Source organism: Lepidochelys kempii, chromosome 9 (genome assembly GCF_965140285.1).
Source record: "Lepidochelys kempii isolate rLepKem1 chromosome 9, rLepKem1.hap1, whole genome shotgun sequence".
In the NCBI taxonomy this organism is placed as follows: domain Eukaryota; kingdom Metazoa; phylum Chordata; order Testudines; family Cheloniidae; genus Lepidochelys; species Lepidochelys kempii.
In genome coordinates, this window is record NC_136388.1 from 76,343,391 (window position 1) to 76,485,436 (window position 142,046).

A 142,046-nucleotide genomic window follows, 5' to 3' on the forward strand; every position below is an offset into this window, starting at 1 on the left:
TCTGTTATCAAGGGTAGTGATTCTGGGAAATGTGCAGGTCATCCTGGATGGCTTTGCTGCAATGGGGTTCCCTAACTGTCGTGGGGCGATAGATGGAATGCATATCCCTATCTTGGCATTGGACCACCTTGCCAACCAGTACTTAAACCGCCAGGGGTACTTAATGGTGCTGCAAGCACTGGTGGATCACAAGGGATGTTTCACCGACATTAACATGGGATGGCCGGGAAAGGTGCATGACGCTCGCGTCTTTAGGAACTCCGGGATGTTTGAGCAGCTGCAAGAAGGGACTTACTTCCCAGACTAGAAGATTACTGTTGGGGATGTTGAAATGCCAATAGTTATCCTTGGAGACCCAGCCTACCCCTTGCTCCCATGGCTCATGAAGCCGTACACAGGCAGCCTGGACAATAGTACGGAGCAGTTCAAATATAGGCTGAGCAAGTGCAGAATGGTGGTAGAATGTGCCTTTGGACGTTTAAAAGCTCGCTGGCACTGTTTGCTGACAAGGTTAGACCTCAGCGCAGCCAACATTCCCATTGTTATTGTTGCTTGCTGTGTGCTCCATAATATCTATGAGAGTAAGGGGGAGACATTTATGGTGGGGTGGGAGGTTAAGGCAAATCACCTGGTGGCCGATTTTGAGCAGCCAGACACCAGGACGATTAGAAGAGCACAGCTAGGCGTGCTGCGCATCAGAGAGGCTTTGAAAACCAGTTTCATGACTGGCCAGGCTATGGTGTGACAGTTGTGTGTGTTTCTCCTTGCTGCAAAACCGCCCCCTTTGTTGATTTTAATTCCCTGTAAGCCAACCAACTTCCCCCCTTTGATCACAGCTGGCAAAGGAAATAAAGTAACTATTGTTTTGAAACCATGCATTTTTTCTTTATTAATTAAAAAAAAAAAGTGAGATAACTGACAAGGTAGCCCGGGTGGGGGTGGGGGAGGAGGTAAGGACAAGGCCGCATTGCTTATTGTAGCCACTCTACCAATCAAAACTGTTTGAATGACAGCATTCTGTTGCTTGGACCACCCTCTGGAGTGGAGTGGCTGGGTGCCCAGAGCCTCCCCCCCCCAACCCCCTGCGTTCTTGGGTGTCTGGGTGAGGAGGATATGGAACTTGAGGAGGAGAGCAGGCAGTTATACAATGGGTGCAGCGGGGGTCTGTGCTCTTCCTGACTTTACTGCAGCTCCACCAGATGCCTCATCATGTCCGTTTGCTCCCCCATTAGCCTCAGCATCGCCTGCTGCCTCTGCTCATCGCAGTCACTTAATGCTTTCCTGGCCTCTGCCACTGAATGCTTCCATGCATTAAGCTGTGCCCTATCAGTGCGGGAGGACTGCATGAGCTTGGAAAACATGTCATCGCAAGTGCGTTTTTTTCACCTTCCAATCTGCGATAACCTCAGGGTCAGAGATGATAGCGGGAGCATAGAAACATTTGCACCTGCGGAGGGATAAAAAGGGAGAGTAAAATTTAAGGTGATACATTTTGGGAGACTCTTTCACAGTGAATCAAGCAATTCACAGCAGACAGCACATGTGCTTTAGGTACAAGGTCGTATTTTGCCTTTTATATTGAGCGCCTGCTGGTATGGTGACACATCACACACGGCTCGGCAACAGAATTTGGTTTCCAAGCAGCCATGGTAAGCCAAAGGGTACGCGGGGTTGGCTTCTTATGCCTTCATAACATGTGGGAATGGTTTCAAACTGCCACGCCCTCCTTTCCCATAGCAAGTAATGTTGGTTGGGTTTCACATTTAAAAGGAGGGGCTGCGGTTTTCAGGTGGATGTGCAGCACACACCTCCCCCCACCCCACTGTATGGCTATTCTCTGGGATGATCCCTTCACCCCTCCCCCAGCCTCGTGGCTATTCTCCGGGATGATCCCTTCTAGCCAAGTGCAAACAGCCCAGCATGAACGGGGTCCTTTTACTGTTCCCTTACAAAAATTCCCCTATTTCAACCAGGTGACCATGAATTATATCACTCTCCTGAGGATAACACAGAAAGATATAGACTGAATGTTGCTTGAATGCGACCAAAACCGAGGACCATTCGCTGCCATGCTTTGTGCTGCAATGATTCCAGACTACTTGCTACTGGCTTGGCATGGTAAAGTGTCCTACCATGGAGGACGAAATAAGGCAGCCCTCCCCAGAAACCTTCTGCAAAGGTTTTCAGAGTACCTCCAGGACAGCTTCATGGAGATGTCCCTGGAGGATTCCCGCTCCATCCCCAGACATGTTAACAGATTTTCCAGTAGCTGTACTGGCCGCGAATGCATCCCAATTCTTCAGGGCAAATCAAACATTAAACACTATTGCTTTTAAACTCTGTACTGTAGTTACAAATGTGCACTCACCAGAGGTGCCTTCACCAGCTTCAGGGTCAGGGATCCCGCCTTGGGAGGTATTGGCTCCAGGGTGATGAAAAGGTCCTGGCTGCCAGGGAGAACGGATTCACCGCTTGCCTGCTGCACATTCTCCTCCTCCTCCTCCTCCTCTTCCTCATCCACACAATCCTCCTCCCTGTTGCACGAGACTCCCCCCTTGCAGATGTCCATGGACAGTGGTGGGGTAGTGGTAGGGTCCCCCCCTTGAATGCCATGCAGCTGATCATAGAAGCGGCATGTATGGGGCTCTGACTCAGAGTAACTGTTTGCCTCCTTTGTCTTTTGACAGGCTTGCCTGAGCTCCTTAACTTTCACACAGCACTGCTATGTGTCCCTGTTGTAGCCTCTCTCCACCATGCCCTGTGCGATTTTGGCATATATATTAGCATTTCTTCTTTTTGATCAGAGTTCTGCCTGCACAGATTCTTCTCCCCATACAGCAATCAGATCCAGTGTCTCCCTTTCGGTCCATGCTGGAGTTTGTTTGCGATTCTAGGGGGACTGCACAGTCACCTGTGCTGCTGAGCTCGCCACGCTGACCAAACAGGAAATGAAATTCAGAATTTCCCAGGGCTTTTCCTGTGTACCTGGCTAGTGCCCCGGAGTTCAAAGTGCTGTCCAGAGCGGTCACATTGGAGCACTCTGGGATAGCTCCCGGAGGCCAGTACTGTTGAATTGCGTCTGTACTACCCCAAATTCGACCCAGCAAGATCAATTTTAGTGCTACTCCCCTCCCTGGGGAGGAGTACAGAAGTCAATTTTAAGAGCCCTTTACGTCGACAGAATGGGGTTGGTTATGTAGACGCATTCATTTTAAAATCGACCTAATGTGGCTAAATTCAACCTAATCCCATAGTGTAGACCAGGGCTTAGAAATTTGTCGTGAAGAATGTTTCCCCTTTTTCAGTCAGCTCTCATTAACAGTGAGCTACAAAGGCGAGAAACAATGATGTGTGCCTATCCTTTTGTTTTGTTATGATGAATAAGGGACCTGAAACCTTCCCCGCTCCTTTTTTCTTTTCTTTTTTTCTTTTTATATATTTAAGGAAGTTTGGTGTAGGGTTGTCAGGTGTCAGGTTTTCAACCAGAACACCTGGTCAAAAAGGGACGCTGGCAGTTCTGGTTAGCACTGCTGACCAGGCCATTAAAAGTCTGGTTCGTGGTGCAGTGGGGCTAAGGCAGGCTCCTTGCCTGCCCTGGCTCTGTGCAGTTCCCAGAAGCAGCCAGCATGTCCCTGCAGCCCCTAGGCATGGGGGCAATCAGGGAAGCTCCTTGCATTGCCCCCACCCTCAGTGTCAGCTCTGCAGCTCCCATTGGCTGGGAACTGTGGCCAATGAGAGCTGCGGGGGCGGTGCCTGTGGGTGTGGGCAGTGTGCACTGTGCAGAGCCACCTGGCCATACCTCTGCCTAGGGGCTGTACATGCTGGCTGCTTCTGGGAGCAGCGCAGAGCCAGGGCAGGCAGGCAGCCTGCCTTAGCCCTGCTGCACCGCCGACTGGGAGCTGCCTGAGATAAGAGCTGCCACAGGTCAGAACCCTCTCCCACACCCTAACTCCATCCCAGAGCCCGCACCCCAACCCCCAGCCCTAGGTCGGAACCCCCTCCCTCACCCTGAACCCTTCATTTCTGGCCTCACCCCTGAGCCCACACCCCTAGCTGGAGCCCTCACTCCCTCCTGCATTCCAACCCTCTGTGCCAGCTCGGTGAAAGTGAGTGAGGGTGGGAGAGAGCAAGTGACTGAGGGAGTAGAGCTGGAGAGAGTGGGGGCGGAGCCCCAGATAAGTGGTGGGGAAGGGGGCAAGGCAAAAGTGTTTGGTTTTGTGCAATTAGAAAGTTGGGAACCCTACTTTGGTGCCATGTTTCCAAGAACTCCCTTGGCCTCTGCTTACCCTGGCCCTCTTTCTCCTTCCTCAGTTCTGCAGTGTGAATGGGGGAATACACACAAGTTATTGAGGGAGAAAGTGCTTGATGATTGCAGTGGTGTCAGGTGCCATGGTACTTTATGTCAGCTGAGGCTGGAGATCTGTTGATTCAGGGATCTGTGCTGTTCTGCAGGCCCTTGGCAAGCACGCTGCTTCCAAAAGAGTGTCAGTGTGTTTAGAAACAAACACTGTTTCCCCTTCTATTCAGCTGTGGCTTTGCTGATAACTCTCCAAACAAACAATACGAGTAGTTCAGCTGCATCGACTTCTCCCTTAGCAACTGTTACAAATGGGTTTATGCACAGATACGACCAGGAAGTGGGAGGGTTATTTGGGGTCTGTCTTGTAGGTCTAGTGGCTTAGTGACATAATAGCATCATCACATGCTCCAATGGCTGCTTCCCCATCTGGGGAACACTCTGGCATTTTACACCCTGCTATGTCATGGCCATAACTGCACAGCAGTCATGTGCAGCACACTGTCACTGTGGTAAGATACAGACCTCCGCTTCCTCTTAAGTGACTTATATAGCTACAGTACCTCACCCTTAACAGCAAAAGGGAACTTCTTGACTTTCTTGGCCTACAGATTCCAGGAAAATCTCTTAGTGGCTTCTCTGAGGACTATTCTTTGGACATTCCCATTCTGCAGTTAATTCCTCCACCAGCACATTTTATGCCAGGCAACTTTCTTTGGGGATGGTAAAATCCAAGCTGCAAACATTGATAGGAAGGAATCCAGAGCTTTCAGTGCCCTCTGGAGAGAGCTCTGACTCCCCTTCAGCTTACTGGTGTCCTTAGGGGAAGGTGAGCCAGAAAGCAGCTGTGAGTACATACATGAGAGGAATCAGTCAGGTACAACTGAGCCGAGCTATCCAGAGACCCTTCGATAGGGGCTGGGCTACTCTCATGGGAGTGAGAGACATGGGTTGCTAAGTGGGGTTGCCAACTTTCTAATGGCACAAAACTGAACACCCCTTCCCCATCCCTGCCCTGCCCTTTCTATGAGGGCCCCTCCACTCACTCCATCCCCCCTCCCTCTGACGCTCACTCTCCCCCATCCTCACTCACTTTCACTGGTCTGGGGCAGGGGGTTGGGGTGCAGGACGGGGGTGAGGGTTCCGGCTGGGGGTGCGGGCTTTGGGGTGGGGCCAGGGATGAGGGCTTTGGGGTGCGGGAAGGGCTCCGGGCAGTGGGTTGGGGTGCAGGGGGTGTGGGATCTGGGATGGGGTGTGGGTTCCAGGTGGGGCCAGAAATGAGGGGTTCAGAGTGTGGGAGGGGGCTCTGAGCTGGGAGAGAGGTGAGGAGTGCAAGGGGGGTGAGGACTCTGACTGGAGGTGCAGGCTCTGGGGTGGGGCCGGGTATGAGGTGTTTGGGGTGTGGGAGGGGGCTCAGAGCTGGGGAAGGGTGTTGGGGGTGTGCAGGGTCACAGCGGCGCTTACCACAGCTCCCAGGAAGCAGCTGCCAGGTTCCTGTAGCTCCTAGGCGCAGGGAGGCCCCTCGCACCCACAGGCACTGCCCCCGCAGCTCCCATTAGTCGTGGTTCCCGGCCCATGAGAGCTGCGGAGCCGTCACTAGGGGCAGGGGCAGCACATGGAGCCTCCCTCACCACTCATGCACCTAGGAACTGCAAGGACATGGTGGGCGCTTCCAAGAGCCATGCAGAGCCAGGGCAGGCTGGGAGCCTGCCTTAGCCCTAACCCCTTTTGCTCCACTGCTGACCGGAGCCGCCAGGGTCCCTTTTTGACTAGGCATTCCAGTCAAAAACTGGACATCTGCAACCCTATAATGCTAAGCAGAATCCAGAACAAGGAACTCTGTGTACGTAAGAGCTGCCCAGTGCATGTTTTGTGTGTTTATTTTGTTTGGGTTTATGTTATTGGTTTGGATTTGACTGATTATTAACCTGCAGAAAAGGAAGTGGCCAGGAACTCTGCTGGTTTGTGCTATTTTAGTTAAACAAGAAACCTCTTAAGTAAACTGGAAACCCAAGATTGAGTGTTTTTTGATTTTGCTTTACATATGTCTCATGGGAACTTTCTTGCTAGTTGCTCAAGGACCAGTCTGACCACAAGGAGTTACCATTTCTTTAAATACCTGCTTTGTGTCATGCGATAGTCAAGGTTTTCTACATTTAAATCACAATAATGGCTGTGAGACTTATTGCGGGTTCCAAATATTTGAAATTTGCTAGTTAGCTTAACAAAGATAATTTTTTGAAAAGCACCACACAACACTCTTTATTATGATGCATAATTCATTTTTTATTGCTATTATCAGATACTTTATAGTTTACCACTAACTGTAGTGTAGTATATTTTGCAAAAATTAATGACATTTTAGCCCTGTGGGACCTCCCTACCACATTCCTCTATTAAATTGCTGCTGACTGAGTTTGCTGGGGTGAGAATTATTGGGCTGACAAATTAACACAGTTGACACTTCTTAATTCTTATTATAAGTCTCACACACACACACAGTCATGTTCAGTCAAACCAATACAATCCCTTTAACTTCATGCCTACATGTTACATGGGCATAAAGGAAATTGATTTAGTCTCCAAAATGAATGCAGACTGTGTTGATCAAGACACCATTTCTTATTATTTGAGTGATGCTGTCTAAATGATGCAAAGGATGGAAAGTTTCGAACTTCATTTCATTGGTCAAAACCATAGTCTCATGACAGGGCCTGAAAATTGTGTGTAATCAGAGGTGTAATCAGTTTGAGTAAGAACAGGAAGGGGTAGCTACTGTGATGCTCCTAGGTGTACCATCTTTCATCACTAGCCTCTAACATGGTAGAAGTGCAATAGGCTGACAGACTGGTGTATTGCTTTCTCTCTCATGCTCATGCCATGTTTGTGTCTGGTAGAGTGTTTTTAGTCTTTATTATAAGCGATGGGATTAGCCTGTAATGAACATTGCACCAAATTCAACTGAGTGATTCCAGAGAAGGATCTGGTCCATTCCTTCCACACCAGGCAGGCCAATCTCTCACAGTTAGGACCTAATCCATTGCCCATTGAAGTCAACTGGGAATCTTTATACTCACTTCAATCCATTATGTGGGAAGATAAAGAAATACTGTAGCAGGAACTATCATTAATTACATCTTGCTCTCTTATTTGGGGGTTGAGCGCTGGTGTTTTTCTTCTCTATTCAAATACTTCAGAGCTGTTACCTTATATATTCAAATATTTAATAAGTATAAACCAATTAATCACTATGAGGGGTTAGTAGAATAATTTAAGATAATTGTAGATACTGGAATTTTCAAAATATTTATAACAGAGGGTGGTTGTACAACAACAGGCATTGCTCATACATTCATTGCATGTTTCAGTCTCAATTACTTAAATAACTGTACCTTACTGCATACTCTGATATAGAAGCTTACTCTTTTAATAACTCACTGACAACTGACTAGCTGGAATTGAAGCCAAAAAACACTATGCCACCATCTGGCTCAGTGAGGCCTGCTTCAGGGAGAACCACTGGGATGAGGTGTTGTGGGGCTGCAGGACCCCTCTCTAGGAAGCCCCAAATGATCTGTACACTCCATCACATTCATAACAGAATTTTTTTTTGCAGAAGGAAGCTACAGCAAAGCTGGGCATTGCCCATCCCAAAAGAAAGCCAAAGGGTAAGGAGACACTGGCAGCACTTAAGCTAACATTCATATTTTTTCCTCTGCTTATACTTCTCCTCCCACAATCCCTGCTCACCTTGTCTGCCAACACAGAGAAAAATGCTTTTGATTTACAAATTTTACAACACAGGGTACAAGGATAAAAGTGGCCTCAGTTTATTTGTATGTGAATTTAATTAATTAACACACAGCTTTGTATGAGGGGACATTTAAAGTCATTGTGACAGATATTGCAATCCCATACAGTATCTTTGGGGAAACATATTGTATTGTTATGAATGGTTTATGTACCACTTAGGGCCAGGGATTGTATGCAGCTCCAGCAGGGAGGGTTACCACAGCTCCTCCAGAAACTAAAAACAGTGGGGTATGGTTAAGGTGAATCAATCAGGTTGTAAGCACCTCTAGAGAGGCACCATTCCTGAGAAGTCTTGCATATACTGGTTCAAATTGGGTTTTCCAGAAAAAGAATTGGATTTTGGCATTAAAAGGCTGAGGTTCTTTCTGATCCAGCAAACGGACAGGACCATCTGTCCAAGGGCCCCAGTGCTTGCACAAGGGTTGGAACTACTTTGGCCTACTAGGCCGCATCAGACTGATGGTGACTCCTGGTATCTGAACACACACTAAACATCTGATTATAGTTTTAATTATGTTTTCTCTATTACCTTAAGAATAGATGTTCTTGCATAGAAAGAGCTGTGTGGTGACTGGTAACTGCTGGCAATGCACTGTTCATAGCCCTCCGAGAGAAAGCAAAGCACAGGCTCTGGCCTTGAGGCAGACTGTCTTGCTGAGGATATCGCAGGGTAAGACAGGGAGCTGTGCAGCCTTAAAACCCCCCACTCAGCAGGGAGTGAGACAAGAGTCCCTACCCAGAGACAGATGATAGCTGGCTAAGACCTGGCTGGAAACTGCTGAAGTGCACCACTGCGGGGGGAGACAGTAATATAGCTGCAGTTACCCTGCAACTGTGACAGTCATGTTTATAAATAGGTCTGTGCAAACTCAGTATCAGCATTACTGCACTAGTTAAAGAAAGGTGGTAAAGAATATGAGACGTGGGTGCTATGCCCAGTATGAGCCAGAACCGAAATATTTTTGTATCTGACTCCAAGGCTGCAGGTTAATGACTGCATTTCACTAATAGGATTTTATTTTGATTGTTGTTAAGTCTTGGTAGGGTTGGCCTGTATATGGGTCAATCATTTTTGTTCTTTTTCAGATTGTGACATCGGAGGAGTGACTTGTACAACAGTATCTATGGTACTTTCTTCTGAATTTTCCTCTCTAGTGCCCACACAAGCTTCCCCTTTGCCACAGTCTCACCCATGTAGAGAGAGTGCATTGGTGTGTGGGTTGTCTGCACAGTTCCAGGGGCTGCAAAGCAGTTTTGGTGTCACTGACAGCCTCTTGTAGGCAAGAAGTTAATTTTTCAACCTCAGACAATAAATGGCAAAAAATGACAAATTTTCCCACTTCCCCAGCATGTTCCAAATGACATGATATTATTTACTGTTTTTAAGTCCTGAAATTCCAGAAAACTCAGTCATGTCTTGTCTTATCCTTCTAACATATTGAGACAAAGAAAGGAAGCGGTGAGAAAATGCAGTAGACACATGAAGAAATGCCTTCCAGCTGTTGCAGCCAACATACGCTGTCTTTAGAGAGTGTGGTTTAGCAGGGAAACTGTTGTGTGGGAGTCTATGGAAACAGAAGCTCAAGGGGCTGTGCTCTGAGACATAAAGAAACAAGCCTTTGAAGGGTAGTTCTATCTATAAACTTCCATGTCTGCTAAAACTGAGAGCCCAGTTATTTGACCCAAAGGCATGTCATGCAAATGTGTGCTGTAGTACTAAGTTTCTCCAAATGCCCATCTTCATAGTTTTGCTTGAAGTCATTTTTAATGTCTGAAAAGATTGGTGTGATGGCACCCTGTGTCTTCCTACCTACAGGGTTTTCCCCATGCCCTGAAGCTGACTTCTCTCTGAATCACCCAAATAGTGATTGCCTTGACTCAATTGTGCCCACCATCTAGTTCCAACAAAAGTGGCTTTTATTGGCAAATTACAGAAATAGAGAGAGATACATACACACACACAAAATAAATCCATGCATCTTGTCTGGTGCTATGGAAATCATCATCAAACTCACATTATGTAGTATTGAAACTAGGGCCAGTCAAAAATTTTTTTTTGTCTGAACTTTTTTTTGTCAAAACTTTTTTTTTTCTGAAAATTGGATTTTTGACCCCCCCCCAAAAAAGGTTCTTGAGAAGTTTCTTGTCAAGATACCATAGGGTGACCAGAAAGCAAGTGTGAAAAATTGGGACGGGGGTGGGAGGGTAATAGGAGCCTACATAAGAAAAAGACCCAAAAATGGGGTCTGTCCCAAAAAATCCGGACATCTGGTCACCCTAAGATTCCAAGTCCCCCCTCCCCTCCCCCCCAACTGAAATTCTTCTTCGAGTGCTGTCCCTGTGAGTGCTCCACTCTACGTGTCGGTGCGTCCCGGCGCCGTTGATTGGAGATTTTCGGTAGCAGTGCCTGGTCGGGACGCAGGCGCTCAGTTGGTATTTCCTGTCTCGTGGGAATCTTCCTGCGCGCCTGCGTCCCGCACCCCCCTCAGTTCCTTCTCAACCGTCCCCGGCGGAAGATGGGACTTGGGGCAGTGCTACTTCTCTTCCCGGGTCTCTGTAGGAAAAAAGTAACAAGGAATATAGAAATAGTTATTAGTTACATCCCAGTTGTTTCCCTTCCTTTAGTGTAGTTACATAGTTAGTTATTTAGTTAAAAAAACAAAAAAACAAAAAAAACCTTTTCGCTTCAGGCTTGTCTCCTGCTGAGACACTCTCCCCTGCCGTTTCTAGTTCACGATGCCAGGGGATTCAAGATTCAAAAAGTGTGTTTCCTGTCAAGACTCCATGCCACGGTCCGATGGGCACTCACATTGTGTGAAGCGCCTCAGGGAAACCCACATTCCCGTAAAGTGCCTCCCCAGTTCGAGCCTCAAGTCAAGGGCTCGGCGCAACAGGGACCTGCGGCTTAAAATGCTTCTGATGGAAAAATCCCTGCAGCCGCTTTCGGAGATGGGGAAGGTTAAACACGCTCCTACACGCTCCCCGGCCAGATCTGAACCAGTGTGGAGCATTGCTTCACCCTCTTTGGAGCAGAGGCAAGAAGCACAGCAGTCTCATGGGAGGGACTCTGACAAGGGTGAGATCCTTACCCTCTGTGCTGACAGCACCACAGCTCTTCCTAAAGCCTCAGCCGCGGCTCCCGCAGACTGCAGAGGCAGGAACCCGACCTCCATACCAGGAAGGTTTCCGCGGCACCGAGCGCCTCAGCGCTAAACATAGCGGTGGTGCCGGCTGTGCACTCTGCCCCAGTGCCGACAAGGACGTCGGCACCGACCCTGCCTCCTGCCCCGGCACCAGCAGCAGACCCCCTGCAGGGCACCTCCAACAGACCCGCCGCACCCCAGGCACTTTCACTTTCACTTGCTAATGCGCTAGAGCACAGCCCAGGCTCAGCGTAGCCCAGGGAGCAGGAGCAACAGTTCCTCACCCAGTGTGACCGCTCAGTGCCACCTGAGCCTAACTCTCCGCTCCTGGATACACAGGCCTCACTCTTCGAACAGCTGCTCTCACCACCTGAACTGGCTACCTTCACTGACAGCGAACCTGATATACAGCAGCAGGTGGAGTTCTCCCCACCTGCCTCTCCTCCTCCACCAGACCCTCTTCCACCTCAGGCTACGATCCACAGCCACCAGCCTCAGTTTCCCTACATTGCCTTCTCCCCCTCCCCCCCGTGGATGGCACCTGGGTTCTCCTACCCTATTCCTTGGCCCCAGTGGTACCCTTGGCCACATCCTCCTACCACTCATCCTCAGACCTCTTCCACTAAACCACTACCTGCTTCTGTGCCTCAATCTCCAGCTCCGTCCACTTCTAGAGTACCTGAACCCCCTCCTGAGGACGTGAGCTACGAACCATATCCTGACTCACCAAACCCTAATTCTCCATCTGCTCCAGACAGAGCCCTCTCCCCGATGCCTCCACAGAATGTGGATGACTGTAAACAATTTCAAGAGCTTTTCAAGAGGGTGGCACTCAGTCAAGACATTCCCCGAGAAGAGGTTCAGGAGACACAACACGAACTCCTCAGAATCCTTCAACCCTCTGCACCCTCAAAGATTGCGCTCCCTATAAATTAAGCACTCCTGGAACCAGCTGACACTCTCTGGCAAACTCCAGCTTCTTTATTATCTACCTGCAGAAAGGCCGAACGTAAATACTATGTTCCTGCTAAGGATGCTGACTTCCTATTTTCTCACCGACAGCATGAACTCTCTCGTCATGGATGCAGTTGCACAAAGGACGAAACAGCCACAATATCGGCCCACCCCACAAGACTTAAAAGCCTTGACGTCTTGGGTTGCAAGGTTTACACGTCCTCCACTTTACAATTCAGGATTGCAAACTACTCTGCACTCCTTGCCAGGTTCGACTTTGATAACTACAATAAACTTTTTGAATTTGCCTCCTACATTCCAGAGGATAGGAGAGTGGACTTTAAATCAATTCTGAGTGAGGGCCAATTGATTTCCAGAACGGCCCTACAAGCCTCTTTAGACATGGCGGACACAGCAGCCCGTACAACTACAAATGCTGTGGTTATATGCAGATCTTCATGGCTTTCTGCATCTGGCATCCCTAAAGACCTGCAGACCAAAGTGGAGGACCTTCCCTTTGATAAAGACAAACTGTTTTCCAAAAAAAACCAATGAGCTGCTTCACACTATGAAAGATTCTCGAGCGACATTGCGCACCCTGGGTATTCACCCATCTCTTCCCAGGAGACAACGATACCAACCTTACCAAAGACTGCACACACAACAATATTATCGGCCTCAACCCAAACCATATGACATAAATAGGAATCTCTCTAGCCCCCCTAAGCGCAGACAAAATCAAGCTCAAGCAACCACCTCCCACCCATCCGGGAATAAACAACGATTTTGAAACGTTGGTCGAGGGTCTGCGCGACCACCCCTTGATTCCACAGCCTACTTGCCCATTTGTTTCCAACATGCCTGGCAGTGTATTACACAGGATCGCTGGGTCCTCAAAATAGTTCAGTCTGGTTACTCTATTCCATTCATATTCTATCCTCCTACCCTTCCCCCTTCCCTGTCGCTCTTCAGGGACCCCTCTCACGAGCACCTACTTCGCGTAGAAGTGGCTCACCTTCTCCAGCTAGGCGCAGTGGAACCTATGCCGACGAAACATCGAGGGAAAGGATTCTACTCCCATTACTTCCTGACCCAGAAAAAGACCGGGGGATGGAGGCCTATACTAGATCTACGCCAACTGAACAAATTTGCGAGGATACAAAAATTCAAGATGGTCACACTGGGCACAATAATTCCTGCACTGGATCAAGGGGACTGGTTCACAGCCCTCAACCTACAGGACGTTTATTTTCATATATCAATTCATCCAGCTCACAGATGCTTCCTATGATTCACAATCAGTCACAACCATTTTCAATGCAGAGTTCTTCCTTTTGGCCTCTCCACAGCGCCGAGAGTCTTTTCCAAAACTCTAGCCGTGGTCGTGGCTCATCTCCACAAACATGGGATCATGCTTTTCCCCTACCTGGACGATTGTCTCATCAAGGGCAACTCCTATGGTGAGACACTTCAAGCTACCCATTTCTCCATCTCCCTCTTTCACAGCCTAGGCCTCCAAATAAACATCCAAAAATCCACTCTGACACCCTCACAACAGATCGAGTTCATCGGAGCTCATCTCGACTCAATTCAGAGCAGATCCTTGCTCCCATATCACAGATTCCTTGCTCTCACTCAGCTCATATGCATGCTTTCTGTTCGTCCCAGGACACAAGCAAGAATCTGTCTACAGCTCCTTGGTCACATGGCGGCCACCACCTTTGTGGTCCAGTATGCTAGGCTACACATGAGATGTCTTCAGGGCTGGCTCAATTCCAATTTCAAACCCAACAGACATACCTTAGGGATGCTGCTAACTCCTCCTCCCAATGTTCTAGCTTCCCTACATTGGTGGACAAGACCAGAAAACCTCTGCATGGGGGTTTCCTTCCAGCAACGATCCCCAATGCTCATGCTCACCACGGATGCTTCCCTAATCGGCTGGGGAGAGCACTTAGGGGGACACAGGGCACAAGGCCGGTGGTCTGCATCAGAGACGTGCCTACACATAAATCTCTTAGAGCTCAGAGCAGTGAGGTGAGCATGCCTTCACTTTCTTCCCCTCATAAAGAACAAATCTATTCAGGTCTTAACAGACAACATAGCATGTATGTACTACATCAACAGACAAGGGGGAGCCCAATCACATTCCCTTTGCATGGAAGCCATCTGACTATGGAACTGGTGCATACAACATCAAATACAAATCATCGCTTCCTACCTACCAGGCTGCCACTACTGCCGACGCACTCAGCAGACACTTCTCAACAGCATACAAATGGGAACGGCATCCCGCAATACTTCAACAGCTCTTCTCCCTCTGGGGCACCCCATCAATAGACTTCTTTGCTACAACACAGAATTGAAAATGTCAGCTGTTTTGCTCTTGAGCAAGACTTGGGACTGCATCCCTAGGAGACGCATTCCTCATTCCGTGGAACAACTCTCTCCTCTACACCTTCTCACCAATCCCTCTGCTACACAGGGTTCTTTGGAAGATCATAGACAACTAGGCCTGGGTCATCCTCATTGCACCGGCTTGGCTGAGACAGACGTGGTATCCTTACCTACTCCACATGTCCTCCCATCATCCACGGGCTTTCCCCAACAGGCCAGATCTCCTTTCTCAGGACAATGGACAGGTTCTTCACCCCCAGCTCCAAAAGCTCCACCTGACAGCCTGGTTTCTTCATGGTTCCAAATCCATGAACTAGCCTGTTCCGAGCAAGTCCAATACGTCCTCCTGCACAGTAGAAAAGACTCCACTTATAAAACTTACCTGCAGAAGTGAAAGCGTTTCGCCCTCTGGTGCTCAAGTAATCACTTAATGCCCAATACGATGACCCTCCCTAACATTCTAGACTACCTCCTGAAACTAAAACAGGATGGACTTTTGCTCAGCTCCATTAAAGTACACCTGGTGGCGCTTACCACCTTCCACGACCTGTTAAAAGGTTAGTCACTCTTTACCCACCCCACCATAGAACGATTTCTCAAGGGCCTGCAAAATCTCTACCCTGAAATTTACCCTACGGCAGCTACATGAAATCTTAACCTTGTTCTTCATGCGCTCATGAAACCTCCATTCAAGCCTTTGGCTACCTCCTCTCTTCCCCATATGTCCATGAAGGTAGCTTTCTTAGTTGCAATAACATCAGCAAGGAGAGTAAGTGAAATAAGCACCCTGATGGCCCATCCTCCCTACACAATCTTCTCCAAAGACAAAGTCACTCTGAGACCACACCCTAAATTTCTCCCTAAGGTGGTATCCACCTTCCACCTTACCCAACCGATATACTTGCCTATTTTTTATCCCAAACCTCACAGTATTCCACACAAGGCATCCCTGCATATTCTCGATGTCAGGTGAGCAATTGCCTTTTACTTAGACAAGACTAAGCCATTTCGTAAATCTCCACGACTCTTTGTCTCCATCACTGAAAGATCGAAAGGTACGGCTATCTCTAAACAACATCTGTCCAAGTGGATCTCTGACTGCATCAGATCCTCTTACCATATTCAAAATATTCAACCGCCCAAAGGCATTAGAACTCATTCCACTTAAGCTATGTCAACATCTGTTGCCTTCCTACATAACATACCCATTTCTGACATCTGTAGAGCGGCTACATGGTCATCTGAACACATGTTTGCCAAACACTATGCTATCACGCAAGATACCACAGAAGACACCATAGTAGGCCATACTGTACTCTCTACAGTACTCACTGCTGCATCTCCAAAGTCCCTCCGACCATAGTGGGTACTGCTACACATTCATCTGGAGTGGGAGCACCCACAGGGACAGCACTCGAAGAAGAAGGGGAAGTTACTCACCTTGCAGTAACTGAAGTTCTTCAAGATGTGTGTCCTTGTGGCTGCTCCACTCCCCACCCTCTCCCCTCTACTTTGGACTTCTAGTATAATCGCTCCACGGTAGAGGAGGAACTGAGGGGGGTGCGGGACGCAGGCGCTCAGGAAGATTGGAGATGAGACGGGAGATACCAACTGAGTGCCTGCATCCTGACCAGGCACTGCTACCGAAAATCTCCGATCAACAGCGCCAGGACGCACCAACACCTAGAGTAGAGCACCCACAGGGACACACATCTCGAAGAACTTCAGTTACTGCAAGGTGAGTAACTTCCCCATCTTACAGATTTTGGCCAAAAATAGAAAAAAAATTATTTGAAAATGGAAAAGTCAAAATTTTCCATGGGGGGGGGATGGGGGAGGGTATATCACAACTAACTCTGATGGAACCTTAGCTAGAGTATAGCAAAAGCAAAAGTCCTTTTCCACTCTCACACTCTATAGTCATCTCTCAGTCCCAAGGTGGTCTATCTGTCAGTGTTCCAGTGGGTCACATGCACCAAGAAAATGTCGTTACTTGTCTCTGGGCCTGATTCTACTTACACTGATGTCAGTGAAGAATATCGCCACAGAAGACACCCAGCTGTAAGTGTGAGATGAGAATCAAGCTCTCTGTACATTTCACCTTTCCTTTTGACTAGCAGAGCACATAGCATGAAGTCATAACTTCAGAACAAGGCTAGAATGGTTCTGCTGGTTGTAGCACATTTCCCACATATGTGCTTCTTGCTACTCACCTTCTTTCCCAGCAGTAATTTCCTTTAAGAGAACTGTGCTTGTTGAACAACAAGAGGTAGCACCTTTGGTTTTGGAGACCGGTTTATACTAAATGTCATTTCCATGTTCTCAGATATAAGATCCTTAAAGCAATATTCTCATTAAGTACCCAAATCCAGTAGCACAAGCATTGTCTTTCATTCAACTTGATGACTTTCAGGCAGTAAGGCTAGTTATGTTACCTATGCAAATCTTGTTGCTGATGGCCCTGAGATCATCAGAAAAATGAATTAATGTAGAATCAAAAGTCCAAAACAATGAGAACTTTATCTGAATAAGAGCTGAGTAAGGAATAATTTAGCTCAACAGTTTTATAGAAAAGTATTATTTGTACACCCATATGCATCTGTGGCCAGCCTTTAAAATGAATGATATTGCTCCATTCTTCACCGTCCTTTTTCCAAACCTCCCTTAAATGCTCAAGTTTCAGAGGGGTAGCTGTGTTAGTCTGTATCAGCAAAAACAACAAGGAGTCCTTGTGGCACCTTAGAGCAGGGGTGGGCAAACTTTTTGGCCCAAGGGCCATTTCAAGGTTGTGAAACTGTATGGAGGGCTGGGTAGGGAAGGCTGTGCCTCCCTAAACAGCCTGGCCCCCACCCCCATCCACCCTCTCCCACTTTCCGCCCCCCTCAGAACCCCCAACCCATCCAACCCCCCCTGCTCTTTGTCCCCTGACCACCTCCCGGGACCCCCCAACCCATCCAACCCACCCTGCTCCTTGTCCCCTGACTGCCCCAACCCCTAGTCACACCCCCGCCCCCTGACAGGCCACCCAGGACACCCACGCCCATCTAACCCCCCCTGTTCCCCATCCCCTGACCACCACCCCCAGAACCTCCACCCCATCCAACAGCCCCCTGTCCCCTGACTGTCCCTGAGACCCTCTGCCCCTTATCCAACTCCCCCGCTCCCTTACCATGCTGGCTGCTGCTCAGAGCAGCAGAAGCTCACAGCCCCACCACCCGGCCAGAGCCAGTCACGCCGCCGCACTGCCCGGCAGGAGCGGCAGGCCAGAGTGCTGGCGGCGTGGCAAACTGAGGCTGCGGGGGAGGGGGGACAGCAGGGTTGGGGCTGGGAGTGAGCCCCCCCAGCCAGGAGCTCAAGGGCCGGGCAGGATGGTCCCACAGGCTGGATGTGGCCCAGGGGCCATAGTTTGCCCACCTCTGCCTTAGAGACTAACAAATTTATTTGGGCATAAGTGTTCTTAAAACTACTTTACCCATCTGGGGAAGTGAAGAAACAGATTGACAGAGCCAGAAGGGTACCAGAAGTCACCTACTACAGGACAGGCCCAACAAAGAAAGTAACAGAAAGCCACTAGCCATCACCTAAAGCCCCCAACTAAAACCTCTCTAGCGCATCATCAAGGATCTACAACCTATCCTGAAGGAAGATCCCTCACTCTCACAGACCTTGGATGACAGGCCAGTCCTCGCTTACAGATAGCTCCCCAACCTGAAGCAAATACTCACCAGCAATTACACACCACACAACAGAAACACTAACCCAGGAACCAATCCCTACAACAAACCCCGTTGCCAACTCTGTCCACATATCTATTCAAGGGACACCGTCATAAGAGCTAACCACATCAGCAACACCATCATGGGCTCATTTTCCTGCACATCCACCAAGGTGATATATGCCATCATGTGCCAGCAATGACCCTCTGCCATGTACATTGGCCAAACCGGACAGTCTCTATGGAAAGGAATAAATGGACACAAATCAGATGTCAAGAATTATAACTTTCAAAAACCAGTAGGAGAGTACTTCCATCTCCCTGGACACTCAAAAGTGGCCATTCTTCAACAAAAAAACTTAAAAAACAGACTTCAATGAGAAACTGTAGAACTGGAATTAGTTTGCAAACTTGACACCATCAAATTAGGCCTGAATAAAGACTGGGAGTGGCTGGGTCACTACAAAAAATAATTTTCCCTCTGTTGATCTACATCCTTTGTACTGTTGGGAATGGGCCACATCCACCCTAATTGAATTGGCTTCATTAGCACTGACTCCCCACTTGGTAAAGCAACTTCCATCTTTTCATGTACTGTATATTTATATCTGCATACTGAATTTCACTCCATGCACCTGATGAAGTGGGTTATAGCCCACAAAAGCTTATACCCAAATAAATTTGTTAGTCTCTAAGGTGCCACAAGGACTTCTCATTGTTCTTTTTAAATGCTCAAAGCTTTCTTGCTTAGCAAGACCCTTGGGGATACAGCAACACCCTGGTCTGTTTGCACATGACTGTGTCGAAGCCGAAATGCAGCTTGAAAGCACTGAGATTTTCAAAGCTATGTAAGGGATTTGAACACACATCCTCCATTAATTCTAATGTAAAATACATACCTAATCCAGATGGCTTTGAAAATCTTAGCCCAAGGTTTTCTAAAGCACAGGTAGCCTCAAACACTGCTCCTCTCCTTAATGTTGATCATAGTAATGCATGCTAAAAAAAATCACACAGTTAATTTGTGTGTGTGTGCACACATGCGTGTCTTCTGAGAAAGTCTCAAAATGTCACTTGTAACTGGCATGGTTAGATTATTTTTGTCAGATGCAAAGAACCTTTTTCCTCCAGCACAATCAGCCTCTTTTTCTTTTGCCATGAACGCTACCAGAAGTTTCTGCTGATGTGGGTGATGGATAAAAGAGAACGTGAAGGAACAAGAACAAAGATTTATTATTTTTTTATCCCATTAGAATCTTAGGTGTTCCATACACAGGGCAGCTCTAGCATTGGACTCTTTTCGTTAACGTGATATTGATGTTTGATTGGACCATATTCAGAATCATCTAAATTGTGAGGCATGAATTAGGGAACCAGAGGCAGGTTCACTGTTTCCATCCTTTTGTAGACTGGGAATGTGCTTGGAAATGTTTGGGTAGAAATGATTTTCTCATTTCAGAAGAATTTTCATTTCTGCTATATGCACAGGTAGAATCTACTCAAAGAAAACCCCCTTAAGTATTGTGCTCAGGGGAGGAAGGAGGCAATACTTATCTCTCTTGTGAAATCAACTCAAGTCGTCTACTGAACATATCACACTCTTTTTCCTGTAAAAAGAAACCGTTATTTTAAAACTAATATGAATAAACCACATTGCTGTTTCCGCACCCACATTATTTTCTAGGGGCGAAAAGTTAGCAGTGTAACTTTTCAAACTACTCTCTTTTTTTAATTCTCAACCTAGAACTGAGAGTAGCTTTATTTTACTAAAGCCAAATGTTACATTCCACTTTCAGAGAAAAGTGAGAAGTGGTGGGATCTGGTGGTGGGGCATGGAAATGTGGAGTGCCCCATGGCACATTTCTCCTCACCCTGACCCTGTGCAATGACATTCCCACCTGTGTCACTGACTCACATCTTTGGGCATGTCACTTATGGCCACATTTTCCAAACTGGCCCCTATTTTTTGACTCCCTTGAATGGTAAGTGCCTAGCTTTACATTTTCAGAACTCGGAGTACCTGCAGATCCCACTGGCTTCAGTTGGAATTGTAGGCATTTAGCACCTTTGAAAATCCAGGCTTATGTGTCTAAAGCTGGACACCCCAAAACTGAGGCAACCCAAATCAGAGGTCCACTTTGGAAAAATTGACTTTAACCCCTCTGTACTTCAGTTTCCCCATCTCTAATGCAGGGATAATCCTTCTCATAAGAGTGTTGATAATTAATAATTCTATTAAGTGCCATGAGTTCCACAGTTGGAAGGTGCTGTAGACATGCTGCTGAGAATTATGGCAGGGCTATAGTATTAAATTACTATAAGAGCTGAGAGGTAGTCTGGTGAAAGTGACCCACTAGAATTGTTTGGTATCTCAGAAATGCTAGTATTACCTTGAGCAGGGACGTGCACACCCAGATCAATAGATTATTATTTACTTGAGCGTAATAAAATGATTGATCCTTTTTCTTTTTTCCTCCTTTTTTTCTTTCAATCTCTTTCACCAAACAATTCCACACAAAAGGAACATACAGAGATAAGCATTTTGCAAGACAATAGTTCAGTAGGCAGACCGCTTGTTATACAAAAAAAAAAAAAATACTCCCACCTCCATCATCCAAAATTGGGAAACCATTCTATCTCTTGTACACAGGGAAATTAAATTAGCTCAATCCATCATGTCTAGAGACCTTTCTCAGTAAAAATTTAAGTGGACGCTATTAGAATGAACAGAAATATGATTTTGATGTATTTTATAGTAGATCAGTTGAACTGTGCAAATTACTTCAACATGTTTTTCTGTAGAGTCAACAAGTGAATACAGATGGTATTTACAAGAGGGGTGTGAATTTCTGTCTGGGCATTTTTCTCACTCTTAGCTCCAATCAGTAGGAGGGACATTTTCTAAAAATATCCCACTGCTACTAACAATAGTTAAACTTCCCTGGAGTCAGCAATACTGGGAGCCTCAGTGTAGCGCTCCTGCTACCATTTTAAGCATGGTGTCATCTAATCCTGCTCAGATCAGATCTGTCTAATTGACATGGTTCTATAACACAGTGGCAGCAGCCTGTCTGCACTAGGGGTCTGAACATTGCTGACCATGATGGAGCTGAACTGATGTTACCAATAGTCTAGTATAGGCAGGCCCTGAGAGATTCTGGGCTTGATCTGGTGAGCCCTTACTCCGATGACTAGTACCCCTGATTTAATAGCATTGTGCCCTCTTAAGCAGGACTGGATCTGGCCACAGAGAGCAGGCAGAAGGAAAAATAAATGCAGAATATGAGAAAGAGAGAGAGAGAGAAATTTAAATGAAAAAAAATGAATTCAGTTGCTACGCAGTCTCTGAGTATCTCTAATTCAGTCTCTGAGTATCTCTAATGTATGTCATGAGCTACGTCCTCCACTCCTCTAGATTTCCCAAGGATCTCTGTCTTCTATAGGTCTCCCATTTAGATCGTAGGCCATTCCTAAAGAGCTTATATTAGTTGTGTGGCCTGTACAGCACCTAACACATTGTTGGTGCTAAACAAATAATAAAATTTCCTCTAGCTAGAGATCATGTTTTCGTTGGGGGTTGTTTTAAATGAAATCACCCTTAACATCTGTGGGTATCAATTATAGGAAGAAAAGGTCTATAAATGCTAAACCTGGCCAGGTACTACCTTGTTATGCCAGAAACCTGCCACTGAGTCTTAGGGCAGTGTACCCCATCCCAGTGGAGGCAAGCCCTATGCCTTCCTCAGCAGTTGATCTTCTGGTCAGTTAAGAACAGCATAGATTTGTTCCCACTTTTCTATTTGGTCAAAAGTCCGCTCGTCACATTACATTGCTCACAAAAGAAGTATTAACCCAAAGTTGATGACAGGGATGTGGAGATTTTCAGGGATTCTTAAGATGTGCTAAGGTCCATCCCTCACTTCCATGTATGATTGGAGGGGGAGGAATTTAAACCCTGCTTTATGCTCCATTATGCAGGGCCTCATCGCTTGCGCTTTCTTACAATTATCTGGAAAATCCCTCATTAAAAATCATGCAGAAATCCCCATGGAAAAGTATGGCTATAGTAAGCCCATATTTATGGACTTCATGTGAAATTCGTCAGTTGTGGTTGAGAGTGGTTCATATGAAGCTTTGTTTTGGTTTTGATTTGTATATGTTTGTGTTCTAGAGTCTTGTTTTAGTTTTTGGCCTAATTAAAACCTCAAAGTGAAACTTGATGCAAATTGAAAATTGTTCAGAGTTTTGATACAAAGCTATACACATTAGCCCTGGTTTGCTCAAAACTGATCTGAGACTCACTGAGAAGGTTTTTCTAAGGCTCACTGATGGTTTGATGAACACAGACTCATTTTGGGGTTCATTACCAAACTGAGAACCAAGCAAGTGTCATTCACTTTTTGTAAGGTATGCTGGGTGTGATAATGAAACACAGATCGGTAGACAGAACATGGCTTACTGACACAGTGCACTTAAGTATGTAATGATCACAGGGTTCTGTGTAGCTGTTAGAATTTGGTCCTGTGTGTGTACCTCACCATGTGTCTTAGGCATTCATAGATTGACAGTCAGTCTGACATCTAACTGCTCCATTAACTTCAATGGAATTGTGCCCACTTTCCAAAGGGCTACATTTTATCCGAGGTATGTAAAAGAATTATGCTTCTCCATATGCTAAACCCTAAAATAAGTAGAGAGGCAGAGATGGCAACTGAGGTTGCAAGATGGCCCTGTGAGGAGATCATATAAGATCCTAGATGGATTTGACGCAGGGGTATGAAAGCTGCATGTAGGCTGGAGGCAATAATGGAGACGTATCTTAGCAACATTTGAAAGATGTCAAACTGCTTTGGGTGCTCATTGGAGAACATGAAGGAAGTGGCGGAGTGGGGAGTTACTAGTTTGAAACAAGCAGTGGGCCCAACTCATTGTTGGGGTTACATCAGCAAAGTCAGTAGGGTAACAGGAGGAATAGATGTGGCCCAGTGTGGATAACCAATAGAGCTTGTGAAATCTCTCTCTCTCTCTCTCTCACGCGCACACACACACTCAAACTATTTTTAACAAAACTGGAAAATGATTTTTGTCAATTTTCTGTCTTTCTTTTTTTCTCTTTTCGTTCTCTTTTATTTCTAAACTCTACTCTCTCCCCCCACTTTTTTTCCACTAGTGTCAAAAAGGAAACTGTGGTGAAAGGAGATAAAAGAAATAAGAAAACGAGGAAAGAAACAAAAAAAACCCAAAATACAAACAAAAAATTGAAAATGAAAATGTTTGTTTGAATAAATAGAAATCATTTCTTTTTGGGACCCTTGGGATGAAAATGACTTTGACACATCAGCTCTAGTAACTAGTGCCTTCTGTGATGACTGACCACAGAAAGTGAGTCTGTGCTCTCTACAGAGCTATTTGGTCCCTATTGAGCAGGGTTTTTCACCAGTCTCTATCGTGCCATTGACAGGCAGGTGTCAGCAACAAGATTCAATTTCCTGGAGTTGGTTTCTATAGCAGGGTGAACAGGTGACGGAGGAGGTTTCATAAATGTGGAGATGAGCTACTTTATAAAAATGGAATTTTTATTTAATTATATACAGTCAGGAATATTATGTAGATGCTGGAAAGTAGATTGTTTTCCATTTCTAATGACAAGTTACAATTTCCATGAAATACCCTGTCTAGCATTATATACTCAGACAAATACAGATACAGGCATGCTGACTCATGCATATGCATGTACAAAGGGATTACTCTGTGTGTGTGTGTGTGTGTGTGTGTGTGTGTGTGTGTGTGTGTGTGTATAAACCGAGCCTTATGTCATAACAGTCTTAAACTTACACATCAATCAGTTCAAAGGAAAGTAAACATTTTATAAATTATGTCCCTATCTAGCAAAACTACGTTTTCATTAAATTAAAACTCTACATTTTCACAGTATTTTTAACATTAAAAAAATATATTTTATACAAAATAAATTTCACAGAAGGGTGCCGGTGAAATGCAGGGTTAAGTCCCAACAGCAGTCCCAGGTTTTTGATATTTAGTATAAAATAAATTGCTTAAACAAAACAAAAAACAGGTTTGAACCTTCATTGTAAGAATCTCTCCAAGGTTATTATATAATATCTTTGCTTCTAGTTACATTAATCTTCTGCATTAAAATTACACTTTAGTTTAAAGTAGTTTACTTTTAATAATAAAATGTAAACCAGCAAAATTCAGAGAATTTAGAGTCCTCTGGCCATATCTTAGCCCTATTGAAGTCAGGGATGAAGTTCTCATTGGTTTCCACTTGGCTAGAGTTTGGCATTTTTAGAATTACAGAGATCATCTTATCAAATCAATCATGAAATGAACAGTGGGCTCGTAAACCTGGAGTCCCATTGAACATTTTTGCAAAATGCACCTGAAATGTGACTGACGACACAGAAGATAGATATTATAGTCACAAAATGTCAGTTGTAAGTAAGAAATCATTTCACTCCACACCTTCAGCAAGGGGTGAGCTTTAAAAGATTTGTTTGACATTTGTTTGGTACAAATATCCTGAAGTGGGGAGCCTTTTATTGGAAGCTTACTCGAGTCTGCAAAATTAGCAGTGAAATCTTTCTCATTTTGGCATTTCCATCTCTGAGCCAGAAACAGGCAGTAAAATAAAAAAGCTTTCTGGACATTTTAGGACTTTTGATTATAGAAACAGGTAAAATTACAAGTCAGTCCTTACTTTTTTCTTAATAGATTAACCCAACCATATCTTAGAGCCGAGGTGATGGAATATATAATATGATCTACTCAAAAATATGAGGCAATGTTAATTAATATTTAAATTGTAAACTTGTTGAGGCAAGAACTTCCTCTTCCTCTCCATATGGTTAGTATTGCATTAAGCAGACTCTTAGCATGCTATACAAATTAAATAATCATTACTGTTTTAGTAAGGGGCCAAATCTGGAAGTCCTTATTTAGTGAAAATTCTCTTTTAAGTCAAAGGGAATATTGTCTGAGTAAGGAGCCCAACAACATCAGGGACTGGCCCAATATAAAGACAGTTTTACTTGATTCAAAGTTTTGACAAAGTTTCTGAATTCAGTGTTCATCACAAAAATAAATAATGTCAAGTGCTTCTTATTTTAGGACCAAATCCAGGCCACACAGGAAAATCCAAATCCAAATCAAAGAGCTTTGCTGGGCCATGCTCAACCCCAGCCAGCAGTCACTAGCATGTGGCAGGGTAGCCGATATTACAGAAAGGTATGGAGTTGGGTAGTGGATGTAGACTGTTGCACCTAATCTGCACAGAATTTGCACTATATGGAGCCTCACAGGCCATGCCTCCAACATATTACTTTCTCCTCTTTACATAATCCACCAAAACTGTACTGTGTGGTTTCTCCTCAGCTAGGTCTAGTTGTGCATTATTGCCAATCAGTTTTTGCTGGTGGGGGCCGCCCTATCACGCTTATCTAACCTAGATGTAGTTTGTGGGATTAGTGGCCTCAACCAAATACTGAGCCTTCTTACGTAGGCACGTTAAGCTGCAAATTAGCAGAAATGATGCATTTCTTCTGCACTGTTGGCCAAAGTAGCAGAGAATTTTCTCAGAGGGGCATGTGGACATATATGAGATATCTCCTGAGGGCCTCTGCAAGGCATTGCAGAGTTGTAGAAGCGGACATGTTGTGGTTGTGACCAGTGGGACAATGTGTATTGCATATCACATGGCTGAAAGCTGATATAGGAGAGTAGTGGCAGGTGACATACTTCATGCTCCCTGTCCTATACACAGCAATAGCTGGACACAGAATTAGTGCCCTGGCCCTTACCTCCATTCAACAAGTGAAATCTTAATCTCGCTCTCATCAGTTTCACATGAACAAAGCTATTTTATTCCGGTTTGGTCAGTTCTGGATTGGTCACCATATCAATTATTTTTATAATATACATACCATGTTGTTTAAATTCAATATTCACAACAGGCTTGCAAGAAAAAGGTCAAATCCTCAAGTCCTTTGTCAATTTTTTAATCAGTCCAATGCTCATTGAAGTCAACAGATGTTTGCCTGAGAAAGGATTTCAGAATTTTCCCCAATATGCTGGACCACATGAATATGATGATGAACATCCTTGTAATCATTTCAGAAAGTGCAATATTAATATTACACCACTTCACCTTATCACACAGTTCTGGAATGCTTTTTCGCATAACCTCTGTTGTGTAACTGAATACTGTCTTGCAAATCTTGTCTTGAAAGTCGTCTTCTGAACTCATCTGTAGTGAAGTAGTATATGACTGGGTCTACACAAGAATTCAAACTGGCAAGACACAAAGCCACTGCATGAAATATTGAAATCACATTTCGGGCACATTGGTTTTTTATCCATTTTGATTTAACAAGGAAATCTAAAGGAAAACTGATATGATAAGGTGCAAAGCAAATCAGAAATACCACAGCACAGGTGAGGATCATCTTTAAAGCCTTTTTTTTCTCTCCAAAGTCATGGGAAATTGAATTCTTTTCTTTTAATGATAGGATAGTCTTCCATGAGCAATACAGAATTATCAGCAGAGGAGTTACAAACCCAATCATCTCACCTATGGTCATCATCACAATGGAGTTGGAAAGGTCAATGTCCTTTATGGGAAGATCTGCAAAGCACTTAAGCTGAATGTCAGTATTATCAGAGTTACTAGAGTTACCAGAGTTAAATCTTAGAAGAGGAAAAGGCAAACAGCCAATGCAGACGACAATCCACCCAGCGATACAGATGTACACATCATATATACGTTTGCAGTCACTGAACTTGAAGGGATACATAAGAAACAAAAATCGTCTTACACTGATGCAAACTAAGAAGTAGATGCTTGCATACATATTTACATACTTAAGGTAGAAACAAAATATACAGAGACCTTCTCCAAAGTGCCATGTTCCAGACAAGTAGTAGAAAATCCTTAGAGGCAGGGATAAAACTTGTGCTAAGTCAGCAATGGCTAGATTGATCATAAATATCACTGCCCTTTTAGTTTCTTTCATGTAGCCATAAAAGACCCACAGAGCTAAAACATTCCCTATTAATCCAGGGACCAGAATCAAAGTGTATGTAATTACATAGTAACACTTAACATCAGTATTGTTGTAACAGATTGAGCTGTCTGTCGTCATGTTTATTTTCATTTAGCACAGATGTGAACTCTAATGAGAAGTTTACGTTACCAATGGAATTTCCAGCTATCGTCAAATTTCCTAGGTAGGTAACAATTAAAAAATACCGGAGAAGCTGCAAACTTAACATTTACTTGTCTTGTTCCTTTGCATCCCTTTGCTTTCTTGTACAGCATTATTTTGCTCTTCACAGTTTCTTGTTTACTTTGTGTTCATCTAACTAAGTAAGATTGTTGCTTGCAAGGCTTGATAACATTATTCCTCTAAAGCTTCTTGCTGACCAGATTGTCCTAAAGTAAAAACTACACATGACATTTCCTTCGGGCTTCACTTTTACATTGGTTTCAGTTTCTATGTCGTCTATTCTGATTTTGGAAGAAACTTTGTCCTGTGGTGAGTAAGTCATGTATGACCCTGGTCACGTTCCCTCTCAAATGCCTCTTGAATATAATTGCTTGTGGTGCTGATAAAATGAAGCTCAGCATGAAGGCAAGGTGCAGGTTGGAATAAGGAGCATTCACTATGTGGTGCTGTAAGCAATAAATACATGTACAATAGCATCCTCAAAATCATCCATCTGGAGGTATTTCACAGCCAGTTTTCTCAGCCCCCAAATGTCAAAACAGATGCAGACCTGCAGCTGAAAGAAAACGAGGAAAATTACTGACTAATATCATGCCATATGGGAGTATGCTTTTTTGAAAGTGCTCTCTCCTTCTCCATATATATATATATAATGTGTGTGTATGAAATCTTGGAAGAAACTTTAAATTATTTTTTATCCAAGGTAGGCCTGCTTTTTAAGATGCTGAGCACCACAGTTCCCATTGTCTTCATCAAGATCAGTGAGTGCTCAGCACTTCAGAAAATCAAGTCCTTTGTCATCTTCAGTGAAAGTGAGAGCAAGGGCACTGCAGAATAAGAAGAAAGTATAGACCGGCCTAATCACGACACCTGCATCATTTAATCCAATGTTATGCATCTTTAAACAGAACTCTTCTCTGACCCTAGTACACCCTCATTTGCTAATAACTAAGTAGTTTTATCAAATTCTCTTCTACAAACTGAGGTATCTGCTTAAAAGGAAGGACCTTCTTATGGCTAGTTGCACCTGTTGGAGGCAGCAGACATCCTGACAAGGGGCACTCTGCATCACTATGTGTCCCTCAGTACTGATTAGGTAGATAGACTGGATAGTTCCTATGCCAAGTAATCATGCCTGGGAATCTGCAATGGAGTCTAGTGTGCTGCATGACTAATAAAGTAGTGAGCCCTTCAAGAAGTGCCTACGTCTTCCTTTATGTTAATAACCACATTGATCCAAATACATCCCTACTGTAACACCACTGAAGTCAGTAGAGTTGCACCAATGTTGAATTTGGTGCCTAAGACAAATTCTTTAAGTAAAAATATTTTATTTCCATAATTTTGCAATGATAAAATAACATAAGCTGCCAGAAATGTCCAAAATGTAAGAACCTTTCATAAAAGTCACCCACAGAAGGAATTTTTGATATTTACCCAAAAGAAGGAGCACTTTTCTCATCTGATTGAAACCATATAATTACAGTACGTATGTACTGAAAACCTCTAAGGTCTCGGGCTACTGCCGCATTGCAGAAAAGAATCTATTTCTCATGTAAATGAGGCTGATATATTAATCTGAAAATCTGACCTTTCCGTCAGTGCAAATGCTGTTATGCTAACCCAGAATGTCAGGTCACAAAATGGTGGCCTTTCCTCCTAGCTAAACTCCATTCTAGGGAAAAATGCTATTTTGTGTTCTGTGAACATGATTTTTGAGCATAGTTCTTCCACTAATGTTTCACTTGTTCCATTGGTTACTTCGGCAGCCAGTTAACAGGTTTCCCCTTGAAACTGAAAGTAAAAGTGCAGCTACATGTTTGCTTTTCCTCACAGTTGATATCACTGTAATATTTTGCATTTCCAACCTACCTTCTCACAAGAAGGTGCTGATACTAAAGTTTCTTAAAATGTAACTTTTTTGCTAATGGATGAAACATCTCATAAAAAGATCTATCACGCAGCCAGTATTTTGTTGAGGTAAAGCCCCCTGCAAATGACAAACTGAGTGATGAAAGCATCTTGAATATACTGTTAACATATGATAAGTGATTGTCCACAACAACCCAAATGTCTTGGGACCTTCCTACACGAGAAACCACCTCTCCTCTTGGACCGTTCTGTCACAGCTGTGATCAGCGGAGGCACTCAGACTGGAGCACCTGTGATTTATAAGAGAAAGGTTCGGTAGCAGAATGTTCCCTGTGAGGGGTGGGCTGACGGCTCTCAGATGAGCCGCCTTCTCCTGTGGTCCAGCATAGCCTAAGTTGTTGGCCTTAAGAGCACTCTGCAAGGCATGTCTGTTTGTGCAGTCTGTTGTGGGAGATGCCATCTGAACAGAATTTAATCTATGGAGCAGGGGAAATGTTGTGTTTTGGAGTGGGTTCAGTATTATGGGCCAGGAGAGTGATAGAGTCATAGAGCTTAAAGCCAGAAGTGACCTAGAGCACCTAGTTTGGCCTCCTGTGTATCACAGGCCACCAACACCCCCTCCAGCACCCGCATACTAACCCCAACAACTGAAATGAGAGCAAAGTAAATGAGACCCACAGGAGACTACATTAATATGTGCCACCGGCAGAGAATAGGAGGAACCCAGGTGCACCAGTGCTCAAGCACCCTGCAATGGCAAGGAAATGATTAAATGAGATATATCTTATTTAATCCTGACAAGTGACTCCCACCCACACACCAGAAAGGCAAAAAAGATCCCAAGGTCACTGCCAATCTGAATTGGGGGACATTCCTTCCCAACCCTACATATGGCAATAAGCTACATCCCAAGCATGTCAGCAAAAACCTGCCAGCCAAGCACCTGGAAGGGAGACTGCTCAGCGCCATCTCAAGGCCCTGGCCCACCCTACCCAGTGACCCATTTCCAGCCATGGCTATCCCTGATGCTCAGAGGAAGGATATTTTTAAAAATGAGGAAAAAATTCATTTCTTGACCCCTGCTAGTGGCCGGCTGAAAAGCTGAAGCATGAGAGCTTTAGGAACATAAGATGTAAACCAGACATGAGCCTCTAGGCTGTTGAGCTTTGCCCCCTATCATCACAAAGAATCTTCTCATACAATCGCACTCAAAAATTTGTCCAGCTCTCTGTTAAAACAAGTTGTTTGCCCCCACAACTCCTAGTATGAGGCTATTCCAGAATAAGCTTCTGTTTAGTTTACTTCTCGTTTTTGTAATTGGTGTTGGGGTGCCTGGGAAAGGCCCCCCTTTTATATTATTGTAGAATTCCAATTAAATAAATATCCTATGTCTGTGCTTCCCACCCAGTGCCTTTGCCTGCTTTCCTGAGCATAACAGTAGCATTAGATGACAATGCTCAAGAAATAAAATAAGGCCTTTACCCTTCAAATGTGCACATGAATAGCCCATTGAGTTCAATCAAACTACTCAATGTGTTAAATTACTCAGATGTGCAAATGTTTGTGAGATTGGGGCATACAGAACAAGGTCAATTAAACCATGACCCAATACCGTATGTATTAATTTCAGTTCCTCTGAGTTTTAGGTAACAGGTTCGGTGTTGTCATTCGCAGACTTGCAGAAGAGCTCTGTGTAGTTTGAACACTTGTCTCTTTCACCAACAGAAATTGGTCCAATAAAAAGATATTACGTTACCTATTTTGTGATTCTAGAATTAGGCACTCTGATGACTGAACAAAGGAGGCTCATCGATAGTTGCACAGGCCAGCTTGATGTTTATTTTTCCCTCTTCATATTAACCTGTTTTTCCCTAACATGTAGCACTGAATTTATTTTAAAGTTCTGAATTTGTGATACTAAAATGATTTCATCTCTGTCTGCATGCTAAGGTCCCAAATCTGCACAATTTATGTGTGCTTAACTTTATTTACATGAGTAGTCCCATGGACTTCAATAGGACTGCTCATATGAGTAAAGTTAAGCGTGTATAAGTGTTTGCAGGCTCAGCGTATAAAACAGCTTCATTTTTAAAAAAATCTCTCAATGGGGTGTTTTTTATAAGCCCTCTCTTGCATGGTGGTTCCCAGCAAGATTCATCCAGCCAGTAAGGTTAAATCTTACTCACATTACTGAACTAGGATTACCTAGGTGAGTAAGGCTAGATAGATTTGGCCCTACATCAATGGCCCCCATGCAAGTGAGGGGGTAGTGCAATGCAGTGCAACTAACGCAAGCCATACATGTTGCACACACACACAAACAACTTCGGTAAAATGGATGGTGGAGCTTCTCTAAGTGAACCAGTACCTGAGTAAAATAGCCTCAGTGTTTTTCCCACTCTGGTTTATTGTGTAAAGTCACCATCATTCACTCTGTATTTACTCCTCCTGAAATATTTCCCTTAATTCCATTACTAACACAATGTCATTACACTTGCACTAAACAACAGACATTACATAATTACCTAACATTACATAATTCATCAAAGGCATCATAACCTCAAAGGCTAGGTTCTGCTTAGTCCTTAAAAGGGCACATAGACGGGGAAAAGTAAGAAGTCTCCCTCTCCTTGCACAGCCTGCATACTGCTAAATAGAATTGCAGTCTTTGCACTCAGGAAAGTTCACAGTCTGCTCCCCATTTACAAACCCGTTTTCCTACAGTAACCCAAAAAGAAAAGTGAAGAAAAGTAGAGACTAGCTGGAACAATGGCTCAACCTGCTAGGCACTAGCTAGCAGAACTGTCCTCGTACACAGGGAAAGAATGCTTTACCCTTTAAGTTTAGAATATTTCAAAAGAGCCTAAGAGAGTTGTGTACCCAACTCCCAAAGATGTTCAATAAGATTTGGGCATGAAACTCCCTTTGGCTCTCCTGAAAATCTTAGCCTAAAGGGCTGTAGCAGTGGGTTCCTCTCCCTGTGCACTGGGGAGCTTCAGGAGACACTGAAGAAATATAGAAAAATCAAGCACTGAAATTTTTTTCAAATTATGCTTTCACTGCAGGGATTCCATATATAGCTATAGATATTGATGCTTGTGATATTCTGAGTCACCCCAGGAGACGAATGACAATTTTTACTAGAGGAAAAAATACAAGCAAAGTGAGAAACTGCAACTGGAAAATTCCAAACAAAAAAGTATGGCATTTTGGCCAAAAATACAATATAAAACCCAGCAAGGTGCTAAAAGAGGAACTCATGTTTCATATGTTCTGCATGCTTGTTTACCTTCAAGTTTATGGTATTACGAAGACTTTCTGTATCTAACTATAAACCATAAGTAACTTCCTTTTTTTCTATTTTCTTTCTCCTGTTTAAATGGCAATATTTTTTTTTTTGACCGGTCAGATTTTGGCAGGCACAACACGGTGACTTATCTTTTATACTTAAAAAAATGTATTAATAGCATCTTCCATACAGAATTGTCATTCTATATATTCATTATTGGTTTAAGGTAGTGCCTGCAATGCACCAGACAGTTCCCATCCCTTCAAGAAGGGACAGACTCCGCCCTTGTAGCTCACAGTGTAACAACAGATAGAGGTTAAGAGAAGGGGAAGCAAATGGGATTATTTATACAAGTAAATTCTATTCATTATAGATAGCACAGCAGAATGGGTGTATTGACTTTTATATTTCAAATCAAATCTGGAGCCTCAAAATAGTAGGGTGGATGGTACTTCCTGCATCAGGCATTTCTTCACACAGAAAAAAGGCTCTTAAATATGTTGGGCCAGATTCTCAGCTGGTGTAAATTAGTAACTGGCTTCAATGGAGCTTGCTAATTTCCATCAGCTGAGGATCGTGGCCCACTGTAACTTGCACATTCAAATCCTGGAACAGAATTGGTAAATCCAGCAGTCCTTATGCATGTGAGTGAATTCAAAAGGACAACTTATGGAGTAAGGTACTGGTCAGTATGAGAATTGGGGCACGATTTAGTCCATAATGACTTCTCACATGAGTAAGGATTGCAGAACCAGGGTTTGGTGGATCTAGAATGAGACAAAGCATTGGGTTAGCTCACAGGGCTGCCATTTAGGGAGGGTGGGAGGAACACATGCCTGCTCTCCCCCCACCCCAAAAAGTTTCATACCAGAGGTCTGCTCATGGCGCACGCCCCAGATCCAGGCGGAGCGCTGCAGTGATATACAGCCAGGTCCAGGGGCGGCACTGGGGGAAGAGGGGATTGCAGGGGTTATAGCCACCCCAAAATTTGCTTTAGTGCTCCCTGCCCCATAGCCACCCCTCCAGAGCTGGGTGCCCAGTCAGCAGCCTCCACTCTCCGACTGCCCAGCTCCAGTCTCCCCTGCTTTAGGAAGCTGATCCATGGCTGGCAGGGCTTTGGGGGAGCTTGCCTGATGCTAGAGGTGGGGTGGGAGGACAGGGAACTTGTCTGCACTGGTGCCTCTGACTCAGGAGTGGGGGCTGCAGCTGCTGCTGCTGCTGTACTGAACAAATGATCAGACTCCTGAATGCTCAGCTTAAAGAGACAGTGTGCTGACACACTCGGGGCACACACAGTCTCCCACACACACTTCCCCAACACACACACTCTCTCTCTCTCTCACTCACACACACACACGTATTATTGTTGTTGCTGATATTTCTTGTTGGTACTTCTTGGTACTTCCTGTCCAACTGCACAAGGCACATATATTCTCTGCAATTTTATTCTTTCAAAGTTCACTAAGGATTAGACTACTGTTGAGTTTTTTTGATTGGACTGTGCATTTCATAGTTTTATTTCTCTTATGCCTAAAAATAATTCTTTGACTAGTGAGTTCTAAACTACATAACCTTTGCCAGCTGGAGTAATTATCATTATTACTTTTATTACCATATTGTGCTCTGTCATTCATTATTTAAAGTGATACAATCAAATAATAGTGACATTCTAGGATGTACATTTAGCTTGTGCTCACCTTACTGGTGCAAGTTTAAAAAAGTTAGCTAAATACATAACTTTAGACACTGTGCAGATAAGCTCACTTATTTTCAAATTGTGTTTTAATTATATCTGTAAAATAATTTAAAATTCATACAAAAATAAATGTGGTTCCAAGCTTGATACTAATAGTAATGATGGATTTAAATGTTAATGAGTCACGTACATGATTGTGATTGATACACATATGCCAAAATATTTAGAAAAATAAATTCCTCTTTTAATAAAAGAGAAAAAAAACCTTAATCACATATGTTAAAAAAAAAAGTAAATGCATTTTTAGTGGAGTGAAAAACAGTTGACTAAAATAGAGTAGATAATGGCAGTAACACTGTGTGTCAGAGAAAGTACGCAGATTATTAAACAGATTTTATTTATTTTTATTTCTCTCTACTAAAGATAGCGTACAAAGTATCAAACTTATATTTCTGATATCTGTGTTAAGGCTCCAAAACTGGTACGTCAAGGCTTGGGATTGCATTATCTCCTGATAGTTCTAAATTCACATATCAATTTAAACTATGGCTTTAATTGGTGTTTGTAGATATTTTTCTTTCTTTACATAGGAATTAGAAACAGTGCTCCTGTCTGCCAAATTCTAAGTTGTTATCTGCAAACAATGTAGAGTTTTTGGGTGCCTAAGTAGCCCCTGGAATCATGGTTAAAGTTGCCCCCTCCCACCAAAATTTGAAGTGGCACCCCTGCTAACTCATGCCATTAAGTACAGCCCTGAGCAAGAAGTGGTCTGTAAGATGCACTACCCCAGGAAGAAAAGGAGTACTTGTGGCACCTTAGACACTAACCAATTTATCTGAGCATAAGCTTTCGTGAGCTACAGCTCACTTCACGAAAGCTTATGCTCAAATAAATTGGTTAGTCTCTAAGGTGCCACAAGTACTCCTTTTCTTTTTGCGAATACAGACTAACACAGCTGTTACTCTGACGACCCCAGGAGTCGCTCAAGGAGGCATTTTACCTCAGAGAAACCTCCTGAGTCACAACTCCCTCCCAAGTGCCCCCCTTGCTCCAGGGGAGTGGAGTAGTAACTTGCAGCTGGTCTATACCAGCAGCAAATTCCCACCCCCCAGTTCTGTACACACACCATGCTAGATGTACAGTTAATGTATGTGCTGTAACATAATATAAAAGTACCATTGAAAAGACAATGTGGATAGAGTGTTAATCAGATATTGTACGCAACTTTTAGTTGCTTATTACTGACCTGCTCTTTGGGTGGTGGCTGTGGGGTCACTGCTGACTGTAATACCCTTCTGTTTCTCCTATTTCTCTTATGGAGCCTATAAAAGAGAATATGGAGAATAGCAATGAGCAAAAATAACTGTTTCCTATGAATGCCATGTAAACAGAAATATTATAATACTAACAATGTCATGTACCAAGACTTCTCTTTCCAAAAATGACAACTGGGGGTGACAAGATAGAGGAGGTGGGGTGATGACTCTTAAGTTTGGGGGAGGGTTATGGCTTCCTATTTTTTATAAGCTCTTCAGACCAGGAATTGCCTCTTCCAATACGTTTTTGAGGGTGTCTAGGCCCTACCATAATATTAATAAAGTTCAGGGCTGTTACCTTTATAAAAATGTCAGTTGAGAAGAAATATTTTGCTCTTTCAAACAGTTTTCTCTATTTCTCCATCTTGTTCTGTGGGGGCAGGAGACAAACTGCATCCTCTGACAGACTAACTGAGGAGAAATCTCCATGAGGAAAGAACCTCTCTGAGATTTCCCCTGCTTTAGCCCCAACCAGGTTTCTCTCAGAAGTGGCCATCAGGGTTTTGCTAGGTATCTTCAGCACCTAACATAATTCTCTTTGCTGTAAACAACTGGAGTCTAACTATTACCCTGAAACAGTATGTGAAAACCAAAGTTCCTGTGTTTTCTTACTGCTAGAATATACAGATGATACTTCTAATATTATATCATGTTGAGGGTATTATACTGTATTCGAACCCTGAGCCCCAAGACTCTTGTGACAGTTTGTCCATACAGCCAGAGTTTTTGCTGTTGCTCTAATATGTCAAGTTGCCAAATATATATTAGCCCACACTGCCTTGACCTTACTGGAAGATGAGAGACGGGAATGTTTTGTGTTTTTTATGGCTAACTTAGAATTTAAAGCTGTTTCCTTGTGCATCAATAATCAAAGCTTAATAATTCATGATTCTGCCTTTTAATGCACACCAAGTTGTGAACCTGAGGTGAAATCAACCAGTGGGGGATGGGAGTGAGTTTAAATTTTATAAATCTTAACTCCTCTTTCTCTTTTAATCAGCATTTCCATTATAATGAATAGCAAGATTGGTACTGATCACGCTTCCATATTGGTGGAAAACTGGCATTTCATTGCTATGGAACTTGCTGTTAGCTGTAAATGTACCACTCTACTATAAATTCAGATACACAGTTATCACTTTGACAAGGGTCTGAATCCTTAGTTGCTCGCTTCATGCACTGTGGCCAATGGGAGTTCCTTTGGGGAGGTCAGGGAGTGAAAATATGTAAAATAGATCCTGACTGACTGCCATTTGTAGGCTAAAAATTAAAACATAATCCCTTGCTAGCCACTTAATAGGTCTGGCCCAATATGTGCAAAAGCAGATATGTCTTAATGTCCTCTTTGTTTTAGTTGCAGATTATGGAACAAGCTGAGAGACTGATGTGCAATTTTTTTTCCAGTTGATCTAGTGAGTAGTTTTCAAACTGGGCTATGCATTCCCATAGGGGTATGCAAGCTTTCACCAGGGGGTATACAAGAAAAATCCTGTAATGGAGGACAACTTATTTTATTTAGTAAAACTTGGCAATCTAATCAACATTTAATCTCCTTTCAATTAAAACTGCAGCCACATTGGTGTACATTTCCTTTCTGCTGTGCAATTCAGAAATTCCTTTCAAACTTTTTGAGCTTGCCACCCCCCCCTTTGAGTTACAATTTTGGTTGTGGCCCCCTCAATCCATGAAGGCTGGGTGGAGTGAGGGGATGGAGGTGGGTGCTCCATGCAGGGCTGGCTTGAGCTGCCTGGTGTTGCCACTTTCCCTCCTGAACATTCCTCCATGTCCCATTAGCGGGGCTGCTCCCACAGTGTGAAAACCTCTAGAAGCTGTTGTTAAAGGGAAGGCAGAAATCTGGGGGACGACTTGACCCCATGTGCCCCCCCAACCCACGTGTCACCTCTGCCTATCTTAGCTGGAGGTAGGCGGTAGAGTACATTTGGAAAGGGATACACAATCTAAAAAAGTTTGAAAACCACTGATCTAGGGCATGATTCAACATGGTTGGTGATGTCTGCTTCAGAGGACATGCAGTGGAATAGCCATGATTTAACACTTCAGGAATTTGGAGCATTGACATAACTGCATGAAGACGCTTCTATCTAACCCATCTATTCCTCAGTCCATCCTCTTAAGGATATTATCATTATGGTATCTGAATGCTTCCTTACTTTATGCCTGAGACTAGCTAATGTTATTCGTTTCCCCCCATTTCCCTCTCCCCTGCCAGTTTACCGCGTTTCAGTTATCAAGTAAATCAGGTAGGTGATACAGCACATTTTGAACACACCCTATCCAGTGGGCTTCAAACTTGCACTTCCTCCTGCAGGCTGTGGGGCTGGTGCATAAATGTCTTAACATGGTGGTTTTCAACCTGTGGTCTCTGGACCTCTGGGGGTCCGCAGACTATGTTTAAGATTTCCAAAGGAATCTGCACCTCCACTCAAAACGTTTTAGGGGCCCACCAACAAAAAAAGGTTGAAAACAACCTACCATAACTCAGAACAGGCAGATGTTTTGCAAGAGGCAAAAGCTGCGAGGAAAAAATACAGCTAAAAATGCCAGAAGACAGTTGCAAAGCTAGTATGAGACTCACAGCAATTAGCCATCCCACATGGTGCTGTGAGCCTGTCTCACAAATTAAGCACTGTTGAACTGGGTCAGTGTTTAGAAGGGAGATCTCTCGAGTCTAATCAAAGTGATGTTTATGATTCTGTATTTAGCACCAATTTCTGAATCAGGATTGAACTATGGTGCCTGTTCAGCACTTGGACGTATTATGCTGTTTGCAATAGCATCTTTACAAGGAGACTAATATGAAGGTCCCACCTAGGTGCTGTCATTAAACTTTCTCTAAGAAGGATTGTTAGCCCTGCTGTCTTGAACCAACTGCAGCTCAGATATTCTGCTACCTAAATTTCTTCCCCCTGTATTTGGATACAGCATTCTCCTCTCTTTCCTGACCTGAACTGTTGTATAGTGTTGCTCTGTGCTTTTAAGCAGCTCCTGTGTTTACCCATGAAGTGACGGGACTTCAGTGGGGCGTGACTGTGGAAAGGCGATGTGGTAGTAAAGTGCCCTGTATATGGAGGCTATCGTTTTTTATTAATAATCAAGGCCTCGCCAATTTAACTATAGAGTAAGTATTCATGAGGGCTGGCTGAGCCTGCAGGATTAAAACCTGAAATAACACTAAATTTGTCTGGGAACTTCTTTCCTTCAACAAAACCTCCCTACTCCCAGCTAGAGCCCCAGGACACCTCTACTTACAAGTAAGTGTCTCCTGGTGTAGGGGTGCACTCTTGCTCCCTTTGGGATGGCAACAAACTCATCCCCTTCCCGTCATGGGATGATCAGTGAGTGTTTGTTTGGCTGGCCTCTTCCCCTTATTCATTCTGACATCACACAGGCTGAATGTTTTTTTACTATCTGTAGGTATTGTGCCTGGTGCAATGAGAACCTGATCTCAGTGGGGGGCTGTAGACACTGCTATTGTTAGTAATAGCAGCAAGCCTGCCTACTCCTACCACCTCTGTTCAGTTGCAGGAATAGGGTCCAGCCCTGCTGTTGTCTCCTCTGATATTTAGAGTGCATCATATTAAACTCCACCACAAACTGGGGTTGTGTAAATTCCTTAGGGCTGGAACCGTCTTTATTTGCACCTTGTGCCATGCCAAGCAGATTACCTGTACTTTATAGCTAATGAACAATAATTCTCATGCAGGGCATTGTGAGACTTCTCAGTGCCAACATGCAGCAAGTGGCTAGTTAAGAGGCAGTAGCAAGATCAGAGAGCATTTCCCAGTCTTACTCTTCCTGAATGGGGAACAGGGAGGACACCTGAAGAGAGGAGGAGGTCCACCTTGCCAGTGCCCCTGAAGTCTACTTATGAGAGGAATGATCCAGTTTGTGACCCTTCATGATCCCAGGAAGGGGGAGAATTTCAACGGACATTATGTGGTTGGAGAAACTGTCTGGGCTCACCCCAGAAAGCACCCAAAATAAGGGTAGTCACAGGGCCTATTGAGAGAAGTATTCTAGGGTTTTATGGGGGACAGAACTACCGAAACCCTCTGGTATCTTATGAAAATAGAAGCTAGAGAGTGGAGATGCACTTGCTCAAGTTTCACTTGGAGTATTCAAGCACTTTTAAGGAATAAACCTGAAACTTCAAGCAAGCCTCAACGGTTGTAGGTGACCTCTGCTAAACAAGTTGGCCAGTTTGCTTTTGCCGAAACTATGCAGTTTCAACTCGCAGGTTGTGCATGAACCATTGCATAAGTTAGGAGGAAAATATGACTGTCTGATGATGATACCATTAATATATATGTTGAATTCTTTACCCACCCGGCAAAGAGGGAATTTCTTTTTTAAAATAACAATTAAAACAGTATCATGAATAGTAATCAGCTCTATTCTACACATATGATTTGATCAATTCCAGATCAATGCATTAAGGGGCAAATCCAGAACCATTCCCATGGCTATGAGGGGATCTAAATTAGCTGTTACCACTCGAGAAAGAGATCTTGGAGTCGTCATGGATAGTTCTCTGAAAACATCCACTCAATGTGCAGCAGCATCAAAAAAGTTAACAAAATGTTAGGAACCATTAGGAAAGGGACAGATAATAAAAAAGAACATATCATAATGCCGCTATATAAATCCAGGGTGTGCCCACACTTTGAATACTATGTGTAGTTCTGGCCGCCCCATCTGAAAAAAGGTATATTAGAATTTCATTACAGAGAAGGGCAATGAAAATGATTAGGGGTATGTAATGCCATCCATATGAGGAGAGATTAAAAACACTGGGACTGTTCAGCTTAAAAAAGAGACAACTAAGGAGAGATATGATAAAGGTCTATAAAACCATGAATGATGTGGAGAAAGTGTTATTTATTCCTTGACATAACACAAGAACTAGGGGTCACTCAAAGAAATTAATAGGTTGAAAGTTCAAAACAAACCTAAGGAAGTTCTTCACACAACACACAGTCCACCCGTGGAACTCATGATGCTGTGAAGGCCAAAAGTATAACTGGGTTCAAAAAGGAACTAGAAAAATTCATGGAGGAAAAGTCCCTCAAAGGCTATTGGCCAACCTGGTCAGCGATGCAACCATCCTGGTGTCCCTAAACTTCCAGCTGTCATAAGCATCTGGCACTAGCCACTGTCAGAGACAGGATACTGGGCTAGATGGGCCATTGGACTCACTACGGCGCTAAATCGGTGCCGCTGCAATCAATGCAGCAGCATTGATTTAGTGGGTCTGGTGAAGATGCAATAAGTTGATGGGAGAGCGCTCTCTTGTCGACGTAATTAATCCACCTCAATGAGAGACAGAAGGTATGTCGACAGGAGAGCATATCCCGCCGACATAGCCACGTTAAGTTGATCTATGTTGGTTTTTTTTACACCCCTGAGCGACGTAACTTATGTTCATTTAAGCAGTAGCATATATACGGCCTCATTATGGCCATTCTTACATTCTAATGTGAGGAGCCATTTTCACTGGTGTCTTTGATGGGGCTAGTTGCAAACCAGGCAGCACTGGACAGGACCCCTGCAAGGAAGCCTTTGAGTTTGAGGGAATCTACCACTGTATGGATCCTCTAATCCTCTCCTCTGGAGGCGCTGCATAAAGATCCACAGAGGCTATTCTAGGCATTTGGGCATTCTATTCTACCCACTGGGCTGCAGAAGCCATCACAGAGCAACTCTGCTGTTGCTCCAAGCCATGTGGGGTGAATTCTACTTTCCCTGCCTTCCAACCCCAATCCATGCACTGCACCCACTTGCACCGGATACTGAACTGCGGACCTGAGCCTAAGTGAAAGTGGTGGTGGTGGTCTCCTAGCCACCATTTGTGCATGTTAAGAAACCACTGCCGAGTTCAGCATAACTGGCAGCTTCTGCTCGACAGAAATAAATCAGCTCATAACGGATTTTTAGGAGGTGTTGCAGGCGAGGATTAGGGTTCAGCGGCAGAGCAGCAGGGAAGTGCACACTGCAGTAACCTGTGCTATCCCAATACCAAGGCGATGGACCTAAACCTGGCATCCTTACTCAGGCAAAACTTGAAATCAAATTTATTTGCAGCTTTATAAGAAAAGGCTGGAGGAAAAACGTAGTAACTAAAAAGTGTTGAGCTACACGGCTCAGCCCAGTGCTCGCAAAGAACTACGGGGTGATAGCATGCTCACACAAGCTTTCAAAGCCAGTGTGACAGTAATGATAGATGGCTGAACCCAAACCAGTTACTGCAGCTTTCCGAAAGTTCTGCTATTGGTGCTTTCCCTACCCACTCAAAGAGAGACTGACAAACTGGCCTTTTTAAGAGTCTATGAGTCAATGGTGTGGTGGGGAGGGGGCGAGGGGAATTTTGGCTTAATAAATTCCCAGAGTACTCAGGCAAAAATGGTACAGTATCTTGGTTTAATTCTGTTTGAAATATAAATCTTTCCATTTTAATTCTTAGCTAGTATTTTGCACCCTTGTTACATGAGTAAAAAAGACAAAGTCCATTCTCAGCTAACCAGCACATCCCTCTTCTTTTTATTACTGCAGTGTTTCAAAAAAATGTTATTAAAGGTGAATTACAGCTAGCATTAAAACAATGTGAGTTTTAGCCAGACTATTCTGTTTACATTCTCCATTGTGAATTCTGCCATGTGCTTAACAATACCTAGACTTTGTTTCAGATACCATTGTGCTAAGCACAGTGTAAAGCTATCTACTTACATTCTTATACATCATCATGGTAGTGATCACTTGGAAAGATATAAGGGGTACAAATGAAACCAAAAAAAATGTATTAGAAAAAACTGGAACATGGGAATGGAATAGAAAGGAACTCTTCTTTTACCTGGAGTTAACATGTTATACTGGGCATTGTCTTGTACAAGGATGTGCTCCATTAATAAAAATCCATTAGACAAAAACACCCACTTACATGTAAGTGAGATCTATAGATATATGTGTAACAGTTACCTGAGATACTAATAGATTTGTTTAGGTTGTTCCATATTTCCCACTAAAAATCTAAATGTTCTCTTTTACAAAATGACATGTCAGTAAAATTTTAGAAATCTTATTGATTTCAGCTATAGAGCTTACAAGAATGGGGAAAAAAACTATAATTGTTCCTTTTTGAATATTGTTTCTTTCTTGATAGCCACATCACAGCAGTAGAAAATCTGGTTTGAAATTTTACAGTTAAAAATTATGTAAAAACTTCTAATGCTTCATAACTCTGATCTACAAATCCTTTTATATACATTGGAAGAAATCCACCCTTCAGCTAAACAGAAAAAACAAGCTTCCCTCCAGAGTTCTAATGATACTCCTTTATCTTAATTTCCTCTGCACTACAACTACCTAGTATTTCTATATGCCCTCCATGAATCTTCCTATTTTTTAAAAAAAAAAATTTCTAGTCTATCTTCCATTCTGAAAGTTATTCTTTCATTCCATCCTATCTTTGCCACATGGGTGAAATATGCAGTATAAAGCTAAGTTGTATTGTTAACTGGTACATTTTAAACTTCTTAAAAGAAAAAGTACAGCAAAGATTACAAATTAGCTCCCCCCCAAAAATAACAATCCTACCTTTTGCAGTTTCTTCTGGTTTCTGTTTAGCTCTGAGAGCTTTTGGTACGAGTAACTCAGAAACTGACTTTACCGATCGCATACAAGTTTCCACTCCCTGTTTGATATATAAAACAAAAGTGCAACTGCTGAGAGCTTTCAGAGTACATCTGAGCTCAGAAATGCCAGTAGTAGAGAGCTGTCACTGCTTCAGAATAACATCCGAGAGCAACTTGCAATCTGCACATTTTTACATTTCCTTTTTCCAGTGGGCAGCACAGACGAATGGTGAGCAACTATGGTTCAAAATGCACGCAATATTTACACTTTAAAAGAGGGAAGGAAAAGTGACCATTTCTATTTATATGACATTGTCTTGTCTTCCAATCAGTAGTTGATAGTTCACAATATGGTCTGATTGTATAGTAACAGAGAACATCATTTTTTAATTGTTAATTCAGGGCATATTGACACATCCTGGTGAACCTCACAGATGTGTAGATCCATATGATCTCTAATGGTTGCTGCTACTCCTCACTCTAACAATAAATCCCCCACAAGTACCTGCTGGTACAGTTTAATGGCTGTAAGCTAATGGCTACACCAGGGCTTGAATTAGCTGAAATAGGTGCTGAGGTTCAGTGACAAAATGATGTTTTCTAACAGTTCTCAGCAAAATTTTCCCTCCAGAGCCCCCTTTTCTGCCAAGGAGACAGAGTTAAAAGTACTGAAAACCATGTGACACTTTTCTTTCCCTTTTTCCATTTCTTCATTTAGTTTGTTCCTCCCCCACCCCCATTTGAATTATCTCTTTTAATCCCCATAGAGTAGGATTTTCTTTTGCTTCTTCATTTCATCGCAACCTTTTGAATTTCTCTTCCATGGTGCCTTTCCTTTTCTTCACTCCATGCCCTAGTCCATTATCTCCCCCCTGCCAACATCATCTATTTCCTCCCTTCCTCATACCCTATGTCACTGTCTTCATTTCCCCTTTTCTTCTCTCTCTCCACTAATTTACACATCCCTTCCCAAATCCCTCAGTCCCTCCATTTCCCAAACCCCACCTCCTCACTTTCTCGGTTCTTTCCATTCCCCTTTTCTCTTTCCCTCCTCTAACTGTCTTTTCTACCTATCTATCTTGGTAGCCATATGTCCCCCATCACTGTTCTGCTTCTTTAGTTTGTACTCTTCTTGCTGGCTGGAGACTTCTGAGGAAGCAATACATCCTTGCTTCTCTGGCAATCTCCTTAGCATCATCTCCCGTCCTTCACTTTCCCAGCTCCAAGAGGGCTAGCTCTTTTGTCTTCCATCAGGGCTGTCGCTTGGAAATAGAAGCACATGATTCAGTCTATAGCTACTTCTCTCCTCAAATGGTCAACAAGAACGTCAACACTACATGCCAGACTCACAATAGGACTATTCATACTACTCCACTCTCAGACTTTGTGGACTGTTTCATTATCCCTAGTCTTTTTCCTTTCCTTTCTCCATTTGAAGTTTACCCTGTTAATTCTGTTGAAGAGCTCCCATGTAGCCTGATTGGGATGTATTCTTAGTTACAGACTTCTTCCCCATTAAATGACACAACTCCACAAGAAGGGACTATGTAAACCGTTCTACCTTCGGTATTTAGATTACCTGTGACAGGTCATGTCATTGTGCCAGAGACCTACACACCTTGGCTGAGTCTATGACCTACAGAGTTATGGTCTATTTTATATCATGGTCAACTCTCTTTTTCTTTTGGTGGTTTGGATTACAACCATGTAAGACTGAAGGGAGAGCGAGGAGGAGCCCATGAAAACGACAATAGTAGAGGGCCTAGAGAATAGATCATCTGCGTTAAGCACAAGGACTGGCGTGATTCCTGGTGTGGCATTTCAATGGCCTCTCCATGCTTAGAGTTTGTTGTCTAGACCTGCCTTTCAGTGACTAAAGGATATTTCCATACTTCTACCAGAGACTATATTCTGAAGCCTTTTACTATATATTTGCAATGGGATAATACTGCAAAATATATCCACTCTTACATTATTTCAATGATCATCTATTTGTGTCACAAATGTAGTAATTGATGATTTTGACACCCCATTAGCAAAATAAAAATGTGTATTGGCTAGGGTTAGATTAATTTCACATTTGATTCTCAGTGAACAAGGTTCAGGGACACAAGACAGTGATGAGGAGAAAAGTTTTATGTTACATTGACCTCAATATTGTGTCTGATGGGCTATTTTTTCACCCTCCTATTCATCCTTTGCTGATACATTCCCTTCAGTCCCACTCAGCATGTAACCTGCACTCACTTGCCCATCAACTGCATGCCAGTCAGGTACAATTAAAGCTACTTTCTTATTTACTCATCAGTTCCCACCACCATTTACATCAATGCTGAATGTGACCCCGAGGCTGACATGGAAATAGCATGGAAGGACCAAGTCAGGATTATGCTCTGGACCCGCAAAGGGATTCATGCACATGGATCTTTACTTCTAGGAAGCGTTCCAGTGGAGTCAATACTGGTTGTGAAACCATGATTTGACATGTTTTGCAGTAGGTGAATATGATTTCACCTAGTTATCATTGACACCCATCAGTGTCTTTTGTTACCTTGTGGGATAATTAAGAATCATTTCTGACTGCCGCACTGTCAGGGCAGAAGATCTGAGAATGTTTAAGGCAATTTAGATGTTGAGGTTATCAGCTCTATATGACTTTAGTATTGCTAAAAATTGTAAACAACAAGGTTTGAATAGCAGCATGATGGATATATATAACTCTTCTAGCTTTAGCATCTTCTTTATTGTTTATTGAACAAGGTTCAAGCCAAAAATAGGTCTGATGTATTCTGAGCCAATGGATCAGTAGAGGGACTGAAATTAGAAGGCTATGGTTACAGGAATTGAATCTAAATTATCTGTAAAGGAACTAGAAAACCTGGGGCTAACAGGATGGAATGAGCCCTTTGGAGATGAATCTCAGAGAGAGGGGCTGGGACTCTGGTCATGAGATCCATTGAAATGCAGCAATTTAATTGTCAATAGCAATTCAGAGAGTGACAGCTCTTCAGGATGTTCTGCCAGGACTAATAGCTGCCCCTCAGTGTTAAGCTGGGGCAGGGAGATAGGCAGCCAAGAAGCCATGGCTTCCCCAACTCTGCTGGGGGGAAGGGTTGCATCACTCTTGGAGATAAGCCTGAGTCAAAGAATTCAGATCCAGATCTAGATTTCATCTCCATTCCTCCAAAGTTTGAGGGTGCTGGGATCCAGCCATTAGGCCCACGCTTATGTCTAATCAGTACTGAGATAATCCTAGAGCCGAGGCGATCATCAATAAAACCCCAACAGATAAATCCAGTGAGTCTCTTAATGTACTTAAAAGGGATTAGTGGAGATGGCTGTCCATTCACTAGCTATTGTGGGTTCCCTCCTACTCTATGTGTGTGGGGGAGAACAAGAGGCTTCACTCACACAGAGTGCTATCACAATAATGCCGGAGAGGGCACTGAGTCACAAAATTCAGGTCCAGACTTCAAACATCCCAAAATGTGTGTATGTCTGGATCCAGGGACTTGGTGTGGCCAGGTAGAGGGGTGAGACAGCTCTGCGGTTTGGGCCATCATCCTGGTTCAGTTTCTGAACCCTCACAAAATCTGGGTGTGTTTGGACCCAGGATTGTGGTTCAGACCCATCTATCTCTAGCCAGTGCAGCTCAGTCTGGGCAGAAATCAGAACAGCAGCTTGTAAGAAAGTCCAAGATGTGGGTAGCAACAATGGGTGCTAGATTGAAGTGCTGTGGAAAAGACCAGCTGATGACAGAATGTGATCAGTGTGAATAAATACCTATTGGCTTACAGTAGAGTAATAGAAAGGGCACTATTCCCAGTTTCAGACAGGGTAAGTTAAGGAGTAATGACATGAAGCCAAGGAGGAAAACATTTAGCTGAGTTATTTGGGAAAACGTATTATGCTGGGTGGTACTTTACGGTGGCTGCCTGCAAGCATTTCGTTGATCTATAGGCAATTGCAGACTTCTTGAAGCTGATGGGCATGTTAGCCCCCTTTCCTTCAGGTTTAAAGAAGAAGCAATGGAATGCCCCTTTGTTTAAAGACAGCTGAAAAAATAGAAACCACCAGTCAAGGCACATGGTAAGGCCTGCGAAAGAACAAACTCGGGGAGAATAAGAGGATTTTTCCTGGAACTGATTGCAAATGCAGGGCTGGAGCACTGATTGGAAAAGTTGCGTGTGTCAGCAGCAGACAGGTCCAGAAAGTGAGGAGAAAGCCAGAGAAGTGCTGGTGAGAATGGCCCTTGGAGGAAGCCATGAAAGAGACAGCTTCCTGTGAGCACAGGACTGGCTGGAAAGCAGCCTTGGATTTGTGAACAGGGAAGCAGCTTCCTATTGTTTATTCCTACCTTGTTCAGGGAAACAGGACTTTGTGTCCATCATTTGTAAATATACAGGATTGCACAGAAATATCTGATTGATGCAATCAATTTCTCCTTAAGGAAACAACTTGACAATGCCTTTAATATTAGCTAACCATTAGAAACAAAGGGGGAACAATATTAATGAGTGGAACTGGTTAGTGGAATAAATTAGCCAGGGAGGTACCATCACTGCAGAGATTAAAAAACAGCTGAGATAAGGCTTTAGTGGAAATGACATAGTGAATAAACAGGGATCAGGCAAAATCTGATCTATTTCCCTTAACTCTTTGTCAAATATTTTCTCTCCCTTCTTTATTGCTACATTTTTATCTCCTTTACAGAATTCCATTTCTTTCATTCTTGCCTGTCTTTTGTATTTTCTTGCTTTGTGCTCATTTTGTGGCCTTTCAATATTTCTAGAGCATCTTGCCTAAATTTTTTGTTAAATAAGTATGATAATGGTCTACAAGAAATTTTCGGTCCCTACTATGTATGAAATGATGAAATTAATTCCCTTTAGTAAAACTAGAAAACTTCAAGTGTGAAAATGGGGGTATGGACTCATTTCTATTTGCAATTAGGTGGGTGAACAGACCCCAGATAGTGTACTAGAGGAGAGAGACATCAACTGAAATGCTTCAATCTCATTGGTGCCATACTTGATCCCTGTGGGGTGCAAAAAGGAATGTCCCACCTTTACAAGATGTCATAATGTTGATTGAATTATTAGGATGTCACATTGGGGATAGAGCTATCTTTCCATTGCTGTCCCCCAAGCACCTGTCACTGGAGATTGGGCTTGGAGGAGGGAGAGGTACAAGTAACACAAAACATTTGATGGGGAGTGAAAAATGTCCTTTTTCACACACAAAAACCCTTTCATTCTTTTCAGTTTTTTAGTTTTTTTCCATTTATCTCCCTTTTTCCTTCTTCTCTTTTTCCATTTTGCCTCTGGAAAAAGGAGGAAGAAAGGGGGGAAATGGGAGAACTGAAAAACAAAACAAAAATAGTTTTCAGTTGTGATTTTTCTTTAGGTTTTTCATCCAAAGAAAAATCTTCATGGGAAATTTCAACAAAAATTAAAACCTCATTTTGCATCCCTCATTTACATCCTCTTTGCTCACATGATTTTAGCACTTGTATCTATATGGATCAAATCAAAAGAATCAAATCTCATGCTTCAGTTTCTTACCTGTCCAGAGGTCAGGAAGGATATTTTTCCTCCCCAATTCACAACTGGCCAAATAAATTATTGGGAGAGGGTTGTTTATCTCTTAATCTGAATCATTCGATATTGGCCATAGTAAAAGGCAAAACACACGACTAGATGAACCAATTCTCTGATGCAGTATACCAAATACTATGTCCATAGATGCTTAGCTGTGTGATGCTTGCTCATCTGCAAAGGGTTAAATCTATCACCAGATTTGGAATCAGGAGGGAATTTTCTTCCAGGTCAGTTTGGCCAAGACCTTGCACTTTTTTTCTCTTCTGTAACATTGAGCAGCATGCTTGTGGTAGGATTATTTTGGTTTAACTCACTGCAATGTCCAGCCAGACTTTGCAGCCGGTGATGAAGTATCGTTAGTCATTTCAGTGGATGTTCCTGAAAGTTCCCTGAACTAATGTTACAAACAGTGAACAGTTTTGATAAATGGATTGAAATGTTGATGCTATATAAATCCAAACTGTAGTTTTTGTTCCATTTATTTGTTCTTATTCAAACCCATTAATTTACAGGATGCAAATCTGCTTTCAGCAGAACAGGTGAAAGGCAGTGAGTGTCAAAGCTTTATCATGAAACTCAAGGAGGCTGGCTTACCAGAGCCAGAAACTATAATGAACCTGCTTTTCATATCTCTATTTGCGATAGCTATAATACCAAAAGGAAAAGTATTTCTACAAAAGCACCAACAGGATGATCTAGAGTGGATTATAGAAGTCATTACTGGGCAAGTTTACTTTCTTACTTCTAGCACATGAACTCATAACTAGAGCTGGTCAGGAATTTATCCATCAGAATGATTTTCTGGTGGAAAATTCAGTTTCTGAAAAACTGTAATTTTCCACAACAAAATCTCAATTTTTTTCCCCAAAACTCTTGATTTTTTTTTTCCATGAGGAAAATCAAAATGAATATTTTGTTTTGGGTCATTTCAACAAAAATCAATTTTTTTTAATTGAACTGACCCACAATGTTTTGTTTCTAATTAGGTCAATAAAACATTAAGGGCATTTTCCCTAGAAGTACATTGCCTTATGAGAGTTGTAGTGTGGGCCCCCCTGCTCTCCTATGGGCTGATCTCTCTAAAGGACTACATCTCCCACAATGCAATGCAGATTTCCCTCTGATCAAGTTCTGTGTAGTACATCATGGGAGTCACATGGCTAGAGTGTCATGGGAAATGCAGTCCAGCCAGCATGACTGGCCCATAGACAAGAATGGGGTCCCAAACTACAACTCCCAAAGGCAATGCACTGATAGGGAAATATCTCTTACTGTTTTGTTGAACTGATAGGAAACAAAACATCAGGATCCCAAACTACAGCTCCCATTAGGCAATGCACCACAATGGGAAAATGCAGTTTAACATTGAACTGATGCAAAATAAAGCATTTGGGATCACATCAACAGGCTGCAATGAGAGATATCAGTTTCAGGAATGTCAAAAAGTGTAGGTAGATTCCATTGAAAATGCTGAAACAAAACATTTTGACATTTCCAGGATGAAATTTTTCTGAATTTCATTCTGTGAAGATTTTTAACTTTGTCCCAATTTAGGATGGAAACAAACATGCAGGATAGCAGCCCTGCTCCGACAGACTTCATGAAGCCCATCAAACGTTCTCTCCTGCAGACATCAGCAAGCCCATAGGTGGTATGGCTGGAAGGGAGTTATTTGAATTGTGGTAGCACAGAGGCCCCAGCTTCATTGCTCTAAGCACTGGGTGGGGAGTGCGAGCCTCAGAGAGGGTAGGGGAAAGGAGGGGGAGAGGCTCTAGCCATATATTAAAATTGAAATACTTTAACCTTTTCTAGATTTCAAACATTGTGTTTCAAGTTTAATGTGAATAGGACTCTCTGCCTTTCCATCTCTGTCATGCCCCCCTGGGTTTCCTGTACCCTCTCCATGCAGTGTTGCCAACTATCATGATTTTACAATGAGTCTCATGATATTTATTATGTTTGTTAAAGCTTCAACCCCTAGAAGCATGTGATGAGGCGAGACTCTTGGCTTTCATTTCCTAAACAAAGGCAGTTTCTAGCTCTCTTGGTTGCAGAGAAAAACTTAAAAATGTGACCCAAGTGCAGCCTAAAGGTCTGAGAAGCCAGAGGGCAAATAGAAAGAACCCAACATTATTATTATTTTTATTTTTAAGTCTCATGATTTTTAAGGCAATCTCATCATTTTGGGGGTCCTGCCTCATGATTTTTAAAAGTTTGGGGTTGGCAAGACTGCAATCAGTCCTTTGAGCCTTCTTCATTCACTCTCGCTGCTCCCGCATCCATACCCTCTCAGTTCTTGCCTCTTTTTATGCTCTTGCTTGCCCTATGGTTCTCCATTCCTGTAGCTCCATGAAAATATGAAAACAGTTTTAGGTAGCCATCTGCGTGTTCTAACACTGATATCAGACATTTGGTTTGCTTTCTTCCTTTGCTGAGAGGCAGTCACAACCGACAGCCTCTTCCTGTTGCAAGAAGCCATGAAACTGAAAGAGCAACCCTCTGGCTTACTAACCCTTCTAATAACCTTGCTTCTATTTGTCTGAGTCTGAGGTACACAAAAGGGGCTTAGGAGCCTGTGAATATTAATTTTCTTCTCGTTAGAGGCAGTGCTTTCTGTCACTGAAATGCCTGAGAGGTTAATATCCACCACATGTTCCCAGAATCCTATTCCAGGTTGGCAGTTAAAAGAATAATGTTGCAGCAATAGTAGTGAAGAGATGAAAAATATCACTTTTGGTGATGGATGCTTGGATTCAAATGAGGAAGATAACCCCCGGGTGGGTTAATGGACACTTCAGAGTTGCCTTTCTTAATATAAATTTGGGCTCCTTGGTGAGGATGATAGAAGATTTAAAAGCTGTTGGATTGATAACAGCAGAAGGGAGGCTTGAGCCCTTGGGCCTCCGGCTGCTCTCACCAGTTTTATACAGGTGTAACTCCACTGACTTCAATGGAGTTACTCCTGGTGGCTGGTTTTCTGGGCTGCTTTATTGTGGTACACTCATTAAAACAACAATAATCTAATCTATTTTGGAACTACTCTTTTTAGCACCTCTACACCTATTGCCTCAGGTACTATGATCCAGCACCATGAACTGTTTTCTCAGTTTGTTTGATATGCGGAAAATACCCAAATGAAGCCATTTAATCATTCATTCTGATGCAGGCGTATCCTTGACTGACCCCTTTTGTGCCATTTGATTGGGGCATGTGGCATTATTTGCTGAAACTGAGCCTGAATAAAATGGAGGTGGCGTTAGTTGAGGCTAAATGTTGATGCTGAGCTGGGGTCAATCTCTGGGCAATTTATAGAGGGCTAGAACTTGTCACCCTTATTGCACTGAGTAATGTCACTGATTTCAGTGATACTACGCTATGAGCAAGGGAAACCACAAGATGAGTAAGGGTTGTAGTATGTGTCTTTAAATCTTGATGTATTATTGACCATGAATCTATTAATGGGTTGAAAAACCTTTTGATTTGGACCTAGCTATCTTTAAGCCTGCTACATAAGATCTTCACGCTGAGGCCCCTGTTCAGCATGCATAACAAAGATTTTGGTAAATATCTTTGTCATTTTAAGGCTTCATTAATAACTAGTAAGGCATATATAGCACCTATCTTCCAATGTGATCAAACCACATTGTAAGGGTGGATAAGTATTATTATCTCTATTAAGATGAGGAATCTGATGCCCAGATGGTTAAGTGACTAATACAAGTTCACTGTGGTAGAGATGGGAGCAGAACTCTGTGCTCAGGAAACCTAACTACTAGATACACCTCCTTCATTACATTGTTATCCTTTTGATGGGTTGGGTCCCTATTCGTGTTTACAGGTTTTAGCGTCTAATCTAAAACATGCAACCAATCATTTCCTTTAGTTTCAATAGATTGCATCTGTTTTAAAATCTTTTCCTGGACTATTGCAGACCTATCAGATCATTTCAGGATTGCTTTATAGACACATGAAGTACTTTAATAGTTGTGGCCTGTTTTATTATCTAAAACTCTTATCATTCAATGCTTCTAGTCTTTCTCAGGAGTCTACTGATTACTTAATGTGCCCTAATTAGTCTATAGGAGACAGAGCTTTTAGCATTGCCGTCTGTGTCTTGCGTATGGAACGGGCTTCCATTGGTAATTGGATGGCTTAATCTGTTGTTGCTTTTAAGATTAAAACACAGAGGGATTTGGTTTTATTGCTTCTTTAAATGGGTTTTAACTGTTATTTTGCAGATTCTTTTGTAAAGTGCCCTGAGACCTTGAAGAAGGACACTCTATAAATGTATTTATTGTGGTTCTTTTACAATTTCTTTATGTGCAGTGGAATCTGCACCTTTCAGCTTTTCAATGGGTTTGCCAACCATAAATATAAAGAGTTGGGATTTTTGGCCAGCTTATTTTTGCATTAGGCCCATTTTTCAAACAAAGATCTTTTTTTCACTTCACTGACTTTTTTTCTTTTCTCCCTTCTCCCATGATGCAAAAACTTCCTAAGATCCAGGCTTTTTTTTCTGCAAACCCTAAGGCTTGTTAAGACAACCATATGGCAAATTTAGCTTTTTACCTTAGCTATTAATACCATCTAACCCTGTGTGGTTCTCCCAACACTTGTGGGCAATGTCTGAAGGCAGAGACGCTTTCATGGGCAAATACAGTATAAGAGACCTGAAGAAGAGCTCTGTGAAAGCTCTAAAGCTTGTTTCTTTTGCCAACAGAAGTTTGTCCAATAAAATATGTTACTTCACCCACCCAGTCTCTCTGGCAAGTAAGGTATTACATTACATCGAAAATGACTGGACTAAGGAGACAAAATGAACCTTTGATACAGCTGCATGGTGACTTTTGACCACATTATTACTTATGCTGTTTATTTCCTTTTGCAGGCTGTAGCGTTTCTGCTTATCAGTACAAAATCTCTTTTTGCATACAGTGCCCATTTGTCTTATCTCTCCAAGTTGGTTTGCAGTTTGTCTCTGTCCTCATACATCCTGTCCTTTCAGTTGGTGTCATTTGTAAATTTGATTGTGGGATTGAATTTAAGCTAAAAAAAAAAAAAAGGGAGTATGTAGCAGAAAGCTGATTGTATGGTGTGGCCCAAGAAGTATGCGATGACCGTGAAAATCACTGCTCTAACCAATACTCCCTGAAAGTAAAACAGCAACAAATATACAACTCAGACCGCAGTATTACCTAATTCTCCAAGGGAAGGGAAATGAGTTTATGTTCTAAGCTATATTCGTAAGATTGTTGGGTTTTGGCAGAACTCAGATGCTTATTTTACAGTACGCTATCTTTTTCTTATAAAAAGAACCATGTTATGTACAGCTAAAGATCTTCCATTTCTTCTAAATTAGTCATCTAGTTTATAGGAAAGGGTGGCCTGCATTCAATTCAGCATATGCATTTGTGCTACATGGAATATTCATTTCAGAAGCAACTCTCTGAACTTAGCAATATCCTGTTTTGCTTGTGGTTTGCAGTTATGTATAACCAATATTCATTCCTCTTGATATACATCAGTCATATCTGCTGTAATGTGATATAGAGTTACACTTGCTGTGTGGAAGTAGAATCAAAGAAATGTAGGGCTGGAAGAAACCTTGAGAGGTCATCTAGTCTAGGCCCCTGCCCAGTAGTAGGACCAAGTATACGTAAACCATCCCTGACTGGTGTTTGTCTAACCCGGGGGTCTCAAACATGCGGTCCGCGGGCCACATGCGGCCCGCGGAGCTATTTGCTGCAGCCCGCCAAGCTCCCCGCGCCCCCATCTGCCTCCCCCCCCGAGTTATTTCCTGCAGCTGTCAAGCTCCCCTCTCCCCAGCGCACCACGTCCCCGCTCCTCTGCCTACCTCCAGGCGCTTCCTGCCAACAAACAGCTGTTTGGCGGTGCTTAGCGCTTTCCAGGAGGGAGGGGGAAGGAGCGGGGAGCCATACGCTCAGGGGAGGAGGCAGAGAAGAGGCGGGGCGGGGCAGGGATTTGGGGAAGAGGTTGGAATAGGGGCAGGGAAGGGGTGGAGTTGGGGTGAGGACTTTGGGGAAGGGGTTGGAATGGGGGCAGGGAAGGGGTGGGAAGAGGCGGGGCAGGGCCTTATGGAAGGGGTGGAGTGGGGGCGGGGGCAGTGGGGTGGGGCAGTGATGTGGCCCTTGGGCCACTGTACTAGTCCTCATGTGGCCCTCGTGGTAATTTGAGTTTGAGATCCCTGTTGTTAAAAAAACAAATGACAGGGATTCCACAAGCCTCCCATGGAAACCTATTTCAGTACTTTACTATCCTTATAGTATGACCATTTTTCCTAATATCTAACCTAAATCTCCCTTGCTGCAAATTGAGCTGATTACATCTTGACCACTTTTAGTGGGCATGGAGAATGATAGATCTCTGTTCTCTTGATAACAGCCCCTTAAAATACTTGAAGATTGTTAACAGGTTCCCCCCTCACTCTTAATTTCTCAAGACTAAATGGGCCCAGTTTTTTTAACCTTTCCTCATAGGTCAGGTTTCCTAAACCTTTTATCATTCTTGTTGTGCTCCTCTGAATTTGCTCCAATTTGTCCACATCTTTCTTTAAGTGTGGTGCCCAAAACTGGACAAAGTTCTCTAGCTGAGGTCTCACCAGTGCCAAGCAAAGTGGTACAGTTACTTCCCATGTCTTATATACAACGCTCCTGTTAATACACCCCAAAATGATATTAACCGTTTTCACAACTGCATCACATTGTTGGCTCATATTCAGTTTTGTGATCCACTTTAGCCCCCAGATCCTCTTCAGAAGTGCTACTGCCTAGCCAGTTATCCCCCTTTTTGTAGTTGTGCATTTGATTTTTTTTCCCTAAGTGCCTTTGTCTTCACTGAATTTCATCTTGTTGATTTCAGATCAATTCTTCAATTTGTCAAAGTCATTTTGAGTTCTACGCCTGTCCTTCAAAGTGCTTTTAATTCCTCCCAATTTGGGGTCACCTGCAGATGTTATAAACATACTCTCCAATCCATTTATGCAAGTCATTCATGAAAATATTAAATATTACCAGACCCAGTACAAACCCTTGTGGGAACCCATTAGATGCATCCTCTCACTGTCAAACTGGACCATTGATAACTACTGTTTGAGTACATTCTTTCAACCAGTTGTATACCCACCATATGGTAATCTCATCTAGAGCAGATCTCATTCATTTGCTTATGAGAATGTCATGTGGGACAGTGTCAAAAGCCTCACTGAAATCAAGATATATCATGTCTACTGCTTCCCTACTGGAATCAAAATATAGTACATCTACTGCCCCCCGCCTCCCACTGCATCCAATGGGCCAGTAACCCTATCAAAAAGGAAGTTTAGGTTGGTTTGGCATGATTTGTTTTTGACAAATCCATGCTGGATATTCCCTTATAACTCTTTTCAGAGTAACAGCCGTGTTAGTCTGTCTTTGCAAAAAGAAAAGGAGTACTTGTGGCACCTTAGAGACTAACCAATTTATTTGAGCATGAGCTTTCGTGAGCTACAGCTCACTTCATCGGATGCATACCGTAGAAACTGCAGTAGACATTATATACACACAGAGACCATGAAACAATACCCCCTCGCACCCCACTGTCCTGCTGGTAATAGCTTATCTAAAGTGATCATCAAGTTGGGCCATTTCCAGCACAAATCCAGGTTTTCTCACCCTCTGCCCGCCCACACACAAACTCACTCTCCTGCTGGTAATAGCCCATTCAAAGTGACCACTCTCTTCACAATGTGTATGATAATCAAAGTGGGTCATTTCCAGCACAAATCCAGGTTCTCTCACTCCCTCACCCCCCTCCAAAAACCACACACACAAACTCATTCTCCTGCTGGTAATAGCTTATCAAAAGTGACCACTCTCCCTACAATGTGCATGATAATCAAGGTGGGCCATTTCCAGCACAAATAAAACCTGGATTTGTGCTGGAAATGGCCCACCTTGATTATTATGCACATTGTAGGGAGAGTGGTCACTTTTGATAAGCTATTACCAGCAGGAGAATGAGTTTGTGTGTGTGGTTTTTGGAGGGGGGTGAGGGAGTGAGAGAACCTGGATTTGTGCTGGAAATGACCCACCTTGATTATCATACACATTGTGAAGAGAGTGGTCACTTTGGATGGGCTATTACCAGCAGGAGAGTGAGTTTGTGTGGGGGTGGGCGGAGGGTGAGAAAACCTGGATTTGTGCTGGAAATGGCCCAACCTGATGATCACTTTAGATAAGCTATTACCAGCAGGACAGTGGGGTCGGAAGGGGTATTGTTTCATGGTCTCTGCGTGTATATAATGTCTACTGCAGTTTCCACAGTATGCATCCGATGAAGTGAGCTGTAGCTCACGAAAGCTCATGCTCAAATAAATTGGTTAGTCTCTAAGGTGCCACAAGTACTCCTTTCCTTATAACTCTGTTATCGTCTAGGTGCTTACAAATTGATTGTTTAATAATTTGTTCCAGTATCTTTCCAGGTTTTGAAATTAGGCTGACTGGTCTATAATTCCCCAGATCCTTTTAGTTCCTTTTTAAAAGATAGGTACTATGTTTGCCCTTCTCCAGTCCTCTGGGACCTCACCTGTACTTCAGGAGTTCTCAAAGATAATTGCTAACAGCTGAGGTTGCTTCAGCTAGTTCCTTGAGTACACTAAGATAAATTTAATCTAGTCCTGCTGACCTGAATACATCTAACCTTAAATATTTTTCAATATGCTCTTTCCCTATTCTGGTTGTGTTCCTTCTCCCTTGTTGTTAATATTAAATAGTGACTAGATACTTAACACAATTATCTTTTTAATGAAAACTGAAGCAAAATAGGCATTAAATTGATGTAAATCAGTTATTAGCTTTCCTTCCCTGCTAACTAGTGGACGTACACTTTCCTTCGTCTTTCTCTTGCTCCTAATGTGTTTATAGAAGATCTTCTTTATTGCCTTTTACATCCTTTGCTTGGTGTAATTCCTACTGTGCCTTAGCCTTTCTGATTTTCTCCCTACATGCTTATGCTATTTTTTTCACTCCTTAGCAATTTGTCCATGTTTCCACTTTTTATAGGATTCCTTTTTTATTTCAGGTCATTAGGAAGAGTAAGAACTCTTTTTATCTTTCCCTTGCATCAGGATAATTTGCAGTTTTGCATTTAATATCATCTCCCTGAAAAACTGCCACTTTTCCTGGACTCCTTTTTTCCTTAGATATTAGAATCATAGAATATAAGGGTTGGAAGCGATCTCAGGAGGTCATCTAGTCTAACCCCCTGGTCAAAGTAGGACCAATCCCCAATTTTTGCCCCAGATTCCTAAATGGCCCCCTCAAGGATTGAACTCACAGCCCTGGGTTTAGCAGGCCAGTGCTCCTACTCCTTCCTTTCCTTAGAGTTATGGACCCTATCATTTCATGATCACTTTCACACAAACTACCTTCAACCTCCAGTTTCACAACCATATCTCACTTAATCAAATCCCTGCCATTTCTGGTGCCTCAAGCTTTGGTGCACCTTGGTCCCTCCTATTCTCAGCCACTGCAATAAAATAGTCTAGTCTCCTGTGGTCTGTAACATTATGGTCTAATTTCATTTGTTGGGTTTAGTGTGTGGTGCTAGGTGGTGTTGATGGCCTGTGCTGTGCAGAGGGTCAGACCACATGATCTGGTGGTCATTTCTTGCCTTAAATTCTATGACACTGATAACCCCTTTCTGGGGTTGGGCTTTGCTGATGACTCAAATAGCAACCAATATGCAAACCTTTCTACTCAAATTGTTCATAGGGATTCCCTGCAGAAACATCTCTGTCCCATTTCCTTCTCCCCTTATTATCAGAGAGCAGTGCCTGAGTTCGGCCTCCAACGAGTCCTCCTCTGCATGACACACTTTCTGGCCCAGCCATATCAGTCAGGGGTGTGATGAGATGTGGTTCCAGACTAACATAGCAGTGCAGACAAAAGTCCCAAGTGCAGCCACAGTTATATCCAGTGATGCGAGGAAGCCGGTACAGCCAGGCACGCCGTACCATTAAGACATTTATTGCTGGAGCTGGTGGCAATACAGCCACACCGGAGGAGCTGCCAATGTTCTACTCCTTTCACTGCTGCGGTACCTGAGAGAGCCCCGTGGTTCAGCGGATACCGATTTCTATCCACGGATATCCACATCCGTGGATATAAATTTGTATCCGCACAGGGCTCTAGTCACGGAACGTTTTTTATGGGGGGGGGCACCATAAAGATGACTGGTGGGAGGGGCACAAAGGGTCAAATGTCTCTCCCCAGGCTCAAGTACCCCTGCCGGCCCAGGTGGAGAGAGGAAGGGGCAGGGACAGAACCGGAAGGCCAGAGCCTCTCCTATTCCAGCCATGCTGCCTGGCACTCTCCCAGGCAGCTGCTGTGCTGCACTGGGCAGCATCTGGGAGTTGCTCTGGGGCCTGGCTGCCAGGAAGAGCAGCCGGATGCCAGGGGAGCTGGTGCAGTAGAGGACAGAGCCCGCTGCCTCAGGTAATGTGGGATGGGGAGGGGATGGGGAGAGTGTGGGGACCTGGGGCTGAGAGCAGGGCAGGGAAGAGTCACATGGGGAGGCATGTGGGAAGGTCACATGCCCCCCCTTTAGCTGGTGCCCCCCTTTGTGTCCCTCCCATGAGTTGCCGTACTGGTAAGAGTTAGAATCTACTTGCACCACTGATTATATCAACAGAAAGGTGTTCTTACCACTGTGGCTTATATCACTCGGGGGTGGGGGTGGAATAAGCTATGCCAGCAAAAGCTATATCCACTCTAACAATGTTTTGCCAACATGCTATATTAATATAGCTTTGCCAGTAAAGTGCTCTTAGTGTCAGTTTGGCCTGAATAAGGGGGAATTGGTTGGTCAGTGATTCCCAGCCTGGTTCCAACAGAGGTTAACAGGCTGGTTCAGCAGAAGATCCGTGTTGCCCTGTTACTTGACTAAACTATTTTCATTCCTTTTTAGTGACCATTTTTAACCTTACGCACAGAAACCAACATAGACCAAGCCACCCTAAGGGATACAGACATTGAAATTCCCATGAATTTTCATGGGAATTGAGCATCCAAATGACTTAAGCAGCTTTGAAAATCTCAGCCACAAAGGGACTTCCTCTTAAATCAAGAAACAAAATTAAAAGTAGCAATTCCCAGCCATCATCTAGCTTATCTTTCATAGCAAAATCCTTAGTTTAGCAGTTGAGAGCAGGAGTATTAGTGGTCCCGTTTTTGATCTGCGCTGATAGCCTTTGATATAGTTATCTCTGTACCGTTCTTGCAGAGGCTGGGATGTCCCTCTTCAGTTGAGGTGGTGGCCCCTATAACCCTTCCTTTTGTGCAAAAGGAACTAGGATACTTGGAATATGTTTCCTAGAAAGTGAAAGTGTTGTAGAAAGTTCTGTAGCTAGTGTAGCTGCTGTCACTGGTTTCACCTGTTCATGCAGGTTCAGACCCTCTGAGGTTTGGATTCACAAGAGTCCCCCCCCCAAACTCCACATGAACCCCATTGTAATGAGGGAAACTGAGTGACAGAGGCTAAGTAACTTGCCCAAGGTCACATGGGAAGCCTGTGCCAGGGCTGGGAATGGAACCCAGATGTTCTAACTCCTGTGCTGCAGCCAGAAGACTGTCCTTTCCCTCCTTGCCTGCTGTGCCTTAGAATATACTGTGCAAATAAGGAACCATGCTGGGAATTCCCTATTTGCAAGGTGCATTCTCTGAGGTCTCTGGAATTTTGCAGTTTCAGGTTTCATTACAAAAAAATCACATGGCTCTAGACAGAGCCATAAAAGAATTAAATTTGTTTAGAATAATCAAATGTGTGTGACAACTGACAAGATCATTATAAATGGTGATGCTTCAAACATCAGAGCCCAATAAAGGTTTCAGTGTGGACAGCATTACTCAGGGCTCCATCTGAGATCTGGCACTCAGAGTCCATCACCCGTTTTTAGAAGTCTGTCTCACTGTCACCTAAAGCCATTCTGCAGCCTGTTTCACTTACCACATAATTCCATTCTGATTTCATTTATGCTGACAACCCTCCACCTGCATGGCTTTCATAAAGGTAAACCATCGCAGCAGAAATTGTCACTAACCTTAGTTGGGTACCAGTGTGAATACAGTTCTAATCCATCCATGTGAACATGCCAGTATGCGGCTGCAGATCTCTTTTTTGTCATCTGAGGGCAACTGGTGCATCATTTTCAGGACGTCACGTATTCTCTTATTCAGTCCCGAGAAGAGAGTGAAGACGTGATGGTGGAGAGACTTGCAGTTTGAGTGTAAGTGCCTTGAACAGTAGGGTCAGAGCACTCAGCCATTAATAGATCAGAACCAGGCAATTCTATTAATCTTTAATAAAAAGCTAGTAACTACATTGAGCAGATGCTGGGTTACGGGTTACGGATTAAGGGTTTAATCCCTTCAGATGTGGGCTTTGAAAAGATGTGATTTTTTTTAAATAGCCAAAGCAGTAGAGCTTCCACAGAGTTTCCGTTATCCTTATCCACCTTCCTTTTTTCCCAGCCCAGTTCACACTCAGATTTTCTCTGTTTCTAACCCCTCACAAAACTATTAACCTTTTTTGTTCTTATGCTCAGCCACGTGCTCCCTCTAATCATTCAGGTGGGATGCCCTCCTGCCTCCCCAGGGTATTTCGACCTTTTCTATCCCAGACGCCTGCTCCAAGTTCAGCCCTCCATGGCCAATTGTTGGTGCAGTTGCAGTGGTACGACTCCTAGAGTCGGTTGCATCCGATGAAGTGAGCTGTAGTTCACGAAAGCTTATGCTCAAATAAATTGGTTAGTCTCTAAGGTGCCACAAGTACTCCTTTTCTTTTTGTGAATACAGACTAACACGGCTGTTACTCTGACTCCTAGAGTGAATAGGTAAAGCTACTATTTGTACTGGTGGAGTTTACTACTGCTTGCATCTGAGGTAAACTCAACCAGTGCATGTAGTGACCATAATATGTTTAACTGCAGTATATTATTCAGTCACAAGATGGCTCTGTGTCCTATGTGTCGTCCCTGCTAAACAAGGGGAACAAAGCTGGAACCTGAGCTATGTCAAAGCCTGTTTGCGTCTGTACTTTGTAGTTTTCTATAAGAGATGCCTTCTTTTTAAGAATGTCCTTGATTCCATGTGCCATGACAGTGACTTTACCTGCCTATACTAGGATTGCACAAGTGTAGCTAATGTTGATGGATACAAACAGGGCAAATCTCCAGCCTAGACAAGGCCTAGTGTCCTAGGATCATTGTGGACCACAAGAGAGAACCTGTGTGAAAGCTAAGTGCCCACCTATTGGGCATGAATGTAAGGAGGCGGGCAGGAGTTCTTCACATCTGAAAATCAGGTCATTAACTCTTCAGTGCCTCACTTAACTTTCCCATCTTTGCTTCATAAGTGTCCATTTTATTACATTTCTTCCCCATCTTCTTACGGTATATGTAGCAATCAACTCTAATGTAAGTAACTCAAGGTAGTTAACACCTTCTTAAAGGCTACTGTGGATGCTCCCAAATGTTTTGTTCCAGGATAGAAGCATTTGTGATTTACCCTAGGCTGAGAGAGACAGCGACAATGTATATTAATATTTCCTCTGGTATTCTTGGTTTGAAATTAATTGTGTGAGAATTATGGAAATTTGCTGCAAAGTTTGTAGAATAGCATGTATTTATAAATATTAATCCAAAAATCTGGAAATAAGCCAGCATCAGTCCCAATGGTAGTCAGAAATTTAGAAATTAGACCTACTATTGCCATGTGATATGTTAACACTACAATTTTTATACTGAGATAATTGGTTTCCAATTAACATGTTTTTAGGAGGTTGTTGTACACTTCAAAGCTTCTGTAGAAGCTTCTTGCAAACATCAGGGGGTCTTTGTTCGTCTCCATTCCATACTGCAAGTTCCCTATGTGTCCCCCTCATCCCACGTCCACTTCAGGGAGTCCTTGCAATTTTCTCCCAATTTCTCTGTGGCAGGAGTTCTGTGAGACCTGCATACTGGGGTCCCTCATTCCCCTTACTTTGCCAGAGGGCCTCTCTTTTTCCTTCCCCACCACACCTCCAAATTATCCTTCTTCTCCTCAGATGGGAAGGAAGGAGTGGATGGCTGGTGCCCTCTCTTTCCTATCTGGAGCAGGCTTTTAGGAGGCAGGAGGCTAGGGAAGAGGAGGGAAGGAATGAAGCCTCCTTTTTTCTCTCTCCCTGGCTGTCCCTGCTGGCTGAGGATCTCGCCCCAAGGTCCCAGCAGGGAGAACAATTTTTTCTCATCTGTTATTCAGGTGTCAACATATTAAATTCTACTATGAAGATGAGCAGGGGTATTGTTATGCTGGAAGGCATGAATGGATGACATCAAGTGATGACAGCAGTTCCATGTGTCCTTTACTTTCCCTCTTATGTTGTTTTAATTGTCCCCAAAATCAATAGGATTCTGGCCATTAATGTGTAGATCATTTCCTGAAATTTTGGAGTTAACTTTTGAAGCCCACATCTAATTATCATGTTTCATATAAACAGATAGATAACTATGCAATACTGTGGTAAACCAGTTCTTCTGCATGGATCAGAGAAATAGGCAACCAAAGATAGGCACTTGGGAAGACTGGAAGCTATTGAAATGAGATGTTTGAGGGAAGTGAGAGGGTTGATGTTGCTGGACCACATGCATATAATGTCATCAGGAGTGAGACCAAGGTCTGCGGTATTAGAGAGAAACTGCAAGGAGGCGGCTGAGATAGTATTGTCAAAGACAAAGGATGGATGAAGGTGTGACGGGTTCGGTCACAGAGACCCCCTTGGGACTGTCACCTGATGTGCTGAAATTACCTCTGAGCCCATTTTCCCAACCAGCGTGGGACTCCAGAACCCTGCCTTGTTGAGCCAGACACGCTAGCCTGCTGCAACACAGGCCCAGGTCTGGTCCACACCCTGAAAGCTGCAGACTTTAACTGAAAACTGCTCAGTAGGTTACTTGTCTTCAGCACCCAGACACACAGCTCCCAATGGGATCCAAACCCCAAATAAATCCGTTTTACTCTGTATAAAGCTTATACAGGGTAAACTCATAAATTGTTCACCCTCTATATCACTGATAGAGAGATATGCACAGCTGTTTGTTCCCCCAGGTATTAATCACTGACTTTGGGTTAATTAATAAACAAAAGTGATTTTATTAAGTATAAAAAGTAGGATTTAAGTGGTTTCAAGTAATAACAGACAGAACAAAGTAAGTTACCAAGCAAAATAAAACAAAACATGCAAGTCTAAGCCTAATACATTAAGAAACTGTTTACAGCTAAATCTCACCCTCAGAGATGTTCCAATAAGCTTCTTTCACAGACTAGACTTCTTCGTAGTCTGGGCCCAATCCTTTCCCCCAATCCTCTGGATATAGTCCTTGTTAGTTCCAGCAGGCATCTTAGGTGAAAAGCAGGGGCTTTCTCAGTTGTCCTAGTCAATGGGAGCCATCAAGATTCTAAACCATCATCAATGGCCCACACTTTGCATAATTACAGTAGTACCCCAGAGTTATACTTTATATTCCTAGTTTCAGATACAAGAATGATACATTCATACAAATAGGATGAACATGCTCCGTAGATTATAAGCTTTGTAATGATACCTTGCAAGAGACCTTTTGCATAAAGCATATTCCAGTTATATTATATTCACACCCATAAGCATATATCCAGAAAACATAATGGAGTGCAATGTCATAGAAGGGAATCGTCTTAGGAAGGCATTTGAGACTAGAGTTATTGGGCAGAGAACAAGAGGCTGGCCAAGAAATCAGTGGATAGACTGTGTACAGGAGGACAGAGTGGATATGGAGTGATTGTTGGACCGACAAGCCTGGAAGAGACTGATCTGGTGACCTGAACCCAAGTAGCTAGGAAAAATTTAAGAAGACAGACAAACAAATGCCACTGAGTTGAGTGTAAGGACTCACAAGGTTGGCCGAAAAGCCAGCATAGACACTCCCCAAATATTTGTTCCAGGACACACACGTTTGTAGTTTATCTTAGGGCTTGTCTACACTTAAAAATTTTTACCACCGTAACTATGCTGGTTAGCAGTGTGATTTCTTTTGCAACATAGCTATGCCAATAAAAGCCCTAGAATAGATGTTTTTATACAAACATGGCTTTTCATCTGAATTAAACAAATGTCTTTGTCTTCCGTTTCCTGTGTTCAGCTTTCTGTGCTTAGGGCTTTGTTCTATCCTTTGTAAACTCTCCCAGATGCCTGGTTTCATCTCTGAAAATTCTCAGCATTTCTGAAAAGCAAGGAAGTGAGCAAAACACTGATGTTTCTTTGAAGGCGATTCAGGTTAGAGGTCCTAACTGCTGCATATATGACAGTCTCTCAGGTTGTCTGGGTTTCCTCTGATCTTTCTCAGAATTGCTTTGGCAAATGTGAGCAGTGAATTGCAAAGAAAGCGCTGCTTTTTACCAGAAGTGAAACATGGGTAGAAATGTACATTCAATTATCAGTGAAACTATTCTACACTTGGTCTTAAAATTAAATGGGAGCCTAACTTTTAAAAATGTATACCCTCAGCCTGCATTTTGTTCTATCACTTCTGTTTGTTGGCAAAAGCAACTTCTTGATGTATGGAGAATCAACTTTATTGGCAACATGTCCGAGGGTTTAATTGGTATGCAGGGCTTTGCATAGTTCCTCTGCACTGGTGTGAATTTCGTTCTGGCCAAGATCAATAGAAAAGTGTGTTCTTTGCACTCCACTGTGCAAAATATATAATTCATTAAGATCAGAATGTGAGCACAGTTGGCAGATAAAAAGGATGGCTAAACTAAATTTGCCTGAGAGTAGTGCATGCTGTGGGCTGGAGGAAATTAGTACAAAACATTACATCTGCCGCCTCTGTACTGAGCAGCAGTTGGCAGCATATACTTTTAGTCATCTTCATACATTTTGCCCAATCATGACTATATGATTGTGACATTCTGTACCTTGGGGGAGCACCCTGTAACGCCCCATATTCCTCATCTGCATATAATTGTGATATTACTTCACAAGCCATGCTTTATATGTATCAGGGGAAAGGTTATGCTCTGATGAAAGTCTTTTTTCTATCCATGTATGATTATCAGTAATGCATATGAAGTTATAAGAATTGTGTTGTATGGTTGTCAAAACATGCTGTAAGTTGGGGAATCAGCTAGATATTAGCTCCCCAGAGGCAACAGCAAGGAAAGTAACCAACTCCCGGGCGGGGTGTGAAACAACCCATCAACAGCCATTGTCCGGCAAGGGAGCTACAATGCAATGAGTCACCTGCATGAGGTCACACCAGGGGAATTGCTCAACCTTGCTTGGAGAGACTCAGCAATACCCCCAGACATGCCTGGGCTTGTGTTTTCCAAGCACATGGACTAGGGGTATAAAACAGACAGAGTGGACACATACTGGGCCACACACATTTCAAAGGTGAAATCTGTATACTATGGACTGCAATATCCAGTGGGGTGAGAAAAACTGCTTTATCTAGATGTTGCCCAGTCTAATAGGGTTGAGAATTTAGACTGCGTGCTTATACTTTATTTCTTTTGGTAACTAACTCTGAATTTTTGCCTATCACCTACTATCACTTAAAATCTATCTTTTATGGTCAATAAATTTGTTTAACTGTTTATCTTTACCAGTCAGTTGGTATGAAGTGTGGGGGCAAATCTGCTCAGGTTTGACAAAGGCTGGTGTATGTCCACTTTCCATTGCTGAAGTGGTGAACCAATTAATAAATTAGATGGTATATTCCTGGGGTACAGTACTTGGAGCTGGGTGGGGGCGGCGGAGAGCAGATTTGGCTGGTGCCTTTCTCTGTGTGATTCATGAGTGGCTCTGGGATCATTCATGCAATATAGCTGGGTGTGGGGCTCCACATTCTGTTGTGCTGAGTGATCACAGCGCCTGGTCACTAGCAAGGCATTGTGAGAGACAGCCCAGGCTGGAGAGAGTTAAGGGGGCACTGTGGTCCCACAGTCCCAGGCTGCACCCTGGGGCAATCCCTTCTTTTTTGTTTACTAGTGCTGTATCTGAATTAGATTCAGCCCAGGGTTGTGCTGACATTTACTGAGTGCCTCAAGAGGAGCTGTCTACCTTCAATTCCCATTGCATTGTGTGGTGAGGGAGTCTGCCCCTACAGGAGATATTGAGCAGTTCACAGCATCAGCCCTGTAAAATATAGAACCAGGATCCAGCCTCTCTGCTGGGCTCTGCTTCTCTATACTATAGAGCTGGCCTATGCAATCTGGTGCGCACCACTCTTTAAACAGATACAAGCTTGTTCCGTCTCCTCATTCAGGGCCCTCTGCCATGACTATGGATACACTCTCACTGTGTTTCTGTTTGCACCATTGGCAATGCTAGCTGGGAACATTGCTCAGTAGTGCCAAAGACAAATGTTCAAAAAAATCATCCATTAGGCCCCAAAACCATGAGATTGGTTTAAGACTCATGCTATATTTTTAAAATAACACATTTTGTGTTCTCTTCATGTGCCTCTTGGTTTCTGAGCCTTTAGCATGCACACAGATCATATTTTAAAGCTTTTCTCTGAAACTACATGGGCTGGAAACTTATTTACAAGAGAATCTCAGTGTTTTAACATGACTTCAAGAGCTAGGACTTTAAGTAAAATGTCAAATCTCATTAGACTTGCGATAAAATCATGAGAGTTGGCAATGCTGGTTCGTACAGCTCCCCATTGCAACTGCACCTGGTCTCTAGAAGGGTAAACAAGTTATGGAGAAGGCTCTGTGGTCCCTCTTCCTTATTCCCCTTTGCACACATAATCTGTCCTTTAATGTTCATCTAGTAAATAACCATCTCAGCATCTGCCATTCCCCAGAAGTCCTATGGGCCACCACAGGTACAATTCTGAACAGAAGAGGCTATGGAGTGTCCAAGGCCTTGTCTAGACGACAAAAAAGGTGCTTTTTTCAATGGAGTGTACTCAGTTGAGCTAATTCAACTCAACTGAAACCCCCACTTAACCCATGTAGACATCTTTAGCTTGATTTTTAGCAGATTAAATTATAGTCTAAGCAGGACTCTAAGGCTGTCTTCATCACTAAAAGAGGTATGTTTTTACACGGAGGTAACTGACTTGAGTTTACAACCTTAATGTAAAATCCTAGCAGAGACAATGAACGGGTGATTTTTACCTCAGTGTAGGTAGCTGAGGTTCAATACTATGCCCTCTACCTGGGGTTGACCTCAACTAGCTACACTGAGGTAAAAACTTCCTGTTTGTTGTCTCCACTAGCATTTTACATTGATAGAGCTATCTTGACATAAAGGCACACATTTTTCCAGGGAAAACATAGCCTAAGACATAGCTTGCCAAAACTGAGCTAAAGGTTTTAAGCTGTGCCTACAGTGACATTAACTGGGGCTTTTAATGGACTTAACTATCTTAAATGAGCTAACTCAGTGGGGGTTAAAAAAACAATCTTTTTTCCCTAGTCTAGACAAGGCTTGAGTAGTTCATGGTGAATCCTTCTGAAGAGCAGAGTTGCTTGAAAGCATTTTTTTTTAAATTTCTCAATAAACTGACCTCTCTGCTGAACAAGTGCAGCCTAGTATCTATAATTTTCTAGAGCTTCTGCAGCTTAGAATTTTTTGGACTTAGTGTTTAAGTTGAAGTTTAATTCACTCTTGTTCCTGAATAAATTGTCATTTGGAAGGTTGTATTTTTGCTATTAATTCAAGCAAAAATGGAAACCTTCCCAACAACCCAGAACATTAATAGGATTTTCAAGAATGTCTAACATTTTATCTTATCAGAAATTATTCCATTTCTGTCGGAATACATGGAAACAATTGTGTTAATCAAGACGCAAACCATGCTACTATTTTCAATAGAAAACATTAATTTAATGATTTAAAAATGTATTCACAGATATACCAGATATTCTAAATGTACCTTGGGTAAGAGTTCTTTAGGGCAAGGATTGTCTAAAAGCAGAGACATAACCATGAGGTACATTTTCATAGCTGCATCAGCGTCAAGGTCGAAATGGCCTGCAGGAGCGGGGGACTGTAGGTTGTAGCTGTTTTGTAACTGTTCAGTGGCTGGAATTCCCGTGATGGTCAATGGTATTTCAATACATAGATCAGCTGCTAGGAGTGTCTTTTTAAGGAAGATAAATTATGGGATGTAACAGGTGACCCAAGAAGTGTGAGAGAATTTTGCATGGGGAGGTTGTAGTGATTGGGATGAATGACATTAAAAAAAAAAAGTTAAAATGTCTTTCTGTGCTGGATACCTTGGACATAATGGCCAGGGACATTATTCAGTACATATTTCTGGGCTTCATGTGCTCTCCATATGAGCTTTGGACTGCACCTATGTAGAACAAACTGTCTTGAGTTTCAAAAGGTTTATTGTAGTAAAAGCCCCTCTGGTTCAGTTGGAGGAGTTTCCATGTATTTATTTGACCAGAGTTTTGGAAGAGACCGAAATTTAAAATGTGAAAAGGGCTTTTGTGTTGTAATATCATCGCTGTTATCTTGGAAAGATGAGTCACTCTCTTTGTCCATGAGACAACTCCTGAGGGCAAAGCCACTACATCGCAATAATTTGTTCTGAAACTCTGATGTGATAAAGTAGTAGAGGATTGGATCCAGACAACAGTTCAAACTTGCAAGACATAAAGAAACTGGATGGAAATGAAGAGTACTTCTACGTATGGAGCAGTTTGTAATAACATTCTGTTTCACCATCATAAATAAAGGAAAGTTTATATGATATGGTGTAAAACATATGAAGAATACAGCTGCACACATCAGAATCATCCGTAAAGCTTTCTCTTTCTCACTTCTCTGTTGCAAGGGCACTTGACATTCCTGTAGAGATTGTCTCATTTTCCAAGTGCAATATGCAATAATAACTAGGGGGACCACAAACCCTAATAATTCAGCTATTGTTACCGAAGTAATAGAAGCTGCCATAGTCATTTGCTTCACTTCAAGATCTGCAAAGCAGGTGTTTGTATTGTTGGATAAGGTAGGACTTCTCAGGATTGGAACTGGTGAGCAAGCAGCCCCAACAATGATCCACACAACAGCACTAATGGTGACATCATACCTACACTTCCAGTCTTTTGCTTTGAATGGATGGAGGAGGAAAAGGTACCTTTGAATACTTATGCAGGTAAGGAAACAAATGCTTGCGTACATGTTGAGATACTTCAGGTAGAAACATAACTGGCATAGGAAACTCCCAAAAGGCCACATATGGTTTATATAATAATATATTCGTAGCGGTAACGAGAGAACGTGAGCAAGATCAGCTACAGCCAAATTAATCATAAAAATAACAGCTTTGTTTTTCTTACTGATGAAGCGACATAAAACCCATAATGCAACACTGTTTGCCAGAAGACCAGGTATGAATATTATGGTGTAAGTGGTTGCGTATAGGGAGGATTGAAATCCCATATGAGGATCGGTGCAGTTTCCTGAAGATCTGTTTTTCGGCATCTTGAATGTATCTGCACATTCATTTAGGAGATGATGGGATGGAAGAAAGATTTCTGTAGAGTAAAAACAAAGACAGTAAAGGCAAAAACTGTTCAGTGTTTATTAATATTGATGTTTGTATTTTCTAATTCAGACAAATACATTTAAATGAGACCTTACACATAGTAAATACCTATTGAAAAGGAAGGAATGTAAAGAAAAGCTTTGTTTTTCACTCCATTACAGAAACTGAGATTAAAATGACAAGCAAAGAGGATGCTTTTACCATCAGTAGTAGGGCCATAAAAGAGATTTTGTCACTTGAACAAGCTCCCAATACAGTTATCAATGGGATGACTCTGTAGCCAACCCAACATGAGTAGCTGTTTCTGGAACATCTGCAACCTTGGGTCCTATTCACTCATCAATTCCAGTCATTCAGCAGCCCAAAGTCTTCTGGGATTTGGGTATAGACACACAAGCTATCCAGAAACCCAACTCTGCCAGGGTCCCATAGCCAGCCAGCACTGATCAGAAAGTTGTGCAGGTTGACTAGGAAGGATAAAGAACTGGGCCATCTCTTAGATGTGCTGATCCAGTTCATCATCCACCCAGCCTTGACTTGAGGTAGTCCTATGGAATTCCATCCAGAATGTAAACCTACTCTGACAGTGTCCTAATACCACAGTGACGCTATTAATCAGCTTGTTGCCAGCTGCCAGGCTACTCTTCAGATCTCTAGGTTCTCCATAACATTTGACTTCATTCATTACACACTGTGTTCAAATGCCTATCGAATCAGTGCCCTCGTGCAGACCTACAGACGTCTCCAACAAGAGATTAAATAAATATAGTTTTGAATTAACTGAGACTGTCTGAGCATCTTTAACAACCGGCATAGAGGTCTTGTATTAGATTACCATAAGTAACACAATAAATAGCTTAAATAAGGGACAAGGCTAGCAGACAGCAGACTGTGGAGGAGGTCTGTGATGGAAAGGAGCAGACAGATCCATCAGAGCTCTGGCTCCATATTTAGGACTAGATATATAAACTAATATCTAACCAAATGTGCGTCAGTTTCTATGTCGGTATTGGAAATGCATTACTACACACATAGCATAATGCAGTCATTATTTTGTAATAACAGAAAATAACATCTAACCATTCCAGACATGATGGGAAAAATATCTCTATTCAATTACCCTAGAAGTTCTCCCAATTTGGGTGACATTCACCCATATGCACCTGCACAAATCTCTATGTGCCACATATGCCCAACATTGAGGGCTTAAATGGTGCAGAGGTACTTGTGCGGGCCTTCTTTACTGTGATGAATTTCACCCTTCCTGAGTACCTTTTTGGGGAAACATTTTCTTAGGCAAAGGGATTACTGCTCATGCAGCAGGTTATAAAATGACGCACAGCTAACATTATCATTTAAGATTAAACCATGTAATTTTCACCCTAGCACCAAATGCTGTGAATAAAATTTTTAAACTGACCACAAGGTGTCACAGCTGGATTCGAGTTAATGTCTCTTTTGCTTCTCTCTAAGGCCTGGGTCTACACTGGCGGGGGAGGGAAGGGGGGAGCGATCTGAGTTACACAACTTCAGCTACGTGAATAACGTAGCTGAAGTCGACGTACTTAGATCTACTTACCTCAGTGTCTTCACTGAGGTAAGTCGACTGCTGAAAGTCCCCCATCAACTCCACCTGTGCCTCTCACTCCGGTGGAGTACTGGAGTCCACGGGAGAGCGCTTGGCAGTTGATTTATCGTGTCTTCACTAGACACGATAAATCGACCCCTGCTGGATCACTTGCTCCGGAGGTAAGTGTAGACATGAAATCAGGGCCTGATCTTGCAAAATCTTTATCATAGTGCTTGAAAATCAGACTGGCATTGATGACAATGTGTAATGAATGAAGACATGATTTTGCTGTCAATAAGACTGCTCACACTTGTAAGCCCCCTGGCTAGAATTTTCTAAAAAGCTCCTGGTCAGATTTCCAAGAGCTCAGAACCCACAGTTGGGATCAAATTTTCAAAGGAGCTCTGGACCCAGGAGCTCCCACTGAGAAATTTTCAAAGGAGCTCTGGATCCAGGAGCATGATTTTCAGAAGAGCTCAGCACCCCCCATGCACATGCTGAGCTCTTCTGAAGTTCTAGCCACAAATTTTGATTTCTAAATAGGAACTGAGAACTCTGGCCCCAGTTGTGTGTTCTGAGCCCTCCTGACAATACCAGCCTACGTTTAGTAGTGTTTGCAGTATGATGCCCTTACCTTTTACTCACAGACTCATAGACTTTAAGGCCAGAAAGGACCATTGTGATCGTCTAATCTGACCTCATGCACATTGCAAGCCACAGAACCTCGCCCACCCACTCATGGAATAGACCCATAACCTCTGGCTGAGTTACTGAAGTCCTCATATCAAGATTTAAAGACCTCTCATTACAGAGAATCCATCATTTACTTGCTAGTTTAAACCAGCAAGTGACCCGTGCCCCATGCTGCAGAGAAACGTGGGGGGAAAGAACAGGGTTTCTGCTAATCTGAGCCGGGGGGAAATTCCTTCCCAACCCTAAATATAGCAATCAGTTGCACTCTGAGCATGTGGGCAAGATCCAGCAGCCAGACACCTGGGAGAGAATTCTCTGTAGTAATTCAGAGCCCTCCCCGTCTAGTGCCCCATCCCCAGCTATTAGGGATTTTTGCTATTAGTAGTTGCAGATGGGCCACACTCCATTGTAGGCAGTCCCATCACACCATCAGCTCCATAAACTTATCAAGCTCGGTCAGGTTTTTGCCCCTACCATTCCCCTTGGAAGGCTGTTCCAGAACTTCAGTCCTCTGATGATTGGAAACCTTTGTCTACTTTCATGCCTAAACTTATTGAGGGCTGGTTTATATCCATTTGTTCTTGTGTCAACATTGGTGCTTAACTTAAATAACTTCTTTCCCTCCCTGGTATTTATCTCTCTGATGTATTTATAGAGACCAATCATCTCTCTCCTCAGCCTTTGTTTGGTTAGGCTAAACAAGCCAAGCTGCCTGAGTCGCCTCTCAGAAGGTAGAGTTTCCATTCCTCTGATTATCCTAACAGCCCTTCTCTGTACCTGTTCAAGTTTGAATTAATCTTTCTTAAACATGAGAGACAGTATTCCTGATGAGGTCTCACCAGTGTCTTGTATAATGGCAATAACACTTCCTTATCTCTTCTGGAAATACCTTGCCTGATATATCCTAGGATTGTATTAGATCTTTTTTTCACAGCCGTATCATGTTGATAGTCATCCTGTGATCAACCAATATGCCCAGGTCTTTCTCCTCCTGTGTCTTTTCCAGCTGATACATCCCCAGTTTACAGCAAAAAAATTTACTGTTAGTCCCTAAATGTGTGCCCTTGTACTTTGTACTATTATATGTCATCCCATTTCTATTACTCCAGTTTTCAAGGTTGCCCAGATCTTCTTGTATGATATTCTGGTCCTCCTCCACGTTGGCAATACCTCCCAACTTTTTGTCATCTGCAAATTTTATTAGCACACTCCTACTTGTTGTGCCAAGGTCATGAATGAAAAAGTTAAATAAGATTGGTCCCAAGACTGATCCCTGAGGAACTGCACTAGTAACAGCATTACAGTTCATCTTTCATATGACCCATTGTAGACTCCCCTTTAACCAGCTCCTTACCCACCTTTCAGCTCTTATATTAATCCTCATCTTCTCCAATGAAACTAATAATTTCCCATGTGGAACTGTATGAAATGCCTTACTGAAATCCAGGTAGATTAGATCCACTGCATTTTCTTTGTCTAAAATATCCGTTATCATCTCAAAAAAAAAAAATCAAGTTAGTCTGGCACGATCTACCTTTTGTAAAACCATGTTGTATTTTTTTCCAATTATCAATTAACTCTGTCTTTAAATATTTTCTCTTTCAAAATTTGTTCCAAGCCTGTGCATACAAATGATGTCAAATTAATGGGCCTGTAGTTTTTTGGATCTCTTTGTTCACTTTCTTAAAAATAGGTACTTTATTAGCAATTTTCCAGTCATAGGGTATGACCCCGAGTTTATAGATCTATTAAAAATCCTTTCTATTGGGTTTCCAATTGCATGTGCCAGTTCCTTTAATATTCCTGGATGGAGATTATCTGTACCCTCCAATTTGGTCCCATGAAGATTTTTGAGTTTGACTCCATATAGATGGGGTAATTTCTACTTCCATATCCTTCCTTCCATTACCTACCCTGCTGCTGCCCCTAAGCTTCTCATTACTCTTATTAAAAACTGGGGCAAAATATTTGTTCAGGGTTTTTGGGCCATGCTTAGATTATCTTTAATCTCTGCCCCGAATACTGGGCTCAGCTTTAAATACAGGAGAGTTTTTCGCCTGGGGTGACTAAGGGCCTCATTTTTTTTTCCAGAGGTTCTAAATATCCACAGCTTCCATTATCTTCAGCTGTAGTTGTGGGTACTTTGCACTTCTGAGAACATAACCCAGAGTAACTTTACTCCAATCTCTGCAGAATTTTGCTGATTCCTTAAAATAAGCATAGGGAAATTTAGATATTACTGCAAATGCGAACGTAACCATTATCTGAAGCAAAACTGGCAAGTTTCTAAGGGTGACCAATGTAGTTAAGAGGAAGTAATGCTGACTATACTTAACAAGGGCGCCAATATCATGTTGCCTGGAGCTATGACAACAGGGCCTTACAGTATTAATAAACAACCACATGCATCTGATGAAGTGAGCTGTAGCTCACGAAAGCTTATGCTCAAATAAATTGGTTAGTCTCTAAGGTGCCACAAGTACTCCTTTTCTTTTCACAACAAAAAACACTGTCAAAGTATTTGTCATCATTTTTTGAAGTTCCTACTGATTCCACTTTCCAATTTTCGAGAGTTTACTCTTCTCTCCTGGCATTCTTTCAAAAATGCACTAAAGCATGTTCAAGATTGAAAGAAAAAAATGCTCATGTAGATAAATATACATGAACTTTGCTCATGTGGGGAAAGTAGGTCAGGTTTTGACCATTAACTTTGGCAAAGTAGATGTTAGTGTGGGCTAGCGTGCTTGTGTTTTTCAAAATCAAAAATGTATATTTTAAAATATACAGAACAGATGTCCTTGGAAAAGCTGTGTGTAGCTTCATGTGAATGGTTCTGATAGTGAACAAAGTAATTGCTGCTGAAGCTCCTCAGTGGAGACTGCATGGGTTAAGCTGTCCTTGATGTGCTTGTCTGCATTAGGCTATTGGTCATCTACTTCTTTTATTCCTCACGGATCCTGCCACGGGGTCTGTGCTGGCAGTAGCTATGAGGGTGGTGACCCCACAAAAGCTATGAGGAAGGTGACCCCTTATGCTTGGGGCTGTTGCTGTTAATGGTCTCAGAGCACTTGAGGTATTTGCTGTCACCAAGGTTACTGGCTTATCTCACCAGTCCCCTCTATAGCCACATCCATCTTGTTCTTTGTTTTCAGGACTGCTCACTTCCAAGAAGGGTGAGTGGGGCAGGCGGTGAGTCTGGAACAGCGAGCAGTATGGCACTGGCCAGAGGGAGGATCTAGGGCACTCAAGCAAACGCTCAAAATGTAACCCTACAGGGCCTGCTATCAGGGCATAGTCAGTGGAGGCCCTTAACTGTGGAATTCACTTTCCAAGTTGTCCAGCAGAGCCAATGTTCAGTGACTTGGCATGTCCATCTCTTTTCTCAACCTCGCACCTGAGAATGTGTTTGGGCTGGCTTTGCATTTTTTGTACGGGAGGCTGTATTTCAATCTTTAACTAGGTACATGTGTAATTGGGCATATTTTTTTTACATTAAAAATTGATAAATACACTAAATTAAACCTTATTCCAAACAGACAAGTGAACAGTCATAAATTGCTAGCACCTTTTCCTGGCTACTGTCAGTACTGTATCATTACTTTACTTCTGATTTACAGCAGGTGAAGTCAGTATCAGGCCCCTTGAGCTCTAGGGCTCAACTGTCCTCTTTAAAAGTCTCCACCATCCCCAACTCCCTGATGGACACATGAAATGTAGTGTCTTTCTGGGTAGTGGTCTTCCCAAGACAGCGTTCAATATTGATGAACTAATTAACTCCATCTCACACCAGGCATGAAGGCTGTCTGAAGACTCAATTAATGTTAATTAAACCCTTGTTGTACTGGTAAAAACTGCTTTTTGAATCCAGGGAAGCCATTTCTCTGCCTGACGGCAAGTAATTGTGAAGCCTTGGCCCTGTATTTCTGAGGAAGATATGGAGGGGAAATTGCTAGGTGGTTCACGGAGAAATCAGATATTCGTATCTAACTTTACACTTTTTGAAGGCCCCACTTCCTTTGAGGCTAGTATGATGTCCTATAGTATCATTTTGGGTGTGGCTTTCTGTGAAAGGGTGTACAGACTTTTTGGTGCTTCTTGGGGAGGCCCCCAAATCCTAACACACCTGACCTCCATGTTGTCCTCATAAGGAGGCCCTGCCAAGCTAACCAATGACATCGGGCTTGGGGGAAAATTTGCATCAAGGGCTTAGAGGCAGCTCAGGAACCAGCCAGGAGCTAATTAAATGCAGCTGAGATTTTTTTGGCCTCAAGACGTTAAAAAAAGAAACAAAGAGATTGTGCTGACCAGACTCGAATGTGGGGAAAACATATGTGCTACTCTGGCTGGCTTGTACTTGGTTTTTTGTTTTGTAGTCTATTAGTTGTAACACACATATGGAATGAATGCAGCTAGAACCTGTTGACAAGCTGCTGTCAATTTGGATTAAATCCAGTTCTCTTCAATAAAATACTCCCTGAAATAAGTGATTTTTATTTTGTGTGTGTTCACAGGTGAACCTCTGGTGAATTTTCTCTCTTGCCTTTCTGTCTCTGGCCCCTTTGACTCTTTCTGAGTGCTGCCCTCATCTACACCTGGGTAAAGACAGTGATGTTATGACCCAGTAATATTTTCTAAGACCTTGGAAAAATATTAATGTGTTGTAGCTTTTAATCATTTAAATATATTTTCCATTTTGGTATTGTTATTGCAGTAGTGCCTAGAGGTCTCAAGCAGGTTCAAGGTACCATTATACTAGATGCTATATAAATGCATACTAACAATCTGTTCCTGTTGTGAAGGGTTTACAGGGTAACTGAAGACTGGAAACAAAAAATGGCATCATTACAATGAATGGGGAGGGAGGATGTAGGTAAAGGTGATAGCAACATGGGTTATACAGAGTAGCCATGTGCTCAATTAGCAGGTTAAGCCAATAATTAAAATACACATAAATGCAAAGAAGCACTAATATATCAGCACTCTAACTTTCTGCTATGTACTTATAATGGTCTTTATTACAGTAGGCATCAATGGAAATTGCCGGAATTATCATTACTCTGACTCACTGTGTGCCCCACCCAGTCCTACATTTCTGTGGTATTGTGCTTAGAATTTCCAAATTCAAAGAGACAGTAAAAATGTCGTCTTTTCATTTTTATTATTATTTGTTTGTTTATGAATTATATAGGGGTAGCCCTAATTCCAGATCCAAACAACCCCAAACTTTGGGGAAACTCAGTTCCAAACCTGAATTTGAACTTTATGGCAAAGGTTCATCTTTAGAATTATAGTCAAATATGGCAGGGGTGGGGAAATGCATCTTTTTAATAAAAATCCACTTGATGACTTAAAATAGTTTTCTAGAGTTTCTGATTTAAGTAGATGAGACTTTCTACAGCTTTTGTTTAAATAGTAATTATCATTAGCTTTTTAACACATGCAACTGAAAGAATATGTGAAACAGAACTGAATGATCTGTTGTAATATCCTATCAATCAACATAATATTTTCTGTAAAATACATTTCAGCAGTTTTCTCATACAGTCTTTCTATCACAGTGCATTGCTTTCTACTTACCCACCCACTCAGAAATAAAACAACAAATTGCTCTTCTATCAAAGGCTGCTGAGGACAGCCTACTAGTACAAGTATTTGTTTGAAGTTTCTCTTGAAAAAAGCATATGATGGTATTGCTGAATATTGTTAGGGCTTGGATTTACAAAAGGAAATGTGCAGCAAAAATAAATCTTACCTCATTCTAACTTCCATTCTTCAAGAAGGAAATATCCACAGCGAAGGGTAGAGAAAAAGCAAAATGGTTTTTATTAACTACTGTTTATGCTGTAGATTCCAACGATAGAGATATTTTTAAAAACTTCTCAGACGGAGAGAGAATTTTCACCCTCTTGTCCTAGTGCTCCGAAATCCACTGACATCTGCAGACTGATGCAGTGACTGAATAACAGGAAATCCTGTATTTTTTTTCATTTAGCCATCTAACGTGTTTTCAGCTCCTGACAGTAAAATAATTCAGATGATATTATTCTGATGCAACTCAGGCTTTAATTTTGCACAAAATTGGAGTTTCTGCTATGTTCTATGCATGCCCTCAGTCGAGCTATACTTTACTTTTGCCTGTGACGTTTTGTCATTGTAGACTCCTTCTGTTTGTTAAAACTGTGCACACACAAAAATCTGGCTCGTGAGCAAATACTAAAATATAACTGAAAAATATATAGATCTAAGAGTAGCAGCCGTGTTAGTCTGTATTCGCAAAAAGAAAAGGAGTACTTGTGGCACCTTAGAGACTAACAAATTTATTTGAGCATAAGCTTTTGTGAGCTACAGCTCACTTCATCGGATGCATTCAGTGGAAAATACAGTGGGGCGATTTATATACGTAGAGAACATGAAACAATGGGTTTACCATACACACTGTAACCAGAGTGATCACTTAAGGTGAGCTATTACCAGCAGGAGAGCGGCGGGGGGAGGGGGAGTTCCACAAGTACTCCTTTTCTTTATATAGATCTAAGTATTTCAAAATGAGTGAAAGGTGTGAAATTTTGGTTTAGCTTCCATATCCAAAATATATGATGGTTTATAGCTTGAATGTTCTAAAAGTACTCTCATCTTATACAGGCATGTAATGTCCAGTGTTGTGTATTCCAGATATAGCTTTCTCTTCTCTGCCTCATTCAATTCCTTTTCCATGTGTGTATAAGATATCCTTTCCTTAAGCATGGTACTGCATGCAGAGGTGATGACATATTACTTTCTGGGTTGTCAGAAAATGCATGTGTACATTGCAATATGAGTTACTATCAGTTGCATTGTTTCCTGCTGAATGTTGTGATATGACGATGTACATCACATATCATGTCCCAGCATCTGCAGAGATAACATGGCAGCACTGTAGAGCTGGCATAGTGCTCCCAGTTCTTAGTATAGATGCTGACCAAATTGAAATATATTCTTTCCCTTGCTATATCCTGTTGGGTGGGTCACTCAAAACAAGCAGATGCACACTGGGGTACCAAGATGGAAGGAGAAGAGGGAAAGGTATAATCTACAATAATTTGTTGCTTAAATCCTCTGGCAATTGCTGTGGGGCAAATCCTGATCCCAATGCATTTGAACACACAAAATCCTTAAAGCAGTGGTTCCACCATGATTCCTCTGTGCAGGGGAAGGTAACAGCTACAGTGAACAGGCATTATTGGGTCCAGTCCTCCATGGCCCATGAAGCGGTGCTTCATGGTGGATCTCTCTGGGGCAGTAGAAAATAGCTGTCGGGGGAAGAGTTGTCTAGATGAAGTGGGAATGTAGCCTGTACATTTGCAACTACATGGATCCACTAGCCCAAACCTCCAAGTGGGGGAAGAGGCAGCCCCAAGTGTGAACTTGCTTTCTGCAGCCTGCACAAGGGAAAAGCTCTATGGTGACAAGAGCTTTGTGCAGGTCCATGGTTCGGCCCTAAGTGCTTATATTTTAAAACTCATAGACAGATCTATGGAGTCCTGAATTATTCCTGCTTGTTAATCACTTCAATTAAATCTGTATATGAATAAGAGTCAGCAAAGTCATGAGCTTCCTGCACTGACTGGAAGCTTCGAATCTCAGTGTTGGGAAAACAGTGATCAGGTTTACAAATTCAAAATTTGTTTTCTGTGCATCTTCTCCAGTATTTGCTTCAAAGTGGCTGTTTCAGCAAAGAAATGGCGCACTCATTCCCTAAAATGTCCACAAAAACCAAAGGGGTGGGAACACAGTCGAACTGAGAGAGTTTTAAAATGTGGGCTTTTCCCTTGTAGTTGTATTTTACCTCTTAGTTTATTTTGCCCTCTGAAAACTTTTCACACATTCTAGGTCATTAAAAGCATCACAGAATGCACTATTATGTGACATCACTGACAACCAAAGTTACACAGGTTGACAATCTTGCCCACAGATATTAATTTTAAAAAGCCATTGCCATACATTAAAGTGTATAATTATTTCTCTTCTAATGGACTGAATAAACTGTATATATGTTTTTGCATAACTATCCTTGCTTAAGTATAGTTCTGCACAAGTACACGGTTTACAGGGTATAACCTCTGCTTTTATAAACTCTGACAGAAGGTACAAGGAAGTTTAAAGTGGCAGTGAAATTAAATGTATGTCTTTTGAGCCTATAAACTGGTATTCTGTGGGCAGAAGGACAAATACATATCGACATTTCTCTAAACGGAGAACATTTTTACATATCAAACAGGATGCACCTGAAGGATGTATGTAAAACAAAGTTGTACTTTTCTGAAGTAAGGGGTTTTACTCACATCAAGTGAAATTCACCACTGGGGAAGTCCTGGCATGAAGCCCATGCACTACTTAGAGCCCACTTAATGATTTTCGTGAGTCAAGTGGTGCATATGCCTTGTATAGATCCTCTGACAAGGGGTGAAGTTCACCATAAATTATATAAACAGTGTTTACAGAAGTGGCATTCATTTAGACTTAGATTTGTTTTAAAGTGAGTAATGGCCAAAGTTATTCTTTACCTTTTGGATTTTGACACTTGCACACACTTTGGGTCAGGGACTGCAGAATTACCAACTTCAAGCATTCACAAATCACGAGTCAGGCCCCACAAATCATGAGATCATCTTAAAAAGCATGAGATTTTAATAAATAATTAAATATGGGGTTCTTTTTATTTACCTAATAGGTGATGAGCTTGTAGGGTGCACTCAGGACACATTTTCAGAGTTTTTCTCTGCAATAAGAGCTAGAAACTTGCATTTTAAAAAATAAATAAAGCTGAGATTCTCACTAAAACCCTTGACTCCAGTAGCAGCAACTTGAAGAAAAACACCAAATAGTGTGACATCCATAATAAAATTGTCAGTTGGCAACACTGCAACGTTCTCTGAAATACTGGTAGTATTTCACCAGGTACTACTGAAATAAAAGGGCACGTCAGGTGAGGGATCGTGTATCAAACCTGCAAGGAACAAGCCCTCTCATAAGTAGCCTTTAGGTGTAGGTATTTTCTAGGTAAGGCATGGGTATAAGTTAAGGCAGTAATGTAATGAGCCTACAAGACATGTAAGACAATAGCTTAGCTAAACAAGGCATAAGGCCCCAAAAGCCTTAGCATAAGCAGCTAACCAGGAGTAACCATAGATTGTAATATATCACAAGATAGAAGGCTGGAGTGACTAAACTGCTGACAGGTAACCCCAAGTTTACTAGTTTGTACCTGTTTGTGATATTTTATTTTAGGAACATCAACAGATGTCTGACCACAAGAATGCCCTGGTAACTAATGATGTATATGCTAATAAGCTTGAGGCAAATGGACTCATAACCTATGGGAGAAGGGCACCCCAACATTAATATAGTAAGGAAGTACAAATAAGGAAAAAGGGTACAACTCCTACTGACTATGCATTAGGCACAGTGGCATCAGCACAACACATTATAAAAGTTGTATTCCGGCCTGTATGCATTGGGGAAAGGTAACTCCTGGAAGATGCCAGGATGACAGCCACTGGTGATGCTGACGCTGACTAACACTTCGGGTCTTTTTTCAAGCGATGGTGTGAGCATATGGATGCTCAGACACACATTCTGTGTTATGTCTATCTACCTTGCTGGGTTGGAGTGTTTGTAACTTTACTAACTGTGTTAATAAAATATTATAAATACAGAAGGTTTTTCTTAAGCATGAGTGTTGTAACTGTGCACATCAGGGTTTCCAGCCGAACAGAAATGCTCAGAATACTGGGTCTGATCTTGGGACAAGAACCTACCAAACCTCAGAGTTTTAATTGGAAATTCTTAAGAAATCAATAGATCAAGCAACTCGTGCTAATAATCAAAATGTCCGTATACATAACACTTGGGTGACCAGACATCCCAATAAAATCGGGACTGTCACAATTTTTAGTTCTTTGTCCGGCATCCCAATATTGCGGCTTTGGCCTCTCCAGTGGTTTTTTGTTGTTTTTTTTTGCTTTGACAACTCGGCTCCAGCCGCTTGTTGTTGTTGTTGTTGCTTCCCCCATGTGTTCCGATATTTTGTCCGTTTCATCTGGTCACCCTACATAACACAGATCATTACCTGTTCCTATTGGACATTTTTTCACCCAACAAGCATTCACCAGTGAAGGAGTGTCTTATTGCATTGCTGTTGCTGACCTTCCACACCCTTTGATAGCCCTGGTGATATGTGATATATTTTTTATCTATGTGAGCAATTCAGAGAACTTGTTACGTTACTTGGATAGTGGCCAGTTCTTCAACCCGGACTCTACATTAAGTTTTCTCTAGCAGTGGGGTGAAGGTGAAAAGTTCCAGATTTCAACTACCCAAAGTTTAGATCTGATCAGACCCAGGATTTTGGAGTGGGCTCATCTCTGGTTTTCTGAGGAGTCACTGATGAAAGCTAGTTGATTTTGGGGGAGGGTCATTTGTTTTGTTTTTTTGGTGTATTTCTTGAGGAAACACAAAGCCATCTTAATTGCCATGCACTCACTGGGGAGCCCAGGAGCAAGGATGTAGACAGTCCATGAAAGGAATCCTCACAGAATGGAACATGGCAGATTCCCTGGAATGCTTTCTACTGTCACAATACTATAATCCTAGCTTGGTACCAGGAAACTGACTATGAAAGCAATTTTCAGATTGCATATGAAGCAAACTTACTATAAAAGGAGTGGAGGAACTGACAAGTAAACCTACTGATGCAACCCACAAGGTCTCACCCATGGGACGTGTGGTTCTAGATCATGTGATTACCATTTCCATTCGTAAACCACCATCTCTCAACCAAGTAGGCAGTGGAAATGCTGTACCCCTTGAAGTGTGAGCCATACTAACCAAAAGGGTCATGAGGCCTGGGCCTAAGGAGCAAATGAGTTGGGGATACTGTTTAATGTTTTAAGTCTAAACCGAATAAAAACCTTTTAACTCCTGATTTTTACTTTCAAATTTCAGAGCAAAAGGAAATCAGTGCAAATCTGTAGATGGGACTTTCCAGAAGTGGGAGGGGAGAGAAGTCAGGTGTTTTCCCATGGGGAAAGACATAAGTCTCATGTCATATTCAAATACTGGTGTGGACTGTGATATATGACAGGAGTCACTTTTACTTTAGTCTATATAGAGTCAATATATGATCTCTTTCAAGTCCATTATGCAAGCCAGAGAGTGAGGCAGGCAGAGAGAGAGGAGCAGCGGCTTTGAGAAGAGGCTGGTGCACTGGGAGTGCGGTCACAGTGGAAGGGGAGATTATCCCTTGCAACGGCTACCGAGCTGTTAGCCTTTAGAGCAATGTAGGCCCATAACCCACAGGAATCAGGTCAGAGAGCACATCAGTTTACCAGTGTTGAGGAAACTTTTTAAGAAAATACACTTTTCACCTGAAGACCTATAAAAAGCAAGTGAAAAAGAAGAGACAACATGTCAGAAGCTATTACTGGAATGGCTGCTCTAAGACCATGATGAAAAAAAATGGCAAGAGATCTCAAGTCTCACAGACAAGAAGCTTCTTCTTCAGTTCTCCTTCTGGCACTCAAAAAGGGCCTTTGGACAACAGGGCAAGAATAAGAATGGGCAATTTTATTTGCTGCCACAGAAATTGTAACATTAAGAGAAGTCATCAAAATTCTCTGCAGAGCAAATAAAAGCAGACGTTCTCCCTCGAGAGATCAGCCTGTAACTTTGTTTTTCTATAGTTTAGCAATCTCCACTTTATTTGAAGCAATGTTAATACATTTTTTAAAATCACAGATTCTGATCTTCACAGATTGTCACTCCAAATACGGACCCTTTCACTGCTGAGGCCTTGTCTTCACACAAAAACTCCACTGCTTTAACAATACTGCTGTAGTTAAAATAACATAACCCCCGCTGGGGTCTATAGCCATATAAAAGTGCTGATACTAGTTCTGCTATTCAGGGGTGTCATTTCCTGTGGCGCGGGGGAGTAGAAGGGAGAGGAACACCTTCTCCTCCATTGTCAGACTTTCCATAGGGCTATATGCTCCACTTCCTGCTCCCCACTCAAAGACTTTGCAGCTTATAACATAACCACATATAACATTCTATATGCTGACACAACTCTCACCCCACTCCAGAATTTCTCTGATATGATGGCCCTGTTGCTAGTCCTGCAGAAGAAAGGCAATAAGCAATACCGGTAAAAAGGAAATCCACACTAGGGGTTGCACCGATTTAACTATTTTGGTAGAAAATTCAACTTCCTAATAGAAATAGTTAAATTGGTATAAAAACTGTGTGTAGACAGTTTAAATGCAGCTAAGGTTGGTAGTAAACCAAATTTGTAGCCCTTTGCAGTCTTTGGCCTATATGAGTGCTGGCCCCAGTCCTTTTCTAAGGGCTTAAGTGGGACTTAATTTTTGCATTGGTCCTGAGCTGGCCTTCTCCACAGGGAAGAATTTCACTCATAGTGAATAGGCTGTTGGAACTTGCCAGCAAAACTGTATTGCAAATAACCAAGGATCGGAAAGCACATTGTTGTCTGAGACATTAACACACCTTTGTGGAACTTGTGTTACATTTGCAAAAGTGCATTTATTTTTAAAGCATGATTTTGCAAAGAAAATGGAAGACAAGCTGTTCAAATGTCATTGTGGTACCTTAAACATTTGTGTCTCCACCAAACAAAGCGCAAAACAGTAGCTTGAAGGAAATTACACAAAACACTTCACAATAGCTGACCAAGATATATAAAAATTCTCAGAGAAATAATTACAACTGTAGGCTGAATCCACATAGGGCAGTAAATTGAACAGTTGATTGCACAGGAGAAAGAAACTTGATTGACCAAAAAAAACTAATAAAAATTGCATTGTACAAGCTTGAATATACACTTAGGCCCAAACGACTTATGCATCTGTTTACATTTGTTTCAACGGGAGAACTTGTAATGCATAAAGTTAAGCGTGTGTGTACGTCTTTGGCAAAATACAGGGCCTATTTAAGGCAATGAAAGTCTTTCCACTGATTTCAGTGGGCATTGGACTGGTTACTTATTGAACAAATTTGTCACTAAGAAGCTAGAAATAATTCCCTTAATTAAAATATATTTCCTTGTTATGCATGTGAATACTGAAATATCCCTTTACAAATAGCTGCATGTTTATAAACTATAACATTTATCTTTAAAAAACAGTAGGTGAGCTACCTCGCTTATTGTCAATATAATGTAATCATTTGCCATTAAAGATAATACCCAGTGTAATCATTATTTAAACCCAAGCGATAGTCCCCACCCTCAGCCCCCTCAGACCTGGGAGACACTAAATGGAAAGGCAATTTTGGCTGGGCCAAAAAGAAATAAAATGAAATTCAGGTAGTTACACTTAAGTGTTTCAGCTACTTTTGTTTGTGTTTTATAGCTACACATAAGGCTTACTTTTGCAAGATGTAGATGCTGTTGCTGCTGCTTAATGACAATTTTTGTCTTAAAATTCATTTTGAAATCAACATGTTTACAAAGTGGATAAATCAGTACACACACATCTGACCGAATCAATCCCAGGTATAAGACCACTGAAGTCAGTGGAGTTACTCTAGGATGAATTTGACCCATTTTTAGTGGTGCTAATGTCTGCGTTCTGTGAAATAATACTTTGCAATTTGCTTGACTGTTTTAATAGCTAATGTATTTATGGGGGTACTCACACTGAGGTCACCATTAGAGCTGAGGGACTTATTAATTATTTACTCAATTAATTAGGCCTCTCTTTTTTTTTTTGCAGATCACTCTTTCTGCTAATTTATTTGTTAGTTGAATTTACTAAATCAATCTTTTTACAGCATGGACCAACTGCAAAGCGCTTAATGGAAGAGGGTCATATGCAACAGGGAACAATGGGGCCTGCAGTCCTGATGTGAAGGTCCTGCATCATATAGCACACTTTGACTGGAAGCAGCTGAGGAGGAGGCAGCTGGCAGCAGGTGAAGAGCCCACTCTTTGATGTACAGGCCGCACTGTTTGTGGAGGTCAGCTGAAGAACTTAGTTGCCGAGTCCTGACTTCTGTTATAGCACAGGCTGCTGAGGGAGGGCGTGAGGGGGAGGGGGAGGGGAAGGATACACAGACACCTATGTGTGACTAAAGAGAAGATGTTTGAGATGGAAGAGAAGGATATAAAGAAATGGAAGGAGAGAACAAGAAAAGATGGAAAGAAAATGTGAAATAGAGATACAAATGTGTTGTGAATAACACAATATGCTTAATTCCAACAGCAGGCTCTAGCAGTACAGGATTTTGATCCACTAGAGACACCATAGTGTAGACAGGGCAACTGTGTAGCTTTGGAAATGTGGTTGCCATATTGAATCAAGCTGCAAACCCTGAGGAGGCTCCACTCTGTGTCTCTGTGTGCTTTGACCTAATGCAAGCTTGGTTTTGTTTGTTAATTATTTCTCATGCTGTGCTGTATTTCTGTTGCAGAAGAGAAGTTGCTGAGAGGAGGGCACATTGGACCTCAGTGTTTGGAGTGTCTTTGGCTTGATCACAGAACCACACAAGTTAGGAAAGAGCTACTAGGTCAGTCAGGCCATCGCCCTGCAAAGGCAGCACTGGGCCCTACAGTATTTTCTAGTTCAGGTAGACCAGATGTGGCACTCCACCAGTTCACTCCAGTCAGGGGTTCTCCGGTCTCAAACACCCATAACATTTGACTGCTGATCTTAAATGAGTATTGTCTTCTATATTTCAAAAGACTTTCAGCATCACAAACCCCATCAAATAAAGCTGCAGGTGTTTCTATTTTACCGATTTGACTATAGAGTTATAGAGCAGTCCAAGATTTCATATGTAACTAGGTTAAAAAAAATGCTCATGGTTTTTATTCCTTAACTGACGAGGCGCTCTCCTTGCTCATCAGGCGACTCCTGATGATTGCGCTGCTGTGTCTTGATAACTGATCCTGAAATTCTGATGTTGTAAAGAAGTACAGGATTGGATCCAAACAACAGTCCAGGCTTGCCAGGCTTAAGCAAAAGGGCTGAGAGTAAAGAGTGCTTCGGCGTATGGCACAGTGTGTAATAACATTCTCTTTCACCATCATGTAGAAGAAGAAGTTTATGTGATACGGTGTGAAACATACAAAGAACACAGCTGCACACATAGAAACCATGCGTAAAGCTCTCCGTTTTTCACTGGCATTTTGCAAAGGCATTTCATATTGCTGAAGTGACTCTTTTGTTTTCCAGGTACAGTATACAATAATAATTAGAGGGCCCACAAATCCTAAAAGCTCAGCTATCGTTACCATAATCACAGAAGCTGTTTTACTGTCAATTTTCCTGACTCCGAGATCTGCAAAGCAGGAATTTGAATGGTTGGTTAAGTCAGAGTTTCTCATAACTGGAAATGGTAAGCAAGCAGCCCCAACCACAATCCATACCACAGCACTAATGGCGACGTCATACCTGCGCTTCCAGTCTTTGGCTTTGAATGGATGGAAGAGGAAGTAGTACCTTTGAATACTTATGCAGGTAAGGAAACAAATGCTTGCGTACATGTTGAGATACTTCAGGTAGAAACATAACAAGCAGAGAAATTTTCCAAAAGGCCACATGTGGTTTATATAATAATATATTCGTAGCGGTAACGAGAGAATGTGAGCAAGATCAGCTACAGCCAAATTAATCATAAAAATGACAGCTTTGTTTTTCTTACTGATGAAGCGACATAAAACCCATAGTGCAGCACTGTTTGCCAGGAGGCCAGGTATGAATATTATGGTGTAAGTGGTTGCGTATAGAGAGTTTTTAAATGTTATATTAGGATCAGCACAGTTTTCTGAAGATCTGTTGCTCTGCATCTTGAGTGTGTCTGAGCAATCATTTGGGACTGGATGGAAGATTTCTGTAAAGAGTAAAAAAATAATCATAACATCTAGCTCTTACATAGCATTTTGCATCAGTAGATCATGATCCCCATTTTGCACATTGGGAAACTGAGGCTCAGGGAGGTAAAAGTGACTTGCCTAAGGTCTCCTAGCCAGTGAGCGGCAGAGTCTGGAATGGAACCCAGGTCTCCTGAGTCTCAGTCTACTGCTCTAGCCACGAAGCCACGGTGCCTCCCAAAACAATTGCTGTAAAGGCAAAGGCAATGCAAGATTGATCAATATTATTATTTCTTCACGTGCATTACTTATATTAGTACATTTAGTAGAATTACAGTCTAGAACATGTCCTCTGTATATCTCCTTCTCGCTCTTCAATGCTTTTTCACAAGCAGTAAGATACTTTGGGGGTTATGAAACCTCAAAGACTATTTCCCTCTATCTAAGGTATTTACCTTGTCCCCATTACCATAGTATCTGAGCACCTTACAATCAATAATGCCCTGGTGAGCTAGAGAAGTGCTATTACCCCCATTTTACAGCAGGGGAAGTGAGGCACAGCAAGACTAAGCAACTCAGCCAGGGTCACACAGGAAGTCTGTTGCAGATCAAAGAATTGAAGTTGGGTGTCCCAAGTATCCAGTGCTTAATTGCTGGAGCTCAAGCAATTTTTTACTTTCATAAGTGATGCAGCAGGTCCAGAGGTGCCAGGACTATGAACTGCCAAGCCTACAGGTGCTGGGGCTCCGCCCTGGCACAAATTAAGCACTGCAAGTATCAGTCTAGTTCCCTAATCACTTAATCATTCTTCTCTAAGTGAGCCAGGTCCATGTCACTGAAGCAGCAATGGGACCCTGACAAAGTCATAGCCATCAGTGAAGATGGGATTGATTGCTACCCAGGCTAGAAAAAGTCCTTATCTCTGACAGCCCAGGATAACCTACAGTCTGGGCTAGACAAATGGAATTTACTTTCTTACTGCTCACCAAACACGTTGAACTACACTTAAAATGTGGTCATCCTGGGTCTCCCCATCACCGCAACACAAATCTGGGCCATAATTTTTAATTGAGCTGTTTAATTTTGAGATGATACTTTCCTTTTTCAGACTCTCCTTTGATTCAAACTTCAGACTGATCAGGGTGGGGTGAGGAATTTCCAATTAAACTGTTAAATTAGTACTTTTCCTTCTTTAAACCAAACTGGGATTTCTCCTCAGAGGGGGTAGTACAGGCAGGAAAAGTTCAGTTTGGGGATATTCCTGCTAACTCAAAATCCTGGGTGAGTTGCTTTACCAGCTCATCCAATGTAAGGGTAAAAATGAAGACTGGCTTCCTGTTTCCATGTAAATGTCACGGAGTGGCTGAAGAAAGAGACGAGATTCCCAGATGCTTTTCTACATTCCTTCCATGGCTCCACTCAGGGAAGTCCCTGGCAGCAGGATTTTATTGTCGCCCTTTTGCCAGGAAGTGTGGCGCACCAGAGGCATGGAGCCAGTATGAAAGCACAGGTTTCAGAGTAGCAGCCGTGTTAGTCTGTATTCGCAAAAAGAAAAGGAGGACTTGTGGCACCTTAGAGACTAACCAATTTATTAGAGCATAAGCTTTCGTGAGCTACAGTCGAGCTGTAGCTCACGAAAGCTTATGCTCTAATAAATTGGTTAGTCTCTAAGGTGCCACAAGTCCTCCTTTTCTTTTTATGAAAACACAGACTTTCTGCATGGCAGTTGCAGGCCTTCTGCTGATTCCCATTCCCCTATGATCCACGAGAATCCATTGGATCTTCTAGGTATCCCAATAGAATGACGATGGAGGGATTCTATGAGGAAAGTTTCTCCACCTTAGTTCCCTGGAGGGAGTTTTACTATGAGGATATAGCATTGGGGATATTGATTCACTGCCAATGACTCATTTTCTGCAAAGTACCACCTACAGGAGGCATCTGCCAGCAGAAGTGTCTCTGTAAGTAGATGCTAGCCTGGTAACTTGTAGCATGTTACTCATACATGAGTAAGAAGCAGATGGTCTACTACAGGGTATGATCCAAATTCACCATTGGCCTGCTTATGCCAACACCGCCTATGGCCACCCGTTTTCTGTGCCAGCAGGCCCTGGGAGCAGCAGTTGTTGCTTACTCTCTTTTTTGCCCTTCATTTGAAATGTGTTTCTATTCCTCTGGCTTTTCTTTTCTCCTGGTCTTAAACAGTAGCCCAGCAACGGATTAACGCCATACAGCACTAACAGCCACCACCTACACCCCACCCAGGAAACAGCCCACTGAAATGGCTGACTGAGATAAGTGGGAGTTAGGCCTTTTTTGAAAATACCACTGATCCAATCCGCATCTTTAGGCATCTAAATACCTTTAGCAATCTGGCCCATGGACTGCTGTTGTTACATGAACTTCAATTCCATTGACCTGAAATTAAATCAAAATGGGGTATTTCGGTTTCAGTCCCTTTGCATGCAGATGCCCCTAGATGCAGTTAGCTTTCATTACATTTTACATAATAACTAAGGAATTAGAGTTCATAAGCACTTTTGATGTAATCAAGCACAGCCTCCTGGCTCACCAGCGAGACCGCTCCGACTGCAGGTCTTAAAAAGAACCCATGTATTAAATAAGCATCTGAGAAAACATATTACCATCCCTGCTTCAGTAAAGTATTGTCTGCATACAAGTGATTTCCAGTAACGCAGCCTTCATTTCCTAATGGCAAAATATACCTTCTTACAAGCACTCCAGACATGAGGAAATTCCTGTCCCTCAAAGGGTTTCTCACTGGTTGAGTTGCTCCTTGGCTGATTAGAATCGTGTTTTCTCAGCTAAAAGATATAGGACCAGAATGATGCAGGTCTAGCATTGCTGATAGTTAGAGAATAATGGCATTTTTGTGCCACAGTTTTCATCTCATCCTATAATCTGTTCTTCAATTGGCCACAAGGTGTCAGATTTGACAACCTTTCATTTCTTTTTGCCTTTTCTTTGAGAGAGATTTCTAACTCTGGTAAGCGAAAATAAGGTGTTGAGATACTATGGTGTTGAGGGCCACATAGACCCCTAGATAGATATGGTATGACTACTTTTAAATGATGTTTTATTGGTTTTGTGTGTCTTAATGCCTTCTGGGATTGTCCCAAATTGAAAAGTTTGTGTTCTGATTTTTGACAATTGATACCAGAATAATTTCAGAGAAAAATCCCCTAACTTCTTGATGTTATAGTTAGGGGAAAGTCCTGATTTAGGGAAATTAAATAGATTCTCTTTGAATCAGAATAATTGTGACCACAGCTACATGGTTACAAAAATACCCTTAAAATGTGGTTGACAAAAAATAAAAATTAAACATCTGTATTAAATTAGCAATTGAACGATGGGCCTGTAAAAGGCTCTTTATTGATTTCAGTGGGCTCTGGGTCAGGCTCTATATGATGAAATATGGACTAAGGAGAGTGAAATGATTGGGAGTGCAAAATCATGGGTAACATTTATATGATAATAATGCTCAAGTATAGAGCATTCTCACACACCAATTCACTAGGCTTGCCACTAATTAATCACTTTATTTAAAACATGATAAAACTATCCTCTAAGCTAAAATACAGAAGGATCCTGTTAAACACCTGGCAGCACTGGACCCTCACTACAAAGCTACTGACAAAGCAAGGGCACCAACAGTATGTTGCATAGCACAGGTGGCAAGCTAACATATTCCATTCAACTATATTTTTTCCCTTATAATGAAGACATATCACAGTAGTTTGGAAGTCACAAGAGGACAGTGAAAGCCTCTGCTAAAACAAATTCCTACTGGATCATTTTCTTCAGAACATGCCATTTCAATAAAATCAATAATGAATAAATACAATATTGATGTTTGCTTAATTGATTTGCATTTGTAAGACTGTGGTAACAAGGAAGGAAATGGTCTGTACTGGTACACACTATTACTTGGTTACTTGTAGACGAAAGTCTGCAAAATATTATTTCCATGGCAATATCAAGAAAGGAATGGTCAACCTGAGACCAACAAGTGTAGGACTGTCATTCCTTGACTCTGCTGTTTTTTGGGGGGCCATCAAGTGGTGTCCAGACACTAGAACTGATTTAACTATGTTGCAAAATCCTCCCTGTAGAATTGCCCCTCTGTGAGTGTTCCTGTATCTTGCACATTGCTGGGGTCACAATGAAAACAGAAACCCTCACAGTCAGCAGTGAAAAGCTCTACAGCTGAATCAAAAGGAAGGCTTCCCCTGGCTGAATGCTTAGCTGTGATAAATATGTATGTCTTACAGTGTTGTGACGCATGGCTAGAAAGGGTTAACAGCTTGCAGGCTGAATGACCCAAAGCTCACCTTTAAAGTCATGTTAGACAGATATGCAAATGATAATTAGAGCCATTCATGCTAAATGGGCTAGAACTTTGAAATCCAAACCTATACTGTTAGAAGTAATACTAATTGTGTGTACCTTAGATGTCACCTGTAAACAGACAGTTCCTGTCTGTCACTATAACTACTGATTCAGAGATCAAAAGGGAATATTAACATTTGGATGAATCTTGGGTAAAATAATGTCATTGTCTATATTTGAAGTTTGTAATAGACTGCCTAATGGATAAATTGACCTGTGTTAATTTGTGTAACTAATTACTGGTAGTGTTCAGAAAGCAAAAGGTTACATCAAAAGCCTATTGTTTAACCAGGACTGTGCGGTCAAGTGGATGCTAGAACACTGTATAAAAGATCCTTGGGTCCTGATTTTGTCATCTCAGATCTGCTTAGGCTTCATCAGGGGAAGTTTGAGCCGCAAGACTGAGGTCCCAGTTATGCTGGTACGCCCTGAATATGAGATCTGGACATTGGACTATAACCTATGAACTATTTCTGAAAGAACTCTTTGCAGCTACAAAGCTCACCATCTATGCTGTGAATCTGAACCTCAATGCACTGAGCTCATGTCTGTATGTATATTGATCTTTTAACCATACTCTCTCTCTCTCTCTCTCTCTCTCTCTTTTGTTTTTTAATAAATGTTAGTTTAGTTAATAAGAATTGGTGATAGCGTGTATTTGGGTAAGATCTGAAACATTCAGTAACTTGGGAGGTAATGTGTCCAATCCTTTGGGATTGGTAGAACCTTTTCTTTTATATGATGAAATAAGATGTACAGAAATTGGTACCATATTTGATGTGGGTACCTGGATGGAGGCCTGACGCTGGATCACTTTAAGGGAACTGTGTTGTTTTGACTTCTGAGTAACCAGTAAGGTAATGAAGAATCTGTTTTATGCCGGCTTGGTAAATCTAAGTATTGGAATATCCACAAGCTTTATGGGGATTGTCTGCCCCATTCTTTGCAGTTTACCCTAATTGAGTGACCATAGCTGGCTGCCCACAAGTGTCAATATGAATCAAATGTCCACTAATGTATTCCATTATTCCACTATGCAGTGTAGTTGTAGCCATGTTGGTCCCAGGAAATTAGAGAGACTCATAACTCATAGACTTTAATGCCAGAAGGGACCCACAGTGTGGGGAGGAGGTGAGCAGCCATCAGTGGTTAAGGACTGTTTAGAAAAGCTGGACATACACAAGTCCATGGAGCTGGATGTGATGCATTCGAGGGTGCTGAGGGAATTGGCTGATGTGATTGCAGAGCCACTGGCCATTATCTTTGAAAACTCATGGTGATCGGGGGAGGTCCCGGACAATTGGAAAAAGGCAAATATAGTGCCCAACTTTAAAAAAGGGAAGAAGGAATGCTTAGAGGAGCGGAAGTGGATCAGGAACAGTCAACATGGATTCATGCCTGACCAACCTGATTGCCTTCTATGATGAGATAACTGGCTCTGTGGATATGGGGAAAGTGGTGGACATGATATATCTTGACTTTAGCAAAGCTTTTGATACCGTCTCCAACAGTATTCTTGCCAGCAAATTAAAGAACTATGGATTGGATGAATGGACTATAAGGTGGATAGAAAGCTAGCTAGATTGTCGGGCTCAGTGAGTAGTGATCAATGGTTTGATGTCTAGTTGGCAGCCAATATCAAATGGAACCGGCCCCAAGCGTCAGTCCTGGGGCCGGTTTTGTTCAACATCTTCATTAACGATCTGGATGATGGGATGAATTGCACCCTCAGCAAGTTTGCAGATGACAGTAAGTTGTGGGGAGAGGTAGATAAGCTGGAGGGTAGGGATAGGGTCCAGAGTGACCTAGACAAATTGGAGGATTGGGCCAAAAGAAATCTGATGAGGTTCAACAAGGACAAGTGCAGAGTCCTGCACTTAGGATGGAAGAATCCTATGCACTGCTACAGACTGGGGACTGACTGCCTCAGTGGCAGTTCTGCAGAAAAGGACCTGGGGATTACAGTGGACAAGAAGCTGGATATGAGTCTCATAGATTCATAGATATTAAGGTCAGAAGGAACCATTATGATCTTCTAGTCTGACCTCCTGAACAGTGCAGGCCACAGAATCTCACCCACCCACTCCTGCAATAAACCTCTCACCTATGACTGAGCTGTTGAAGTCCTCAAATCATGGTTTAAAGACTTCAAGGTGCAGAGAATCCTCCAGCAAGTGACCCTTGCCCCATGCTACAGAGGAAGGCGAAAAACCCCCAGGGCCTCTTCCAATCTGCCCTGGAGGAAAATTCCTTCCCGACCCCAAATATGGCGATCAGCTGAACCCTGAGCATGTGGGCAAGATTCACCAGCCAGATACCCAGGAAAGAATTCTCTGTGGTAACTCAGATCCCACTCCATCTAACATCCCATCACAGGCCACTGGGCCTATTTACCATGAATAGTTAAAGATCAATTAATTGCCAAAATCATACCATCTCCTCCATAAACTTATTGAGTTTAATCTTGAAGTCAGATAGGTCTTTTGCCCCCACCTGCTTCCCTTGGAAGAGTGTTCCAGAACTTCACTCCTCTGATGGTTAGAAACCTTCATCTAATTTCAAGTCTAAACTTCCTGATGGCCAGTTTATATCCATTTGTTCTCATGTCCACATTGAGTCAGCAGTGTGCCCTTGTTGCCAAGAAGACTAACGGCATATTGGGCTGCATTAGTAGGAGCATTGCCAGCAGATCAAGGGAAGTGATTACTCCCCTCTGTTCGGCACTGGTGAGGCCACATCTGGAATATTGCATCCAGTTTTGTGCTCCCCACTACAGAAAGGATGTGGACAAATTGGAGAGAGTCCAGCAGAAGGCAAAGAAAATGATTAGGGGGCTGGGGCACATGACTTATGAGGCAAGGCTGAGGGAACTGGGCTTATTTAGTCTGCAGAAGAGAAGAGTGAGGGGGGATTTGATAGCAGCCTTCAACTACCTGAAGGGGGGTTCCAAAGCTAGGTTGTTCTCAGTGGTGGCAAATGACAGAACAAGGAGCAATGGTCTCAAGTTGCAGTGGGGGAGGTCTAGGTTGGATATTAGGAAAAATGATTTCACTATGAGGGTGGTGAAGCACTGGAATGGGTTACCTAGGGAGGTGGTGGAATCTCCATTCTTAGAGATTTTTAAGGCCCAGCTTGAGAAAGCTCTGGCTGGGTTGATTTAATTGGGATTGGTCCTGCTTTGAGCAGGGGGTTGGACTAGATGACCTCCTGAGGTCTCTTCCAACCCTAATATTCTATGATTCTATGATCATGATCATCTAGTCTGGCCTCCTGCACATTGCAGGCCACAGAACTCACCCATCCACTCCTGTAATAGACCTATAACCTCTGGCTGAGTTACTGAAGTCCTCAAATCATGATTTAAAGACTTCAACTTAGAATCCATCGTCTACACTGAAAGTGTCCCATGCCCCATGCTGCAGTAAAAGGTGACACCCCCACCCCCCCGCCCAGGGTCTCTGCCAATCTGACCCTGGAGGAAAAGTCCTTCCCATCCCTGAATATGGTGATCAGCTGGACCCTAAGCATTTCAGCAAGATTCACCAGACAGACACCTGGGAAAGAATTGTCTATAATAACTCAGAGCCCTTGTGACTTCCCCTGGTGTTATCTGGACCAGTGATCTGCTATGTCACTCCAATCCTCGACTCTGGGAGCCAGCCTTACCCTGCTCTTCTGTGAGAACCCCCACTCCTGGACTGTTGATGCATGCCTCTAGCATGTAAGCTGCTTGGATTGTGCAACCGAATGACGCTAACCTATATCTCCGGTCCCACCCCTACTAGCAGTCACAGACTGACTACATACCATTGTAGGCAATGTCATCACACCAATCCCCTCCCAGACACACCCCTAGAAACCTCCCTCTTGCAGTGTCCAGTTATGCCCCGGATGCTGCAAGCTTATATCAGTTCGTCAATTTAACAAATATATTTATATGTACCAGGCTTGTTATCCCAAGGGGAGTCTCTGACATGCTTCAAACCAAATGCACTGCTTTAGGTAGAATAAACAAAGAAATGTATTAACTACAAAAGATATATTTTATGTGATTATAAGCCAAGCACAACAAATCAGGTTTGGTCAATGACATGAAAGCAAAACGCATTCTAAGCTGATCTTAACACTTTTGTTGCCCTTACAAACTTAGGTGCTTCTCACCACAGGCTGGCTGGTTGCCCTTCAGCCAGGCTCTCCCCTTTGATCAGAGCTTCAGTCATTTGGTGGCGGTGTTTGTAGATGGGGGTGGAAGAGAGAGAGAGCATGGCAAATGTCTCTCCCTTTATCATGTCCTTTCTTCCCTCTTGGCTTTGTCCCCCTCCCCGCCTTCAGAGGCAGGTGAGCATTACCTCATCGTAGTCCCAAACTGACCAAGAGAAGGGGGGTGACTCACTCAAGAGTCCAACAGATCCTTTGTTGCTGCCTAGGTCAGCGTACTTTATTCCTGTGAGGCTGGGCTGGGTTTGTCCCATACATGCCCTGATGAGGAGTGAACTGCCCCTCTGCTCTTGGAGAGTTTTTGCCTGGGCTTGTTTTAAGCCATGAGGACACATTTTCAGCCTCATAACTACATACATGAAATTACAACCTATAACATTACTATAACTACAATGCTCAGTGCATCATGAGCCTTCTGAAGATACCCGACATGACAAACTTTGCATTGGATACCACACAATCATATTATAAGGATGAACATAGGGGTACAGGGCATTCTCCTGCGGTACAGAGCATCACAGCCCTCTCCATCCAGTGTTCCATCACCTGCTGTTGGAGGATATTTGCTACTAGCAGCCACAGACTGACTACGTACCATTGTAGGCAATGTCATCACACCAATCCCCTCCATAAACTGATCAAGATCAGTCTCGGAGCCAGTTAGGTTTTTACCCCCACTGTTAACGGACTACTCCTATCTTGTTTGGTCCCTTACAATATGTGTGAACTACTTACGCTAAACAATCTGATCCACTTGGCATTTTGCTGTGACACAAGGAGTGCCTTTCCCAGACCTGAAGAAGAGCTCTGTGGGGTTCAAAAGCTTGTCTCGCTCATCAACAGAACTTGGTCCAATAAAAGATATTACCTCATCAATCATGCATCTCCATTATTCCACTGGTCACTGATACTGATAGGGAAAAGTTTGTGCCACTGTCCCCTCAGCACCCACACAAGTGCACGCACCTTCCCAGATATTTTGCCATAACATTTCTACCATGCTGGGACAAATTCATCATTGGTATGAAGTGGAGTAATGCCCAGGATGAATTTGGCCCATTTGCTCTGACAGGAGTAAAGTTCTGAGCACCATCCATTGAGCCATATTTCAACAATAGACTTTATGCCAGTGGTTCTCAACCTATTTACTATTGTGGGCTGCATACATGACCCACAATGTGTTATATGGGCCATATCCAATACTACCAGTATGGCCTGGAGGATTTCACATGGGCTGCAGCTTTGTGCTGACTGGGCCGCAGGTTGAGAACCACTGCTTTATGGCTCTTTAAAAGAAAAACCCAACATCCTTATTTCATATGCTAAAATCTCATGCTAAAGCTAAAGGTCTCTCCCGCTTGAGTCTGTGGCAAGACTGGCTTTGAATGCTAACTGACTCACCAAAAGAGGAATTCCCTTTACATTTACTTAGCTTTGGAACCCAGCTGTGCTGCTGAGTTTTGTCTGTAGTTACCTTCAGGATGCACAAACTGTTAGTCACCAGCCACCAGAGGATTGCACTATTAAATTCCCTCTCATCTCTAGCCACCTGTTGGAGTGATTGCCACAGTATTAAGGAGTCTTAAGTAAACCAGCTTTAGAAAGTGTGATTTAAATGCATCCATCAGAGATCAAGCTATGTCTAATCCAGTTTAATAATTGCAATCCTAATCCATGCTGCAGTTTCCATATCAGTGGCAACTGCCTCATAGTCTCTGAGAACATTGAGCCCCACCCTTTAGACTTTTGTCACATTGTGTTTTCCATCTCCAGCTCAAAGGAACACTATCATTCTGCACTCACAATTTAATTACAAAGCATCATAGATTACATATAAACAACAGCTAGAACAAGAAATCTTTTTAATCTAATGAAAATCCTTTGCTAGATGAAATAGAGGTCTGCTGGAATCTCCGTTACCATCAAATACAATTTAAAAATAAAAGATTTGTACTCATTTTGACTCAGAAATTACACCACAGAACAAACTAACCTCTTGTAACAAGATTTGATAGTAATTAAGGTACTATTAATTGCAAAAGCATAAAATTTCACTCTCTCTGACACCCGTGGTTTATTACAGCTACTACTTTAGCTCTTCCATGCTTGCAAAAAATGTGGCGGGCAAACAGATCAAATCACCATAGTGCTTTGGCCTGTGCTTCTGAAATCTCTGTCTGTATCTTTATCTTTATGGAAAAGCTATTTTGAGAAAACACTCATTGCAAATATTTTTTTACAATATAAAGTTAGTAAAACAAAGTGTGCTACAGCAAGCTTATCTCATTGTAATTTTCCTGCTTTGACAAGGGGACCTCCACAATGAAAAGCACAAGAAAAGCACTATTTTAATGTAGCATATTCCAACAGTGCAGGTTCATTAGTTTTTGTTTTAATATGTGAAGGGACAGCTTGAAAAACAGCCTTACCTTATTGCACAGCAATCCTGCTGATAACTGTAGACTTGTGCAGTTAGAAGAGGAAGTAAAATATGACTCTACACGCACTGCAGAAAGCTTGTTTACATCTAAGCAAACAACTTCAGTAATGACGCCACTGACTGGTTAACATAAGGTTAGACTGTGACCGCATCCAATGTTGCTGTAACAAATTTCACTGAGCACACATTAGGATTGGTGCACACACCTCAGACTATATACGTGCTTGAAATCAGGACGTGTCAGTCTCACGCACGTTGTGGTAACCTGTACAAAGTGCTTATCGCCTGAGGAGTGCTCACAACTCTCATTGTGATCCATTCCCACTAACTTCTACACTATTCCATTAGCTCTCATGAACTCTCTCTCCAGGACTGTTCCTGTGAAGCCTCCCAATGTCACCCTTCCAAGAGCCAGGCTGCCACGGAAGACCAGGCAGAGCTATCACCCAGGGAGAAAGCTCTTCTGTGGGCCAGGAGGGTTCCTTCCCCTGTAGGTCCCTGAGGCTGGGATTTGCACCTCCTGGCCTCCTCTACAGGCCTAACTCTGAGCTGATGTTTACAGAGTTCCCAGGGCCTCACCTCACTCTCGAAAGTGAAGTTAACATTTGGCCCAAGGTATTTATTTTTGGGGGGCGGGGGCACCTAGTCACAGAATGTATCCAGCTAGTGCCTTGTATTTGTCCCTGCTGTTTGTGCAGTGTTTATTTCTTGTTCCATGTGATTGTTATGTACAGGGCCTACTCCTGCTCCCACTGAAGTCAATGGCAAAGTTCCCAGCTGCCTCAGTGGGAGCAGGAGCTGGCCCATCAACCTTAATAGACAGAGAAATTAAAACAGTTTTAAATTTATGGTGGCAACCCAGCACTAGAAATGAGAATCTGTAACCATCCTGAAATGTGTCAGGCTAACAGGTGGAATCCGGACACCAGTGAAGTAAATGGCAAAACTCCCATCATTTCAGTGGGGCCAGGAGTTCACCCAAGATCACTGACGTTTAAAGTGTCAGAGGGCCCAATCCTGCAGTCCCTTTGGGAAGTCAGTGGAGTTTTGCCTGTGCAGGTGCTGCAGAGTCAGACCTGTGGTTTGTAGCATGTAACTGTCACTATGTGTCAGCAGTAAATGCTCTTCTGCATCCTGTTTAGGGCACAGTATTCGAGTACTGGCGAGAACATCCCAAGTTCTATTTTCTCATGGAACAACAATTTAGTCATTGATCTGTCAGCTCACAAGTCTAAGGGCCATACTGTATCTATACCTGATACGTACACAAGGGAGGATGAACGTTCAAAAGCCTTCCTCTCTTTCCCCCCTGCCTCACCTGAGTCCCCAGTACAATTCTTCCTCCTTGTGCTCTCAGGGTGCAAATCACCCAAAAGATGGAGCTTTGCAAAGGAGGTGGGTATAAGCCCGCCCTCTCCACATCAGCCATGGAGCTGGCGGGCCTCACCCCTTTCCACCAACAGCACACATACTGCACCTTTGCTCTGGGAACTGGGCGAATTATAAATTACTCTGGCTTTGTAAACACTCTGCCATGACTGATGCTTTACTGTTTGAGGCTAAAAAAGAGCTAAAAGTAATGGCATCTAATTCCACTAATACCCTTTAACCCGTAGATCTCTGGTTTATAAACCTCTCTGTTTCAAAGAGTTGTTGAGAAGGTTGGTAAGAACTGGAAATGTATTGTAAGAAGTTTGCTTTGCAGTTATTTGCATGACTTGGTTGAAGAGAGGTATCAATCCTTTGGACAGTACTGCGGCTTGTCTGCAAATCCTGTTTTTGGTTTTATTAAGTTCCTCACGAGAAGTGGGAACAAATTTACTTTTGGGTGAATTCCAACGAAGTTGGTTTTTAAATTAAATGACCTCAGAATACCCAGTAGTACAGAATACTGAGCAGAAAATATTTTGGAACAGCTATTTAGAAATAACTCACTTACCAAAACTGAGAAACAATTTCTAAAATGCAGATGTTATCAGCTCTATTTCACATGCTCTACAGTCTGCATGCTTACAGTTATAACCCCTCCTGGACCTCTCACGTTTGTCACTAACGGACTTGGTTTACTTGGGCAAAGGCAAACCTCTTTGTAGAAGAAAGACATTAGATTAATTACAGTTGCAATTGTTTGACTTACAGTTGTACAAATATAAAGGGAGTGGTTGAGTGATCCAGCGACTAACGGGTCTGAGTTCTGGGTTCTGTCACTAACTTTGCTGTGTGTCTAGTCACTGAGGGAATCTCAGAGCCCAGATAGACAGACTCAGGGTTGCAGGGCTCATGCTATGGAGTTAAAAATAGCTGAATAGACATTGTGTCTTGAATTATAGCTCAGTCTCAGAAGCCCAGGCTCCTTTGCAGGGGGTAGAGCAGACTCTAGCAGGCTGGAGCTTGCAGTAGGCTCTAGCTTAAATAAAAAATATATAATTGTTTAATACAAGCTCTTGTTGCTTTTAATGCAGAGAAGAACACAAAGTCTAGCTGACTCTGTTAGGGGGCAGGGATTCAAGGTGAGGGAATCATCCAGAGATAGAACACTCTGCATTCTCTTTCATGCTGATTTTACATTCATGCTTGTTTTCTGTGTTGCTTTCCATAATATAAGACTAAAAGTGCATGCTTTATTTATTGAAAAGGGAACAACATTAATGAGTTTTAGTTCATGTAAGTGTTTGGGGAATAGCAGTTTTTTTACGCAGATATGTATATTTTCACATGAACAAGAGGACTAACATATGAAGGAAAAATATTTACTCTTCTGATTTAAAAGTTACTGTTGTCCAATTAGGAACCAGACACAAAAACTCATGACTTACGTTAAGTCAAACACCATGGATAGTGAGTAATCAAAGTGAACAAATGCCCATAGCTTGAAATTTACTCACATAAACACTTTATCAAATGATTGTGAATAGCTAGTAGATATTTTTTAAATTGATCTGTTCACAAACAAGAAAAAGGCTAAATTTGTAATGAATGTTATTAATATTAAATCATTTGTCCAGTTCCACTAGAAATATTTGCTAGTGGTTTTTAGTATTCCAGTTATGTACCCATCAAGAACTACACAAAAACTGATACCAGGAACTGAAAATAATGCACTGATGTAAAAATGTATAAACATGTTTATTCTCAAATCCAGACCTGTACCCTAAAAGTAGAAAGCAGAGAAATGAATATACAAGGCAAGATAGCTAAAAGTCAGAATATGTGAACAAAATATAGAATCTCCAAATGGGTATGTGTGTTAGTGTTAAAGAAAAGAACAGATGTGTGGGTGTAGGCAAGCGAAAAACCTTGTAATGTGGGGTTCAATTTTTAATTTTTTTAGCTATATTTTTTTTAATGACAACTGAAAGCTTGTTGGTTTCCGCTGGACCTTTTATTAACAGGTATTGGAGTTATAGGTATCGTTAAATGATTGTATTGGTGATTCTCTCTGGCCAGGTTTTTCCTAGCCATAGTGCATGTGCATAGATTTTACTTTACTTTAATTTAAAGGGTACATTTTCAGATCTTAATTTACTGTATATACAGTACTTACGCTGCACAGAGCCCAGTTCTGCACTCCAGTAGCATACCCGTTCCCTCTTGTTTAATCACTGGGTATACCACTAGAGTAAAACGTCTGCAAGAGGTCCTATAAGTAGGGCCCTACCAAATCCACAGCCATATAAAATGTGTCATGGACCATGAAATCTGGTCTCCCCCGGTGAACTCTGCTCTTTTGTGTGCTTTTAGGCTATACTATACAGATTTCACGGTGGAGGCCAGAGTCTCTCAAATTGAGGATCCTGACCCAAAAGGGAGTTGCAGGGGGGTCACACGGTTATTTTACAGATGTCACAGTATTGCCACCCTTATTTCTTCATAGCCTTCAGAGCTGGGTGGCCGGAGCGTGGTGGCTGCTGACCAAGGGCCCAGCTCTGCAGGCAGCAGCGCAGAAGTAAGGGTGGCAAGGCAGTACCATGCCATCCTTACTCCTGCACTGCTGCTGGCAGCATCTCTGCCTTCAGAGCTGGGCCCTTGGTCAGCAGCTGCCACTCTCCAGCCACCCAGCTCTGATGGCAGCACCGCTGCCAGCAGCAGGGCAGAAGTAAGGGTAGTAGTACCGCACTGCGCCCCCCCCCCCCGCCCCACACACACACAATAACCTCCCCCACAGCTCCCGTTTGGGTCAGGACCCCTGCAATTACAACATCGTGAAATTTCAGATTTAAATATCTGAAATCATGAAATTGATGATTTTTAAAATCCTATGACCATGAAATTGACCAAAATGGTCAGTGAATTTGGTAGGGCCCTAGCTATAAGGTATCACAAAGCCATTTGTTCATATAAAAACTGTTGTGTAAGTAGTAATAATACTTATCTCTTATAGTAACTATGGACAGGACAAACTTCAAATACTTCAGAGTCTGAGCTAGATTCAGATGAACGCCCAAAATCTTGGATGCTTATCCAGAGTTGATTCAAACCACCTAAGCATCTTGAATCATCAGAATTGGGATGAAAATTCTGAGCCCTGAAGAGCAAAGCTTTCTCACAAGAAGTCTGGGACTTTTCTTCTGGTCCAGACAAAACTACCACACCATGAGAAGAGTTTTTTATTTGTGGTATTTTGGTACCTCTGGTTTGGGGCAGAAACTGGAAGTGGGAAAAACACGTAATATACACTCTCTGAAAAAGTTTGGTTTTAAATTGGATTCTAAAAATAGATGAAGTTTCATGAGGGGTCTTTATTAAACCTTATTTGACCATGCCTTATGTGACAGTCTGTATCCCTATGTCCACTCCTTTTTCAAGACTATGATAAATGCCGTACAAACTATGCTTTGTAAGGTATCATTTGAAAACTCATGATTTGCTGATCATTATTGTCCTGGTAAAATATGTCTGACCATATTGTACATAAAGTTACATGTATGATGTTATTGTTATATGTATGATGTTATATTGTTATATGTTATTGTTACATGTATGATGTTACTAAGACATATTCTAAATCTAGGGAAGCAGCTACAAACCAGTTCCTCAGAGACAAAAAGCAAACTGACACCTGAGCCAGGTGTCAAGGAAATCAAACGGACCATCACCTGGTTAAGTGGCCACACTTTGGCAGGAAAAAGGTATAAGCAAGAAATTTACGTCTTGGAAAAGAAACTGCTGGAGATTCCTGTCCCCACAGACTTTCTATCTCCTGAACCCCAGCTAGCAATGATTCTCAAAGAAGAGGAAAAGGTATAAAAATGGGGATCAAATGCCACAAATTATTCTGTCCTTTCTCTCTACCCACAGCAGCCACAACACCTGGAAGAGCAAAGGAAACAGCTCTGGCCTCGGGGAGGAATCCTGACTGAGAAACATTCAGCCAGAGTGCTAAAGCATGTGGTGAGAGAGCCTATTGCTTTGAATTCACTTAGTTTGTTAAGGTAGGTATTAGTTGTGTTTTATTTTTGTTTTCTGGTAACCAATTCTGGTTTTTATGCCTCATTACTTGTAATCACTTAAAATCTTTCTTTCTGTAGTTAATAAACTTGTTTTATTGGTTTAAGCTAGTGAGCTTGGATTGAAGTGTTTGGGAAATGCCTTATGAGGTGACAGGATTTATGCATATTATTTTCTATTAATAAAATGACGGACTTTACATGAGCTTGTGTTGTCCAGGAGAGGGCTGGGCAGTCAAGATGCACATTTCTGGGGGGGGAACGTTTGGGACTGGGACTTTGCTGGTGTTGCAGTGTAATTCAAGAGTGGCTGGCCAGAGCACTTTAGACAGTATAGCTGGGAGTAATTTGCATGCTAGAGGTTGTGTGTGAACAGATCTGAAGTAGTTGCTCTCACAGAGAAGCAATGTAAAAAGCACCTCGGTTGGAGAATTGAGGGGAAACAGCTGTTCAGCTGTCCAGATTGCACCCTGGGGAATGCCTTATCATCCAAAATCTCTTGCTGCATAGCATCAAGTAACCTGCATCTTTGGGAATGGACATACGATTTTTTTTAATGTCATGGTCTTCACACTAGTGAAAATGGGCAAACAGCAGCTAACCAACAAAATGTAATAGCAAATGGAACAGGTTGGTTTTAAAAAAGGAAAATCTCTTGATAAGGACAGCAAAAAGTTCAGTCCTGGTGAAAGAAAGCAAAGCATTCACAGAGAAACCAACTGAGGTAACACCCAGGATAAGGAGTTCAAAGGCAAATAGTTATATTTCAAGCACTATTCTGAACAGTTCCCATCCAGTAAAAGATTCCAAGGAGAGACTGATTCACTGGGGAAAACTGATGCACACAACTGTGTTTGGTACAAGATTTCACCAAGAAAACTGAAAACCAGCATTGACAACATCAACACACCAAAGCATCTAGCCACAAACCAACATGGGTTTTGTTGTTAGTCTGTGAAAAGACAGGAGAATCACACAGGGCATAAAATAGTCCAAGGTAACCAAGTTTTCTTTAGATTATATCTTTAAATTTAAAGACCATTGTAATATATAATTTTTAATATCTGAGTGGCCTAACATTTGAATGGTAAAGCTGAATGTTAAACGGTGGTGTTTTATAATGCTCTGTTTAACTTTCTCTGTAATTCTCTGAAGCTGAAATTCACCCAGAAAGGCAAGACTGAATCTTTCCGTGGGTGTTGACTGAGTCTGGAATGTTGTGAGCACCAGAATGCAAATAATGACAGGTTTCAGAGTAACAGCCGTGTTAGTCTGTATTTGCAAAAAGAAAAGGAGTACTTGTGGCACCTTAGAGACTAACCAATTTATTTGAGCATAAGCTTTCGTGAGCTACAGCTGAATGCATCCGATGAAGTGAGCTGTAGCTCACGAAAGCTTATGCTCAAATAAATTGGTTAGTCTCTAAGGTGCCACAAGTACTCCTTTTCTTTTTGAGAATGCAAATAGTGGCTGGCTGACACAAAGTCCTCAGCCCCATCTAAGATCTTCAGAGGGGTCTCTGGGCAAAGGGGTTCAGGGGGGTTGAAGACAGACTCGGTGAGTACCTGTAGAATCTACAAGTACATGGACTGGGTGTTCTGAAACTGGTGCAGAGGGGCAGGAATAGTAGCCACAAAGGGGCTGAGTTGTAGCCTAGTGGCCCGCATTCAGTGTTGGGGGTGAATTCCGTCACTGCCACCCCCAGCTCGTTTGCCTCATGAAGTCTGATTACTCCAACTTTGTGCTGAAAGGGGAGAGTAAATGTGTCTGCCCGAACAGTGGTGTCTGGATGAGGAAGTCAAGTTTCTTAGCAAGAGGAGTCATTTATTGGCTTTCTTGACTTGTAGTTGGCCTTCAGAATCTCCTTTTTAGAGTTTCTATCTTCATTAGTGCTCCACTGTTCCCTGAATCACTACTTCAATTGTCTTTTCTGCCTTGCTTTGCTCAGCAGGGACTCTGTTCTTTTGCTAGCCACATCTGGGGAGGAAGTACAACATTTCAATATCCTGTTTAAATACATAGTGTTCCACAGTTTATCTACACACAGAGCACTTATAGAACATGTCCTTGACATCTGGAGGTGATACATGTTCATTTATATACATCCTTTTATTTTCTGATCTTTATCTTTACCGTATGACAGTGGCCAGATTGTATTTTAGTTGCTAGAGTCATACATAGTATCTTGTTTTTATTTTTATCTATAAAGCTCAAGTGTTTGGAGCAATCTAAACAATATACTCTCTTCACTGGGTCCCCATTCTCTGAGACACAAAAGTGTATTCATTAAATTCATATTATTGATGAATATTCTATCTTCATTTTGGGCCGTGCCCATCACCAACGCATCTGAGCAAGCTCTTTAAAACCACAGCAATGCCCCCATTTTATTGAGTCTGATCATTTCCACTTGGGGCACCCATACACAGATTAGGATTAGTAAACTGACCATGTTTATGACTGGTGCCAGAGTTATACCTCTAGAAGCGGAAGGTCTCTGTGCACAGAAATGATACATCACAAGCAATAGCTAGGCAGGTCTCCCATTCTGTCTCACCAATATGCCTTTGTCATCTATTGCATGTACCACCTTTTGGGATGAAAGCGGAGTTATCACTCCTTTGTGGTTAAGTTCCTAGCCTCTCGGAGGAGATTGCCAACAGAAATGTCAGTCAGTGCCAAGTATGAAGGTGTATTTTTGTAATATGCCTGTTAGCATCTGTATATTTGAAAATAACGGTTGCAGTCTGTTAAGGTTAAAGATGGTTTAATTTTTTTCATCAAAACATTTAAATCTCTGAGTTCAAACACTCCCAGGTTTCATGGTGTTCAAAACTGTATCTGAATTTTAGAGTTGAAGCCCATGTCTTGTCACTACTGAACTGCCCTGACCTTGAAGTGAAAGGCTGGCTAAGCCAGGACTGTCCCACACAATAACATATCAACTGGGCCACCGGAAATTTGCATGATTTTAATGGCTAATTTCTGTGGCTAATGTAAGAGAATTCCACAGCAGATATTTGTGCAGCACCTGCACTCTGTGCCTACAGATCCTGCTGGTAGACTGCAGGAATACACTCTGTCCTTGCTGAGCCATTCCCATAGATACAACACATTGGCCGGCCATGCGAAGCAAGGACTTACACGCAACTTCATAGCGTTTCTCTGTTTGTGTCTCTGTAATGTGACACCTTGTGAATGCCACATCCAATCAATTCCAAAATTTCAAGAAATATTCTAGGCAGAATCTTACTGATTTTGGTGAAAAATGAGAAAACCAGATGGGGAAAATGGAGGTACGTGGTGCCCCTGGCATCTAGTTAGCAGACCCAGCAGCTTCAACCACCTCTATAATTGTCTATAAATAAAGGAACCAGTTGATTGTAGCCATTAACACCTTCCAGAATACCAATACACCCATTTTAGCTCTGCCCATCCTCCCAATAGAGTTTATCTTCCATACAGAAAAACAAGAAATAAGAATGATCTAGGGGAAGGTACTACGGGGGAATGGGATGAACACAGAACCCCGGCATGAGGGGAAGAATAGGGGACAATAGTATGGTGGGGGGGTGACATTGGAGAGTCACAGAACTTCTGGCATAAGTGAGGGGGGTTGGAGGAATGCAAAAAGCCCCTGTTGTGTGCAGTGAGCTCAGCCTCCAGAAACAATGAAATGTGGCACCCTCTGGTATTACACATGGAGCACCGTTCACCCAAACCCAGAGCCAAGCCATCTAAGATAAAATGGTCACTTTTCATGGTGATAATGTCAACAGTAGGTTGTACTATAGCTGAGACTTTCCCCCTCAAAAACCTCCATCCCTGTTTATATACGTGTCTGTTTTTATTAATAATTAAAATTGAGTTGGCCCTGGATTTGGATAATGCCTACCCAGCCGTATGTTTCACTTCCTAAATTGTGAGCTTTACTCAATAATTTAAAATACATGTGAAAAGTATTTTGAAGGTACCTATTTCCTATGAGTACCTTGGAGAACAAAAGAATGTTTTAAAAGTTTGGTGATTAATTTTTTATTTTCATAAAGAAACAGACAATTAAAAGTACAAAAAGGGTCTTACAGCTCGTATATATTTCCAAATACCTCATGGGTGGCGGCTCTCCAATAGAATTATGCAAGTACACAATTTTATAACTTGTCAAGGCTGCAAGACCAGGTAATAGAAAACCAGACAATACTACATAGACATAGCACGTTAGAGCCGGGGTAACAGTCATAAAATAGGAGAAGACCTACATGAACAGGGAGTGGAGGGAAGGAGAGACAGCTGGGGGAGAAGAGGGGTTAGGTGGAATGGGGGTCTGGTGTTCTAAAACCTTCTCTCCTGTCTCATTTTCACACACACACACACACACACACTTACCACGCCCTTTTATTCTTTCTAAGACTACATCTACACTTAACATGCTGCAGTGGAGGGGTTCTTCCCTCACCATAGTTAATCCACCTTCCTGGTAGCTAGGTCAATGGAAGAATTCTTCCATTGATCTAGTGCTGTCTAATCCAGGCACTTGGTCTACTTACCTACCTCATTCAGGGGTGTGGATTTTTCACATCTCTGAGCAACACCACTGGGTCAATTTAACTTCTGGCACATCTCCAAAGGAAACAAAGGAAAAGGGAAAGGGAGGGAGAAGGTCAGCATTGTCATTCATTTCCCCACATTTCTGAGGCTGCGGTGTTGGCTGTGAAATCTTATTACCCTATGGACTCTGACCATTGCTAAATACATTTGTCTACTGCCTTTATGCATGCTAAATTATTTCTAGGTAACAAAGAAAAAAGCCAAGTAGCTAGGTTTGAGGGTTTTTTTTGTTGTTGTTCTTTTTACCCTATTCAAGCCGCTGTTGCACTGGCTCAGGGGTTTTTCCTCTAGATTATAATATTAACCGGCTAGCTGTATGACTCATAAGAAAACAGCACTGTATCTAGCCATTGTGGTTTAAATCTGAGGTCTCTTTGTCAAAGTCATGTGCAAACTCCACTTGCACATAATTAATAGGTTGGAAAACTGTAGCTGTTTCAGACTTGGCACCAAGCACTAAACTTTTTACCGTTTTTTGACCTAAGTGATTAACCAAGTTCAGGGCTTTGTGGATTGTTTCACTTAGGAGGAGACCCTGATGATGGAGCAAGGTATCTGATGCAATCCTGTTCATTTACAAAGAATGAACAGAAAGTCCTGTGTCCCTGAACACAGTAGGAACCAAACAGTAGGAGTCAGTTTCTTTGCTCACAGTCCCAAAACTCTTCCAGCCAGCACTCAGCCCCAAATCTCTCTATCCCAGCTTTTTTTCAGGGCCAGGCTACCTTTTTGTTGGTGTAGGCTGCATCCATATTATGGGGTCATGTTGATATAGCTATCGCACCATAGCTAGGCCACGACAGTCCCCATAGTGTAGACATGGCCTTAAACACAACAGGCCAAGTTCTGCCTCTGGAATCCACATGTGTAACACCCACCAAAGCCAATCAGAGAGGTCTGCAGGCACCCAAGGGCAGAATTTGGCCCTTTTATTGATTTGTTTAAATCTTTATGCCCCATAAGTATCATGGCCTGAATTTTTTTCAAAAGTGACAACTGATTTTGGGCATCACAATTTTTGATACTCAGTGTAAGACACATTAAAGGGGCCTGATTTTCAGGAAGTATCAAGCACTTGCCTTCTGAAAATCAGACCAAATTAAAGTGTCCCCTTCTCGACTATGCAAATATTGAGGCAGCAACATCACTAGTCACTTTTGCAAATTTAGGCCATGGTTCCTGGCATATCACTGAAAATGTGTTCTTGTCAAATGGTTTTCAGCATATACGATACATACTTACATCTCATAAGATTAATTAGGGGCCATATTGTGACAACTTTACTCACAATGAGCAGTACCTTATTCCTAGGTAATTCCACTGGCTTCAAACTATTCAGGATAGTTCTCTTGGTGTCAATGGGATTTAGGTACATGCTTTGGGGCTTTTCCAAATCAGGACCTACAAGTAGAGTGCTGATAATGATGCAAATAGTGGTCCCTTGAAGGACTGTCAAAAGGTTGCTAAAATTAAATGAGGGGGAAGTTGCTGAGAGATTGGAGCCCTTAGAGAGAGGAGCAGATAATACAAAAGCAATACAAAAGATAATACAAAAATGCAAATGCATTTGGCTTTTAGTACACAGGTCATTGCTACTTAACTAGGTAGCTGTCAGCATGTACTATATGTGCCACTGTGTAGCTGTGTGCATGCCCAGTGCAAGTCCCTCCTGGTTACACTGCTGATCATGCCCAGAACTGTGAGAAGAGACACTGCACTGACTGATGTTCATTTCACTGTGTGTTCTCCCTAGGGGGAGAGGAGAGGTAATTTTTTTTATGTAACAGGCCAGAAACCACCCTGAATATAGATGGATCTGAACCCAAAAGTGAGACTCCATGACCTTTTGGGGAGGATGGGTATTTCACCACTCCAATCAGATGTGGGTTCCAATTTCAGCTCTGTCACCATGATGGGGAAAACCAAGAGCTCAAACCCAAGCATCCCAAAACATCCCAGACACAAACAAAGTGCCTGATCCTATGCCCATCTAAGCCAACAGAGGGATTCCCAGTGACTTCAGTGGCCATAGGATTGGGCTCTAAATTCTTAGGCACCACTGCTGATTCATGATCATAAGTAATATTCAAACCAATGCTAATCATGGGTCCAATAGAGGCTTTTAGTGTGATCAGACCAGTAAATTACATCTCACTTTGATTAATTTAATCTAACTCTTTTCTCATTTTCTCATTTATTTTTCTTGCTTGCAAAGCTTTCGTGAAACATTTCCAGTTTTGCTGTATAATTGTCACAAAGCAAAAGCCAATTGTTTAATCTCCCATGTCTATTAGTAACTTTTAAGACCTTCTGCCACCCAGCTCCCCCATACCTTCATTTCCCTACAGCATGCCTGCTGCATCTCTGAAAAAAAGAAAAATTGAGAGTACATCTTATCGCCACACAACCCTATGACCTTAGGCTACCAAAGTCACCTTACTGTGTGAGCTACTGTGGTTGAACAAGTGTTGCATCTGGCAAACATCTGATGCAACCGTTTTTCGGAGAACTACTGTACAGTTAAGCAAACCACCAAACTGTGGTCAGAACACGTACAGCAACGTAGACTCATAGACTTTGTCAGAAATTCAATATGATCATCTGGTCTGACCTCCTGCCCATTTCAGACCACAGAACCTCACCCACCCTCTGTTGCAATAGACCCTTAACCTCTGGCTGAGTTACTGAAGTCCTCAAATCATGATTTAAAGACTTCATGTTACAGAGAATCCAGCATTTACACTAGTTTAAACCTACAAGTGACCCATGCCCCATACTGAAGAGGAAGGCAAAAAAAACCCAGGGTCTCTGCCAATCTGACCCCAGAGAAAAATTCCTTCCTGACCCCAAATATGACAACCTGAGCACATGGGCAAGACCCACCAGCCTGACACCTGAGAAAGAATTCTCTGTAAAATGTGAATTCTCAATGTGGATTGAGAATTCTAGTTAATAAATAAAACAGTTGTGTTAGAATGTAAAGAGCAGTCACACTAGTGCTCTTGTTTAACAAGCACCTGGAAAGAGCACTAGATATTTATCATATTAGGAAATTCAAGTTTATTCTATTAGAGTACAATCATTAGATGAAGGTAGAACAAAGATGCCATAGTGAATCAGACTTCATTGCATGTGTCCTGCCTCACACGCCAGTGCCTGATGCTTCAAAGGAACGAAAAAACAAACAGCCTACAATGTACCTGTCTACTTGTGTAATGTTATAGACTGGAGTGGAGAGGGGAATTCCTCCAGATCCCCATCAGGATCAGTTTATGCCCTGAAAAATAAATTTTAATTCCCTTTATTAAGCTTTGCTTCTCCAGTGATCGATGGTGTGTTTGATCATGAAACAATCCAGATAAATAAGCGACAAAGAGTCCTGTGGCATCTTATAGATTAAAAGACGTATTGGAGCATAAGCGTTTGTGAATAAGAAGTAACTGTGCACTGTAGACTGGTTTCAAGAAGGAGACGTAAGAAAACAAGAGGCAAGAGTGCCCCTGAACATTCCACAGAATAAAAAGGAGGGAGCAATTTTTAAAGACAATGATGGAATTTAATGCTAAGAAAGGGGGCCAGACAGAGAGCATTGGAGACTGAAGTCCTCCATTTACCAAACCAATAGGCACTGTGGAGCAGTGAAAAAGAGAATCCTTCTGAATTCTACAGTGGAGGACACAATAAGGCTGCCCTCCCCAGAAACTTTTTGTGAAGGCTTTGGGAGTACCTCCAAGACAGCTTCATTGAGCTGTCCCTGGAGGATTTCTGCCCCATCCCCAGACACGTTAACAGACTTTTCCAGTAGCTGTACTGGTTGCAAATGCATCCCAAGTCTTCAGGGCAAAGTAATCATTAAACACGCTTGCTTTCAAACCATGTATACAAAGGTACACTCACCAGAGCTGCCTTCTCCGCCTTCAGGGTCCAGGAGCCTGGGTTGGGAGGGTATTGGATTCAGGATGATAAACAGTTCCTGGCTGTTGGGGAGAACAGTTTCTCCGCTTGCCTGGTGTGCGCTATCTTCAACCTTCCCATCCTCATCATCTTCCTCATCCCCAAAATCCTCATCCCTGTTGCGTGAGACTTCCCCCTTGCAGGAGTCCACATACGGAGTGGGGGGGGGGGGCGCAGTGGTAGGGGCACCCCCTAGAATTGCATGCGGCTCATCATAGAAGCGGCATGTCTGGGGCTCTGACCCTGAGCGGGTGTTTGCCTCTTGGGGTTTTTGGTAGGCTTGCCTAAGCTCCTTAAGTTTCATGTGGCACTGCGGCGGGTCCCTGTGATAGCCTCTGTCCTTCATGCCCTTGGAGATTTTTTCAAATATTTTGGCATTTCGTCTTTTGGAACGGAGGTCTGATAGCACGGATTTGTCTCCCCCTACAGCGATCAGATCCAGTACCTCCCGTTCAGTCCATGCTGGAGCTCTTTTGCGATTCTGGGTCTCCATGGTCACCTCTGCTGATGAGCTCGCCACGCTAGACAAACAGGAAATGAAATTCAAAAGTTCACGGGGCTTCTCCTGTCTACCTGGCCAGTGCATCCAATTTCAGAGTGCTGTCCAGAGCAGTCACAATGGAGCACTGTGGGATAGCTCCCGGAGGCCAATACTGTCAAATTGCATCCACGCTAACCCAAATTCGGCCCGGCGCTGTCGATTTTGGCACTAATCCCCTCTTCGGGGAGGAGTACAGAAATCAATTTTAAGAGCCCATTAAGTCGACAAAAATGGCTTCGTTGTGTGGACAGGTGCAGGGCTAAATTGATCTAACGCTGGTAAATTCGACCTAAACTCGTAGTGTAGACCAGGGCTAAGCTAACTAGGCCCCACCCAGTTCACCACAGAAAGCTGCAGATAGCTTTCCTCTCTTTTGAGATTTCCATTAGCCTTGGGCTTCTGCTGGATGGCTTCTGCTTCACAGATCACAAGGAAGTTAAGTGGGGGGACTACCCTCCAAAGACTATCACAGAGTGAGGTGGGAAACTGATCATCAGAGAAAGCACTGTAGTGTAGGGGCCTCCCCAATAGATCACTAAAGAGGGTGGTGAGAAAGCTGCTTCCTGGCTGAGATGGCCACAGTGAGTTGCACGCTACCTCCCTGGTGAAGACTCCAGTGATTCCTTCTGAGGCTCCACAGCCCATTTCTTGCTTTCTGGCTGACATGTGGAATCAACATGTCAGCCACACGGGGGCATGGCACTTTTAGGTTAGTGGCTATGCTTTTTCTTAGTGGCTCAATCATCCAGAGACATGGGGGTCCCCCCTGCTTGCAGAGAGAGAGAGAGATCTTGTGAACTTTACATCCAAGACTTTTATCTTCAATAGACTTGGTCAACAGCTTTAGAAATTGGAGCTTTTTCAGCTGGAAGAAAAATATTTGCAAAGAATATGTCCCTTTTCCCGACCAGCTCTAATTTTCAACTGGGTGAATTCTGCTCCAAAACTGGCTTTTACTTTCTTGCTGCCTGTAATGCTCTAATGATCATTTTGAAAATACTGATTGAATTTAACGCTGCTGAAAGATGCCAAGACAGACAGACAGGGCTTCCTCCTCGAGCACTGCCACGCTGCAGAAGAGGTACAGCACGAACACGGGGCACAAAGCATGCCTCAAACCTGACCTGCCAGGACCAGCTGGAGACCCTTCGCCTGGCTTATTGAATCACTGGTTTCGGCTGAGACTGCCTCCTGTGAAGGTATGTTTCTTGTGTGTGATGTGAAGGCCCTCTCAGAAGTCCAGAGCGGCCCCGGCCTCTTCCAGCTTTTGAGGCCCCTCGCCATGATAAAAATTTAAAAATGACAACACATGGTCTAATCTTGTGCCATCAGAACCGATATATTTTTATTACTATTGATGAACATTTTAAACTCTTTTTAATATGACAAAAATCTATATCAGTTAACAAAAAAATTATGTCTTTTACCAAATCACATCTCTAATTTGCTTAAATTTGCAGCTCTAAGCTGAGAGAGTGTGTCACATTTTGGTCTGATAGGGATGCGCATAAAAACAAGTTGCGAAACTTATCAAATGCTGAAAATTAACAAGTGTCTAAATTTGAGGCCCCCTTTGAGCTTGAGGCCCAGGCCAAATGGCCCTCCTGGCCCCCCTTTGATTGGCCCTGGTGATACAGGCAATGATTTTACACACGGCAGTGCCAGGCTGGTCGCCTACATTTTTAAAAGCTCTGGGTTCTATGCCCACTCTTATGTAACTGTGTTAACTGGGCAGATACTTTTTTAAATTGTGATTTCTTATATGCGTCTTTTTTCTGAGTTGCTATTTTTAAGTAGGTGATATTTCAGTTTCAAATTCCAGCCAAGAGGACTTTCCTCTGCCTAAAATATCTGCGCAGAAGAGGAAGGAAATTGAATTTATAAAGGCTTAAGTCCTTTTAACCTAGTTACACGACTATTGGTAACAATAAGCTTCAATTTCACTGCAGTTCCCCAGACCAGACATATTCCGCCCTCTCACACAGTCATCTGCACCATGCAGCCAGGGATTTATTGCAGACACTCATTGAAATCAAGGACTATAAAGACATTAAAAATCTGCTAAGCTATGGGCCCAGTTCTGTCCTGAAGTCAATGTAAATTGCCCCTCAGTATCTGAGAGCTGAACTAGGTCCTGTGGGTCTTTGTTTCCTTCATCCTCTCCTTATTTCTCATCCTATTTCTTTCTCTCCTTTCTGCCTATTTTGTTTTGTTTTTCTTCAATTAAAATATAATTGCAGAGGCAGTAATAGCAGGAACACCTCCTTCTTGTCTCCATTCTTTCTCTTTTCCTGAGAGTCTAAAGTGGAGAGTTTTTTAGGAGCTAATGAAGCCATGAGCCTAGCAGTGAGTGCGATCCATCCTTCCCCAGGGCCTACAGCATAAATTGTGTCTCCTCAGCGACTGTGTCTGTTATTTGAGCATAGTACCGATTAGCATCCGATCCTTCCACAGAACCTACCACAGGCCCTAGTGCTGCTCTGCCTCCAGAAAAGGAGCTATGCCAGCCTATTTGTACCCAGGGTGCCAGATGATCTGCACTACTCAGGCTACTTGAGAAGAAAACATCCAGCTGGTGCTCCTTGTGCAGCACTGTCAACTCTCAGGATATTTGGTGTCTTTTGTGAAGCCCCAGCTCCTGGAATCATGTCATTCTCAATAGCACTCAGTGGGTGGCAGGGAAACTATCACCACGCAGTTTCTATGTAACAAGTTCCCTGATGAGCTGGCTAACATTCCTGATTCAGTCCTTTCTACAGAAGGGTAACTCAATTGCATACATCACTGTGTTCAGCCGTTTTCACTTGGTGAATCTCTCCTGGCAAGATAGAAGATTTCTTGTGAAAATTCATTTACCTCTACCCACTGCAAGGTTATTACTCCTTCCTCAGATGCAGCTGGTGCTGGCCACTGTCAGATGCAGGATACTGGACTAGATATGCCAAGGGTCTGATCCAATCTGGCAGTTCCTATATTCCTACCAAGAGCTTTTAAAAGCCAAATTCTCACCCTTCTCATCAGGATCTGTTAGCTGCTATACTTCTACAGTGGGCTGGCTTGAAAAAAGCAGATGAGACCTTGGAATGAAGAAAATATTTAAAGAGATAAAACTACTGTGATGGCCTGCTGCCTCTGGGATTATTACATCACCCTCTGACTTCTGGCAGGCAGTCTTGCAAGAAGAGGCTTTCTATTCCTTGGTCCTTGCCAAATGACTCCCAGAAGATTTGAGACTAGACTTTCATGCCTTTATTTTGTTTGAGTTACTGATCGAGTGCATCTTGGTGTGGCAGCTGGGCTCCTCACACATTTTCAAAACCACATCCATCCACAGCAATCCACCAAGAACAGTGGTATCAAGCTCTTTTTTATGCCTTGTCTTCACTATAGAAAAAAAAGCTCTACTAACTTGAGGTAAACTCTTAGTGAAGACAAGGCAGTTAGTAGTTGTCACATGTGTTAGCAAGATGAGTTCCAGAGTATGGGGAAACCTAAAGCTGGAGCATGAAGAGGCATACGAATGTTTAGCATATCTGGCACATAAATACCTTGCAATGCTGGCCACAAAAGTGCCATGCAAATACCTGTTCTCACTTTCTGGTGACATTGTAAATAAGAAGTGGGCAGCATTATCTCCCATAAAGGTAAACAAACTTGTTTATCTTAGCGATTGGCTGAACAAGAAGTAGGACTGAGTGGACTTATAGATTCTAAAGTTTTACATTGTTTTGTTTTTGAGTGCAGTTATATAACAATAAAATCTACATTTGTAAGCTGCATTTTCATGATAAAGAGACTGCACTACAGTACTTGTATGAGGTGAACTGAAAAATACTATTTATTTTATCATTTTTACAGTGCAAATATTTGTAATAAAAAAATATAAAGAGCAGTGTGCACTTTGTATTCTGTGTTGTAATTGAAATCAATATATTTGAAAATGTAGAAATACATCCAAAAATATTTAATAAATTTCAATTTGTATTCTATTGTTTAATAGTGCAATTAAAACTGCGATTAATGGTGATTAATTTTTGAGTTAATCATGTGAGTTAACTGTAATTAATTGGCAAATAATAAAAATAAATAAAAATAAATAATAAAAATAGCTGTTATTTAATAAGTATATCTCAGATATTAATATTATCTGCTTCCGCTGGAGTATAAAAGAACAAACAGCAGTATGGCCTTCATCCAATGCCCACTGAAGTTAAGTGACAGACTCCCATTCACTTCAATGGACATTGGATCAGCCCCTGTTTCTGAATGTTTTTAAGTATTTTGTATACATGCATCTTGGTCCATTTTCCTGCCAGGATGTCATAAATCATCTACTTTAGGCTCATTTAAATGCAGCTGACTCAGTGTGGTTTTATTCAATTTGGGGTTTTTGATGTCACACTTTTTACACAGTGTGTTGCACCAACTTTCTCAATAAATATTCTGGTAGTAGCTGAGCAATTTACCTGACAGACTGGGTTCCTTTTTGTGGGTTTTTCCAAGTTCAACATAGAGTTAGTTGCCTGTGACTATGACAGGGTTTACTACACATCCATCAATATGGATACCACTTACGAGGCCCCATCATCACAATAGTTGGCTCCTGTGAAGTGCCTGAGTAGCAAAGCCAGGATTACTAGATATAGCAAGGCAAACTCTCCATTTGCCCAGTCAGTTCTGCAGGTGTGGGGAACTGCAAAGAGACTAGGTGGCTGGGAAGCAGATACAGCTGAGGCTCATTCCCCTAGTGAGCCCAGCTGCCATGTATAAAGCAGGGTGGGCGAAGGAAGGGAGGGACAGTTCAGAGAAGGTATTGTGTGAGGTTAGAACTCTGGAAGGCAGCAATAGTGCTTTAGGGGGTGGCCGCAGCAGCTCCTGCTCCCTCTCTGCCTGGCCAAGGGATGCTAAGGCCAATGTGGAGGAAGCGTGCAGCCTGTGGCTGTTAAGCTTCTGTGCATACTAGTAAGTGCATTGTAAAACTAAATGACCTCAGTTATAGGACACCTGAATGACTGCAACACTTCCATGTTAAATCTTTGCTGGAAAACAGGCTGAGATGAGAGGGTTTTGTCCTGGGAATGAATGGATATAAGGAGTAGGAAATAGGGGGCATTTTTCCCCTCTGTCTCAAAAGGCTAGAGCCATTTGATGATCTGAAATGGCTCGAAGTACTTGCAAAACAGTGTCCGTGACAACAGTATGTGCCATTTCTCCCACGGAACTCGTTAACTGAGTTTTCTTACTCTTCCTCCCTCCGTTCCTCAAATCGACCACAAGAGGGCAGTGCTCACCTTAACTACAAGCTCCTATAGTCCTTAATGTGAAACTCAATGCATGTAAAATCAAATCCCTTTCACAAAGCGTTGACACGAAATATACGCTAAAAAGACCTTATTCCCCAGCAAATGTACTTAATAACCATCTCCTGTGTCCAAAGACACAATCCTTTCCTAACTTCTCCTCCTGCGGTCCCCAGATTCAGGCCTTACTCCTAACTTTAATGGACCTTTTTCTGCTATGTTGTCAGCTACTGCTTTGAATTCTGGTGATTTTGCTCAGTCTGGTGCTTCCACTAAATGCCCAGTGCCTTTCAGGAGACCTTAAAATTCTTAACCTTTCCAGGTCCATGTGGCAGTATTGGGAAAGTTGAGACTGTCCGTGGTGGATTTAGGAAAGGGAGTGAGCTTGCAGGAAGCAGATCTTTCAAGGCTATTTTCTGTGTGTATGTACAGCACCTAGAAGAATGGGACTGGGGCTCTGATCTGTCTGCACTCTAGATGTGATGGCAACGTAAACGTCTAATAATATTGAAATTGGTGAAAGTGTGCTCCACTCCGGAAAGCTACTATGTAAAATGGCACCTCCGTAGTCAGCAGAGCTCCCTGTGTTTTCAGAATCACTTGGGGATGAAAATACGGTTTTAACCACTGGTTTTTGCTCCTGTTAACTCTGCAGAACTAATACCTCTAGGCTCTATGGGAAGGTGAGCTGGATTCTAGTCTAACTTGTGCATCGTTAATAGAATTGTTACAGTAAATTCTCCTTGTAGGGCCAAATCCTGGTCTCAGTGAATTTTCTGCAATTCTGCTGAAAGCCACTGAGGGTAGAGTTTGAAGACAAAGGGCTTATCCAGGTGTAGCTGAGGGCAGAATGTAGCCTCTCCTACGAAACCCTAAGCTGGTGTTTGCAGTTTTACATTGATCTCAATGGGAGGCTGCAGCAGAGCAATTCTGCCACGAGGAGGGGTTGCAAGACTGTAAATTGGTTGCACTCCTAGCCTGATATACATTGTTAGGTATGGTGTGTGTCAGCGGAAGCTGGACCCCACTGGCTTTCCTGGGCTCCTGGGGGTGATGTGTTCTTCCTTCCCTAGTTCCTGGTCACTAGCATAATAGGTGGTAACCTGTGTAGAATGCTGGATGGAGGAGGAGGAGTAACTTTGCAGCAAGTGCATTATTCTGATTTGGCCAGTCTCCTCCTCCAGTGTTTGTTTTCTCTCCTCCTTCTATTCCAAACCATCTCCTTCTGCTTCTCCACTGTCTCTTTGACCACCAGCTAGTTGTCTGTCTTTCTACTTCTCCTCCTCAGCCATCCCCGCTCTCCTCTTATTTCCCTTCCCTTGACTTGTCCAAACCAGGCTATCCAGTTCATTCACACACATTCTCCAGGTCTTTCTGCTTCCCTCATCTCCACTCACCCCCCATGGGAGGAGAAGTATTTGCTCCCTCCTGTTGCTCAGGTTTGGAAAGTGGTCAGGTGAGTGTGAGGCAGTCAGTGCTCACCTCCTCCTGACTCCCTATTCCCCAGTTGTGCAGCACTGCGGGGCACGGGAACCAGTGAGAGGAATGTGAAGGGGGAGGTAAGAGAAAAACTTGGCTGTCTGCTCAGCTGCCTCCTAGCTGCTGAGAGGGGGACCAGCATGGGAAACCTTGTCCTTTCCATGACACTTGGCAGATATTACCTTACCCTGTCCTTCAAATGTGCACATGCCAGGCATCCACAGCAATAAATCAGATGTATCGTCAACTGCATAGGCAGCTTATGGTATGTTATCCTTTCCACTTGCATTGCATCTCCGCCCCCCCCCCCCGCCCCGGCAAATTGGAAAGTCATCACCTGTGCAACTGACTGTAAGGACTTAAAATAGAGAACACTTATATCAATGTGATCCTGTGTGGTTCTCTGTTGCATACAAGTCCTCCACTTGCATCAAGTGTTGTCTGCAGCTTTTGCAAGTACAGTAATAATGCAAGGTTTCCAGACCCCACTTCAGATTTTTCTTCACTGGGTAAAAGACTGAGTTTGGGTTAGGTTTAGCTAACACGTACTAGCTAACCCAGACCTAAACTCAGCCACTTTCCCGAATGTACAGCAGGGGTAATGCATATAGCTCAATTTTTTAGCAGGTCAAGTTGTAGGTTGGGGAGCAATGAGTCAAGCACAGGGATTCCAGATGTTTGTGTTGTGGCAGTACCCAGCTGAATTTTCTGAGGCTGGAACACAGGGGCAGAGCAGAGGCAATAAACCTTTTTTGGCCTTTAAGGAAAGTCTTGAGATCTCTCCCCCCACCCCCACCCCGACACACACACTGTCTGCAGTGCCCTAAGTGTGGATGAATGGCATTGATTATATTCATGGAATGTGCAGGATCTGTCAAGTCCATGTCATGTTCAGTCCTGATGAATGTGTTGATTCTCAGGATCCACCTGTAGATGACAAAGAGGAGCGTGTTTGGATGACCCTTGAACCTGACCTCTACTTGCTCCACCTGATGTGTGGAGTGGAATTCCCTTCCACAGATACCAGCCAGTGCTGTCATCCTGCATTGCATGCTCCTTCGTGCCCAGAGTCTGACACCTCATGTCATTGAGAGGTAAGAAAAAATGTACAACTGCCTAATTCTGAAAACTTCAGTCACTTTGCTAAATGTCATGATTTTGTCCGTAAAGTGTAAAAGAGAAGAATTTTTTCATGTATTATAGTGGGAGATTTAGGGCTTGTCTATATGGAGCCACTCAGGAACATTTATCTGAATTAACCAAAGGTGTGAATTTAAAGTGGATTAGTTAAACCATGTTCGACCTCTGTATAGACACTCTTGTGAAGAATTAAAGTGGCCTTCATTTGGTTTAATCTTAATTCAGATTATATTTCTGAGTGGCCCTCTTTAGACAAACCCTCAGATAGATGGGCTATGAATTCTTGTTTGCTACAGTGTTAAATACAACACCCCAGAGGCATTAAAGGAAACTGAGAAAGGCAAGCAGCAGTCAATGGCAGTTCTGTGTGCCTGTTGTTTATACTAGTCTGCATCTGTTCTAATTCTGTCACAATGAGCACCACAAGAAATTGTGAAGGCCAGAGTGATTGATATTCCTCACCTCATCTCCCTCCCCCCCCACCTCAGTGAAATGCTAAAATGTGAAATTGGACACAACTCCCCCTTCTCTTCAACATCAACAAGTATTCCCAGTATGTCAACAGGCCCATGCTTTGGACATGCTGATCACAATGGTAAGAGAACCAGACTTTCAAAGTGAGAAACAGAACCCATGTGTGCTTATCTCTCGCAACTTTTCCTCTGCCACATAACACCCCTGCCTCTTCTTTGCCACCGTGGATTTAGTTCAAGGGCCTGTGTATGTGTGTGAGAAACAAGGGGTTAGCATACACCAGCTCTTTTTGGGGAAGGCCCCTAAAGGACACCTGCACCTGCCACCCTTTCAGCTCAGTCGATGATTGGTTGTTTCTTCGGGTGGCCAGTCTACAGGAGTTCACAGAACATGGGCTGTAACACTGTAATGTGTTTGGTGGTGGTTGTCTTTTTTGTAAAACCAACAAGGACATTGTGAAGGGCCCTGACAAAAGACACAGTCCTGGTTGTTAAGGGCTTATTGTGACACTGCACAGAACTGACAGAACAGTCAGTGCTCCTTGCTTCCAGACTAGAAATTTTGTAATTGTAATGACATGTTTCCTTTCGGTAGCTTTGGAAAGGAGGCAATATCTGCCTCCAAAAGGCTTTGATTAGGATCTGGTCAAACAAATTCTGTGACAACCCAGTTTTCCATTAAAGCCCAGGTTTTGACAAAACAATATGTGGGAGAAAGTGTCTGCTTCATGGAAAAATCTGAAAGTTCTTGGGGTTTTGACACACATCAGTTGTTGGTCCCCAAGTTTTTTCCACTTTTGTCATTTTTATGTTGGCTGGGAAAATAATCATTTTCTGACCAGCTCTAGCAGTGGTATAGAAATACAGTACGTATGCAGCAGTGCTTTTGATTGGGTTGTGGGCCTTTGGGAACTCACTGTTTCCCTTCATCATAACAGCCTAAGTGCGTTGGCCTTCCAGATATGCTACAAGGCCCACGTTTTCTCGGTGGCTCATGAGGAGATGGGTGTTGAGGAGAGCTGGGTCTGAGGTCAGTTTCATAAGAATGGTCATAATGGGTCAAACCAATGGTCCATCTAGCTCAGTATTTTGTCTTTTGACAGTGGCTGGTACCAAACGCTTCAGAGGGAATGAATGGAACAGGGTAATTTGAGTGATCCATCCCCAGCTGCCATCCAGTCCCAGCTTCTAGCAGTCAGAGGTTTAGGGACACCCAGAGCCTGGGGCTGTGTCCCTGACCATGAATTTACCTAATTCTTTTTTTAACCCATTTATACTTTTGGCCTGCACAACATCTTCTGACAATGAGTTCCACAGGTTGATTGTGTGACATGTGCATTATGTGAAGAAGTACTTCCTTATGTTTGTTTTAAACCAGCTGCCTATTAATTTCACTGGGTAACCCTGATAGTTGAGTTATGTGAAGGGGTAAATAATTCCCTATTCACTTTCTCCACACTATTCATGATTTTATAAACCTCCTATCATATCTGTCCCTTAATCGTCTCTTTTCTAAGCAGAACAGTCCATTATTTTAATCTCTCCTCAAACAGAAGCTGTTCCATGATCCTAATAATTTTTGTTGCCCTTTTCTGTATGTTTTCCAATTCTAATATATCTTTTTGAGATGGGGTATCCAGAACTGTATGCAGTATTCAAGGTGTGGGTGCACCATGGCTTTATATTGAGGCAGTCATATTTGTTATTTCTGCATATTTGAGTTGGAAGAATTGACAGGTCTGTTTATTTTAGTGGGTTTTTAAAATTGTCTAGGGTGTCCAGAGCAGCGGATGAGGGCTCATATATTACAGTCTGTATAAATCTAAATAAGATAAAATAAATATCAGTACTTCAGCACATAGAGAACATCCAAGTCTTCTCCCTGGAGGATTCATTTCCATGACTGTTATCTGTCCTGCCTTTTCCCCTGCAGGTCAGTGTGACTCTAAAAGGGAGCCCAACCAACAAACCATAGGTGCCGACTCCATGGGTGCTCCGGGGCTGGGATCAGCAGCCAGCTCCCCTTCACCCCCCACTTCCTCCCAGAGCCTCCTGCCTGCCGGCAACCCCGCCAGTCAGTGCTTCCCCAAACCTATCACGTGCCGTGATCAGCTGTTTCTCAGTGTGTAGGAGGCACCGGGGGGAGGAGCAAAAGCACGGTGTCCTTGGGAGAGGGGATGGGGCAGCGGCAGGAAGAGGTGGGGCAGGGCCTTGGGGGAAGGGATGGAGTGGGAGCATGGCCTAGGACAGAGCTGGGGATCAAGCACCCCCCCACCCCCGGCAAATTGGAAAGTCATCACCTGTGCAACCGACTGTAAGGACCTAAAATAGAGCACATTTATATCGATGTGATCCTGTGTGGTTCTCCGTTGCATACACCAAAAAAAAAATTAAAGCCAGATTCATACAAAAAAAATCTGCAAGACCTGAAAAAAAATCCAATGAAAAAATATGTCTCGCCCAACAGGAACCACGAGGAATGTTTTCCAAGTGAAGTGCAGGTGTGTAAATGAATGTGCTGAGGGCAGGCACAGGATTTGCATTTGCTATAATAGAGGGTTTCCTCCATAGGGAAATCTTTTTTTAATAGACCGGATTTTGAAATAAACCCATTTTGTTTTCATGTAGCACTCGTCATTTGTCTTGCCTCTTTTTGAAAGTTTTCATCACAAATATTTGTGTTTTTAAACAATGGTCTCTCCATGATATCTGTCGCTGGTGCAGTCCTGATGTGAGCTCATAATGATGAATTTCCATGGCAACTCATTATAATACCATAAACCCTGCATTATGATTTGATGAAGGCTCAAGCAGGAGAAGTGGACTTCGCTTTTATTCAAATACCCTCCTTCATTAGTGATCACTTGTGTACAAACACATTCCTTCTGGAGAACCATGGAATGGAATATAATATACGTGGTTTGAAAGTGACTTGGAATGCAATAGGATTAAATGTGGATCTATTTTCCCTTTGTCATGCTAGCAAGAGGCAACTATTTTATAACAATGTCTCCAGGCCACCCCTGCAGCTTGATCCAGCAGATGCAGATTAACATAGATATTACTTCTGGATCCACCCACCTCCTATTTGTTGTAATTTATCCTTCACTGCCTCGGTTAGAACAATGTTTTCCAGATGTAGATGTGGCTTTCTTCCTTCCTTTCCTTTAATGCTCCCAGTGCACAAAATATAATGACTCAGACACCAGGGCTATCCACCAACGCAGGAGTCCTTTCCCTTAGAAGCTAAGCAGGCCATGGCTGCCTTCGTGATCTTGATTTGAGGTCGCTCATTTTTTGGTCTCTCTCTTTTTGAGGCCTGGATTCTCTATGTGAAGTGTTGGGCTGCGGAAGGGCTGTAGTGATTCCTAGATCATCAAACAAGAAGAGTTCATTAGGATCAGTTAGTCTGACCTCCTGCATAACATAGGCCATTGGACTTCCCTACCTAGTTACTGTCTGAACTAGAGCGTATCCTTTAGAAAAACATCCATGCTGCATTTTAACATTACCCTGACAGAGAATCCACCACAACGCTTGGAAAGTGGTTTCAATGGTTAATTGTCCTCACTTAAAAATTTGCATCTTATTTCCAGTCTGAATTTGTCTGGTTTCAGCTTCCAGCTTTTAGATCTTGTTGTTCCTTCGTCTGCTGGACTGAAGAGACCACTGTCTAATTTTTGTTCCCTTTGTAAGTAGCTATACATTGTGATCATATCCCCCCTTACCCTTCTCTTTGTTAAGCTAAATAGATTGAGCTGCTGGTGTCTCTCACTATAGGACTATCTTTTCCCATCCTTCAATCATTCTCGTGGCTCTTCTCTGAAACCTCTGTAATTTAACAAAGCTCTTCTTGAATTGTGGACACTAGAACTGAACAGAGTATTCTAGTAGCAGCCACACCAGTGATAAATATAGAGGTAGTAGAACCTCCCGACTCCTACTCGAGATTCCCCTGCTTATACACCCAAGCATACGTTTGCTGGAGATTGCTATGGGAATCGTTCTTTAGTCAGAGGTGGTTCTGGCCTATATGTGAGAGTCAAAGCACCCCCACCAGGCAATATCTGAAACTGGATTTTCCATTTGGCTAGCCCCTGTAAATGAAGCAGGTTCAGCTTCCCTGTGCCAAGACAGGGGCTCCCAGTTTAGTCAATTAAAAGGGTAGGGTAGCACCTAGGACTATAAAGAATCGGGGAAAATCTGAGTGGGGAGGAGAGTGATCCAGTGAAGCAGAGCTGCATGCATGAGTGAGAGCCAGGAAAAGGGGCAGATTGTATGTGGTTCCTGGGAGAAGGCTGAAGGCAGGGGAGCATTGAGAGGGGCTTGCTGTTGATGTCTCCATGCCCGAGAGGATCTGAAGGCCAGAGAGCAGCAGCAGGAGTTGTCTGCTGAATTCTGAGCGGGAGCCGAGGGCTGAAGGCAGGGGAGCAGTGGAGGGACTTATCTGCTAGTATCACCAGGGCTAGAAACCTGGACCCAGGGGAACAAGAGGGCCACAGGGAGAGAGGGATGAGTGGGGTTGGAAAGAGTGGGGTTGCACTCCAGCTTGAAGGGCTGGGATTACTCCCTTGGCAGAAGGACAGTGGAGGATTGATAGAGCCACATGTGGCAGAAGGCAGTGTTGTGTGTTGACATCATTTCATGGGATATATACACTGGGGTGATAAATGGACTATGTTGGGGACTTTTTATGGACTGTTTTGCTCTGTTTTTACGATATACTGGCCCCAAGAAAGGATATACCTGAGGCAAGAAAGCTCTTGTGAAGTTACCGGTGACGCTGAAAGAGGAAACTGAGGCAGGAGTACATGTAGATGCCCTATGACAGACCTTGAAGTGCCAATTTTATGAAGCATTTATTCAGTATTAATATGCTTGTTCTTGCAACAGAACTTCTCATTTTAACATCCAGTAGCAAGCATTACACTTTTGAATGACAATAAAAGGGAAGTAAAGTCTTGCCAAGTGGCTGATCTTCATCATTACAATATTGATTAGAGAGAGAAGATTTTGGAAAATATAGTCCTGAGGCTTCAGGAATATACTGGTCTTACTAAGTGATCTGAAGATAGACCTTAAGTTCCTCTGCACTGTGAAGTGTCAGACTACACAACTTCCTCTATCACTAATCAGAATTAGAGATCACTTCAAGCTGCAAAATTTGGATCCTGGTTTTGACACACACTATCACGCTCCTCTTTCCTCCCCCACCCCCAGTCTGGGGGTTTGGTTCCAGCCAGCGATAAAGATAAATTATTAGCAACATTTGGATCTGGATAGCAGGTCTGATTTCAAATGCTCCTAAATACTCAGATCCTGCGTGTAGACTTGTGCACATTTGTAGTCAAAATTGGTTCCACTGAATTCCTAGCATTGGACAGAAGTTCATTGTTAGGTGCCAGAAATCATTTGGTGCAGCTCCAAAACCTTTGTGAGAGGATTGTACTTCAGCCCAGTCAGAATAACTCCAATGATGCAGGCAGCTGCGAGACACTGTCCATTGACTGGTTTCAGAGTAACAGCCGTGTTAGTCTGTATTCGCAAAAAGAAAAGGAGTACTTGTGGCACCTTAGAGACTAACCAATTTATTAGAGCATAAGCTTTCGTGAGCTACAGCTTACTTCCTCAGATGCATCTGAGGAAGTGAGCTGTAGCTCACGAAAGCTTATGCTCTAATAAATTGGTTAGTCTCTAAGGTGCCACAAGTACTCCTTTTCTTTTTGTCCATTGACTGTCTCCGGCACGATCCTGGATCCAGGTGCAGTGCTTTCATTCAGCCTTCCCCACAGCAACCAGTTCCTCTCACATAGGTTTAAAAGAAAACACAAAACATTTTTACTAACTGCCTTTTACAAAATGTAGCAACCTCATCCGTAGCATCTTAAAACCTACAACAAAAGGAAGTAAACACAAACTCTGACCATATCTTCAAGTCCTCTACTTCCTTTCTATAGTAGTCAAGTGAGACAAAGCTAGTAAAATATATATGTATATCCTGCCCAGGTTCTACCCATTGGTCTCACTCTGCTCCAGCTGCAGCTGTGTATTTAACTTTATCAGATGAGGGTTTACAGTACCTAATCTTGAGCATTTATGTAGACAGGATGAGGCCTTGTGGTGTTAAAGGATAATTCTAGCTGAACTGTTAACAATAGAAATTGATTTCTTCACATTATTATTAACCTATTGTGCATGTTTGTAGACATTGGCTTACAGCCTCTTGCTTTTATTGCATTAAAAAGGAGACTTGTAGAAATATAACCACCTCATCCCACAATCATCCTGGCATACATATTTTCCTTTATTGTATCCCTGGTTGGTGTTTCTTTACCACAATACGCTATCCCAGTCCCAGAGCCAGACATGTGGCTTCCTTGAAATCCTTGCCAATTCTAATCTGTAGCGCAAGTGGCTTGGCACCCGTTTCTCACAAAGAATTTTGGTATCCTGCACCTCACTGAAGGTCTCAGCTACTTGTATTTATCTTTACCTATTTAGGGTCTGTTTGCTGCAGAGTTACTGCTGCTGTTTCTTTATTTAAACTTGATTCTGCCAAGGGAAGGAAAGTGTGACGGACATGCAGAGGAAGAAGGTGTAGTTCATAGCATTGCATTTATTCTGCAGTGCCAGGGAAAATGTGCACACTATTACTAATTTGTTTTTCTGTCCCATTTGATTTTTTTTTTCAAAACAGGAATTCCTTGCTTCCTTAGTTACTAACTAAATCTCTTCACTTACAGCAAACCAACAGGGGCTTTCAATGCCATGGTGCGTGGCCAACTAATTGTAGCTTCTTAGCAGGAAACTAGATAGGGAAATGACTGCTTCTGCAGCTTGGCTGGTTTTATTTTAGGGTGCATGAGCTTGTTTAACTTGCATACACAAAGAAGCAGATGTCTATTATTGTCAGATGGCTTAACGTACACCTAAATGTGTCATACTACAGACTCATGGGAATGGATGAGATGGGAGTTTGATTCTTCCATCTAGTCTGGGATCCTGCATCACAGCACTGGTTTGGAAAATTACTGTCTTCTGACTAGTTCCATTTAAAATTCAAGCTTGTACTTAAGGTGATCCCATCAAAGGGAAATCTGCATATTTTTTCAGAAGAGTGTAAGTTCCTTGGTTGCTCTTGAAAATTTTATTTTATCTGAAATCAAAAATGAAGCTAAAAATGACATTGAATTATATGAAGCACATTCTTTGAGACTGCGGGCCTGATTCTGACTCTGACAGTGGTGTAAATAAGAATAATTCCATTGATTTAGCCTGGTGTAACCCTGGTAGGAGAGAAGAATCAGGCCCATACATTTTTAGGGGCAATTTGAGTTCTAATGTTGGCACAAACAAACATCTTTTTTGTCATGTAAATGAGTCATATCACAAACCCGGAATCATGAGAGTTTATAGAAAATGTTATCTGTGAACAAATAAAGGTCTGGTTATTTTAAACCTCTTGCTCTGTTTTTCTTTATAGCTCACATTTTGAGAACGTTCTTATTTGGACATGGTCAGGTTGGATAAGTGAAATGATCCTTATATCTATGCATGTGAGTGCTAAAGAAAAGCTTATGCCATCTGCGGGTTGGGTAGGTTCCCTTGCATGCTCTGAAACAGTCCTTAGGGTATGTCTACACTGCAATAAGCCACCCACAGCTGGCCTGTGTCAGCTGACTTCAGCTCACGGGGCTTGGACTACAGGTCTCTAAAACTGCAGTGTAGACATCCAGGCTTGGGATGGAGTCTGAGCTCTGGAACCCCGGGGGGAGAGTCCCAGAGGCTTGGCTCCAGCTGGAGCCAGATGTCTACACTGTAATTTTATAGCCCCACAGCCTGAGCCCTGTGATCCTGAGCCAGCTGACACCGGCCAGCTGCAGGTGGTTTATTGCAGTGTAGACATAACGTGAGAATCTGGTGCCTTGCTGAGAGCAGCATTGAAGTGTAGGTTTGATGGAGCAAGCCAAGGCTGACACAACCAGTAAACATTCTTTCACCTAATGACCATGTGTGATGATGTCTGGTTCGTCCTAACCAGTAAGTACTGTGAAGGCAGCAAGCTATCTGTGCTCATTAAAGTCAACAAAATGCTTAGGTTTTTTCTTCAGGCTGACAGCACCACATAAGTTCTTTACAATTTTACTTGAAACTATTCTGAAGGGACTAGACCCATTATATTGCTTCATGTTACCACAGTCCTGAGAGACACTTGTACCTAATGATTCATAATCTTGTTAGGTGAGCGCATGGCTCAGCGTATAAGTCATTATATGCACTGGCATTCACCTGGATTGGATGGATTATCATCAGTTTGAATCTAGTCCAGATTGGTAGTGACTTGAAATCATTTCTATCTGGTAGCTGTTTAGATGACTCTGACCTGATTGTCACCAACAGAGATTTATGCCTCAGAGCATACAGTAATTAAAATAACTAAAGAGGCCAACTTTGATATAAGGTAGCTTAGCTGCATTATTCCTTAGACTTGCCTAAATGAAAAAAATTGCACTGCTTTAAATCTCACACCTTTAGTTAGTTAACCCCCTGCAAACCTCTGGGTGGGCATTATTTTGGTTTAAAGCATTATTTTGATTGAGCATAAATTGATTTAGGAGTTGGAACTGAACGAAGAGTGTCCACCGAGGAGTTTGCATACAGTTAGCTAAATTGGTTTTTAAAATACTATTTAACTTAAATCGGTACAACTTCTATATCTACACAGTCTTAGATGCTTTACTACCGTGTTAGATTGCATAGTACATGGGAGGTTTTAGTGTCAAAAATTCTCTGAACCATATGGATCTATCTAGTTAGTCAGAAAGTCTGATCCTGCAATCATTGTACAGATCAAAATCCAGCTGAAGTTAATGGGAGCTTGGCCTGCACAAGGATTATGCAAAGCAAATACAATATTCAGCACTTCTTTTTTTTTTTTTTTTGTATCAGCAGATGTATCAGGTCACCGTTACCTTGGATGTTCTCTTTGACTTTGTCTACACATACAAACTTAACACAATCCCCTACCATAGATGCAGTGGTGTGTGTGTGTGTGTATACACACTCACCATGAGATTCTTAGTAAATCAATCTAATCCCCAGTGTAGACGCAGCTAAGTCAAAGGAAGAATCCTTCTGTTGACCAAGCTACTACCCCACAGGGAAGTGGATTATCTACACCAGCAGACAAAAACCCTTCCATCGATGTAGGCAGTGCCAACACTATAGTGGCATAGCTGCAGCAGTGGAGCTGTGCTGCTATAGCACCCATAATGTAGACATGCCTGTAGCATGTCCACAGGGGTTTGCACGGGTTTAACTAAGACCTTGTCTCAGTTAGAAAAGTTTTGCTGGCATAACAATATTCAAGCAAGCCCTTCTGGTGTAGACACCACTTATGCCAGTATAAAAGTGCTTCTGCTGGCATAGCTTACACCAGTTCCTTGAGAAAGACAAGCTACACTGGCAAAATCACTTCCATGCTTGTATAAATGCATCTACACTAGGGGTTATACCAGTATAAGTACTAGTAGTAGGCATCCTTCAATCTCAAGAGACCATGGGTATGCGCCCCTGAGAGGTAAAGAATTTACTTAGTTGGTTTTATGGCAGGCACGAACATGGCTGAAGAGACCCACTCGAGAGAGACAATCTCTGCCGCATCTGTCACATTTAAAGGTGATGTTTCGACCTTTTGGGCTCTGCCTTCTGTGAGCTCTTTTCTCCTCTGCTAAGCTGGACTGCTTTCTCTTGTAACTCCGGAGACCTTTGTTAAGCTCTTGTTTCCAAAGGCTGCGGTCTTGAGTGGGATCTTCCCATTTGTTCACATCCATGACCATTTCTTTGAGGTCTCGCACACATCAGTATGTCAGTTAAAAAAAAGGCACACTCCTAACTGACGTCGCTAGGGTAGAATACATTTTAAGTGTAGACATAAGCGTTTTTGAAAACTGATTTTTATTTAGGGATGATCTACACCCATCTTTTGTACACTTAATATATTGGTTTTGAAGCAGATGTTAAAGTGGTACAAGCCCTTAGTGTGGACGCAGTAATGGGGATAATAAAGGTGCTTTTACAGGTATCCCTTATTTCCATAAGTACACACAGGCACTCTTTGTTTTATTTTTTTAAGTATCTTATTTATCTGCATTCTGGAGTCTGAGTTCCTCCTCCAAAGCTATTCCATTTTAGCAATTAACATATTGTTCTGCCTTTTCTTTAAAATTGTGCAGTCCTCACCCAGCCAAAACCTCACTGAAATCAATAGGAATTTTGCCTGAGCAAGGACAGCAGTACTTGGCCCTTAATTACTCAGCCCATTCAAACTTAAGTAACCATCCCTCTCTATTGAGTGTGACGTGCCTAGCCCAGTGGGCCCCAATTCCTGATCGAGGTCTCTAGATGCAATTGCAATACTGTTTATTTAATTATGATAATATATTGGAATCAGCTTGCCCACCATTGAAATGCAGCTGCCTCTAAGGCACTGATCATACACTAAGAATGAGCGCCTAATGATATTTCACCCCATCTTAGCTTGATAAGCTCTGTGTCCTAAGTATGCATGAGCCTGCACACAGGAAGAATGTGGGACAGGGCAGTCTATTTACTTGTTTTTTTCCATTTAAAGAACTGCTTTTTCTCAAGCATGACCAAGAAAAGAGGCAACACAAAATCACCCAACTCTCCCTTCAACCTTTAGTTTAGTGACAGAGCATGGACAAGGGGGCCGCAATGAGCACTTTCCAGCCAGTAGTGCTCTACAGTGTAATATGGCTACTGGTTACTAGTGAAGAGCTAAGCTACATAACATAGGACAGGAAGTGAAAAATATCTGATGATATTGTACAGGAGGCTTTTAGAAAGGGGGGATGTAATTGCCGAAACTGGGATTAATTTTGGCTTGCAGAACATCTGCGAGCAAATGAAGATCATGAATCTATTTGTCATCCAAATATATTCAGCCCTCTATTTTACTTTCTGGTTGGATTACAAAACCAGTTTGTTGTGAATATTACTTGATATTTAAAATGTAAATCACGTGGCATGGTTGAAATAGGTCGACTGGTGATTACCATGTAGGAAGGGTTGTCCCTTCTTCAGATATTTTTGCAGTTTTCCTTCCCTTGCTGAGCTGTGAAGAGCGTTTTGAATACCTTGTGTGAGAGACTGGGAATCTCTCTTTGGGATGAGCTCATGCAAAATTGGAAAAGTCAAGGTGACCTGCAAACGTAAAATGCAAAACCCATGCCAACATTAGAATTATGTGCTGATTGATACATGTCCCCAAGTGACCAGGATAATAAAAGGAACATTCAGCAGGTTTCAGACTTTATTCTGTTGCAAGTATTGATATACATATACAAACTTGGCAAGAAAAAACTGTAGGGTTACTTGAATGCTATAGGCCAACTCGATTTTTCAGTTCAGTACTGTGGTGGGTTGGTATGATGGGATGTATGATAGGCCCTTTGAGATTCAGGGGGGTTCTGCTTATTTGGGCTGTAAGCACCCTACACCAGCTGGTCCGCCGGAAACGTCCTCCAACACTTCTGCACTTCCTGTGGCACTATATCTAGGATCAGCAGAGTTTAAGGAGTTGGTTTATTTGGCAGGTGTCCCTTGTCATCCTGCCAATTAATCAAGCAGGAGGTAAGGAAGGGGGCTGAATGTTGCAGATAGACCAGAAGGACTCTTCTCCAAACAGGAGTGCGGAGGGAGAGCTTTACCTGTGCTCACATTGTTGCTTGCTAAGATTTGATTAGGAAAAAGGCACCTGAACTGGATTCTAGAAGAAAGTCCTTATTGCAAAGCTCATCTTTTTGATTAGGTGATTGAAAATGTGGGGAATTGTCTGAGGGGCGACATGACTTCCAGCTTGTAAATCACCTGGTTTGCTGATGGTGGATTATATGAAATTGTACTGCTGCATTTTAGTTACCTCTGAGAATTAATTTTGTTGTATTTTTAAACCCTATGTCAAGGTCATTATGAGTACATACTTAAGTGCCCTTCTTTAAGGGTGTATTTGTAAATCTAAATACTCACATGCTCAAGCCTTGCAGAATTGGGGCCAGGAGGTTTAGTACCTGACTTTGAAAAATCACACCTGACCTCAGTAATCACTAGAAATCTTATTCTGATGATTTACTGTTTGTCTTACTCTGTCCATATGAAGTGTGACAGGTAAGGTTATGTTTTGTCAATATTATAAAGCTGCAAAGACATGACCAACTGAAAAGTTATAGTTCTGACACCAGTAAATAAGTGCAGGGATTTGGAGGTCTTTCACCAGTGTTCCTTTTGCAGAAGTTGAAGTTATGTACTTCAGCTTAGGTATAAGAATATCATCCCGACAAAGAAACTATTGTAAAAGGCAACACTGGAATGATCTCAGTAACTATGTACTGATTTCACTGATTTTTCAGTGAATAATGGGATTCTCCAGTGTGAAGCATTCTCTTGGGTAGTCTTATTGCAGCTAATACGAATTTAGCAAAATGAAATAATTCAGAAAGGCCATTTATTCCTAGATGACTTGATCACAGAAGTTGACATAGCTTCCAAGTGCAATGCATGGGACTCAGGTTCCCTAAGGAAGAGCTACTCAGGGTCAATCTTTGCTTTAGGCTCAGTCATTTTTCTGCTAGCTCGCTTTTCAGAGAGAACATACCCAAAGTCAGCATTCTGTATAACACATTCCATCCAATTTCTGGAACAGTCTTCAGAATTCATTGACCAATAGCATCCAGTCTTCAGGCTGGGTCTGTGCCAGTGTTCCACTTGAAATCAATTAAAAGGCCAAGAACTAAAACAGTTGTTGTTGGAGGAATCTCCAGCCATCATTATGGAACAATCCTCTTTCTGGTTTACACAGTGGTATTGACAAGCTCCACAGGAAACACCCCCCAGCGATTCATCAAAAATAGGGAGTAGAAGGAGTGAAATGGGGAAAACAGAGATCCATCCTGGGGGAAAAAATGAATGTGTTACACAAGTGATGACAAAATGGTACTCTGGCCTTCAGACACACTGCTGTGACCCTTTAGTGTAGTATGTGTTTGATTCTGCTGTCCTCTGACAGACAGACAGCTGGGAATTAAAGGAAATAAACTACATCAAATGAGTTCTCTCTGGCAACCACTCTGGATGGTTCATCATCTGACTTCTGCGGTCATATGATGCTGACTTTCAGAAGTGGTTTAATGAATAAGAGCAACATCAAAGAAAGTGTTGCTTGGTCCTGGAGACCTAAGGCAAATGAAGTGCTACCACAAAAAAAGGCTTGGGTATTTATATAAAACAACAAGATGAGAATGACCAGATTCCCATGCTAATGCTGTCCAGGAAATTCTGCTTGCATGATGGACGTTATTTTTTCAAATGGTTTATAGAAAAGCTTCAGTTTAAATGTTGTTCTGGTTAATCTGCATGTGTTCATATTAATTTATTTTGCTGAATATATTCCCACTTTTTTTCCTCAAACTGTGTTCCATCTTCATTATACAAATATAATAGTGAACACTGCAAAAACTCAAGATGCCAAATAAAATTATATACAATATTCACATGTTTATAGTGAAAATTCCACAGACAGAAGTGCTAATGCAAGATTTTTCTCAGCATCTTTGGGAAAACTCGCACACAGAAACTACCTAATCCTGAAGGGGAAACCAGCTACTTTCCCTCTTGCATTCATATATTTTACATAAGTTAGTACTGTTAGTGCATCTTGCATCGAATATGATTAGGGTGACGTTTAAAGATTCATAAAGAGAACTGCGTGTAGCATTAAGTTTAATAAATATTATTTCAACTGATGTTCTACTCTGAAAAAAGCCACTTCAGAAATGATGCTGTTTGTCTTTCTGCATCAAATTAGCCCATTTTACAGATGAAAAGATCATTAAATGCCATCCATGCTAGCTCACCCTGGGATCTGAAGGTCAACCTGGACTTGGTCTCGGACAGGGACCCTCACCAAAGATAGATTTGCAGACTGAATTCTGACTCAGGTCATCTCTGCATCCCCATTGTCTGCAAATTCGGCACTGTTCTATTTATGCAAACCAATCTGATATTGTTTTCAGAGCAGAAACATTGCAAATTATAGCAAATTTGAAAGTGAAAAATATTGAGTTGGTATTTGGAGTGGACATCTAGATGAAAGGCTCTGTGTTGGTAGTGAACATGGGTGCCTTTTAGATTCATAGATACTAAGGTCAGAAGGGACCATTATGATCATCTAGTCCGACCTCCTGCTCAACGCAGGCCACAAAATCTCATCTCACCCACTCTTGCGAAAAACCTCTCACCTATGTCTGAGCTATTGAAGTCCTCAAATCGTGGTTTAAAGACTTCAAGGAGCCGAGAATCCTCCAGCAAGTGACCCGTGACCCATGCTACAGAGGAAGGTGAAAAACCTCCAGGGCCTCTTCCAATATGCCCCGGAGGAAAATTCCTTCCTGACCCCAAATATGGTGATCAGCTAAACCCTGAGCATATGGGCAAGACTCACCAGCCAGATACCCAGAAAAGAATTTTCTGTAGTAACTCAGATCCCACCCCATCCAACATCCCATCACAGGCCATTGGGCCTATTTACCATGAATATTTAAAGATCAATTAATTACCAAAATCATACCCTCTCCTCCATAAACTTATTGAGTCTAATCTTAAAGCCAGATAGGTCTTTTGCCCCCACTGCTTCCCTTGGAAGGCTATTCCAAAACTTCACTCCTCTGATGGTTAGAAACCTTTGTCTAATTTCAAGTCTAAACTTCCCAATGACCAGTTTATATCCATTTGTTCTTGTGTCCACATTGGTACTGAGCTTAAATAATTCCTCTCCCTCTCTGGAATTTATCCCTCTGATATATTTATAGAGAGCAATTATATCTCCCCTCAACCTTCTTTTAGTTAGGCTAAACAAGCCAAGCTCCTTGAGTCTCCTTTCATAAGACAGGTTTTCCATTCCTTGGATCATCCTAGTAGCCCTTCTCTGTACCTGTTCCAGTTTGAATTCATCCTTCTTAAACATAGGAGACCAGAACTGCACACAGTATTCCAGGTGAGGTCTCAACAGTGCCTTGTATAATGGTACTAAAACCTCCTTATCTCTACTCGAAATACCTCTCCTGATGCATCCCAAGACCGCATTAACTTTTTTCACGGCCATATCACATTGGCGGCTCATAGTCATCCTATGATCAACCAATACTCCAAGGTCCTTCTCCTGCTCCGTTACTTCTAATTGCTGCGTCCCCAGCTTATAACTAAAATTCTTGTTATTAATCCCTAAATGCATGACCTTACACTTCTCACTATTAAATTTCATCCTGTTACTATTACTCCAGTTTACAAGGTCATCCAAATCTTCCTGTATGATTTCCCGGTCCTTCTCTAAATTGGCAATACCTCCTAGCTTTGTATCATCTGCAAACTTTATTAGCGCACTCTCACTTTTTGTGCTGAGGTCAGTAATAAAAAGATTGAATAAGATTGGCCCCAAAACTGATCCCCGAGGAACTCCACTGGTAACCTCCCTCCAGCCTGACAGTTCACCTTTCAGTAGCGTCACAGGCCCTGCATGTCTTTGAGTGTCTCTGCACACAGGAAGCTTATAAAAACATGAAGGGCTAGTCTACACTGGCAACGCTTAACATGCCTTGCGTGGTCGCGGCGCAGAGCTGGGCGAGAGCTCCTCCAGCGCTCTAAAAAAACCACCTCCACGAGGGGCGCGGGTCCCAGCGCTGGGGCACTGTCTACACTGGCGCTTTACAGCGCCGCAACTTGCTGCGCTCAGGGGGGTGTTTTTTCACACCCCTGAGCAAGAAAGTTGCAGCACTGTTAATTGCCAGTGTGGACAAGCCCTGGGATACGAACTAGTTTTTCACTTTTCAGGTCTTGAATGCATCATTTTAAATACAGTGATCTCCGCTAAATCCTGGTGCATTTAATTCACAAAATAAAACAACTCCAGTACTCATTCCCTCATTCAAGCAAGCTGGTACACTTGGCAGTTACAGGCCTGGTTATGAGAAGTGCATCAGAGACCCAATTCTGAGTAGCTCTCTATTAGAGGGCTCTGACAGGTCTGAGGGCACTGTGTGGCAGTTCAAATTACAGCTGCTTCCAATCTGGAGAAAAGTAGGGTTTCCATTTCCAAAGGGATTAGTCCTTTAATCTTAATCAAAATAAATACTCCCCTCCTACTCAATTAATAGAAACCACCATCTCATACCCCATGAACAGATCATTGCTTTGACATGTGTTCTTGAAGTGAACTATGCACAACACATCCCTTCAGATGCAGCAAAGCCTTTGTATTTGCCTGTTCCTCAGATACTAAATATACAGCTAGGTCCTGATTTGATTACCCAAATGCTGTAAACATTTGGGGCACTGCTTGACCCACGGAAACTTCTTGAGAGCTGTCACTGTTACCTATTGCCATTCCCTGTCCTGAGATGGCACTTCCCCTGGAAAGTGGCTGTCTCCTTCCTAAATTTATAGCAATTGAGCCCATTGGGAATGACAGAGGAGTTACTGAGGAGAAGCCAATTGGCACAGCATGGCTGGTGCCTCCGCAGTGTGCTGGCTGGGGATAGGGGCCCATATTGCTGAAAATATGCCCCTCTTTAAAGGCTGTGGAGGGAAGGAGGAAATTCCCCACTGGTGGGGAAGCCTTTCAACAGCTATAGCTCACTGCCTTTGGATGTGTAATGGGGGTAGGCATTCCAACTTCCATTGTTCCTGAAGCAGTGTAGTATGAGAGGCCCCGAAGAATGTTGTTGGGATTATCAGAGATGCTTAGGGGTTGGGTTCCCTCCCCACAAAATCTGAGAGGAAGGTATGGCTAAGAGGGTATAGTGGTACTCATGGGGCAGAGCACTTACTTTCATGTATCAACTGTGTAACTCACTTGTGGTGTGGGTGCTTTTTACCCTTCTTCCTTATTCACCAAGCCAGCATGGCCTCTGGGTACCTTGACCCAATGTACAGACTCTCTGTGTGACCTTCTGGTGCCTGTCTGGTCTTGAAGGCCATTTAAAATTTAGTCTGGATAGTTTCCCTTAATTCTGCAAAGCCAATGAAAACTTATCCCATCAGATAAACACACACCTTTCTTCTGCTATAAAAGTAGCTCTGTCTTGCGAACTGCCACATAAAATGTGGTCCCACAGCTGCACATAATGGCCTTAATATAATCAACCTCTTTAGAAATTCACAACATTACTACCAAAACCCTTAGATGAGATTTGTATGGCATTTTACATAGATATGTATATATACACATGTGGAAGATATTCTTTGCACGTCAGTGTTTGCAAATGCTCCAGCTTAGCACCAGAGTTAAAGAAAGATTAGTGGCCCAAAATTATGTAGTAAGCTATAGTTTAGTGATTCACAAAAGTGGCATTTGAAAAAAGGAAAAGCTGGCTGTGAATAGATGGAATCCTTGATTAAGTTTATAGATTGAGTCCTATCTCTCGCAGGGTCAGCTAGATGAGAGCATCGACCTCTTTAATTTGTTTCTTGCATCTAAATTAATGTTTCTGTTTTGTGCTATTGGATAACAGAAGCCCTTTGTTGGCCAGGGGCAGTGCGGGGGTGGATGGAGGGGGAGAAGGAGAGGACCCAGCTGCAAGTTACCCAGGCAAACGGAATCCACTTTTTCATTTGCCACCAGAGTTGTTTCCAGCCTTGCTTACTAGCATCTGAAAAATTATTTTCCTCCCTTTCAATGCATAATTAGTTACTTATATACAAACGGTACAGGCATTTTCTTGGTATACCTGACCTCGAAAAAAAATCAGCCAAACCCTGTCCTTCCAGATATGTCAGTCACCGTATGATCTCCATATAACTTATAAAGTATTAAATTACAAAATAATGAATCTTTTCAGTTAGCATTTTGGCACATGATGATAGTATTACATTTTATGTGAGAATATCAACCACAGCTCTCACCCCATAAAACTGCAAACAGAAATTTGTAAGCATTGGCACTAGTTCCACTTAGAGAAAGACCACCATTATACTAGCATTACAGTTAAGCTATGCATGTACAGGCTGGATGGTATCCAGTCACATACAGTTCTTTCCCTCCTCTTTTAACATTTCCTTGAGAAGGCTAGACAGTGGTTTCTAGGTTTTAAAAAAAAAATCCTGCAAATTTAACTAGTAGAAGAGTAAAGTTGAGTAGAGCATGAGGTTTTCCAAGATCATTGGTAACAAGATACTCCTTTGTAGTCCACTTTGACATAGTGGGCCACATTCTGTTCTCACCAATGAAACGCCCTTGCCTTCATGAGCTGAGAACAGATTTTGGCCTAAGAACATCCCAACGACCCCCACATAATTCAAGAATCATGTTTTTATGCTTATTGCATGAAAGTAGAAAGATTTAACTAACAGAGCATCACAAACTGAAAGTCAAAGCTTTCCATTAAGAATGAGCTGGCATCTACACAGAAGTTTCCATTTTCTCTTTTGTAAGACTGAAATAATAATATAATTGGATCCTGCCTCTGAGATCTGAGCTTACTTGTTTACCCTGATGTTTTTCCTTACTCAGTGGAAAAGGGCTTGATTAAAAGTTTAGAAATGCATCATTAATTCAGGAATCTAGCTTCTAACTATACCCCTTTCCCTTTTCATTCCTTGTTCCCTCCCCTCCCACACAATAAAGTTCTATCTCCCCAGTTTATGCAATTTTAAACATTTTAGATATCAACATTCATGAGCCAGTTAAGGGGGGGGGGGGGAAGCTGGAATACCTACTGCAAAAACATGCCAGACTTGTTATTGATTTGACAGACCCGACTGCTTCCTTGTCAGTGCTCGGGTGTGAAAGATAGTTTTACACAAATGAATCACTCTTGCCACATCTTGGATTTTGATCTGAAGTGATGGAAGCAGCTTCTTTGAAATGCATACGACTTATGGCAAGTGTTGAAACAGGTTCATCACCCAAAGAAAATAGAGATTTCAGAAATCCTTGTAAATGGTTCAATGCAGGTATACATTGAGGGGCGGATGGAAGGGGAACTTTTCTTCCACTAGGCATAAGACTAAAATGGCTGTATTGAATTACAGGAACAAACTCCTCCCTGAGCACACATGTTTCTATAGAGGTCCAAGTATTTTGTTGAAGGGGGAGCAAAACAATCTGGTTAAAATTGGATGCATGTTTTGTGCTTGATGATGGTTTTGGTGATGCAAAGCAGGCGTGGTGGATGGTTGCTGAGCAAACCCTGCAACTTTGTAAAATGCCAGCTAATTAATTTTCTCATTTGAGTTGCCTGTATTTTTCAAAGCATCA

At 42.5% G+C, this 142,046-nt stretch overlaps 3 protein-coding genes across 3 annotated transcripts; all 3 read right to left on the reverse strand.

Annotated features, from left to right (window-relative positions):
- Nucleotides 1-23,940: 23,940 nt before the first annotated feature.
- GPR174 (G protein-coupled receptor 174) lies at nucleotides 23,941-43,588 on the reverse strand. Its single transcript, XM_073360938.2, has 3 exons — nucleotides 43,349-43,588; nucleotides 35,668-35,743; nucleotides 23,941-28,120 (listed from the first exon to the last, which is right to left on the reverse strand). Exon 3 carries the CDS (start codon nucleotides 27,490-27,492, stop codon nucleotides 26,491-26,493), a length of 1,002 nt encoding a protein of 333 aa, XP_073217039.1. The 5' UTR covers nucleotides 27,493-28,120; nucleotides 35,668-35,743; nucleotides 43,349-43,588; the 3' UTR covers nucleotides 23,941-26,490.
- Nucleotides 43,589-68,926: 25,338 nt separating this feature from the next.
- Nucleotides 68,927-78,760, reverse strand: LOC140917662 (putative P2Y purinoceptor 10). Its single transcript, XM_073360939.1, has 2 exons — nucleotides 78,588-78,760; nucleotides 68,927-70,561 (listed from the first exon to the last, which is right to left on the reverse strand). Exon 2 carries the CDS (start codon nucleotides 70,506-70,508, stop codon nucleotides 69,408-69,410), a length of 1,101 nt encoding a protein of 366 aa, XP_073217040.1. The 5' UTR covers nucleotides 70,509-70,561; nucleotides 78,588-78,760; the 3' UTR covers nucleotides 68,927-69,407.
- Nucleotides 78,761-85,358: 6,598 nt separating this feature from the next.
- Nucleotides 85,359-98,873, reverse strand: LOC140917664 (putative P2Y purinoceptor 10). The gene is given in 3 exon segments (XM_073360941.1): nucleotides 85,359-88,723; nucleotides 98,736-98,846; nucleotides 98,849-98,873. Coding segments are annotated over 3 exon segments (1,161 nt in total). The 3' UTR covers nucleotides 85,359-87,698.
- Between the last annotated feature and the right edge of the window lie 43,173 nt (nucleotides 98,874-142,046).

What these genes read in the sequence shown, in the direction of transcription:
- GPR174 (XM_073360938.2), bottom strand. Translation starts at nt 27,492, where the DNA reads ATGAAAATAAACATGACGACAGACAGCTCAATCTGTTACAACAATACT.
- LOC140917662 (XM_073360939.1), bottom strand. Translation starts at nt 70,508, where the DNA reads ATGCCGAAAAACAGATCTTCAGGAAACTGCACCGATCCTCATATGGGA.